Source organism: Microcaecilia unicolor, chromosome 8 (assembly GCF_901765095.1).
Source record: "Microcaecilia unicolor chromosome 8, aMicUni1.1, whole genome shotgun sequence".
Lineage (NCBI taxonomy): Eukaryota > Metazoa > Chordata > Amphibia > Gymnophiona > Siphonopidae > Microcaecilia > Microcaecilia unicolor.
Genome location: NC_044038.1, coordinates 161876380 through 161980810, shown reverse-complemented (window position 1 = coordinate 161980810; position 104431 = coordinate 161876380). Strand labels below are relative to the sequence as shown.

Here is a 104431-nt window from a genome sequence, read left to right as displayed (position 1 = left end):
AGACTAATCCCCTTAATAACATGGTCTCATGAGCTGGAGAGGCAGTCATTTTTGGACCTTTTTACTGAGCCAAGGAAAAAAGAACTGAGGAAACGCTATTCACAAAATTGTGGTCTGCTTCAGATAGTAAGGTGCAGGGGGTATGTGTTAATGGTGGATATCTGCACATGCATTGAGACATAAAGCCAACAGCAGAGTATTTAAAGTCCTAACTGTCATATGTGTATACAGATACGAGTAATTTATACAATATTTGGTTGTGATGTGTGCTTGTATTTGCTTTAGAATTCTGAACAGCAAATTATGGAATTAGGATTGATTCTGCCTTTTAATAAGGCACATGAGCATCACCTACATTTTGGGCTTTCTCTTGATTTTTTTTTTTTTTTTTTTGGGGTGGGGGGCATTTTAGAAGTAAGAACATAAGAAAAACTATGCTGAATCCAACCAAAGTCCATTAAGCTCAGCATCCAAACCCAGCTGTTCCGAGAAAACTTTCCCTATAGGTCATTTCTAGGGATGAACAATGGCTCTCTCAAGTCTACCTGAATAATAATTTTTTATGAACTTTTCCTCCGGAAGCTTGTACAGTCCTCTCTTGAATCCCACTTTGTTGGTTGTCTTGACCACATCCAAGTAGTCTGAGATTGTGAGGTACGCATGCCTTGGTGACTGAAGTTACAAGTTGTGCTTTATACCTCACAACCCATACAAGTTTCTGAATTATTTCACTTGATACTACACCCTACAGTGATTATACATAAACAACAAATTTGTAGGCATTTTGTTGTTTAGTTGATGTTTTATGTTTGAAAGTCTGTTTTTAAAAGATGGAGATATCTCAAGATGAGCATTCTGAACTGTTTGAAAGAGAGCTGTCCTATCCAGGAGAGTTTTTTGTTGTCATTCTCATTTATAGTCTAGCTTGGACAGATAAGCAGTACAAAATCGCACACTGAGTTCTCCCACCCTGCACCCTTTGGAGACTTAAGATTTTTTTTTCCTATAATTGAGCATTCCCTTTTTTGGACTGGTCAGAAACAGAGTGTTCAAAAAAAATTGGCATTATCTCTGTATGTTTAAAAAAAAAAAAATCAAGAAACAAGCAAGACCAATAAGTGCAAAGTGCAATTGTTTATCGAGCACCAAATAATAAACCAGGGGTCATTTAGCACATGTCAGTATCCATCTATTTTAGGAATTATCTGGACTTCCAGAAACTGTTACATCAAGGATGTACCAAATAGGTCATGAATGCTGATACCCAGGGTGTCAGGCTGGTGACTGATAGGCTTGGTATTATGGTAGACTGCAGCACACTTGATCTTCCTGAGTTCATTTCATTGTATTTCGGCATGATTGGTTTGTTTGAATTAAAACTGTTCCAGATAGCATATTTTACTATTCAGCCAAATACGAATAATGAAAGTTATTATTTGACTGAATAGGAATAATGGGCAATGAGCTTTAACATAACAAATAATAAAAGAAGCAACTTAAAATCGGAGCTCAAGTGTTTATTTCAGTAGGATTTAGCACAGTAGAGCCCCGGATTATTCGAATTTAAATTGCTATTTGGCCGAATACAAATGGTGCTTTTACCATATCCCCCAGAAAAAAAAAAAACCGTTCCAGAGCTTAACTAAGCATTGAGTGAAAACATATTTCTGAAGCTCTTGTAATGTTTGGGGGTTTTATCCGTTCCTATTGGTGTCACTTGCAGCATAAAACATTAGACTCTTTCTTTTTCTATCCTTAAATCCACGTCATTTGCCCAACACATGTTCTTGTAGTTTAGTGCACTTGCCCGTGATCAAGTTCTTTTAAGCAGTTCTATTTTCTGCTGAATGGATAGCACGTAGATCCCCTCTTCTCACTCCTGGCCTTTTCTCTGTAGAAAGCTGGGTGTTCTAGTGGTCTCTCTCTCTGCCGTGTTCACTACAATCACAAGAACTAGGAACAGGACAAGAGCAATGCTGCTGATCTGCCATGGCTGCATCTGCACACAGACAGCTTTCAGAAAATGGCTGGTGAGAGCTAAATCCAGATCTCCTTTTTGCTGAGTTAAAGACTAAGCAATTTTGTTTGCGTAGTGGGAATGTGTGTACAAATTTGTGGTGTACTTAGTGATCCCTAGATGAGCAGTCTGTTTTCTGACCCTACAGGAGGCTTGATTATAATTGTTACTGGCAACAAGCTCAGTTATGGGGTATAGTTGGAAAAATGTATTATTGTAACTCTTATTGCACAGTTTCTTACTGTTGTAATCTGCCTTGAATTTATGATAAGCAAACAATGTCCAAATTAAATCAAACACTTTTAGTTCCAGTTTTTCATACTGGCAGTCTATTTCTTAAACGGTAAATATGATTTCTTTTTAAGAGTTTGGTCCTCTTTCATGATACATTGGGCCCTTCATTCTGGGAACTGGTGAGTTTCATACATTGAGGGTAACTTTCAAAGCCATTTCTGCAGATAAAGCAGTATTTTACCCATGGAAATGAGTGTGTACAAAATGACCTGCCTAATTTTGGAGGCAGAAGTTTGTTTATTAAAATCTTGATACCCTGCTTAACCTGATGCACAAATCTGTGTGTGCTACTAGCTTACAGGCAGAAAACTGTGCTTCAATTTTTATTTTGTTTTAACACATACTAAATAATGCATGTTCATTGTATTGTGCATTACAATTTTCAGTATGTACAAAAGCAAAAGAGTATAAAAATTCTTGTAGTACCCACAGTAAGCAGAAGCATTTCCAGAGACAGGGGTCATATTTAAATGTATATCTTGAAAATTCAAACATACAATTTGCACACAAAGCAATAGGTGTAAATGTGTGCATAGTTTTTCAGGGGTAATTTCAAACTGAAAATCTCTGGCAAACTCTACCAAGGCATAAGTACCCACATGTTTTTCACTGACGCAGACAAAATAACATCCATCCCTCCTTTATTTTATTTTGCACTCTGTATTACAGTAATGTACATCAGAACTGATAGTGGGATAGTACAACTGAGATGGTTTATGAACTACTACATATATAATTTGGCCTCAACAGATTTTAGATACTTTTTGGTGGCATAGTAAGTAAGGGTCAGTCTGGCCATACTTTATGCCTGTTTTTATCTTATGAAAACCAAACATTCAGCCAAAAGCAGTTCCCAGTATGGCACCAGTTGAGGATTTCTGGTGACATGCAGTAGAGGTTCACATGCTGGCAGAGATTCCTACATCTGTCAGCCAGGAGTATCAGGGACTTGCGGTGGCTGACAGTAAAGAGTCAGCATAAGTTCCCAGACCCCTGTCAGCAGAGACTACTTGTTATCATGTACAGAGGTGAAGCACCATTGGAGGGGTGGGAACATAGACAGCTGAAGGTGCAGCAAGTTGGCCTATCTGAGATAGTTAGGAAGAGGTTGATTCACACAGTACCTCTGCACACCTTACTCCCCCCCCCCCCCCCCCCCCAACTGCAGACTCACAGCTCTGCTGTTGCTACCTATATAATCCCACACTCATACATACGTACCCCACTCAGCAAAATTTTGCATTTGTATAATGCCTAGAACAGTTCATCTCGAGCCTCTCCTGGAATATACAAATCTGTCTTGTGCATGTTCATTGTAGTACACCTGAAACCCTGAGTGCTAGGTGTGTCCTCCAGAAGAAGGTTGAGTAGTTCTGACTTATCGAATGCACTGTACAATTTGTTTCATTAGCAACATATAAAACCAAGGGTGATGTTCTTAATGAAAGTATGAGGTGCTGACTATTTTATTTATTTATTTGGATTTTGCTCACACCTTTTCAGTAGTAGCTCAAGGTGAGTTACATTCACATATTAAGAAGGTTTTGTTACTATTGTAAAGCCTTCAACCCATGTACACTGACTGTTTTTCATTTGGACCTTGTAAAGAAAAAAAAAGTTTAAAAAAAATACTGGGAAGAGGAGATGAGCGCTACTGTTGATCTGCTGTGGCTTTTGTTAGCTGCAGAGAAGTGAGCACAGCAGGAATGAGGCTTAAGCCATCTGCATGCAACACAAATTCCAGGTTTTTTTTATGAATAATAGAACAGGCTCTCTGGCTTTAAAAAGTGCTTTGCTGAAAACACACGCATACATAATATTACATGATAATCCTGCAACAGACAGGAGTGTTTGAGAGTCTTACCATCTGCTACAATTTTGAGAATTGTACAGTAGTTTTTCATAAAATGAAAGATCTGAGAGGCTGAAATTAAGCCTATTTCACAAGCTGACCCCTTCCCCTCTTGCCTATTTGTAATCTATTGTCATGTCGAGTGGTTTTATGCTGCTTCCATTTTAATATTTTATTGATGACTATGTAAACTACTTAGACTTTTATTATGTAAGCAGTATATCAAATAAAATTGGACTCTAAGACCTTCATAAGTCATCTGTCATTACCTGTTTTATTAGAATTAATTCACATCCTCTCTTCACTACAGCAGCAACGAGGTTGGACACAATATAGAAATTTGTTATGCAACTGTTGAAGTCATCCTGGATAGGAATTGTGAATCTTCCAAAAAAAAGAAGGGAACTGGGATTTACAGAAGTTAATCTGGAAAAAAGAATCCAAAATAAGTTTGACAGTATGAGCTTGAATCGGGTTTCAGAATTCATTAGTTCTTACGTTTCAGCAAAGATGCCACATCCAACTACCACAGGCTCAAAATGTTGGCAACAGTTGGCGTATGATGACTGTTAAGCTACACATGGGACTGTCTTCTAGATATGCTTATGGGATTTAAGAGAGAGCAAGGGTTTTTGTTTTCAGGGGGAATTGACTATTCTGTCCCTGTGATTAGGCATTTGGAGTATTTTTGTTAATGGGGAAAGAAAGAGTTACATTTTTCATGGCAAGGCACGCACTTCCACCTCTGCTGTCAGAAAGCATCATGTGTTAGACACACCATCTTATCTGTTCAAAATCAGAGCTTCTCAACCCAGTCCTTGGGATGTACTCAGCCAGTTGGGTTTTCAGAATTTCCAGAATGAATATGCATGACAGACTTGCATACCAAGGAGGCAGTGCATACAAATCTATCTCATGTACATTGTGGATATCCTGAACACCTGACTGGCTGGGTAGACCTGGATCTTAAAACATTCCTTTTTAAATGCTTTTATACTCTCCTGAAGCTGTCTTTGGACAGGGCCTGCCGCCCAACTCTGTTAATTATTATTGTTCCATTTCACCCTTCCAGACTCTTTGCTTGCCCTTTGTATTTCTCCCTATACTATTACTAGAGCTGTTCAGATATTTGTTTGATGTGCAGGGTAGCAAGTACGTAATAAACTTGAAACTTTGGTTTGAGAAGCACTGCTCTATGCCTTTGTTTCATTCTCTTAGCATGTAGGGAAGCTCTGCATTTATAGTTTGTGGTTTATTTTATTTACTATGTTGTCCTTCCTGTCAGCGTGACAGGGCATTTACAAAAAAAGATAGTGTAAAATATTTTTCCTAAGTACAAAAGAATGTAATTCATATGGATAGAACAGAAGGGAAGAGAAACAATTAAAAAGGAGTGGAAATGTAACATAGTAGATAAAGACCTGCATGGTCCGTCCAGTCTGCCCAATGGTCATTCATTATCAAAGCATTATTGAACCAACAATCCAACAAGTAAAATATAGGTGATGTCTATTCCATAAGTGCCTGAGAGAGGTAGACTTCTACTCTGCACAGTGGCCAGGATAGGCCTGATTGAAGAGAGAGGTTTTCAGTGCTGTTTTAAATCTAGGGAAAGATGCTTCTATTCAGAGAGATGGAGGAAAGTTCCAGAGCTGTGGTTGGCACAGAGAAAAGCACTTGTGATGTGTGGCATACCAAATGTGTGTCAACTGAGGTAGTTGTCATGTGCCACCATGTATAATGTTATATGTAAAAATCTTTGTATTGGATTCTGTATTAAACAGGAAGCCAATAGTGTTGAATTCTCTCACAATGAAAAACCATCAAAGGTGACAACAAATGAGGAATCATCACATTCAATCTGAAAGGCGTGTCCAGTGGCTAAACAAGCTGAGTGATATAAAACACCAGCAAACTTTTCAGTGGAAGTTTGCTAGCATTTTATATCATTGGCTTGTTTAGCCACTGGACGTGTCTTTCAGATTGCATCTGATAAGTCTTTTCACAATATTTTTCTTGTACATAAGTAAAGCCACACTGGGAAAGACCAAGGGTCCATCGAGCCCAGCATCCTGTCCACGACAGCAGCCAATCGAGGCCAAGGGCACCTGGCAAGCTTCCCAAACGTACAAACATTCTATACATGCTATTCCTGGAATTGTGGATTTTTCCCAAGTCCATTTAGTAGTGGTTTATAGACTTGTCCTTTAGGAAACCGTCTAACCCCTTTTTAAACTCTGCTAAGCTATCCGCCTTCACCACGTTCTCCGGCAATGAATTCCAGAGTTTAATTATGTGTTGGGTGAAGAAATATTTTCTTGGTTTGAATAGCTTTTAATAAATATCCCTGTACTGGAGCTTCTATAGTCGTTCCCCCTTTTTTGGGTTAGGGGAGTTGTTTCCTGTTCCGTTAGCATGGAACCATCAACAAAAATGAATGTGTGAGCCCTTAACCCATTTTGCAGGTAGTAAGGGCTCATGCACTAATCAGCAGGCGGTAATGGAGCCGCACTAACTGATTTGTGATGTCACACTCACTCTCATCCCCCTGACATGCACCCTTTGAGAAAAATGCAAAAATATTTTGTAGCATATGGTTTGCGTGTGTACACTGGGATCTTACTGGACACGTGTCCCTCAGTAAGCCTTTTTAAGCTGCAGTAATATGTGCTAGTGCTTACCGCAGCTTTGTAAAAGGACCCCTATGTTTTCACCCCTATCAAAGTAATGACTGAGCTGAGAACCCTGCTTTAGTGAACACTAGTACTGACACTTTCTTCTACTAGCTCCCAACAAGCCACATGGTTTCCACCCCGTATCCTGTCTCACAGTTATTACTAACACCCAACAATCCAAAGGTTTCCCCACATCTATTGAGACTGCTAAATAATGGTTGCTGTTAGCAAAATGATGAAAGCTTGGCTGTTTTCTCATCCCGCACATTCCTTAATCTGCACTTCCCCAACTGCAAAGGTCTAAAATACAAATTAATGCATGCGTCAAACTTTACCTACTTGAGCACACAGTTATGGAACGCACTACCGTGCAACTTAAAAACGATTTACGAACTAACCAACTTCCGCAAACTACTGAAAACCCATCTCTTTAATAAGGCATAGCACAAAGATCAACAAATGTGAACATACACAACTCCTCCACATATATTCAGAACTGTCTTACAATATCTGCTTGTTATATTACTATCATGTTTTATCATTATCATGTTACCCAAGATCCTTCTGTAACACTAAATGTCTATTTTCTAATATATATTTCTACCATTCATGATGTATTGTAAGCCACATTGAGCCTGTAAAGAGGTGGGAAAATGTGGGATACAAATGCAATAAATAAATATTTCCCTGAATGATGGAGATGGGGCAGGTGATGTGAAATACCAATGTGCCACTTTTTTTTTAATTGTATACACTGGTTTTATTGTTTACTTGTACATTGCTCCATGCCTTTGGGATAGTATCATTTGGTAAATTGAAATAAATACATTTCTACAGGAAACACAACTGAGCTTTGGTTTATGTTGGATGGGTGTTCTGGAGTCAGTGCCAGAGATTGCTGGGGGAGATGGGCCATTGGTGTGACTCAGCTTGGCTATTCTTATTGATACCATGAGGCTAGTAGATTTGGGAATCATCTGTCTTGAGAGCAGTGACATTTAAGACCCTATTTGCTAAGATTTAGTGTTCCATAACACTGTTATCATGTGTTATCTTTTGCAAAGTTCATTGCATAAAATGGTTTTTGTGACAGGTAAATGCACGATAAGTGTCATCTTCTACTAATCATTAGTAGAATCCTATGTGACAAAGCTCAGATTAGTGAATCATACTGTCAATTCCATGTAATGGCTCCCAACCAGAGTTGAATTAAGCCAAAGTAAATAACAATTATTAGAAAACAGTAATATAAAAAAAATTGTGTTACTGGAACAAGGGGGTGTGGAAATGGGAGGGGCGTGGGTGTAAAGGGGGGTACCTAAAATGAATACGCATTATAGAATAGCAAGGATTCAGCACCTAATGTAGACACGTACATTTGCACCATGTTTCAGTTGGTGCACATGGCCACATCTAAACGTAGGCATGATTCCTGGGTGTAAACATAAGCATCATTCTATAAACCACGCCTAACTTTAAGTGCTTTTTATGGTGCCATATATAGAATCTAGTCCTTAATGCATATTTTACCACATGGTACCTGCTAGCGCATTACTGCATTAAGGGACTTTGTGGTATTTTTGCAGTTATTGCATGGTGAACCATGCATTAGATACTTTTTGTGTCAGAGAACGTCATGGGTAGAGAAAGGGCATGGAGAGAGTTTTGTGTGGTTACCATGCTGTAAATACTGAATGCTAATTGCCATTTTTGCAGTTAGTGTGGGACCACTTACTGTTTCCTACATAGTGCAGAAACACGGTGCCAAATAACTTCAAGCAAATCACTGCACTTATAACACCAATGCTGGGAATGCCCCCCAATATGGTCACATTAAATTTGCAGTTACTGCATGGTAAAGCCCCACATTAAGTTGCTGCCCGTCTCATCTTCCGCCAGGGTCGCTTTACTCATACTACCCCTCTCCTCAAGTCGCTTCACTGGCTCCCTATCCGTTTTCGCATCCTGTTCAAACTCCTTCTACTAACCTATAAATGTACTCACTCTGCTGCTCCCCAGTATCTCTCCACACTTGTCCTTCCCTACACCCCTTCTCGTGCACTCCGCTCCATGGATAAATCCTTCTTATCTGTTCCCTTCTCCACTACTGCCAACTCCAGACTTCGCACCTTCTGTCTCGCTGCACCCTACGCCTGGAATAAACTTCCTGAGCCCCTACGTCTTGCCCCATCCTTGGCCACCTTTAAATCTAGACTGAAAGCCCACCTCTTTAACATTGCTTTTGACTCGTAACCACTCGCCTCCACCTACCCTCCTCTCCTCCTTCCTGTACACATTAATTGATTTGATTTGCTTACTTTATTTTTTGTCTATTAGATTGTAAGCTCTTTGAGCAGGGACTGTCTTCTATGTTTGTGCAGCGCTGCTTAAGCCTTGTAGCGCTATAAAAATGCTAAATAGCAGCAGTAGTAGTAGTAATTTAGTAAAAGGATCTTGAGATTAGTATATGAATCTTTACTTTGCTTTGTTACCTTTGTAATGCATAAAGCTATACTATAACAAGCTCATTTCATATGTTGGTCCCTACTTCTGTAATTCTTAAGCAGTGGATCTGGTGACTTGCTGGCAAATACTAAAATTGTGGCTCTTCTAATTTGGATTTAATTATTCACTATTTTCGAATCTAAGTTCAAGGCCATTTACATGTATGGGTGCAATAAGCATTCCCCTGTCCTTTGAAGGCTTGAAGTTTGTACCTAAAGCAATGGAGAGTGACGTGACTTGCTCAAGGTCAACTAGGAGCAGCAGTGGGATTTGAACCCTGGTCTCCTACTCTCCCCAGTTCTCAGCCCACTGTGCTAAGCATTAGGGGACCCTTTTACAGAGCAGCAGTTAGCCCAACGCAGCTACCAGTGGTAGTCTCACCTTGAGCACACACCATTTCCGTGGGGAAAAGAAAACCCCTGGAAATGGCTTGCGCGGCGATAACCCAGTGGTAATCAGGCATCGCCATGCGCTGCCCAGTTACCGCCATGTTAGCGTGGGAGCCCTTATCGCCACCTTGGTGAGTGGCATTAAGGGCTTCCCGTCGTATGGCCATGTAAGAGTTCTCTTACCACATGGCCATGTGTGCTGGGGGCTTTTTTCCCCACAGCTTGGTAAAAGGACCCCTAAGCCACTTCTAATGGCATGAGGGGTTGGTGGATTATTGAATGGTTTATTTCACTTGTTTTATGGATTTTATTCTATCTGTTTTTGTTCCTTATTCATAGCATGACTAATGGTGATCAGTTAACAAGTATAAATCATTTACTTCTACTGCTGCTCTCCAGGTTTTGATAAATCAACTAAATGGTCAAAAAAATTAAGATAATAGTGGGGACATTCAAAATATCTTTTTTTTAATTTTATTTTATTTGTACCCCGCGCTTTCCCACTCATGGCAGGCTCAATGCGGCTTACATATTATATACAGGTACAATTCCCAGCTACTTAAATGACTCAATCCACTTTATAACGCACAAACATTTTCTTCTCTTTTCTTCATAATTTATTTAGACAAAAGTATCCATAGAAAATATCAGTCTCATTCCTTCTTGTACAGAGAAAGATTAGTCCATAAGAAAGTAAGCATATTTCTCCGAGGACAAGCAGGCTGCTTGTTCTCATATGTGGGTCGGCGTCCACAGCGGCCCAGGAAACAGCAAATGTTTCTACAGCAAAATTTTAAAAGTTTTGCCAGAGCCTTCTAGCGTGCAAACCGTGCGCACCGCGCATGTGCGGACAACTTCCCACCCATCACGTGAGCATTCCCGCTCAGTTTTTTCTTGTCCGCGGTGAGGTGAGATTTTTCCCCTGTTCGCTTCGCTAGCCCAGGAAAAAGAGTCTTTACAATTGTTTTGTTTTATATTTTTTCTTTTCTTATTTCATTATTCGTTAACCCCCCCCCCCCCCCCCCCCCCCGGTATTTTCCTCTTAGTTTTTGGCATTTTCTAAGTTTTCTTTATTTTCGACATGGCCAGCCTTTTCCCCTTTGTGCCCTTTACTTTTTTTTGCATGATCGCGTCGTTTAATTTCGCCGAAGCCGTTTTTCCTTCCATGTCATTAAAGACACCCAGCGGCTTCAAATGTTGTACTCGGTGCAACTGGACCATCTCAGGTACCGATACCCACGCTTGGTGTATCCAGTGCTTTGGGCCCGACCATAGCCCAGCTGCTTGCAGTCTGTGTCTTCGCATGAAGAAACGGACCCAAGCGTCTCGAGAAGCTTTTTGGAGCTTGGTCCTGTCCTTTGACATCGACATTGGTACCGAAGTCGGCGGCATTGACATTGAGGGACGCATCGACGTCGGGAGCGAAGGTAATGGCTACAGAATGACCAACTTGTTCTGGGAGCAGTGAGGCATCCAGTGGGTCTCCACCTGTCTCGAGGCCTCCTATTATGCAGGCCCCCTGGGACCGACCTTCTTCGCACCCGGCCCCGAGGAGATGTGAGGATTCCACATCTTCTTCATCGGTACAGAGGAGTCTCGATGACGGGTGTTGAGCGAAGGCGAAGAAGTACCGGCATCGTTCTCCGACACATGGTGCCGGGAGCTTCAGGGTGTTGAGGGATTCGGCACCCAAGAAGCGTCAGCACCGAGAGGATCGCTCTCCCTCTTCAGGAGGTGCTGATGCGTCGGTCTAGCAGCCCGGTACCTGCTCCCGAACCTCAACAGATTCTGCCACAGGCTCCTTTACCGACCCCGCAACCTTGTCCGATGGCGGCTCTCAATGAGCGCATCAGGGCTCTGCTTCCAGAGCTTCTGGATGTGTTGCTGCGCCAGTCTGCTTCGATGTCAGGGTGCTTGCGCCTTCTGTACCTTTTGCTGCAGCGGCATTTGGCCCTTCGCCTGTGGTGAGGTCCCCGACCTCGGTGCTGCCTGCCACCCAGGTCAACTCCCCTTTGACATCGATGGAGGAAGCTTCACCAGAGTCCAGGCGGGCGTCGACTTCTCGGCACCGCCATCGAGGACGTTGTGCCTTGGCGTCGAGGCAGGCTCATTTTCAGACTTGTCTGAGGGTTGTCTTGTCCGATACTGAAGATGAGCGTTCGTGGGAGGAAAAGGAGGATCCCAGGTACTTTTCTTCTGACGAGTCCTATGGGATTCCTTCTGAACCTTCCCCTCCACTAGAAAGGAGACTTTCTCCACCAGAGAGTCTATCCTTCACCTCCTTTGTCCAGGAAATGGCTGCAGCTATTCCCTTCCCTATGGAGGTTGAGGATGAGCCCAGGGCTGAGATTCTCGAGGTCCTGGATTATCCTTCTCTGCCTAGAGAGGCTGCAAAGGCTCCTTTGCATAATGTACTGAAGGAAGTCCTTATGCGAAACTGGTCTTCCCTCTGTCTAATCCCGTGATCCCCAAAAAGACTGAATCCCAATATCGGATCCATGGGGAGCCTGGATTGATGAGGTCTCAGCTACCTCACAATTCCATGGTGATGGAGTCCGCTCTCAAAAGAGCCAAGAGTACTAGGGACTATGCCTCGGTGCCCACAGACAGAGAATCTAGAACCTTGGACTCTTTTGAGAGGAAGGTGTATCAGGCCGCTATGCTCGCTGCCAAAATTCAAACATACCAGCTCTTCACGAGCATCCACTTGTGGAACTTGGTGAGGCAACTGTCTAGCTTGGTTGATGCGCCCCTAGGCAGAGAATCTAGAACCTTGGACTCTTTTGGGAGGAAGGCATATCAGGCCGCTATGCTCGCTGCAAAAATCCAAACATACCAGCTCTTCACAAGCATCCACTTGCGGAATTCGGTGAGGCAACTGTCTAGCTTGGTTGATGCACTCCCTCTGGAGCAGGCCAAGCCTTTTCGCTAGGTGGTCAGGTAGCAGAAGGCATGTCAAATTCCTGGCCAGGGGTATGTTCGACACTTTTGATGTAGAATCCAGGATCGCTGCCCAAGGTATAGTGATGCGTTAGACTCTCATGGCTGCGTGTCTCTGACCTGGATCATTCGGTCCAACAGCAGGTGGCAGATGTTCCTTGCCGAGGGGCTAACCTTTTTGGTGAGAAAGTAGAGGATCTAGTTGACCAGCTCAAGAAGCACAATGATGCTATGGATTTTCTCTCCCGCCGGGCATCTTCTGCTACTACCTCCTCATCTAGGAGATTTTTTGGAGGGAAGAAGAGTGCTCCCTATTCCTATGCTAGGCATAGGTACACTCCTGCTTCTCGGCAGCCTGTCCAGGCTCAGTCCCAGCGCGCTCATTCTTGTCAACAGTGTGCGCCTAAGGCCTCTGTGGCTCCCCAGCAAAAGCAGGGGACGGGCTTTTGACTGGCTCCAGTTCAGCATAGCCCCAGTAAAAGTGTCCGTGCCGGACAACTTGCCGGTTGGAGGGAGGTTGATATTTTTTCACCAAAGGTGGCCTCTCATAACCTCCGACCGGTGGGTTCTTCAAATAGTCCGGTCAGGATACACCCTCAATCTGGAATCCAAACCTTCAAATTGTCCACCAGGAGCTCATTCTTACAGTTCCCAGCACAAACAGGTACTTGCAGAGGAACTCTCTGCCCTTCTGAAGGCCCAAGCGGTCGAACCCATTCCACCAGGGGAAGAAGGACTGGGATTCTATTCCAGGTACTTCCTTGTGCAAAAGAAAATGGGGGATGCGTCCCATCCTAGACCTAAGGGCCCTGAACATATTTCTTGTCCGAGAAAAGTTCAGGATGGTTTCCCTAAGCACCCTTCTTCCCATGATTCAGGAAAATGATTGGCTATGCTCTCTGGACTTAAAGGATGTTTACAAACACATCTTGGTACATTCAGCTCACAGGAAGTATCTTCGATTTTGGCTGGGAACACAGCACTTTCAGTACCGTGTACTTCCTTTTGGCCTGGCGTCTGCGCCCAGAGTTTTTACCAAATGCCTAGCTGTAGTCGCAGCATCGCTATGCAGACTGGGAGTGCATGTGTTTCCTTATCTCGACGATTGGCTGGTGAAGAGCACCTCGAAGGAGGGTGCTCTGGAGTCGAGGTGCTCTGGAGTCCATGCGAATGACTATTCAAGTGCTAGAGCTACTGGGGTTCGTCATAAATTATCCCAAGTCCCATCTCACCCCAGTCCATACTTTGGATTCATTGGAGCCCTGTTGAACACTCAGACAGCTCGAGCTTATCTTCCCGAGACAAGGGCGGACAACCTTCTGTCCCTGGTGTCCATGGTTTGAGTGTCTCACCAGGTCATGGCTCGGCAGATGTTGAAACTTCTGGGACATATGGCTTCGACAGTGCATGTCACGCCCATGGCACATCTACATATAAGATCAGCTCAATGGACCCTAGCTTCCCAGTGGTTTCAAGCTGCGGGGGATCTAGAGGATGTAATCCAACTGTCCACCGGCTTTCGAAATTCTCTTCACTGGTGGACAATTCAATCCAATTTGACCATGGGACGACCATTCCAAATTTCTCAGCCACGAAAAGTGCTGATGACGGATGCATCTCTCCTGGGGTGGAGAGCTCATGTAAATGGGCTCCACACTCAGGGAGCCTGGTCCTTTTGGGAAAGAGGTCTGCAGATCAACCTCCTGGAATTAAGAGCGATCTGGAATGCTCTAAATGCTTTCAGAGATCGGCTGTCCAACCAAGTAATCTTAATTCAGACAGACAATCAGGTTGCCATGTACTACACCAACAAGCAGGGGGGCACCAGATCTCGCTCTCTGTTAGGAAGCTGTCCAGATGTGGCTTTGGGCTCGCCATCACGGCATGTTTCTCCAAGTCACTTATCTGGCAGGCGTAAACAACACTGGCTGACAGGTTCAGCAGGATAATGCATCCTCACGAGTGGTCGCTGAACATGGGCGTAGTCTGCAAGATCTTCCGAGCGTGGGGCACCCCTCGGTGGATCTTTTTGCCACTCAGATCAATCACAAGGTCTGTCAGTTCTGTTCCAGACTTCAGGCCCATGACAGACTAGCATCAGATGCATTTTTCCTACATTGGGGGACAGGCCTTCTGTATACGTATCCTCCCATACCTCTAGTAGGGAAGACTTTGCTGAAACTCAAGCAAAAACGCGGAACCATGATCCTGATTGCACCCTTCTGGCCACGTCAGATCTGGTTCCCTCTTCTTCTGGAGTTGTCCTCTGAAGAACTGTGGAGATTGGACTGTTTTCCAACCCTCAGAACGAGGGGTCGCTTCTACATCCCAACCTCCAGTCTCTGGCTCTCACAGCCTGGATGTTGAGAGCTTAGAATTTGCCTCTTTGGGTCTTTCAGAGGGTGTCTCCCGAGTCTTGCTTCCAGAAAAGATTCCACAAAGAAGTGTTACTTTTTCAAATAGAGGTTTGCCATCTGGTGTGACAGCAAGGCCCTAGATTCTCTTTCTTGTCCTACATGGACCCTGCTTGAATACCTTCTACATTTGTCAAAGTCTGGTCTCAAGACCAACTCCATAAGAGTTCACCTTAGTGCGATTAGTGCTTTCTTCGCTGTGTAAAGGGTAAGCCTATCTCTGGACAGCCTTTAGTTCGCTTCATGAGAGGTTTGCTTTTGTCAAAGCCCCCTGTCAAACCTTCACCAGTGTCATGGGAACTCAATGTTGTTCTCATCCAGCTGATGAAAGCTCCTTTTGAGCCACTGAATTCCTGCCATCTGAAGTACTTGCCCTGGCAGGTCGTTTTCTTGGTCACTGTTACTTCAGCTTGTAGAGTCCGTGAGCTTCAGGCCTTGGTAGTGCATGAACCTTATATCAAGTTCCATCACAACAGAGTAGTCCTCCGCATGCACCCTAAGTTCCTGCCAAAGGTGGTGTCGGAGTTCCATCTGAACCAGTCAATTGTCTTGCCAACATTCTTTCCCCGTCCTCATACCTGCCCTGGCGAAAGCAGTTTGCACACCTTGGACTGCAAGAGAGCACTGGCCTTTTACATGGAGTGGACAAAGCCCTTTAGACAGTCCGACCAGTTGTTTGTTTCTTTTGATCCCAACAGGAGGGGAGTCACCATTGGAAAACGCACAATCTCCAATTGGCTAGCAGATTGCATATTCTTCACTTATGCCCAAGCTGGGCTGGCTCTGGAGGGCCATGTCACAGCTCACAATGTTAGAGCCATGGCTGCATCAGTGGCTCACTTAAAGTCAGCCTCCATTGAGGAGATTTGCAAGGCTGCAACATGGTCATCAGTCCATACATTCACATCTCACTACTGCCTTCATTAGGATACCCGATGCAACAGTTGGTTTGGGCAGTCGGTGCTGCAGAATCTGTTCGGGGTTTAGAATCCAACTCCACCCCTCTAGGCCCATTTTTGTTCTGTTCCAGGCTACACTCTCAGTTAGTTGTTTATGGTTTCAGGTCAATCTATGTTATGTCCTTGCCGTTGCGAGGCCCGATTGACCAATGTTCATTACTTTGAGTGAGCCTGGTTGCCAGGGATACTCCACATGTGAGAACAAGCAGCCTGCTTGTCCTCGGAGAAAGCAAAGATCCATACCTGTAGCAGGTATTCTCTGAGGACAGCAGGCTGATTGTTCTCACAAACCCGCACACCTCCCCTTTGGAGTTGTTTGTTTATTATTTGCTTTTTGATTAAACTGAGCGGGAACACTCGCATGACGGGTGGGAAGTCGTCCACGCATGCGCAGTGCGTGCAGTTTGCACCAGGGGCGTATCTGGACTTGGGCGGTAGGGGGGGCCAGAGCCAGAGGGAGGGGGCACATTTTAGCCCCCCCCCCCCGGCGCCACCGATCCCCCCCCCCCCGCCATTTCCGGACACCCCCCCTCGCCACCAATGACACCCTCCCCCGCTGCTGTCACTTACCTTTGCTGGCGGGGGACCCCAACCCCCCGCCAGCCGAGGTCCTCTCTTCCATGCAGGCTGCGCCGCTGCAAGTTTCAACGCTTCCTGTTCTTCTGAGTCTGATGTCCTGCACGTACAACGCGCAGGACATCAGACTGAATTCCAAATTCTGAGTCTGACGTTCTGCACGTTGTACGTGCAGGACGTCAGACTCAGAAGAACAGGAAGCATTGAAACTTGCATCCTGCACGGAAGAGAGGACTTCGGCTGGCGGGGGCTTGGGGTCCCCCGCCAGCAAAGATCGGCGACGGGTTGGTGGCGGGCGGGAGGGAGGGGGAGGTGGAGTGGGTCTGTGGTAGGGGGGTCCAGGGCGAAATCTGCGGGGGCCCAGGCCCCTGTGGCCCCACGCAGATACGCCCCTGGTTTGCACACTAGAAGGCTCTGGCAAAACTTTTAAAATTTTGCTGTAGAAAAATTTGCCGTTTCCTAGGCCACCGTGGACGCCGACCCACATGTGAGAACAATCAGCCTGCTGTCATCGGAGAATACCTGCTACAGATATGTATCTTCGCTTTAGCTTAGCTTGACCTGCGTCTTTGACTTTTATCTTTGGGGGCTTTCAAATTCACTCTTGAATTAATTTTTGGAGCTTATCTTTTCAAAATGCAACTAGACACGGACGCTTATTTCTTATGGAATGATCTTTCTCTGTACAAGTAGGAATGTGACTGATCTTTTACTATTTTCTATGGATAATGTCTAAATTATGAAGAAAAAAAGAAGAAAATGTTTATGCACTATAAAGTGGATTGAGTCCTTTAAATAGCTGGGAAATTGCAGATACTCCAGGTTTTGATGGCATCAATAAACTAAAACAGAAAATTCTTGACAATCGCAGACACCCCACTGTAGATTACATGTGCTAATCTTTAATAAAAGATGCCCTAAGTTTGTAAACCCTCAGGATAAAGGGCAATACCTACTGTATATGAATGCATCTCACCTTGAGCTACTACTGATACAAATTCCCTTCCCCCTCTACCCCTTCGTGTAAACTTTTCTAGGCCTCCTTTCTCTCTTCCCTCCAATTCCACTGTACAAGTCAGATATTAAGTATTTATGGTCTGACTTGTATATATTGTTACTATGCAGTAAAATCATGTTATTTTATTCCCCTTCTTTCCGTGCAAGAAATGTGTTATGTACACAGTCTTTCATTTGTCCCAAGTCAAATGAGTCACTAACAAAATTCATAGTTCACAATAAAACCTACATCCAAGCTAGTTCTAACATGTACAGCTAAGTGAATCTAAATCTATGGTATTGACGTTTGGAGAAAGTATGATGCTTTCTGGATTAAAATGTGTATAAATATGATTCTGCATCTCATCTAAATAGTTTCAAGCCAAAACATTTGGGTGGAAATTCTTTGGGGGATTTTAAATATTGTGCCATGAGTAATGGGAGATGGAAAGCTTTTAGTCATAAATGGGAGTGCACCACTGGAGCTAGCAAAGCACTTTTAAATTAGGAAATTTAAGAGCCAAAAACCAAACCTGGGCAGAGACGATATTCTACACTGGGAAGCAACCCAATACTGTGAGATTAGAACAGAAACCTCAAGGAACCAGCTATCCTCTGCCCCCTGCGCCTTGCCAATAGAAAAGCAGTTCTGTAGGATTGTTCTCTCCTAACAATGCCAAATCCCTGCCAGGGTGAATCTTGGGGGTATGGTTCTGTTCCAATGTGTGAAAAATTCATTTTTGATTGTTAAAAGTATGTCAAAATAGAGAAACAGGGGCCGAGAACTCGCTGTGCTCATGACCAGGCTGTTTAAGACTGCCCTACAGTGATGTCTACTATTCTTTATCTGGTCCAACAATTTTGTACTACATCCTGTTTCTTTTTTGATTACCCTGTTTTTGTTGCAATGTCGGTAAATATAATTGATGTATAAAAGTGTGATTTTTCCATGAGATAGGAATAATCTGAAGGAATTCATATGACATATTGAGATAAAAATAAGGTCCAATATATGACCTTTTAAGATAAGAGCTGTGACTATCAAACAATACATCCATCATCTGACAGAAAAGTACATCATCCCTAATGCAGTGTCAGGCAACAGCAAATTAAAATTCCCTAAATCATAAAAATACTCAAAAAGATAGCATGCCTGTGAGAGAGATTTTGTTAACGAGTGTAAACAATCACGAGCCCTATAGATTAAAATGCTTGCTTATGAGCTCTTGCCACAGGCAGAAAGCAATAATATCCTCACAGTTTGGGAGGGTAGGATAACTCACTACTAATAGCCCACTTACCCCCAGATTTTATATATTGTGTGGAAATCGAAGGGTATTCCATAACAATGTGCATAACTTAATTATCAAGTAATTGGTGCTGTTAATTCTATGTTAAGCAGTCAGCACTAACTGGCAATTGAGATTTGCGTGCACAACTCACTAAGTGTATTCTGCCCACCCTGAAACCTGCCTGCCTCCCAGCCCATCTTCCTACCAGCTCATCACTCCCTGCCCGACTGCTCACCCTCACCTGCCTGTCTCCCAGCCCATCTACCTGCCCTGTGAACACCTCAGTCACTACTCATGGCCCCCATTCACATTCTACTCCTTGCCCTGTCCCTCCCTAATCTTTTCCCCCTCCCACCGCTGTATACCACACGAACTCACTACCTATCCTCCCCCATCCTGCTCACTACTGCAATACCCTACCTACCCCTGTGCCCCACCACCTCACCATCCCTATTGTCCTCCTCCTCCTTCCTAGCTCTCAACCTTCAACACCTCCTTCCTGCCATGAACCCTTCCCCATTCCTCCTAAGCGCATCCCGTCTTTGTCGCCTTCATCGCCCTTCCTCACCCACCCTTCTCCGCACTCTCTTGCTCCTTCTCCTGCTATCCGCGGGAGACATCAATCCCAACCCAGGTACCCCCCACCTGTCCTCGTCCTCGTCTCATCTATGCAAACGTTCCTGCGATATTTCCAATCTCATCTCTATTCCCCTCCTCCCCCCTCCTCCCTCCCCCCCTCCTCCCTCCCCTTCTCGTGCGCCCTGTGGAACGCCTGCTCAATCTGCAACAAACTTCCCTTCACCCACGATCTCTTCATCTCCCATTCCCTTCAACTGCTCGCCCTAACTGAAACCTGGCTCACCCCTGACGACTCTGCCTCAATCGCAGCCCTATGCCACGGAGGCTATCTTTTCTCCCATTCGCCCCGCCCAGTTGGTTGCGGAGGCGGCGTCGGGCTACTACTTTCGCCCTCCTGCAGTTTTCAACCTCTCCACCTACCTCAGTCTCACAGTTTCTCATCCTTTGAAGTTCACTCCATCCGTCTATTCCACCTGCTGCCACTCAGAGTTGCAGTCATTTACCTCCCCCCTAATAAGTCCCTCCCTCCCTTCCTTCCTTACCGATTTCGATGCCTGGCTCTCTGTTTTTCTTGAGCCCTCATCCCCATCCCTCATTCTTGGTGACTTCAACATACACATTGATAACCCATCCGACTCGTATGTCTCTCAGTTCCTCACTCTTACCTCCTCCTTCAACCTCCAACTGAGCTCCTCCACCCCTACTCACAAATCTGGCCACTGTCTTGATCTCGTTCTCTCTTCTACTTGCTCACCCTCCAATCTCCGTGCATCAGCTCTTCCTCTCTGACCATCACCTAATCACATTCACACTTCAGCACCCTCCCCCTCATTCTCGCCCAACACTAAATACTACTTCCAGAAATCTCCAGGCTGTTGACCCCCTCACCTTATCCTCTAGTATCTCTGATCTCCTCCCATCCATCATATCCTCCGAATCTGTTGACAAAGCTGTTTCCACTTACAATGCCACTCTCTCCTCTGCTCTAGACACCCTTGCACCATCCATCTCCCATCCCACAAGGCGTACCAATCCCCAGCCCTGGCTGACCCCTTGCACCCGATACCTTCGCTCCTGCGCCCGTTCGGCTGAACGCCTCTGGAGGAAATCTCGCACCCATACTGATTTCATTCACTTCAAATTCATGCTATCCTCATTCCAATCCTCCCTATTCCTCGCCAAACAGGACTATTACACCCAATTGACTAATTCCCTCAGCTCTAATCCTCGTCGTCTCTTCGCCACCCTCAACTCCCTCCTCAAAGTGCCCTCTGCTCCCACCCCCCAACCCCCTTACTCTCTCCTCAATCTCTGGCCGACTACTTCCGTGACAAGGTCCAGAAGATCAACCTCGAATTCACCACCAAACCTTCTCCTCCTCTTCATCCTATAACCCACTCTCTCAACCAACCAACCCAGGCCTCCTTCTCCTCTTTTCCTGATATCACCGAAGAGGAAACCGCCCATCTCCTCTCCTCCTCGAAATCCACCACCTGTTCCTCAGACCCCATCCCCACCAACCTACTCAGCACCATCGCTCCTACTATCACCCCCACCATCTGTCATATCCTCAACCTCTCTCTCTCCACTGCAACTGTCCCGGACACCTTCAAGCATGCTGTGGTCACAACACTCCTCAAAAAACCATCTCTTGACCCTACCTGTCCCTCCAACTACCGCCCTATTTCCCTCCTACCCTTCCTCTCCAAGATACTTGAACACGCCGTTCACAGCCGCTGCATTGATTTTCTCTCCTCTCATGCCATCCTCGATCCGCTTCAATCCGGCTTTCGCCCCCTACACTCGACAGAAACAGCACTATCTAAAGTCTGCATTGACCTGTTCCTCGCCAAATCCAAAGGTCACTACTCCATCCTCATCCTCCTCGACCTATCCGCTGCTTTTGCCACTGTCAATCACAACCTACTTCTTGACACACTGTCCTCCTTTGGGTTCCAGGGCCCTGTCCTCTCCTGGTTCTCCTCTTATCTCTCCCATCGTACCTTCAGAGTACACTCTCATGGTTCGTCCTCCTCCCGTATCCCGCTCTCTGTTGGAGTTCCTCAGGAATCTGTCCTTGGGCCCCTCCTTTTTTCAATCTACACCTCTTCCTTAGGCTCCCTGATCTCATCTCATGGTTTCCACTATCATCTTTATGCTGACGACACCCAGCTGTATCTTTCCACAACAGACATCACTGCGGAAATCCAGGCCAAAGTATCGGCCTGCTTATCCGACATTGCCGCCTGGATGTCCAACCACCACCTGAAACTTAACATGGCCAAGACTGAACTTATTGTTTTCCCACCCAAAGCCCCTTCCTCTCTGAGTACACCACCCGTACTCTCATCCACTCTCTCATTACCTCTCGCTTGACTACTGCAACCTACTCCTCACTGGCCTCCTACTTAGCCACCTATCCCCCCTTCAGTCCATCCAGAACTCTGCCGCACGTCTTATCTTCCGCCTTGACCGATATACTCATATCACCCCTCTCCTCAAGTCACTTCACTGGCTTCCGATCAGATACCGCATACAGTTCAAGCTTCTCCTACTAACCTACAAATGCACTCGATCTGCAGCCCCTCCTTACCTCTCTACCCTCATTTCCCCTTACGTCCCTAGCCGTAACTTCCGCTCTCAAGACAAATCCCTCCTTTCAGTACCCTTCTCCACCACCGCCAACTCTAGGCTCCGCCCTTTCTGCCTCGCCTCACTCCATGCTTGGAACAAACTCCCTGAGCACATACGCCAGGCCCCCTCCCTACCCATCTTCAAATTATTGCTCAAAGCCCACCTCTTCAGTGTCGCCTTCGGCACCTAATCACAACACCTCTACTCAGGAAATCGAGACTACCCCAACTTGACATTTCATCCTTTAGATTGTAAGCTCTTCTGTGCAGGGACCGTCCTTAGTTATTAATTTGTACAGTGCTGCGTAACCCTGGTAGCGCTCTAGAAATGTTAAGTAGTAGTAGTAGTATCGTAGTGTGCTTAAATTCTAAGTGCATGCTTCAAAGAGGTTATGGTATGGGCATTTCTAAAATCTATGCGCATTATTAGAGAATATACCGGCTCTGCACCTAATTTAGGCATTGGGATTTATGCCAGGTAAAACATGGCCGAAATGGATGGGAGTAAATTTGGTCACGTAGAGAGCCGCTCAGTGTATTCTATAAGCCGTGTGGAAATTTAAGTCAATTCTATAAAAAATTAGGCATACTTTAGAGAATACCTCTAAGCGTATTTCTTTTCCACGCAGATTTTTCAGGTGTCATATATAAAATCTAGCCCTTAATGACTGATAGATTAGATAATTGCCACCGTCACCTCTCTATCCCAACCTTCTGGTGAAGAAGCTTGAATAATACTAAACCCTCCCTCTGAGCCAAAATTCAGTAAGACAACATACAGTAATCAGTAATGGACTCTGCCTTGCCTATTTAATATTTATCACCTGGAGAAGACTGCTAAGAAAACTGTCCAATATGTTTTGTGCACATTTGACCTGCCCTTGTCCTCCACCTTCACATGGCCAAGATGGCAAGCTCAGCCCCATGCCGGCAACTTCATCAGTAAGGGACTCAACCTTGCCTATTTAAGGGGTCCTTTTACTAAGGTGCACTGAAAATGGCCTGCAGTAGTGAAGGCGCATGTTTTGGGCGTGCGCAGAATAATTTTTCAGCACACCTGTAAACAATGCCTTTTTTTTTTTAATTTTGCTGAAAATGGACGTGCGGCAAAATTAAAATTGCCGCATGTCCATTTTGGGTCTGAGACCTTACTGCCAGCCATTAACCTAGTGGGAAAGTCTCACGCAGGAACTGGGTGGTAATGACCTATGCACACCAAATGCCACGGCACGTGTCCAATATGCGTGGCAGAAAATTTAAAAAATTTGGCCGCATGTATCGGACACACGGCAAAAATGAAATTACCACAAGAGCCACGTGGTAGCCATGCGATAACTCCATTTGGGCACGCATTGGGAGTGCGTAGACTCTTACACGGCTTAGAAAAAAGGGCCCCTAAGTGTTAGTGCCAGTGCTGTGCTCACTGCAGATGAGTCGCTGAAGGGTTGTGACCAAGGGTTGCACCCCTTTGTAAAGAATCATTCTATTTGTAGTGAAATACTAAGTGTTCAGTATGCAGATTACACCCTTGATTGGCAGAGGCAGATATTCAACAGGCAGACAATGTATTGAGCTGGTGAGAATTTAGTTTGTGACTTTGCTTCAAAGATTCTCCAATTATGTCTCTATTGAAAGTTATGTTAATGAATGTTAGGTCTCGTAAGTCAAAAGTAGACATTTTATTTGATCACCTACTTGAAGGAAAGCTAGATGCATTTTGTATCACTGAAACATGGCTAATTTAGTCTGATTATGTCATATTAAGACATCTTTGTAGGGCAAATTATGTACATTGAATATTGTCATAGGCGAGAGGGCCGGGCTGGTGGTATTTTAATTGCCATGAAAACTGATCTGAAAAATTCTTTGGTAAAGAGCTATAATGGTGAGATATGATAGTGTTGTTCGTGGGGAAGCTGTTTGGTGCATCATCCACCCTAACCCTCTGGGATTGATCTAATGCTAATTCCAAGCATTCTGTATTCCTGGAATGTTGATGATTAAATTCATTATATGAGAGATTTTTAACTCGTCATCTGGGAATTTTTTTTTGTTGTTGTTTAGATTTTATGTTTGTGCAAGGCTTTAATCAGTTGGTGACAAGGGGGAGCTGTTTAGATTTGATTTTTTTGTAGCAGTGGTATTACAGGACAGTGTAAATCTTCTTGCTGAACTGTAAAACCGCTTTGATTGTAACCATAGAAAGGCAGTATATCAAGTCCCATCCCCTTAACTGTTCACTTGAGCAGATCATGCATTTTCCTTCCAGCTTGGGAACCATTACAAATACAGAGACCCATCAAGTTTTACTGCTATGGTGGACCTCTCAGATATTTGTGCTAAGGTTTATCCCAGAGGTGGGTACATAAAGCAGTATCTATGGTCAAAAATACACTCTTCCCCTTTGGTGTTCAATCTAGCTCTCTTTTATGTCCCCCAGTGCTTGTTTTCTCTTGTGTGGATGCTAGTTTCCACAGTAGGGAGGCACCACTGAGGAAAAGGATTTAGGTATCATCATGCCCAACACAATATAGTTATAGAATGAGAGTTGGCATGTTGACAATATTCTGTTATTAAGTAGTTTTTACTTCAGGGTATGCCCCAAATAATGACAAGCTACATCATGTACACCTGTTCCAATGGTGGAAATATGTGATTATGTATATTTTACCAAATGTCTGTATATGTTCAAATGTACCCAACACACACACACACACACACACACACACACACACACACACACACACACACACACACACTCTCTCTCTCTCTCTCTCTCTCTCTCTCTCTCTTTCTTTCTCTTTCTTTCTTTCTTTCTTTCTTTCTTGTGAGCACTTGTATTGGAACATTTTCCAAGGGCCCTTTTCCATGCATAAAGCATGCCTTGCATGCAGAAAATCTTTATAAAGTGTGACCCTTTGTATCCAAGAAGCAACACACAGGAGAATAACAGACAAAAATATGAACAGTGCATGAGTCACTACAGCACTCTAGAAGTACATTTTTGGGAGCCTGAGATCATACCCACCATAGCCTGAGTATGCGCTGAACAAATCTACTTGGAGCCACTAGCCTAACTGACATCATACCAAGTGATAAACAGCTTGTTACTAGAAGCCACAGTCATGCAAGAGAAAACACAAGCACAGCTCTGCTCATACAAGTACAACAGATCATCAAACACCAAAAGGTGTAAATCTGAGACCAAGCATGTGAGGCACAAAACTAATCAATATCATACCGATTGGGTTTCAATGCCACTGGCAGGGATAAAAAGTACTCTTTGTGCACCCCAGTACCTTACAAGCTCCAAGTGGAAGCTCTTTTTGGTACAATGTAGGTATTATGAACAACATTGACAAGTAAATTTGAGATTGTACCCAGGGCTGGTGCAAGGTTATTTGGCAGCCTAGGTCAGTGCTTTTCCACCCAGTCAGGTTTTCAGGATATCCACAATGCATATGCATGAGACAGATGTGCATACTAAGGAGGCGGTGCATGCATTGTGGATATTCTGAGAACCCAACTGGCTGAGAGTGCCCTGAGAACTGGGTTGAGAATCACTACCCTAGGCCAGGGGTAGGCAACTCCAGTCCTCGAGAGCCACAGGCAGGTCAGGTTTTCAGGATATCCACAATGAATATGCAACAGATAGATTTGCAAGCACTGCCTCTATGGTATGCAAATCTATCTCCTGCATATTCATTGTGGGTATCCTGAAAACCTGACCTGCCTGCAGCTCTCGAGGACCGGAGTTGCCTACCCCTGCCCCAGGCCAACTTTCAGCCTCATGCAACCCCCCTCCCCCTCAGATTTCAGGCCCCTAATCTCCCCACACCCCCAGACATTATGCTTTTAAATGTTAAGCTTTGGAAGGGGTGTAAATTTAGGGCTGTCCCCTCCCCCTTTGCATCCTTCTCCTGAGCAATGTGGTGCAATGTAAACTTGGCATTTTCCTGTTGGATTCTGTTTGAGTTGCTTTATTGATATCTGACATTAATTGGAGTCTTCTATGAATTTTCTCCCCTTCTAGACAAGAACCCAGTCTACAAGGTCCCATCTTTATTTTCTGTTACATTCTAATTCCAGAAGATAACAATTATTAGTAAATTACTTAAAATATATATTTCAAATAGCCAGTGACTGTAGTTTTTTTCTATTTAACGGCTAATCTAGTGAAACATGTTTATATGGTGCATAACCACGTTCATGGCTAAGGGTCACTCAGAATGGCCTTGTGCACATCTCTCCTACTTCTGCCTGCTTCCCCTACTCATAACTTCATGTATCCAGCCTCCTTGCCAAACTTTTCTCTAGAAGACTCAAAACTATGCAAATGAGAAAAAGCAGCAAGCAGAAGGTGCCAGTTTAGTAATTAAGTGGTTCTTTAATATGTACCTCAATTACTTTTCATTCCGTGATAAGAAGAAAAAGAAAAAAAAAAAAAAGCATTTCATGACAGCTCCCTCAGACATCTGGGAACCTCAGAACAGCTGGCTACCTAATGAATATGCATCTGCTTAAGAGGCTACTGTAGTTCATTAATAAACCAATAGATGCAAAGCAGACGAGAGTCTTTGTCAGTTCCCCATAAGACAAAGCAATGTGCTGTGAAGTGTCACTGTCGCATTCAATTGAGTTTGTGAGGTTAACAATCAAATGGAAGCCTCTCGGTGCCTGCAATAGATATTCGCTTTCAACAAGCACAAGAAGTACTGTGGATAAAGGGATGTAGTGACGGGCTTGTCCTGACGCCTCCTCCTTCCTCACTCTTGGTGGCTAGTACCAGTTTATTGCCCTTGGGGTTGTGGATCAGGATTTGGACTTTAAATTCACTCGGAGTGGTGGGGGGGGGGGGGGGGGGAGGCATCAAGGTGTTGTAAAAGGAGTGATGAATTGATATATTTGGATTTTAATAGCACTTAGTAACACAAGGGATCTGCAAATGTGACATCAACCATCCAGTTGGAAAGAATAGCGCACCAAAATAAGTATTTTTCTATCTTGTTGCTATGATAGGAACAGTTTATGGACACTTTTGAAATCAAGAGTGCAATGATAGAAAATTGGGTACCCTTCTGTTGCAGTATCACAATACTGCCATAAATGAAGAACACTGCTTGTGAGCCACCTCGCAAGCGTTATTTCATTAGCCTGAGGACATTGGGCCTCAAAGCTGTGGCCTGATGCTCCCAAGCTGCAGGTTAAAGGACCAGTCAGAGCTCTCAAATCACGCCCTATCCCCAGTTTTGTACAATTTGGCCCCTAGTGATATTACTGTTAGACCAGGGACACTATATTGAGCAAAGGCAAGAGGAACTGGAAATCGCCCCTGCCTGGAGAACCATATGACCACCAAGGACCTGTTCAGTTATGCTCAAGGCATCTGCAAAGGTTTCTTTTACAAGTACTATAACGCTACTAGATATACGCAGCGCTGTACATATTATATGCAGGTACTTTCTCTGTCCCTAGAGGGCTCACAATCTAAGCTTTTGCACTTGGGGCAATGGAGGGTTAAGTGACTTGCCCAAGGTCACAAGAAGCTGCAGTGAGAATTGAACCCAGATCACCAGGATCAAAGTCAGCTACACTAACCATTAAGCTATTCCTCCACTTTCTTTTTTTTTTTGGGGGGGGGGGGGGGGGAAGGTTTGAGCAGGTTTGAGATCACTGACAAGTGCTTTAAGCTGCAGCCTGAGGCCATTGAGGCCTGATGCTTCCGGGCTGCTGGAATAACACTGCTTGAGAGGTAGCTCGTACGCAGTGTTTTTCATGTTAGCTGGGGCTATTTGCTGGCTATACTGTGGTTATACCATTTACATAGTAATGAGCCACATCTCATTACTATTTACTCAGCAGTGACTTAACGAAGGGGTCCTTTTACAAAGGCACGCTAGCGTTTTTAGCATACACCAGGGGTGTAGCTACATGGGGCCACGGGGGGCCTGGGCCCTAGTAGATTTGGCCCTGGACCCCCCTGCCGACGACCCTCTCGACCCCCCCCCCCCCACCAACCGCCGTCGCCGTCTGCTACCTTTGCTGACAGGGAACCCCAACCCCTGCCAGCCGAGGTCCTCTTGTTTCTTCGTTCCGTTTCTGAGTCTGACATCCTGCACATACAAAGTGCAGGACATCACACTCACAGAAACAGAACGAAGCCCTGCAGATCACAAGGCTTCATTCTGTTTCTGTGAGTCTGACGCTCCTGGCACACACTAAAAATAAGCATGCGCTAAACGCTAGAGACGCCCATGAGTGCTTAGCACGCACTAAAAACACTGCTGTGCCTTTGTAAAAGACCCCCTAACTGTGCTAGAGCAAGTCAGCCTTTGTTAGTGCCTTTTAAGTTGCATTAAGGGGCAAATAACATGGATTATTGCCCTAACGCAAAATGAAAACTCCCCCCCCCCCCCCCCCCCCCCCCCCCCCCCCGTTACTTACCTTTCTAAATGTTAATTCAAGGTACATTTCAATCAGGTGGAACAGACTATCCCTGGAAGGCTTATAATTTCAGCTTGTATCTGAGATGCCCATGAACACAAGCGACAACAAAGAGAAAGAGAGACCTGCATTTGAACACTGGCTTCCTACTGCTCTCAGCAGTTGGCTACTCGTGCACTTGATCATGAAGTACTTTTGGAAATCCTGAATGGTTTTGGAATATGTGATGAGTTCTTTTATGGTTTCGGGGATTTTTGTCTAGTAGATCTTATCAGGTCAAGATGCAAGGAGTATTCTCTGACACATGGCTTGCGCCAAAGGACATATGAGAAGACCTGAATATGAATACCCTGTAGGACAGTAGGGTCAGGGGAGATATGGTACAGACATTTTAAAGACTTGAAAGGTATTAATATAGAAAATATTTTCCAGAGAAGGAAAAGTGGTAAAACTAGAGGACATAAATTGAGGTTGCGGGGTGGTAGATTTAGGAGTAATGTCAGAGAATTCTTTTTCATGGAGAGGGTGGTTGATGCCTGGAATATCCTCCTGAGGGAGGTGGTGGGGATGAACACACAAGATCTCTAATTAGAAAATGAATGATATAAAAAACAAAAAGGGATTGCTTATGTTTGCATGTCAAGTGGTGCTTAGATGACAATTCTGGCTGAATCAACTAAGGCCGATGCTGGGCTGCCTTATACGGCCTGAATCCCACATATGGTGATGCGGTTTAGGATGGGCTGGAGAAATTCCAGTGGTTTGGAACGTGAGGACAGGGCCGAGCATACTTTTATGGTCTTTGTCCTGCAAACAACAAGATGGATTTGGATAGGCTGGAGTGGGTGTTGAAGGCAACTCCAGTAGTTGGAATATAAGGACAGAGCTGGGCGGACTTCTATGGTCTATGTCCCAGAAACACCAAAGAAAGACCATGATCAAGCAGGGGCGTATCTGCGTGGGGCCACGGGCCCCCGCAGATTTCGCCCTGGACCCCCCTACCGCCGTCACCCCCCCTGCCACCGTCACCTACCTTTTCTGGCGGGGACCCCAACCCCCACCAGCTGAGGTCCGCTTCCTCCTGCCGCTGCCTTTAAAAATATTCCTTCAGCTGGCAGAGGACCCCAACCCCCGCCAGCCGAGCCGAGGTCTTTTAAGTTCGTCTTCGATCGTCCTCCGTGCTGTTCAAAGCTGCTGAATCCAGTTTCAGAGTCTGACGTCGCTGCACGTTGTATGTGCAGGACGTCAGACTCACAGACTCTGTTTCTCCCTCAGAGATCTTCATGCTTGCCCCATGCTTTCTTGAATTCAGATGCTGTCCTTGGTCTCCACTGGGAGATTAATCCACCACCCTTTCTGTAAATAAGTATTTCCTTAGATTACTCCTATTCCCTTTCACCGTCAACTTATGCTTCCTCATTCCAGAGCTTTCTTTCAACCAAGTCTACTAAAGGAGGAATATCTCAACTGCAATTTCTATCATTTGAAATCCATTTCTATTTTATACTTGGAGACACGTGATTTCTCTCAAAGGGATACAAGGATACAAGTAACCAAGCTACCACCTCCACTATAACTCATCAGTATGCTTTTGCTTACGTTGGACCTCAGCTATGGACAGGGCTTTTTTTGAGGGGGTACTTGGGGTTACTGAGTACCGGCACGTTTTCCATTGTCTGCTAAAATTTGACCCATGGTCCCCAGGTTTTAATGAAAGAGCTCAGGCCCTACACACCAACTCTGCCTTGTCATAGATTCTGTGACTGGTTGCAGGGGGGTCTGGCTATTGTGGGGTGGGTCCCTGAGTGATCACCCCACCGCTGAAGGGTGGCCTGGCATTTGAGTGCTGGCACCTTTTTCTCTAGAAAAAACACACTGGCTATGGAATTCATTACCTTTAGTTCCAATCTCAAATAGTTGGTTTCTTTCTTGTTGAGAGGATGGGGTGTGAAGGCGTTTGTATTTTTATGAGTTTATTACATGTTTTGTGTATTTTATTCTGTGACACGCTATGAGTGGCTTTACATTAATGTGTGCAATCAAATGAAAATGAGATAGTAATAACAAAAGAGAAAACATATTGCAATCAGGGGCGAGATAATGAAAGGGCTGCAGGTTTGGCGCTTTTAACATGAATTAATTAGCTCAGAACATGGGCCCTGTCCATGCTTTGCAAAACTTTTGCACTGTAATGTATGTTTAGAAACAGGGAATGCTGCCGACATTGCACTATATACATTTATCAGTCTTCTGCCTGCATCCCTCCTGTAACTGCTTTATTAATTGTAGGGTCACTAACAATCTGCTTAAAATAAAGAAAAGCCTCACTTGGTAGATTCTGTGCCACTCAGCTGATATTCACAGAGCACCTGCCGTTTCTGCAGCTTCACTGAGTGACCTAATTACTTAATAAAGTAATTGAATATTAAAAAGGATGTTGCAAGTGATTAAAATTTAAGGGCCTTCAGAACATTATTAAATCCATAAATCATACATCACTGTTTTCATTTGCATAGCTACAGAATTACTAATGGTCCCGGGTGCATATGCTGCTCAGTAATTAGTCATTGTATTAAACGTTGGAGGGGGGATTTAAATCTCTGACTCTCAATGTAGATATTTATTAAATATGAGAGAATTGCAGAATAATCAATTTCTTTCTTTTTCTTAATTAACAGAAGTGCTTTATTTTTAGGGATTCTGTGGCAGCATCGGCAATTTTCCTGGAAGTTCTGCAGCTATATAACATCCTGCAGCCCTGGGCGTATTTCTATAGGGATGGTTACTGAGGATGGAGAGCAAAAGGAGAAGGAGCAAAGGTCCTCTCAGCCTCTTCTAAATCTCAAAACTTCCACCTTATCATCAGTTCAATTTACCCAGAAGCACATCAAATAATCCAACAGCAGCAGAGGAGGTGGAATTAGAACTCAGGGCTCATACCTATCTGTAAGTCAACCCACAAAAGTAAGACCTTTTCTTTTAATTCCCAACTCTTTGCCTTTATACCACTTTCACCAAAGGATAGGCACGGGATCTCCCTCTTGACTAAGGGCAAAGGAGTCTGAAGTGACTGCACTCTCTTTTCAGCAGAGTAACTGATGCCTTCCTCCACTCAAGGCCAAAATCCATCACTTTGACTCTGATTGCACTTCTGCTTGCCATCAAATGATGGTTGGTATGGTGAAAGTGTAGACAAGAGGGTAAGCTACAGATTAAAACATAGGCACCCCCCCCCCCCCCCCCCCGCCAAACTGCTAGGTTTGACGAATATCACAGTCTCTTAGGGGTCTTTTTACTAAGGTGCGCTGAAAAATGGCTTGCGGTAGTGTTGGCATACATTTTGGGCACGCGCCAATCCATTTTTCAGCACGCTGTTAAAAAAAAAGGCCTTTTTAAAATTTTTGCTGAAAATGGACGTGCGGCAAAATCAAAATTGCCGTGTGTCCTTGACCTTACCGCCAGTCATTGACCTAGCAGTAAAGTCTCACATGGTAACTGGGCGGTAATGACCTACACACATCAAATGCCACTTGGTGCGCCTCCGCTATGCACGTCTAAAAATAAAATTATTTTTTGGCTGTGCATATCGGACACGCACCAAAAATGAAATTACCGCAAGATCCACTCGGTAGCCAGATGCCACGCATTGGGCGCACGTAGACGCTTACGTGGCTTAGTAAAAGGACCCCTTACTTTGCTCCCAGGCAGAGAACAGGACGGGTCCTTCCTCTGCTTTGAAATGTTGTGCCAGTTGTACATCAATTCACATCTATTAACATAACTCACTAGCGCCATGCCGGGTCCTGCATCCAACACTTATTCCGTGGCCTGCACGACTGCTCTGAACAGTGATGGTGATGGATGAGTAGAATTCAATAAACCAATAAAAAGAAGAAAAGCAGGAAAGTCCTTCCACACAAGTCAGAACAAACAGCTAACGAGATGGAGGAATGTTCCAAAGAACGAATAGAGATCAGAAATTGTCCATCGTTTTTATTTTCCTCAAAGAGTCACATAAGTCGGCTGGACCCAATACGGTCCGTGTTTCAGCGATAAGCCTTCTACAGGGGTCACAGTGTGTTACAAGTGTCTAAACATAAAGATAAATACATAAATAATAAATGATCTGTCATGATAAAAAGGTGTAATATTTATTTATTTGTTGCATTTGTATCCCACATTTTCCCATCTATTTGCAGACTCAATGTGGCTTACATCGTACCGGAGGTGCGTTTGCAGTCTCCGGTGTTTACAAAGACAGAGTGATGTTGAGATGAGTCACATAAGGTTGTTGAACAGTGGGAGAGTTGTGTTTTGTGCATTTTGAATTCTAGTGTTATTGTAATGCAGAGATCAGGCATTTGTTGAGTTGGTAGGGAATGCCTTTTTAAAAAGATAAGTTTTTAGTGTTCTCCGGAAGTGTAGGTGGTCGTATGAGGTTTTCATGGCTTTTGGTAATGCGTTCCACAATTGGGTGCTTATGTAGGAAAAGTTGGATGCGTAGGCTGATTTGAATTTGAGTCCTTTGCAGCTTGGGTAGTGCAGGTTTAGGTACATTCGTGATGATTCGGATGTGTTTCTCATAGGTAGGTCGATCAAGTCTGTCATGTATCCCGGGGCTTCACCGTAGACAATCTTGTGAAGCATTGTGCAAATGATAAAGTCCAGCTGACTTATGTGACTATTTGAGGAAAATAAAAACAATGGAAGATTTCTAATCTCTGTTCGTTCTTTGGAACATTCCTTCACCTTGTAAGTTAGTTATTCAATAAACTAATGCCATAATGAGTGGCAGCAGAAATGTATTATCAGAGAGCCAGAGCCCATTGTAAGCTAATGTCACAGACTGTGGTGCAGCACTAACACATTCAAATGTTTATTAGACAGATTTAAAAGACCAAAATAACATACAAAGAAAAACTAAATGGGCAAAATCAAACAATGGAAAGAACAAGATTTCTCTTTTTCAGATTCCAGTTAAAGGAAAACTTCAACTTATTCTCAAATTTTATTTATTTATATCCCACATTATCCCAATAGATCAGGTTCAATGTGGCTAACAATTTATTGTGGGATAGTATACATTAAGTAGTAATGAAGTGAGGATTGAGTAATTACAATATGGAATATGGAAACGAATGCTAGACGCAAAAAGGTAACAATTTACAGTCATCCTTGTATAATAATAATTAGAATGGAACCGAGAAATTGCATAATTGTACAATTAGGGGTTTAAATTAATTATGATCAGCCGATAGAAATTGCTTAAACAGAGAGGCTTTAAGGTATTTCCGGAATATCAAATAATTAGGTTCCCATCTGATGAATTTCGGAAGGGAATTCCACCATTTAGTACAGAGGTAAGAGAATCCTGACTTGTAGATCACATTTTTGCAACTGGGATAGCGGAGGGTTAGATAATCTCTTGAAACAAGAAAAGTGTTGCAAAGGGGGAGATCAATTAAAGGTTGCATATAATCAGGGGTTGTCATATAGTTTTGAAAACAAATGTACATAATTTGAATGTTATACTGGCTTTGATTGGGAGCCGGTGTAACTTTATAAGCAAGGGGGTTGCACTTTTGAATCTCGTAGCCTTGCAGACTAATCTGGATGCTGTATTTTGAGCTGTCTACAGTTTTTTCAAGGAAGATTCCTTATAGCCAGCATAAATGGCATTGCAATAATCAAAGTGTGATATCATTAGGGAAGTTATGATAGTTTATGAGACGGTGAGGATTAGATAATAGAAATATATTTCTTTACCCTTTAATCCTTGCCTAAAGATCTGTAAATAATAAACAGACCCCCACCAAACCCCCACCCACAAAAATGTCACAAAGTGTCAGGACAGGGCAGGTCAAGTATATAATTTTCTGTACAGCAGTGCAGTAGCTTACCTCTAAGGGGATCCAAAAGGTCAACCACCTCCTTTCTTCATGACTTATCACAGCCAGTAAATACTCTAGCTGACTCCGGACCATCAGGAACAGACTTGGCTTTGCACGACTGCCTCTCAGGAACTGCAGTTCCAATTTCCCTTAGAAAGAAATGATATTAAGTCCTGTTTGCCTGTCCTTACCCTGATCCCTTAACAGAACTCATTTATAAATATGTTAAAAGCACCGGTCTCAGTATGGAACCTTGCAGCATACCACTAATCACTTTCAAGAGACTGTAAGCTCTGTCAACGTGTTTATGTAAAGCACTGTATTATGTCTAGTAGCACTATAGAACTAAGAAACATATCGATAAAGGGGAGCCATTTGATGTAGTGTATCTAGAGAGTTGGTAGGCTTAAAAGTCTAATTCTCTCAATGAAGGAAAGTGATTAGTGGAGTGGATTTTCCATTTGAATGCAGAACATTCATGGAGTGGCCTAGTGGTTAGGGTGGTGGACTTCGGCCCTGAGTTCAATTCCCACTTCATAGGCAGCTCCTTGTGACTCTGGGCAAGTCACTTAACCCTCCATTGCCCCATGTAAGCTGCATTGAGCCTGCCATGAGTGGGAAAGCACGGGGTACAAATGTAACAAAAATAAAATAAAACAGCCAGCACATCTAAACTCTGAAGTAGAATGGGTGACTTTGTTATGATTAAAGTTATTGAAGTTATTGGAGCTTTTTCATTGGCTCTCCTTGTCGTGTGACCCTCTGTGTGTCTCCTTTTTTTCTAGTTAGAAGGCAATATGGAGTATGCTGTCAATAATATTGATGCTTAAACTTGAGAGATTGTGAAGTTATACCTTCTGAAGCAAAAGGTTCTTCGAAACATGAATAAACATTAACCCCCGGATTCTATATAGTGCATCTCGAGATCTTTGCCAAAATCCAAGACTATTCTATAACTATGTGCATTACTTAAATGGCATAACAAGCTACTCAGCGTTGTTAACAGCACTTAAGCAATAATGAGCACTAATTGGCAATAATTAGAATTGACGCACACAAATCCCTAAGCGGATTCTGTAATGTACTGCGCCTAAATTCTAATGGGTGCAGTTCAAAAGAGGCATGGCTATGGGCTGGTAAATGGACATTTTGTGGGCGTTCCAAAGTTTATGCGCATAGTTATAGAATATGGCCCAGTGCGTAGAAATCTATCTGCAGGGATTTACATCACCTTTTCATTGGTGTAAATGGACATGCATAGTTTTAGGCACTGGGATATCAACTAAGCATATTCTAAATCTAGGCACGGTTTATGGAATATGCTTAGGCAGAAATGTTTACCGCTTGCATTTTTTAGGCACCATATATAGAATCTGGCCCTGAGTGTCACTGCATAACAGAGGATGAACTGGAATCCCTGTGAAGCAGTGGCGTAGCTACGTGGGGCCTGAGGGGGCCCGGGCCCCGTAGATTTGGCCCTGGCCCCCTGCCCCACGATCCCCTTCAACTCCCCTCCCGCCACCAACTCTTCCCCGCCGTCGCCGCCCGCCCTGTCGCCGCAAATACCTTTTTTGAAGAGAGACTTCCTTCCGCGCTCGAGTAGCGCCTTTCTTCAACGAAGTTCCGGCGATCAGCTGTTTCGATGCTGGTGATGCTGCCGGCGTCAAAACAGCTGATCGCAGGAACTTCGTTGAAGAAAGGCGCTACTTGAGCGCGGAAGTCTCTCTTCAAAAAAGGTATCATTTGCGGCGACGGGGCGGGCAGCGACGGCGGGGGAGAGTTGGTGGTGGGAGGGGGGTTGAAGGGGATCGTGGGCAGGCCGGCAGGGGGGGTCCGATGTGGTGGCGGCGGCGGTGGGGGGGCAGCTAAACAGTGCCCCCCCCCACCTCGGGCTCTAGCCCCCCCTCCTGGCGAGGTCTGGCTACGCCCCTGCTGTGAAGCAACCAAAGTGGGAGTTTCAGTACAATGGTTGAAAAGGTCATCATTGTGACAGAGTAACATTACAGTTTTTGAATATATTTATTGTGGTACAGAGACATCATTGATCAGAAAACACATTATTATTTAGAACATTTCTTTCTTTTTTTTTTTTGAGGGGGGGGGGGGCACTTGAAGTGATTTTCCCCTACTTAGATGTTGGTGTAGCATGCCGCCAATCTGTGATCTCAACAGCTGAGTACTTTTTTTCTTTTTCCCTGGGTTTTTTTTTTTAACTTGGTAACCTAGATTAGTTACTTTTGTTAACATGAAACTGGTCTAGATGGATCCTTGGTCTGACTCAGTAGGACAATTCTTATGGTCTTAGTAATAAACATAACAGTCCCTTATAACTTGGAACAACGCAATACTGGCAAGTAGTCACTGAGCATCTCGGTCTTAGAATCCATTTCACTGAAATTCTGCAGATGGCATCCTTTCCTTGGTGGCTCTCAATTTCAAACAACCTGACCTGCCAGCTCCCCAACATCATCATAAGAAGTGGCATAGCTAAGGGTGGGCCTGAGTGAGCACAGGCCCGCCCTGGATAGTCCACCAAAAAAGTTCAGTGGCAGCCACCTCATTCTGCTCTCTCCCGCCACCAGATCTGGTATTCTCCTCCTATGGCCCAGCAGCTCCCCCTCCCTCTTTGATCTACCTCAGCATCTTCACCGGCATAATAGCGACACACCTCCCACTGCCAATGTCAGCTCTGCAGGCTTCCCTCTGCTGCATTCTGCCCTCACTGATGTCACTTCCTGTTTCCTGGATGTGGCAGAGGGAAGCCTGTGAGGCCGGCGCAGGCAACGAAGGTGTGTTGCTGCTGGGCCAGTGAAGATGCTGAGGTACACTGTGGAGACTGCTGGGCCATGGGCGAGGGGGGGGGAGGGGGCTAATGCTGGATCTGGTGTTGGAGAAGAGGGAGAGATATGCAGGACAAAGTAGGGGGGGGGGGGAGTTTTTGAAGTCCCACCCATCCTAACTGTAGACCCACCCAAAATGATAGGGCTGGCACGCCACTGATAAGAACTACTAATGTGCTGACTAATATCATTATTATTTTCCACCCTCTCACCCCCAAAAAGCGGCCCAATTTCAACACACTTCAGTAAAGTATCTTTCTCCAAACACAGGCATGAAATCAGTTGCACTTATCTTAACCCAGGGCTATTGTAAAGGCAGGACAAGCAGCAAAGCAGAGGGCATCCCACTGCCCTTTTTGGTCAGTCTGTGAGGACACAAACCTAAATGGGTAGGGTGTGCCAATAACAACCTTTGCTAAAGACACCAATTTGTTCAACAACTGCCCTACTTATGCACCTTTTCAGAATGCCTGACTCCTTACTTGTATTCATCCAATTTGAAGTGATTATTTGTAAGGAATGTTCCTTTGAACTTATGTGTAGAGGTGAATATGTCCTCTTTTCATTGTACTTCAAGACCAGAGGTTTTTATGTGATATTTGAAGAAGTATATGATAATCTATTTTAAAAAACGTCCCCCCGAAGTACTGATTGCTCTGCAAGCTACTGCCATCTAGTGGTAAGACACAAGACTGTAAATCAAATCAGTAACTAGCAATGGATGAGAAGCATTAATGGAAAAAACCCAGCTCATGGAGATGAATCTGCAAATGGGCAAATCTGGGTCCTTGGACGCAGATCCGCCATCCAGCCCTGGTTTTGAATTTTTGGATTTGCATTCCTGCCAACAACTCTTAAGACTTTTTGGGCAAAGTAATGCTCAAGTGTGCAAAAGCTCATTAGTCCTGAAATTCAACCAGCAGGGCACACCACTAGCTGTACCTTAGCACAAGACTAGCAGACAGCTCCCCGACAACCCCAGCTGGAGATGAGGGGCGGGTGTGCATGCTTGGTCAAACGTTAAAGGGAAATACTGTCTAAACATGAATCTAGCGTTTGCAAATATACAACATCCTCAGATCTGCTTACTGTAACATCCCTGCAACACTGCGCATCAATTTTATAGAGCTGCAATAAGATATTCCATTTTTATTACTTTTTTCACACAGAGATCCAGAAGAATGAAAAGAATACAGAAGATGAGCATCTCTAAGTGCTTCACACATTCTATCACCATTCAGAAATTACTGCCGTGATTTTTGGAATAGTCCGGTTCTTGAGGTAGGCCAGAGACTAAAGTGGGTAACCCCCCCCCCCCCCCCCACACACACACACACCTCAGTCCCTGAAATTAAAAGGGCAGAGAAAACAGAGCCAGGGAGACGTGCCGTGTGTGGCTGGCGTCTAACTCAGCCTTCTGGTACAAGAGGCCCTGTGCCACTGAGAATGCACCAGCACAATCTTTCTGAGAAAGCCACTCTGAGCTGGCAGGGTGGCATTCCAGCACTGCTGCAGACAGACATCTGGAATTGCGGGGTGGCGTCCTATTATCAGTAGCTGTAAAACTAGCAATCTCAAATGCATTTTCTTTCTGATCAGCTATGTCTCTTAGGATCTGCATTTTTTTCTCTTTCTGGACAGAGAACTTTTCCCATGTTTCATTTTATGCCTCACTCTGCAGTCCTCACTTTACGCTGAAGGCACCCTGCTTTCTTCCAGTCACTGGCCCATTTTATCCTCCCACTTCCCTGCCTCAGAGTTTTAATCACCCTTTTAAATTTTGCAGTAGTGAAGACTCTTTGCTTCTGTTATTGTGGGAGGTCTTGGATCCTTCCAGTCACAAGCACAGCGGCAGCCGCTCTTTACGCTCTTGAGCTGTTTACTGTGCTATATGCACCAACAAGACGTTCTCCCCTCGTATAAACACCTGCTTCAGGTGCCTTGTGAACACCTGCTGATAATCTGTTCTGGGTTTCTTATCTTTTCCTCCAGGGCCGGAGCTGCTTTCACTGGGCCTCAGCTCTGGACCTGCTGTAACTCTGGGTTTAGTTCCCTCGTGTTCAAGGTGTGGCATCTTGCTTTCTCTGCCCGATTGTTTCTGTGTTTTGTCCTCACTTGTGGTCCTCTCACAGTGGGGCTCTGTTTGAGGTACAGGAAGTTTCACTTCTTTCTCTGCTGCTGGCTGTGGCAAGGATGCCTGGGATTCATCTCCTGCATCTGGACAGGATTCCTGAACTCTGAGACGATCGAAGAGCTACAGAAATAGAAACGAAAGAAAGGACCTGTAACTTTCATACACCTTCTCCTCCTTTCTCAGCCCGGGAAAATGGAAACCTGCCAGTCATGGCCCAAGTTAGGCGAAGGCTGGAGATATCACATGTAAAAAACTGTAGACCTGGTATTGTACTTCGAAGGGCGTTAAAAGAATGAAATTAACCTCCTGAACAACTGAGGATGGAAAGGTTTGTCACTCAGCGTTAAATAATGTGAAAGATTCATGCATTAGAGATCTTTACAGTAGTTGCTTTAAGTAAATAGAAATATTTGTGAATTAGTCATGCTAATGATGATATTGGGTTAGAGTTGAAATAAAACTTTATTAACCACCTTCTACAGGATTCATGTAGCCCATCTTGAATCCCACTGTGAAAAAATACCCAGAGTATAATTATCTTAAGAAAACAGCACAGTTGTGTTCTGTACCAGTCTCCCTCCAGACACAGTGCGACCTCTCAGACCTCATCCACGGTACCACTTTCGATCTCCCCTGCTCCATTTGAATCCCAAAAGCTGCCTTGGCAGGGGGGGTGGGGGAGCAAGAAGTTGGGGCTATATACTACAATACCTAAATATTCGGTCAGTGCAGTTTAAACAAAACATAACACAGAATATAAAATCAGACCACTGTACAGCCATATTACAGAAATATGAGGACTACGCAGTTTGGTGTGTATGATTAATCTGCTCTGGATGAAACTTGCTGCCATGTTTCAGTATGCACTAAAAAAAAAAAAAAAGGTTCTACCTGCACAACCCTAATATAACCTAAATATCTATCCCTTGTGAGTGGAGAGAAAGGACCTGTAACTGCTGGAACAGAGGAAGAAGACTGGATGTGGCAGAATCTCCCGAGAACTGTAATTATCTACTTCCTCTCCCCCCTCCCACCCCCCCCCCCCCAAAAAAAAAATCCAAAGTATGAAGGGCAGCAGCAGTATCTCAGGTAGTCAGCAGAGGTCCCTGTGTCTCCATGCACACTCAAGAGACCTCAGGACTCTGCCTGGGATTCCAGTTTAACAGGAGGAAGAGGCAGGGAATGTGAATATTAACTGCCTCACAGGCCCCATGCCAACTGCCACTGCTCCCCAGAGGTCACAGTGGAGATCCAGAGAGGAGGAACAGCTATCTCTCTGACCACCTCCACAGATAATATGACCCCACTTAGGGTCCTAACCCACAGCTTGAAAACCACTGGTCTGATGCTGTAACAAAAATGTAGGCCTACAAAGCCAGGCTGATAGCTAGGATGGGAAGAGATCAGACCTAGTCCCCGCTATTGAATTATCTTCTCTTTAATGCAGACAAGCAGACCTCTAAATAAGCTTTCTGTCTGCTGTACAGGATTACCTGAGGCCACCTCTAATAGGAGGTTTGTTTTTCTGAACACCACAGCCAGCGTGTTGTGTCTGCATTTGATTGTTGAACTGAAGTTCAAGAAAAGTACATTTCACTGGAGGGCCTAGGAGAAATATTTCATCCTCCTCCCCACCAGAGGTTAGGGTGGTGGACTTTGGTCCTGGGGAACTGAGTTCGATTCCCACTTCAGGCACAGGCAGCTCCTTGTGACTCTGGGCAAGTTGCTTAACCCTCCATTGCCCCAGGTACAACTAAGTACCTGTATACAATATGTAAGCCGCATTGAGCCTGCCATGAGTGGGAAAGCCTACTGTATCTGTTTCATGTAACAAGAGGACTCAGAACTCTGTTACTTTACCATGAAACAACACAATCAGCACTGCTCCAATGGAACAAATGTTTTAGATCAGGCAGGGTGCTTTGCATATCCTGCACCCAAGCAGGCCCCACATTCTTTGTACGCCTACAAATCTGGGACAGTACCCTTAAATGTTTATAGCTGAAGATGGTGCAGGTTCCATGGAGACAGCCGGCAGGTGTCACCATAAACAAATATCCAAGCACCTTCTCTGTTCCTCTTAGATGTTTGTGAGCCAATCCAAAGCAGAGCAGCCCAAGCTGAAAATAAACCCTGAACCTCCTGCTTAGCAGCACACAGGATAAATTAGTTAGATCTAGAGAATGACACGGGGACAAAGTTTGTCCCCCGTCGGTTCTGTCTCCATCCCCGCCCTGTCCCCATGGGCTCTGTCCTCATCTGCACTTCTGCAGAAGCCTCGAACAATTATGATTTTATATTTAAATCTTTTTATTAAAGTATAAAAGGGAACAATAGGCTGTGCAACTGTTGTGTATAGATTACAAATAGAAAACAATAATAACAGTAAGCAGCTATAATAACCCTCCTCACCACCACCTTCTACCCTTCCAACCCCAACAATAGCTGATTTCTACTATCTCAAGGAATCCTAATCCACCCTGTTAAAATGTCAAGAGGTACAAAATACAACCCGTTCTGTATGCCCTACAGGGGAGAAATATGCCCTATGAAGAACTTTCATGATTTTTAAATCTGTGGATGAATAAGAATTCATCAACAATCTCAGGATTCAGTCTAGCTCTCCTGTCTTCCACAGTCCTTCCTGCCATAGAAGATGGCTTCTTAGCAGGATGTATAGGATCCCCCATGCAAAGTTTGCTAGTTGTGGCCAGCATGTTTGCTTGTTTTTTTGAAAAATCAAAATATCGTTGTCTGCATCACTCAAACCTAAATAACCATCCAGTTCATTAACAGGCTTCAAAGTAGAAAATGACATGGAGACAAAGTTTGTCCCCATCCCCATGGGATCTGTCGTTCTCTAGTCAGATCCCAAATCCCTACCCTAAACAAATGCCAGAAACGGCTCTGCAATGTGCTTACCCTGGTAAGAGTCAGCTGCCGCTCATGGAAGAAGGCTTTGCCCAAGATAGGCTTCCTGTACGTCTCATCCACATCTGTCAGGGCCTAGATGGAAAACAAGAGGAGAACCTTTAGCATCACCTCAATGTGCTCTGACCTCTGTCCCTAACTATATCCCAAGGTTACAGCAGGAGTCCTAGGTCTCAGCCTTGCCACACGCACTGTCGCCTCCCTTTCTCTCTAGGCCTCAGCTTATACAGATGCAGCAACTCAGGATACATGAAGTTGTCCTGAGCTGCAGGGCCATTTCAGCTAAAGGAAACATCACATACAGTAGCTGTCTAGGGTGTGCTGTCTTCCTACTTGTATGGAAGGCTGTGCATAAACATTAATTCTTTCTCTTACACTATTAAGAGAATATCAAAATGATAAATCAGAGTACTTCTCCCTTCTCCAAATAAGAAAGCGGTCTGAGAAATGTTCAGAAAGTGATTGCTACTTTTCCCAGGCCCCAATGAAATGCTGCCATGTATTCAGTGCCCCCAGCAACCTTGTCACAGCCTCAGCACAGGAAGTGTTAAAAAAAACTGCTCTATAATTTACCATGTTCCAGAACTTGTCGAAGGCCACCAAGAACCCCGCACAGACGCCACGCAGTCCCTTGAAGGTGCGGATGTGCACATTGATCTTGATCCGGTCTCGGACACAGCGGTACAACTCTCCCAACGGGCTGCTCTTATGCACTAGACACAAAAATGAAACACCAATGAGGTAAGCTGTGGTAGCCACACAGGAATGCAGGACACTGTCTGTGCTGAAACCAACCTGGCACACATCAGAACAAGCACAGACCTGAGGCAGGAGGGAGTTGTTAACATCTAAAGCAAACCACAGAACCAGCACCCTGTGTGAAGCTGCTATTGAGTGTCCTAATCTACAGTCCTTAGGGAACTTTCGCCATTAATCCTAGCTAGACCCAGCTGACACTGGATAACTTCATGCAAGAACTACAGAAAAATGAGGACCACCTGTAAGTGCTTCTGGGGGAAAACAGTTAAGAACACCAATGGGGTTAATGGACTGTGGAAACACTATAGCAGTTTGTCAATCCTTCCTGATTGCTCTAAGACATTTTGGAAGGGGACTAATTGCTATAATCCATAGTTAACATGCAGGGAAAGTCCCTGGAGGTACAAGGGGGAAGGTTGGGCCTACTGAAACTGTGGTGGTCGTATGATACCCTGGTTCAACATAAGATGATGATATATCAGAAAATGTAGGGCCTGGATAAGCACACCTTTGCATTTTACTTTTTTTTAACTTCCCCAAGTCTTCTTGGAATAGTCTAATGGTTTAGTGCAGTGGGCTGAGCATCTGGGCAACTGTGTTTGATTCCTACTGCAGCTCCATGTGACACTGGGCAAGTCACTTAATCTTCCATTTGCCCAGGTACAAAAACTTAAGATTGTGAGCCCACTGGGGACAGAGAAAGTTACTGCTTTGGTTGCAACACGGAAAGGCAGTATATCAAATCAATGATGGAAGTGGTATTGGAAGTACTATGAGTCCCTAAAGAAGCTATATTATCTTTCTCCTGAGCATTTTATATTGTGTGTGGAGGTGGAGGTGGTGGTGGTGTGTGTGTGTGTGTGGGGGGGGGGGGGGGGGGTGTTGGTAGCTGAGAGTGATTTAAGATCTGTCTCTGTGGACAATTCTGATGCAATGGGGGTTCTTGTAAGCTTTCAGCCAGCCAGAACATCTAAAGCTATACTATTGGCAAATGCTCTCAAGGTCTGGCCTTTGACTAGACTTTAGCTCACGGGGTTTTTTTTGTAAATATTGTTAGATTGACCCAAAGCAGCTTCCGATATTTCTAGCTAACAAGTGTGCATGTTGATGCTATGGTTGTTACTGAGGTGCACTGGAGCAACTGTATCTTGAGTTAAGGACGTATGCTTGCTAACATACTATGTCCTCCATTAAAGCTTGGCAGTGCTTCCCCCCCCCCCCCTTCCTCCTTTTCCCTTGCTAATATTTAGAGATTTGCTCCCTGTGATTTAAAGTGTCTCTTTTTGGGTCCCCCCATATTGAAAACTATTGAGCAACAGAACTTCAGCAAGCACTATGAAGTATCATATTGACTGTTTCGCCCTTTTCATTATGTTAAGTTGGCATTATGCATCCTTCTGAAGGCGCAATCCATGAAAAATCATGTTACACCTATAGACAGAAACTAGACTGAGTCAGCTCCAGGCTGAAGGTCCTTCAGACCTCTCATGTTATAGGCTCCTAACAATGTCTATGATTTGTCGTACGAGACTTGCAGCAACTTTACCATGGAGATTGTCAGTGTGAGCTTAACAAATAAACTATGATAACTTTTTATTAAACTAACACAATGCATAGGAGACCAGCTTTAGCAAGCTGTGCTCCTTCAGTAGGTAAGTACAGAATAACAGAAGTATGCTAGGGAGCAGGATTGGTAGGCAGGAAGGGCCTTGAAGCCCACCTTCAGGCTCTTCTTCCTGTGGCATGGGAGGTCCAGGAGGCTAGTTGCTCTGGTTGCCTCCCTCTAACACTGGCCCTGGCTAGGAATGATGCTGCCCCAACCAGCAGACAGATTGGGATGGGGATGCAGTGCTACCTAATAAAAGGAGTCAGGCAAAAGGTAGTCACAAATGTATCAAATTGATCCAATGTCACCTACATCTTATTTGTTTCTTTCTGAGACTGGGATGCAAGAAAGCCACTCAGGACCGCCTGCTTTAACGTGTCAAGCAAGGTGCTCATTGTACCCAGAGAAAGGGATAGCCTTCAGGGGAAATATTTTAAGTTAAAGCAGGAAAAAAAACTCGGGCCGTGACCTCCACAACTGCCTCTGCTACTTCTGCTACCGTGGCATGACAGGATGAAAAAAAGCAGCACTGTGACTGGAGAAAGACAAATAAAGAGCTCCTGTTTAATGGCTCCAGCAGTTGTGCAGGGTCAATTCCCCAGCCCACCTTGTACGGAGGAGGACTTGGGACTGGAGGAGGAATTTGAACCAGTATCCTGCTCTCTAGGAGAGGGGTTAGAGAACCTGCCACTCACGAGGCATTCGAGTGAGCACGTTCTTGGGGCGCCTCTTCTTCCGGACCCCCCTGGGGGCTCCCTCTTCCTCCCCTTCCTTGGTCACGATGAGCCGCTTCAGCCTCTCGATCCTGGCAGGGTCCGGGGGTGGGGGTCCTCGCTGCTTGCGCTGCTTGGGGACCCCCCGGGATCGAGATCGGGACCCCCCGCGTTGCATAAAGCTCTCATATTCGGCCAAGTTATTGAAGCAACGCACATTGGGGAAAGGGATCGGGGTGCAGGGAGAGTACAGAGCCAGAAGGGGGTCGAAGAACTCCGAGCTGACGTCCAGGCGCCCATCGGCGACTGCAGTATCGGAACGATCTCTCCTTGTATCCGGCTGCTGCCTCTCCTCCTCCTCCATGTTTGAAAGACCCGCAGCCTGGGGCCGATGGGAAAGAGCGAGCGCCTGCAGAACTACCTCCGGCCGCCGGGCGGGAGCAGAGAGCTGCAGCCGCTCTGCTGCTCCCAAGGAGGTTTGGCTGAGGCATGACGTAAAACGTTGAAGCCACTTAGGTCAGTGACAGTCGTTTCCCTTTCTTCGCGCAGCCGTCGTTCTGCGTGCGTACACGCAAAGCAAACAAATCTGTGAGCTGCTGCTTCCATGTTGTCGTTATTTATTGTTGGTAGCATTTTTATTTAATCTCACTTATGTTTTCAGGCATTCCAATTTGTGCAGCCTACGGCTGTACACCGAGGAAGTATAATAACGCAATAACTTTTCATAGACAGAATACTTATTTTTATAAATCGTATTCAGTGTGTCATTTGGAGGGGCTGGTTATTATAGGGACACCCTAGAATGTTATAGTAGTGCAGAATTTTTTTTTCTCTTGGTAAAGGGCCACTGAAACAGACATTATGTTATGAGAATCAGGTGCTCAACATTCACAGTTTCTATTTATCTATTTACTTATTTACAGTGCATATTTTCTAGCGAAAAAGGTGCCTGTACTCAAATGGCAGGCCACCCTTCAGAGGTGGGAGTGATCACTGAGGGACCCGACCCACCCTACAATAGCCAGGACCCCTGCAACCAGTCACAAAATCGATGACAAGGTAGAATTGGTGTGTTGAGCATGAGTAGGGTTACCATATGGCTCCAGAAAAAGGAGGACGGATTGAGCCATCCGTCCTCCTTTTTCTGGAGCCATATGGTAACCCTAAGCATGAGCTCTTTCATTAACACTTGGAGACCTCCATGGGTCAATTTTAGCAGACAATGGAAAAGCTGCTGGTACTCAGTACCCCCTCAAAAAAAAAAAAAAAAGCCCTGCTTATTTATGACATTTATAACCCACGTTAAACATGAATTAAGTTGAAACCTGGGAGCACTTAAAATCTTTAATCTTTTTTTTTTCTCCTGTGCCTAGATCAAAAGAGAAAGATGGTTTGCGGAAACTTGCTCCTTTTGTTTTTGTGGAATGCAGTGGTATATTATAAAAATGCACTTATTATTACTACTATTTAAAACAAAGATATTAAATAATGAGGGCAGCATTATCTTCATGCAGAAATCCAGAATCAGTCTAAATGTGCCAACATTTTCCAGTTCAGAGATATCTATTTCTTCTTTGTCAGTTTTCAACAGCATTTTCTCAGTTATTACCCAAATGCAAACACAATTATGTTAATAAGTTTTGGATATTATTGAATTCTATTATTTCTGTCTCACTGTATTTCCAGTTTTGGCACAGTATATGTCATTACAAGGACAAAATATAAGAAAACCGCCTTAGAGGCTTGTAGCTCAGTTATGTTTAAACAAATGAGAGATCTGCATGAAAGAAAATATTTTTATTATTTTGACTTATGAAGATTCCATGTGCCCCAATGACCAGAGAGTTATTTTACTTCCAATCACCAGACACCAGACTTCCCAAGGCAAATTACAACAGTTAAGATGAAGCCATCAGTAAACAGGATATCCTCACTGAAATTTGGTCACTTCGATTACTGGAAAAGTAATGGAAGCGATGCTGAAGGAAAGGATAGTGAATTTCCTGGAAGCCAATAAGTTGCAAGATCCGAGACAACTTGGTTTTACCAAAGGGAAATCGTGCCAAACGAATCTCATTGAGTTCTTTGATTGGGTGACAGGAGAATTGAATCAGGGACGAGCTATGGACGTAATCTACTTAGATTTCAGCAAAACTTTTGACACGGTTCCCCACAGGAGGCTCTTAAGTAAACTGGACAGGCTGAAGATAGGACCCAAAGTGGTGAACTGGATTAGGAACTGGTTGACGGACAGTCGCCAGAGGGTGGTGGTGAATGAATTCACTCGGAGAAGGGAAAGGTGAGCAGTGGAGTGCCTCAGGGATCGGTGCTGGGGCCGATTCTGTTCAATATATTTGTGAGTGACATTGCCGAAGAGATATAAGGTAAAGTTTGCCTATTTGCGGATGATACTAAGATCTGTAACAGAGTGGACACCCGGGAGGGAGTGGAAAACATGAAGAAGGATCTGAGGAAGCTAGAAGAATGGTCTAAGGTTTGGCAATTAAAATTCAATGCGAAGAAATGCAAAGTGATGCACTTAGGGAATAGAAATCCACGGGAGACGTATGTGTTAGGCGGGGAGAGTCTGATAGGTACGGACGGGGAGAGGGATCTTGGGGTGATAGTATCTGAAGATTTGAAGGCGACGAAACAGTGGGACAAGGCGGTGACCATAGCTAGAAGGTTGTTAGGCTGTATAGAGAGAGGTGTGACCAGCAGAAGAAAGGGGGTGTTGATGCCCCTGTATAAGTCGTTGGTGAGGCCCCACCTGGAGTATTGTGTTCAGTTCTGGAGGCCATATCTTGCTAAGGATGTAAAAAGAATTGAAGCGGTGCAAAGAAAAGCTACGAGAATGGTATGGGATTTGCGTTACAAGACGTATGAGAGACTTGCTGAACTAAACATGTATACTCTGGAGGAAAGGAGAAACAGGGGTGATATGATACAGACGTTCAAATATTTGAAAGGTATTAATCCGCAAAAGAAACCTTTTCCGGAGAGGCGAAGGCGGTAGAACGAGAGGACATGAAATGAGATTGAAGGGGGGCAGACTCAAGAAAAATGTCAGGAAGTATTTTTTCACAGAGAGAGTAGTGGATGCTTGGAATGCCCTCCCACGGGAGGTGGTGGAAATGAAAACGATAACGGAATTCAAATATGCGTGGGATACGCATAAAGGAATCCTGTGCAGAAGGAATGGATCCTCAGGAGCTTAGTCGAGATCGGGTGGCAGAGCCGGTGGTGGGAGGCAGGGATAGTGCTGGGCAGACTTATATGGTCTGTGCCCTGAAGAGCACAGGTACAAATCAAAGTAGGGTATACACAAAAAGTAGCACATATGAGTTATCTTGTTGGGCAGACTGGATGGACCGTGCAGGTCTTTTTCTGCCGTCATCTACTATGTTACTATATTACTGTATTGTAATAGAACAGTGTAGAAAAAAGAGCACAAAATACAGCCTTAGTGCTATTTCCACCCGTTACAATAATTTTTAAGCTGTTTTAGTGATATTCAGTTTTGATTTCATGATATTTATATCTACGTATGGGAAGCTTTAAAATAAATTAAAAAGCTGTCAAAAGTTTTATATAATATTTTGTCCTCCACCTTTTAAGGCACTGCCTATCCAACTGGAACAGCTTTTGACTTTTTACAAATGGACCATACGTAGGCAGTCCCTTATTTCTAATAATCTTTTACTATTGTTTTGAATAGCGTAGTTTTGGGTCAACCACTGTAGTGGCCATCTCCGCCTACTACTACTACTTGACATTTCTATAGCGCTACTGGCTTCCAACACATATAATGGGCTAGACAGCCTCGTACCGTCTCCTGTTCTCAATCTCACCTCCTTGGTTGTTCCTTACCTGGAGCTCTGCCCCCTGCCTGCAGTACCACCTCCAGCATTAATCCTCCATGCTTATATGCCTGCCTCACGGACATGGACTTCTCCAGAGCACCGCCTCCTTCCAGTGCGGTTTGGCATTATTTGTCTTTTCTCCTGACTGCGTTCAGTGTCTGAACTCGTACAAGGTATTTAAGGGTAGTACCCAACCTGATCAATCTTGAGATGACCCGGTTCTGTGTTTTTTTGACAAGTATACCCTACTGTGTAAACTCGCCGTTGGGTCCAATCATTAAGCAAGACTAAATGGTGGCCTAAGGCAACAAAGAACAACTGCAGCTAAAGCAAAATAGGACCTGTAAGCCACACACTCAAAGAATCATCAACACATTTTAGCCAGTATTTTATAGGATATTTATGTGATTATTGAGTTTAATTATCAGAGTGTGTGGGGGTGAGGCAGTAAGGCTGAAGGTTTATGTAGGGCACTCACTATTCTTACACCAGCTCTGCTTTCCTGGGTCTCAAATTTTGTAGTAGGCATAAAGAAACAGAAGACCTTCAACAGGCCAATGGTTCTCAAACTCAGGGTTGGGACTGATTTCCTTACATCTTTGAATAGAAAGATTGAATGATGTTGAGATAAAAGGACAATTCTATAAACCAAGCACTTAAATGCACAGAACACTGACATTTCTAGGTGCATTTATACGGATATATGGTAATAATCTCCATAAATACAAGTATCTGGCAAAATCCCAAAACAGTAAAATAGATTCTATGCTACTTATCCTAGAAATAAGCAATGGATTTCCGCAACTCTATCTTAAGAATGGCTTATGGACTTTTCTTTTAGGAAGTTTTCCAAACCATTATTATATCCTGTTAAGCTAACTGCTTTTACCACATTCTCTGGCAACAAATTCCAGAATGTCATTACACCTTGAGTGAAGAAATATTTTCTCTGATTTGTTTTAAATTTACTACTTAATAGCTTCATTGCGTGCCCCCTAGTCCTAGTATTTTTGGAAGGAGTAAACAAGCAATTCACATCCACTCATTCCATTCCACTCATTATTTTATAGACCTCTATCATATCTCAGCTTCAAGCTGAAGAGCCCTAGCCGCTTTAGCCTTTCCTCATAGGGAAGTCGTCCCATCCCCTTTAACATTTTCATCGTCCTTCTCTGTACCTTTTCTAATTCCACAATATCCTTTTTGAGATGTGGTAAATATGCAATGCTTTAAATAATTACCTTTCTGTAAATAGTTGAGATCTGCTTAAGTTGAAACCTGAGCAGTAGCTTGAATGCAAATGAACCACATGATGGTTGTAAAGCAGATACTGAGCAGCATGGTTGAATGATCTGTGTGGTCCTGTGGCTACGACCCCTGTATTGGAAACCAGACACAGGGCCTGTTCTGAGGCACAGTTTTGGACTCAATATACATCTGTTAGTGAAATTACAGACATGAATCTTGGCAAGTGCTGGTTGGAGTTTAAAGAAACAGGGGTGATTTACTCCAAAGCAGCCAATGGCTTTGCTAACATTTTCAAGTCTCCACTTACCATGTGAGCAATGGCTACGATCTTCACTGTTTATTTGATGGAATGGGGGTGGGGGCAACCACTTAAAGTGTGAATTTATGTACAATGTGGACTGGGTAATTTACTGTAGGATATGTTTCAAGACTTTATGTCAGGTTTCATTCAAGATAGGTAGGTGGTAGCAACAGGAACCAACAGTTCAAGAAGGTTTTACAACTGTTTTATGTTTATTTGATAAAGTAAGTTGTTTTTGGTGATATACAGTGAATTTTGTATTTATAGTATTGTACCATTCTTATCATTGTTGAATTATATAGCCCAGTTTTATATCAATGAATACTCATTGAGACTTACATGCACTGCCTGTACTATATGCAAATCTCTGTCATGAATATTCATTGTGGATATCCTGAAAACCTGACTGGCTGGAGTGCCTCCAGGGCCAGGTTTGGGACCCACTGCCTTAGACTGCAAGTCCGCTGGGGACAGAAAAATACCAAGTGTACCTAAATGTGCACTTTCAATAGCTTTTGGGCTTGCAGACAGTATATAAGAAATTAAATAAGGAAAATAGCTTCACTGAACCTCTGATCTTCTTTCAACCTACGTAACTCAGAACTGTCCTGAAGTACCTTCCAGATCACGGAAATACAAAGCTGTTCTGGTTTTCTTTTTGCATACAGCTCAGTTGTGAGAGCAAGAACTCCTCTATCTCATGCTCCGTGGATGTCCCTGTCCCATCATTTGGAGGTCACTTTTAGATCTGTGGTCATATAGAAAGTCTGCTTTTGTGGGTCTACAAACAAATCCTGAGCTTAAGGGAATGGTGCTGCTCCTTCTCGTAAACTCTCACCCTGTAAAGAACCCTGGCTCTGCTCTTCTATTAAGCGACAATTTCACTCCATGAAATTCTAGCGATCCCCTTTGACATTTCTACCACTATCCCTCCAGGACATCCACTCCATTGCCAGGCTCTAAACTGAGATGGGACCATAGCAGTGTGCAAGATGGAAAAATGCAAAAAATTTATTAGCATTTTGTGAAGAACATAAACAGTAAAATATATATATATATTTGGTAAATACACTTAAATCATACCAAGAGGCATGTTGGAGGGTGTAAATATCTGGAATGTGATCAAACTCAGAATGCTTTCCCTCTTCCGTACAGGAACCTATCCCCCCAAATCACAGTCTCTTCTGCTCCCTCTTGTCCCAGAGATGACTTTCTCACTGTTTCTCCTACCATCTTATAAACTGTCCTATTGGTCCTCTCTGTTTCTCTTGTCCTTCGGGTTTTGTGGTTGGATATCCACTCTTCCTAGGTATTGCACAACACTGCTGACCTTCCGAGCACTAATCCCAGGTACATCAGTTGTCATCAGCAAGGATTTCTGGATGCTCCTTCCAGAACTGCTGTCCAATGATATCACAGTGCAGCAACGTGACTTCGCTCCGTGTCCGCTTCACTTCCTTATCCTCTGATCCTTCTGACAAATTTATTTGTTTTGTTGCAATTTCATTCACCTAAGACATGAGTTGTCAGGTTAGTATGTGGACTGTGAATTCTCCAGATGATACGGACACAGGAGACTGAGTAAAGGGTAAGGATAGCAACTGCAAATCATCTCATACCACATCACGTACACTGAGAACTGCTGAGATATACCACAACCATACAGGAGCAATTCAGTAACTGGATGCCTCAAGGTAGGTGCGCAAATACTGAGTGCCAATTTCACAACAGCTTCTGTGCAATAAGATGCTGTTACAGAATACCAGTGAAAGTTACCACCGACACACCTAAAGTTAGGTGCAAACAGTTTTGCCAGATCAATGGCAGACGTACATGTTCATGCCTAAAAGTTTCCTGAACTGCATGTAAGGTTATGGGGTCGATATTCAAAGTGATTAACTGGCCATAAACAGCTCCTAGCCGGTTAAATCGCTTGTTCGGGATTAACCACTCATTTCTGGTGGCACTTAAGCTGAAAATGACCAGTTAGCGCCTAAAGCAAAACTGGCTATTTTGGGAGCATTCTGAAGGCAGAGTCAGCACTTGGCTGGTTATGTGCCAATATTCAGCATTTAACCGGCCAAGATCACCAAATAGGACCGCATAAGTCAGTTCTATCCTTAAACACTGACCCATAGCCGCTTAAGTGTTGAATGTCGCACTTAACCGGCTATAGTTTAGCCGGCTTCGGAAACCCGGAAATTCACTGCCGGAGCCTAAACATGGCCCAGCAATGAATTTCTGGAAATAACGTTGGTGGCGGTCAGCAAAACTCTGAGTGCCGCTGGCTATCAATCCCACCCATGCTACTCCCATGTGCCACCCATGTGTATGCCCACTTGTTATGCGCTATTTTATAGAATGGTCTGTAGTGTGCATATGCACATAAGTGCCAATTATCTCAGTACTTAAATGCATGTGTGTGTGCGTACGCCTTGAGTAGTAGTAGTAGTATAGAATTACCCTTCACAGCATTAAAAAAAAATGCAATCTGCCGTACAGCCACTAGATGACACTGCAGTTAATTCCTTTTTGTTCAGTTCCTGTTCTCGCTGATCCACCATAGAGATGCTTGTCACTTGCTGCATCAAACTGTAGCAAGTGGAAAAGCTCTTTATACTAAATAAAGCCCTGTTTCAGCTTCCTCCTATATCTTCTTACTGAATACGTTGTCACAAGTTCACTCTGCATCAATATTGCTGCAAGTAAATGCAATTCCACTAGCTGTTTAATCTGCCACAGCCATGGAATCTAGCTTCGATGCACCAAATCCACACTCCTGTCACACTGGTGTACTGTGTTACTCACGTAAGTCTGAACCACGCACAGACTGGGTTTTGTGGAATGTTTCACAGGGTAGCGTACCGCAAACCACCTCTAAGACAGATTTCACAGAAAACAGGAGTCTCCACTTAAACATTTTTACCTAAGCTGCCTTTACCTTCTGCCATACCAGGACGGTTCCCTTCCGGTACATTAACGGTTCATTATTGTAATTAATATTGAATTCAGAAAACAAAATCTCATTCTTGTCCGCTGACAGAGTTCCCTAGAAAGAGGAAAACAACTGTGAAAACATCTTTCCCTTTGGCACCATACCACAAGCTTCTGCTTTTAGCCACCGAATGCAGCAGTACAGGTTTCAGATTTTGTAAATAAAAATATGATTTTACAGCTAGAGGTTAAGTAACAACTCTATGGTCCAGATTCTATATATGATGACTGAAGTTGCATGCGCAAATTTAGCAGTAAGGCCAAATTGCATACGAAATGTAATCCATTAACAACCCAATTGGTGCTGATAATTGGCCAATAACAAGCAGCTATCAGCACTAATTAGAATTTACATGCGCAACTTCCTAAGCATAGTCTGTAAAGTAGTGCACGTAAATTCTAATGCACAGATCTCAAAAGGGGCTTTACCATGGGTGGGTTGTGGGTGTTGTCGATGTGGAACGTCTGTTTACGCTTTCCAAAAATACTAGGACAAGGGGGCATGCGATGAAGCTGCAGTGTGGTAAATTTAAAACGAATCGGAGGAAATTTTTCTTCACTCAACGCATAGTTAAACTCTGGAATTCGCTGCTGGAAAAAGGTGGTTAAGGCGGTTAACTTAGCGGACTTCAAAAAAAGGGTTGGACGGCTTCCTGGAGGAAAAAGCCACAGAATGTTATTGAATGGACGAGGGAATACAGTATTTCTAGGATGGGCGGGACAAATTGCTTGTTCTTTTGGCCACTAGTCCAAAACTGGATTCCTTATGCAGAACTCTGCAAACTCAGAAACCCGAGTCTCCAGATACACAGCATTCTCTCTGCTATCGAAAAAGCACACCCCCCTTACCCGGAGACGTTCTTGTGCCTGCACTTTCGTGAGACCTCCTTGAAGAGCCAGTGCCCAGAAAACAGTGTTGTAAAGGTTATTGATGTGGCCTGGAAAGGGAGAAAGTAGCAGTTTAGCCTCTGATCTGTCCCTGAAACACTACAACAAAGTTGAAAGAAGGTGGCTGGCATGTTACTCTCATATGAATGTGAAAAAGAGAAAAACTGTATGTTTCATGTCACCATGGAGGCATAGGCCCTAAGAGTTGCACAGTATCAAATAAGATTTCAGTTTTATTTTATAGATCACAAAAATCCAGGTTGCTCACTGCAGTATACCATGGAATAAACCTATAACAAATTTAAAATTAACCAAAAAAGAAACAAAAATGTTAAAACACATAAAACAGGAAAATTTAAAATGAATAAAAACAGACATAAAATCATATAAAATTATTCACAGCAAATAAATTTGCCACATCATCAAGGTAATGGCAATATCTTCAGATGACACTAAAAATTAACTAAGGCTAACTCATAGAATTCTTGCATTCTTTTCAATAAAAAGCATTGTATATACATTTTTTTCATTAGTCCAGGTAATAGCACCTGCCAGAACAACCTTATTTTCTTTAACAAAAAATAAACAAGTTAAATAAACAAAAGAACTAATTGTCCTCTCTATAAAATTTTGCAATTCTAGGTGTTTATTTCTTATCATCTCTTACAGGTTCCACTTCCTTTGCAGGCAAGAACATGTCAGCTATTTTGTAGCTTAGGGGTCCTTTTACTAATCTGTGCTAACAAAAGGGCTTAGCACACTCTCCTGCATGCTAAGCCCATTTCTAACACATGCAGTTTCTTGAGTATATAGCCATATGCTAATTTTTGCATTAGTGTGTGGCCATTTAAAATAATCAATGTGCTACCGACTTACCGACCCTGTCATGCCCCCTTGAAACATGCAGTTAGAGCACGCAGATGGCAAAACTAACACAGGATACTTTAGGGCATCCTGCGTTAGGCCATTAACGCTGCTTAGTAAAAGGGCTCCTAAGTAACAACATGTAACCAAAGGTTACCTAGGAAAAACCACCTGCTGTCACCTCACTACTCACAAGCTCTGTTCTGGATAACAAGTGTCTGCCAGCACTAATGCAATGCCCTGAAAGCACGTTCTGATTATTTAGAAGCAGGACTCTGTTTAATTAAGTGAAGGCAAATAAAAGACAATTAAGGGAAATCAAAGAACAGTAGACTTAGGCCAGCACCACCTTTGCTTCTATGAGTTAGCAGCCCAGCAAACTGAAACTAACCATGCTTCACTGCTTAGATTTCTCTAAAGAGAAGCTAACAAATACCAGATGAACACCAAGGAGAAAAATGAGAGAGTGACCATGAGCAGAAGAGCAGTAGAAAGGCTGGTTAAAGCCATGAAGCTGAAATAATATGAACAGGCTCTCCTGGGATGCTTACAGTCTGCCTGTCTCCAGCTGAGGTAATCCCTTAAATTCTGGTTGCTTGGATATAATATCACCCTTCCATCAAATCCTGGTGGATAGAGAAGTGGTTGGTCGCTGAAGTAATCCTTCCAGTAGAAGACATAGCTGGTGGCAAACTGGGACACCACATGAGTCATGAACTTACTTCCCCAGAGAGAAAGAGAGATCACATTACTAACATATTTCAACACCAGCAACAACTGCCCCTTGTTACACTGTGCTGAGCTTCAGTGGCATGCATACACAGTACTATTCATTTTACCCTTCACATATCGCCTCTGAACTTCTATTTCGCACAGGATGATTCTTCCTGTGGGTATACATGAAACATCACAAACAGTAACCGAGCATGCAACTTTTTTTTGAAATGCAATGGCCGTTCCCCAGACATATAATGAGGCCCTTGTGTCCCTAGGAATCAGAGATCAGTATTTATATATTTGCTCTTTTCTTCCTTTAATAAGCCACCACCACCCCCAGGCCTTACTCCCTACAAACCAATCAGTGACTCCCCCAGCCCTTACTCCCTGCACCACCCCTCCAGCCCCTATTATTCCATGAAAGCCAGTAAGTGACCCCTCCTCCAACCCTTTCTTCCCACAAACCAGTCAATAACTCCCCCAGCCCTTACTCCCTCCAAGCCAGTCAGCCTTCTTTCTTCCCCTAGCTAACTCTCAGAGCTACTCACCCTGCTTCTACCTGTGGCTGCTGAAGCAAGGACTTCCTCCTCCCTGAACTGCACAGCTCTGAGTTTTTTGCATTAGATGGCTCAGACAAACAATCAAATTGGTCTCGGGTTCTCAAGTTTTGCAAGACCAGAGCAAGAGTTCCTGTACCATGCGGCTCAAACTCAACAGAACTGCACAGTACAGGGAGGAAAAAGTGGCTGCAAGACTTTTTTAAAAGGGCCCTAAAAATCCCAGATACCAAAAGTAAACTTCTGGTCACCATGGCAACCTGGAGCCTGGGATCTGTCACAATAGTAGATAAAGACAGGCATAAAAATTAACCTTATTTATTCACTCCCTCTTGTATGTGTACTGCATTTTATTTATCTCCTTATGTGATGTGCCTGATATATCAAGTGCATGAATGTAGGGTGATCTATCTTTGCATGAATGTAGGGTGATCTATCTTTGCCTAACACCAAGAGACTAATCAAGCCATAACTGGAGGTATTATATTTTATTGGAAATCCCATGATAAAAATACCCAATGAAATATGACTTTAAAGAGCAAATTTATACATGTTCTAGCTGTGTAAGGATGGCATGCAGTTGATGAAACCACGACACAACCTCTAAATAATTAGACAATGCTTACGAGATTGTAAACAGGTGAAAATTTATTTCACTTCGTAACACACTTCCCCTCTTACCTGGCTCTCCTCTTAAACCAATTTGATTTCTTGTTAAAAACAAAGCTGTATTCATCGCTCTGTCCATAAGCAATAGTAATATCTTCCAATTCCAGCATCACAGACTGTGCACATCTGTTCATCAACTGCAAAGCCCGATCATCGTTTGGTTTTGTAAAGTAATGCTGTTCTGCAAACCTATCGGGTAAAATTATTTACCTTTCAAATACAAATCAGCAAAATAATCTAGGAAGCAATATACACAAAGAGTGATTCACTGTATCCATGCTGTGATGCTTAGACTAAAACAAATAAAAAGCTGCCAAGATACCTTGTTCCAGGTGCAAGATTTTTGGCACTTCAAAGACAAATATGCATGAGATAAATCTGCATATATGTTGGATGCCTGCTGCATTCAAATCTATTTCATACATATTTGCTATAGTAATCCGTAGCCCAATTATTATAGGATTGAATTGCACTGGCTCCCAATAAAAGCTGGAATTACCTTCAAATACTGTGTATCCATCTTTCAATTATTATACAGTATTGACCTTAACTATATGCAATCTCTTGTTGAACTTCCCCAACACATGTCCATGGGGCTTGAGACTACTTAATACTCTACTTCCCAAGTTGCAAGAAAATTGTCTACAAATCAGTTCTTGTGGTGGGATTTACATTTCAGTGTACAAAATGGGGGAACTCCTTGCTGAAATCACAGAAGTCAGCACAATTACATGAAGTTCCGTAAACTTTTTAAAACATTCCACTTTACAAAATTCCTATTACTGGAAAATGAAGTCCCGGTCTAGTCAATTGATGGTCAATTTGTACATTATTGAATTTTGGGTTCCTTGGTTATTGTGTTCCGAGTTTTCTTTAGGGTTACCATATGGCTCCAGATTGAGCCAGGCCAGGTTTTACTTCCATTAAAAGCAATGGAAGTAAAACCCGGACTAACTCCATTTGTCTTCCTTTATGGGAAATAAATAAATAGTTTGGTGAGAACGAAGGGCTCATGATAGCCTACTGACAGTAAAAGCAGGTAGCACTGAAACTCACAGGAAAACACTTTGAGGGATCTTTTACAAAGGCATGCTATTGTTTTTAATGCACGCTAATGATTAGCGAGCACTAAATGCTAGAGACACCCAAAGGACTATATAGGCATTTCTAGCATTTAGCACATGCTTATTTTTAGCACACGCTAAAAATGCTAGCGCACCTTTGTAAAAGGGTCCCTTTGGTTTTTAATCGCTTGCATCTGAGCAGATGTTGCTTTAGTTTGCAGACTCCACAAACCACAAGTGCATGCAGCTTGATATACACAAAGACAATTAATGCCCAGGACAGTAGATTCACTGCACATTAGAAATAAAACAAAATAAAACATGGAAAAGAAAATAAGATGATACCTTTTTTTAATGGACATAATACATTTCTTGATTAGCTTTCAAAGGTTGCCCTTCTTCGTCAGATCGTAAATAAGCAAATGTTGGTAGGTGACAGTATAAGTGAAACATCAAAGCATTTCAGTGACAGTCTAACAGGATGAGGGTGGATAGGTAAGAGACAGGAAGAGTAGGGTGGATAAGGGGCAGGGAGATATGCATGGAGATAGGAGGATGACAAAGCAGTACAATTTTATGGTTTATAATGGGCTAGAAAACTCAGATCTTTGTTAAGGCCTGTCTGGTGGGTGTCAAAATATTTAATCATTCTGACTTCAAAGGTCTTCCATTCCTGTATTGTTTTAAAGTTCCCTTTCAGGATTCTTACCATGAAATCACTGGTACAGTGTTCTGGTTTTGTAAAGTGCAACCCGTGACATCCTGATTGGTACTAGCATTTTTCATATGTTGTCTATGTAAATTAAATCTCTTCTTTAGCATCTGACTTGTTATTCCAATGTAGACTCCAACTAAGGCTGCTACATTGTAGAAACAAGAGCTTCACACCTTCCCTCAGGAGTTTTCCCGGCACGTGAAGTACAAGTACACTAATAGTGTAACACTATCTATCACTAAAGTCCGGGTCAGGTGGCACGCGTTACTACACAGCATGCTGGGACTGGTAGTCCCGCGAACCATGTGACTGTCAGGCTCACACCCCGCGCGGCTCTTACTTGTGGAAGTTGCGGCCGTCCAGGCGCACCACGATCCAGCAGTTCTGCAGACAGGTGTCGTCTGCCTCGAACTGTCTCACATACTCGAACTTGCTCTTCGCCATGGCTCTGCCTGCATTTCCGGAAACCCTGCCAACCCACCGGCGGACCAAAATCGTTTTCTGCAGCAGGCCGCAGCCACACAACATCAGCACAGCGGAAACGGAATAACGTATTCTTCAAGGAGTTCCTCTCTAGCCCCCGTGTGGAACTCTATGCTCTGGTGTAGCTCTATGGCTCGCCTACACCACGCCCATTGGCGTCATAATCCCCGGACTGGTGAAAAAAAATCCTTTTTTTTCTTTTTTTAATTTCATCTTTATTGAGGTTATTTATTCTTTGCTGTAATATTTTACCTAGCAATACGAGCTCCCTTTTGTAATAGTGTAATATACCGTGTCGGTTAACTGAGCTGATAATTTCATAGAATAAGGTTTGGGGGTTTGTCTCCGTTTTCTTTTTAGATTACTCTTGGTGATACTTATTTTACAGTTTTGTGAATAGTATTATGATTTGCAATTATGTTTTGGGGGGGGGGGGTTCCTCCGTGTTCTCTCAAATTCGATTAAAATTAAGAATGTGCACAGAAAAATGTTTCATTTTATTTTGCATTGTTTGCCCTTTTCTGCTTTATTCATTTTACTTTTCTTTTTTTTAATCATCTTTATTGAGGTTATTTAACAATGCAACAGTACAAAAATCATATAGGGGCTCCTTTACTAAGGTGCATAGGCACCTACGCTCATCCAGTGCTTGTCAAATTGGCACTATTGCCTGTCTACCATATGCTCTGGGTGGTAATTCCATTTTTGGTGTGCGCCCAAAACACGCAGCGGTAATTGGCAGATTAAAAAAAAAATAAAAACAAAAACGTTGAATATGGCAGATGCAAAAATCTGATACTTTCCAGTTGATTCAGCATTTTTTTTAAAGGTTGTTAATAAAACCATAAATACTTAGGGGCTCTTTTGCTAAAGCTTATAGTGTGCTAACAAACATAAGTGTGTGCTAAGTGCCATGTTGACCATAGGTATAAAATGGGTGCACATCATTTAGCGTGCGCTAAGCTTTAGAAAAAGGAACCCTAAGTGGTTTGTCAGGTCTTTAATTAGGTGAAGAAGAAAATAACATCTTGCCAACCATTAAGCACTGGGCTGGATTTGTTATCGTTTGGAGTGATGTGGCAGCCAAGTACACAGAAAATGTTTGTGGATGGAAGAAGAATGGATTCAATTAAATATTAACATATCCAAGAAGCTAATTTCCCACAGTCAGTGAACAGAATGAAACCAAAAAGAGATTGGATAGTTCAGCAAGGCCTCAATCCAAAACACCTCAAAATCAATTTAGAAGCACTTGCAGGAAAGAAAGATGAAGGTTTTGGAACCGCCTTCACAGTCCCCCAGACGTGAATATTATTGAAAATCTGTAGGGAGATCTCAAATATGTAGTGCATGCAAGGAAACAAGAATATTTCTGAGCTTGATGAGTTCTGCAATAAAGAGTGGGGAAAAATTCCAAAAGCAAGAACAGAACAACTCTTTGCTGGTTACAGGAAACGTTTGGAAGCTGCTATCTCTGATTTAGAGTTCAATCTCTATTGAACAAACAAGTTATCCACAACATACAGAAACTGAGGGGGGTCTTTTACTAAGCCGCACTAGCCTTTTTAGTGTTCGCTAATGATTAGCACGTGCTAAATGCTAGAGACACCTATAGGAAATTTACTGCATGCTTATTTTTAGCACGGATTAGTACAACCCCCCCCCCCCCACACACACACACACATGCTGACTCAGAACTGTTATTTCTGATTTACAAACAAAAGTGTTACAATACTGACTGAAAGGGTGTTCGGAGTTTTGTAGTCTTTTATTTTGGATCTGTAAAAAGCTGCAGAGATAGTAATTATGCATTAAAAAGTGCATAGGTTGAGCTTTGCACCATGTAGAAATTCTTTCAACTTCTGTTGGGCAGACTGGATGGACCGTGCAGGTCTTTTACTGCCGTCATCTACTATGTTACTATGTTATGTTCACTTATTAGGGCTATGCATTCTTTAGTGGATATTCAGTTTATTAGTGCATCTTAGCAAATATAGGGGCCTTTTAGTAAAGGGCGGTAGGGTTACCGCTGGCTTGGTGCACGGCAAACTGGTCTTACCATTGGGCTCACTGAAGAGCCCAGTGGTAGTTCCAGGTGTCCCGTAGGCGGTAAGGGCTCTGGTAGTAAATGGCCACGTGGCAATTTTTTAAAATTACTGTACAGCCATTTACTGGCCCTTTAAAAAAAAGGCCATTTTACCAGTGGCAGTAACAGATGGCCTCAGCACATAGCAGTTCTATACACCAACGCCACCGTAGGCCACTTTTTACCGCCATTTGGTAGAAGGGCCCCATAGTGGCTCTTTTACTAAAATGCACTGAAATCCGGACTTACCGTGTTCTAATGCAAGAATTTCTGGTGCACTAAGCCAAGATTTAATGCAACACTTATTATGGCTTTTTCTTTAGGGGTTATTTTTTTTTTAGCTCAAAATGATGTCATTAGTACACGAATCCTGCGCAAAATTAATGCAGGTATGCTTACTGCCTCCGATTTGGTAGGTGCTAAGGGCTCCTGAGGTGTGCCTGCACTACTACTATTACTCTCATCTGTTCCTACTGCCAGTACTACCCCATCTTTCCTATCATATATTGCAGTTTCTTTTCCTCCCTCCCCAAAATTGCCTCCCCTCTCTTCAGTCCATTTCTTTCTCCTTCTCCCCTATCTTATTAGATTAGTTAGCCACTCAAATATAATATGTGATGTGCAGGATACTAAGGTGCTCGTTTTCAAAGCAGTTAGACTTACAAAGTTCCATAAATTACTATGGGGCCGATATTCAGACCGCGGGAGGGAGCCCAGCTAACTCCCACGATCGGCAGTCAGCCCAGATATTCAATGCTGGGCTGTTTCCGGTAACCAGATATCCAGTTTATTTTTAGATGGTTTAAAGTTAACCGGCTGTCGATGTTCGACGATAGCCAGTTAACTTTAAATAGGCTAAAGATATACCAACTATTTAAGCAGCCTAATGTGACCAATTATAATAGCCGGATATGAATTGAATATTCAGAGGTAGCTGGCTATATCGGCCGCTGAATATTGCCTGATAGCCTGTTAAGTGCTTAACCGGCCAGGTGCTGTTCCTGGCCAGTTAAATAGTTTTTAATATCGGGGGGGAATGTAACTTTGTAAGTCTAAGTGCAAATACACCTCTAAGTGCCTGATAAACTTGGAAACTTGGGGAGCGGGAGTTAGATGCAAGGGATGGTTATGTGCAGTGTTTAGAAGCACCCAAACGCACTTGCCGCACACTTTACTGTAGAAATTAAGAGCCAGTGGTACTCAGAAATATGTTGTACAGCTTTGATGGATTAAATCTAATAGTCTCAGCAGTGCAACTTACCAGTGTCTTAGTTTCACACTGGAAGTATTACAGCACCCACCTCATCACTGACCAATAGATCAAAATTTTCATTTCTTCAAAAAAATACTTCATTTTCTTAGAAACTTCATATTTATTTATTTATGTTGTTGCATTTGTATCCCACATTATCCCACCTATTTGCAGGTTCAATGTGGCTTACATTGTACCCTAATGGTGATCGCCAATTCCGGATCAAGAAATACATAGTGGTATTAAAGTTCGATATCTATTCTCTTTACTGTTTCAAATTCATTTAAATCTTTTATAAAATAAATAAAGATTCAACGTGTTTTTGTAAGGAACTGTATCAAGGATACAGTTCCACATTAGGAATAACTGCCCAGGAAAAGGATCTAGGTGTCATTGTTGATATGTTGAAACCCTCCACTCAGTGTGCAGCAGTGGCTAAGAAGCAAACAGAATTTTAGGAATTATTAGGAAAGGAATGGAGAACAAAACTGAGAATATTATGTCTTTGTATCACTCCATTGTGCAATCACACCTTGAATACTGTGTGCAATTCTGGTCACTGCATCTCAAAAAAGATGGAATTAGAAAAAGTACACGGCAACAAAAATGATAAAAGAGGAGTGGACAACTTCCCTATGAGTAAAGGCTAAAAAGGCTAAGGATGTTCAGTTTGGAGAAGAAATGGCTTAGGAGAGATATGATAGAGGACTATAAAATACGGAGTGGAGTGGAACAGATGTGTATTGCTATCCTTTCCAAAAATACAAGGACTAGGGGGCACGCAATGAAGCTATTAAGTAGTAAATTTAAAACAAATTGGAAAATATATTTATTCACTCAACTTGTAATTAAACTCGAATTCATTGCCAAAGAATGTGGTAAAAGCAGTTAGCTTAGCAAACTTTAAAAATGGTTTGGACACTTTCCTGAACGAAAAGTCCATAAGATGGACGGGAAAATTCACTGCTTATTTCTAGGATGAACAGCATAAATCTGTTTTACTTTGGATCTTGCCAGGTACGTGGAACTGGATTGACCGCTGTTGGAAACAGGATACTGGGCTTGATGGACTTTCAGTCTGTCCCAGTATGGCAATGCTTATGTTATTAAAGCACACCTGTAATAAGTCTGTACCTTATCATTGAATCCGAGGTGCCCCACTTTCCTGCCATCTGTCTGGGCCACAGATCCCAATACATGTGCATGATGACAACACAAGACTGGTAATAAGCCTGGTGCACATTATGTTACAAAGGTAAATTTCACAACTTCTCATCAAGGTCAACGGAACACCTTTCTAGTTGGAGGGGCCGAACAAACCCACCTCCAGCCCTTCCCTAGTCTTACCATGATGCTGTGTAAAAGAAAACTGTAAAATGTCACTCTCTATATGACTACTATATGAGAAAGAACTAGGGAAAAGTCTAATGAACTGACCTTACTTTTTCTATCACCTACGTTTTATAACACTTATTCTGTACTTTGATTCTGAAGAGTGAAATAATAGGGTTGGATTTTGTTAGGGCTGGGAACTTCACATTTGTTACAAATATCTCAGAGTCATTAAATCTAACATATGTAATAGCCCTTTTGCATATTCTATTTGAAATTTTCATACTTGAGAGACTTTATTTAATATTGATACATTTCTATTGTTATTATTATTTATTATTTATTGCATTTGTATCCCACCTTATCCCACCTATTTGCAGGCTCAAAGTGGCTTACATAATTTGTTACACACAGTTAATCCTGGATGTCAGGTACAATTGTTGTGCAGAGATTAATTATGGGAAGAAATAAAGAGAAGGAAGGAAGGAATTTAATAGGTATGTTAGACGATCGGTTTTCAGAGGTGGATTTGAACGGTTCTGGGTTTTCATTGTAGGTTTTGTGAAGAAATATGTCTTGAGGGCTTTGCGAAAGATAGTTGTTTCGTTGATTGTTTTCAGGTCTCTAGGTGTTCCATAACTTCGTGCTCATGTAGAAGGTGGTATTATGCATCGTCTTGTATTTTAGTCCTTTGCAGTTGGGGTAGTGGAGGTCGAGAAATTTGCGGGATGATTTTTTTAGGCGTTTCTGAGAGGTAAATCCACAAGGTTTAACATGTAGATTGGGGCGTCTGCGTGAATGATTGTTGGGAAAAATAATCTCTGATTATGGCCTTACTTCAAAACTTAATAAAAGTTGAACCGAGACTGTACTGGAGTGGGCAATGGCCGCATTGGCCCACTCCAGTCGGCTGCCCCATGTTTTTGAACTAAAGAAAACGTAAAGAAGCGTGGTTAGGAATATTGGCGGCTATGGCGGACGAAAATAAAAGCATTGTAATTTTTCTACTTCCGATTAACTGCCAAGGGCCTTACCCCCTCTACCCGCACACGTCACCGTCCATTACAAAAGACACCACTCACTTAGCGTGCGTCAGGCGCGCAACGTCACTCAATCACCCCGGTGACGCCATAATGCCGGGCGTCGCGGTCGCCCCTGGCAACCGCTCTCCACGTGCTCACCGCGGCTCCCTCACGCGCTAGAGCTCCCGGCCGCCATTTTTTCACACGCTCCGTGCCCACGTGGCACCAATGGGCGGGCGCGCTGGCGCACGAGGGAAAAGGACGTCGAGGGCGTGGTCCGCCGAAGGGGGTAGGGGCGGAGCTAACAATTTAAAACAAGACCGGCGTTCTAAGAACGTTGGGCAACTAACCGAAGAAAGAAAAGCAACAAAGAAAACAAACAATCGGCCGCCCGCTGAGCGGGTCATGCGCAGTGGCTGAGATCACAATAAAAAACAATCACAATCCCATCATGGAGAGGAGCGGCCCGGGCGGAGCCTGTAGCCCGCAGAGCCGGCCCAGGCAGGCGTGGGAGAGGTGCTCCGGAGCAGGGGGAGGAGCCGGGGACCAGCCCCGGCCTCAGGAGGTTGGGGAGCAGCTCAAAGAGGCTCCCCGGAGAGTGGAGGCCGCGGGTTACAGTGCCCCGTGTGGGGAGAGCGAGGCGCTGCAGGTGAAGTCGGAGGCACCCGAGGCCGAGGAAGCCCGGAGCCCAGGGCAGGGCTCTGAGCCCAGGAAGGGCCACTGCGAGCACAGGACCCCCTCGGCCAGGGGATTGTGGGAGGCCCCTGAGCAGAGGACGAGTCACAATGACCACAGGGCAGCCGCCATCAGCAGGGGATTATGGGAGGCTCCTGATCACAAAAAGGGCCACTGTGACACCGAGACCAGGGCTGCCCTCGGCACCAAGGGACCATGGGAGGCCCTGGAGAGCAATCAGGAGCCCCTGGGCGGAGATGACAGGAGTAGGGCCAAAGCTCTGTGCGAAGGCAGCAGTAGGGGCATGCATGTGATAGTCAGAGAGCGAGCCATCAAAACGGAGGATGTGGAGCGGGAGAGCGCTGAGGAGCAGCGGGCTGAGGAGCAAAGTGAGAAGAAAGACCTTGCCAGCATTGCCAGGCCTTCTGCACCCAACGGCTATCTGCATCCTCAGAACAAGGAGGTGCTCTTGGCCCAGGATCCCAGTGTCTTTGGGACGCTCTCCCAGGACCTGAGGATCCCGTTGACTCTGCACCCTGTCCCTCCAGGCACTAGGATCCAGTTTCAGGGACCCCCTTCCGCTTCGGAGATGATCCGACTGACAAAGATGCCCCTGACACCGGTACCAATTAAAATGCAATCTCTAATGGAGCCTTCTGTTAAAATTGAAACAAAAGATGTACCCCTCACAGTACTACCCTCAGATGCAGGTATATTATAGCAATGTAATAGCAGCTGTTCAAAGGTGTAGTTGCCTCTTCTACCTACTCTCTATCTCGTCTCAGGTATTCTAAGCAATAGGTTTTGTAGCTTGGGTGTTATCAGAATTATGTGCACTAACAGCAATGGAAATGGAATGTGATCCACAGGTAAGAGCAATTATCCCATAAAGGTCACTGCCCAGGACACTATGGGTGTAATTCTCAAAAGGTTGCCTCAAGATAGGTGTTGGACTGAGCCATGTTAAGTGCAGATTCTACAATGGCAATTACATGCATTAATCTGCACTTACACACCTAACTTCAGGTGCAAATACTTATGCCCTCTCAATGGGTGGTGTCTATGCACATATCTTAACTGTCAGGCACATAACTGCTACAGTTCTGGAACCTATGCGCCCAAGGGCTAATCATGCCCCTGACCTGTCCATGCCCTTCCCAAGTGCACACCCCCTGACAGTTGCATGCTGTGTATGTTCTGCATATAATTTGTAGAATAACAAAAGCAAATTAGTACCAGTTGACACCAATTATGCTAATTATAAGGTTATACATATAACGGGCACTATTTATATCTTGCGTTCACAACTTTGCTCATTAACCCCCGGATTCTATATAGAACACCTAGAGTTACACATGATTCTGCATGTAAATCTATCTGTATTGTATAACTACGTGCATAGATTGTTTTAACAAGGTGTTAAGTGTTAACAGCTTGTAATAAGCAATAATGAGTACTATTTGGCAAAAATTAGAATTTATGAGTGTATTCTGTAATGTACTGTTCCTAAATTCTAATGCACACAAGCAAAAAGGGGTGTGGTTAGGGGACGTGGAAATGGGCGTTTTGTGGTCGTTCCAAAATTTACGCGCGTTGTGTGGGTCTGTGCGTAAATCTACGCGCAGGGATTTACACAAGCTTTTTGGCTTAAATGGAAGTGCGTAGATTGTCACATTAACTATGCCTAGGCGTATTCTAATTACGCTCAGTATTTAGAAGACACTTAGGCATAATTGCCCAGCATACGTTAGTTTTAGGCGCTATACCTAAGTGCAAAATTGTGCATGCAAGTTTATAGAATTAGGGGATATTGATGTAAAATACAAAATAAATAAAAATTAGGAAAATGTAATTATGTTTTTATTTCACATTTATTTCCACATTTCTCATTCATAATTGGTAGTTCTGTCACTTGTTTTCGCTTGTCACCTGCACTTATTTCTAGTTTTGCCACATTTCAGTTCACCTATACCTGAAGGTGGCAAAATGCTAGTTTGGGACCCCGGATCAAGGCCTGCATAAACACATAATTGACTTACTTCTTTGAGGAGTTGCACACTTTCTGTGGCTATACATATTGGGTCGCGGCCACAGAGAGTTGATAAGTTCAGTGCTGGATGAAGTCATCAGCAAAAGAAAGAGAAAAACTTTGATTTACCTTTAACCCATGAGACTAAGCCTCTGTTTTCACTATTTAACCTTTCACTGGGTAAATTTTATCTGCCTGATGGCTCGCCAACACAACATAGCTAGCAAGCCCTGTCCAGGGTGAGCCGAAAGGGCACTGGGATCTTTGTGACTAGACTAAGATTACAACAGCTATTGAGAAATGTGTAAAGCATATATGATAATTGAAACTAGAGTTTTTTTTTTTAATGTAACACTTCTTGTTGTAGTATACAAGGTAGCAAACTTTACTGTTCCATAAATATGAGCTGAAAAGACAATGTTTATAGGTACTGCAAGGGAACAATCAAAGTTTAGGAAACAGAACACACAAGCTACTTTCTTTGAGAAAATCAGTACTCCGCATATGCTTTTCTTGTTAGCCTGGCAGAGCTATATGTTTTGTAAATTCTGTGCGCTTTAAGGAGGCCGGCTAAAAATCCTAAAAAATCTAATTCTCTGAGGATTTGTGCCCTATAGATAGATGTGACAGTAGTATATAAAGCCCTTATTTGATTTGTCAGGAAAAGAAACTATACTCTCCCTTCAGTATGTCAAGAATATACACAGTAAATAGTAAAAACTATTACTTCGGTCTCAGAGGGCAATTCTAGAAAGTGGTTCTAGGCACTATTCTGTCAGGTAGAACCTAAGTGTCATAGCGCCTAACTACAAGGGGGTGGAGCATGTGTTGGCCATGAGCTTGTTTCCTAGGTACATGTATAGTTTGTAGAGTCACTTGGCATGGCAAATTACGCCTATACTTAGGCTCTCTGCCTTTATAGAATTGGCGCTAAGCACAGGGCATTGAGGCGCCAATTTATAAAAATGTCCTTTTAAACTTTTAATTGCTAAGCAATTTTTAAAACTTCTTTATGCAGCTTTTAGTTCTGTATCTCCGTAGGCAGTCATCCTCAAAGTATTAACAGAAATTCTGCTTGATTCATGGATGTGATGTCACTGTTGATATCACAGCTACTATAGGTCAGTTATATTTTTAATCACCCACACAATGTCTCAAGCTGACGTACAGAATACAACTAACAAAAATGGTAAGAATGCATAATACAGGAAAAATGTGCAAACAATAGAACAAATGGAAACCATGTTCACGGGGAGATAGTTACGTAATTAAATATCATGATGATCAATATATATTGATCATTATATTGAGAGAGACATGGGAGAAGCCACTACTTGCTCTGAGATTGGTAGCATGGAATGTTGCAACTAATTGGGTTTCTTTCAGGTACTTGTGACCAGGATTGGCCACTATTAGAAGCAGGATACTGGACTATATGAACCATTGGTCTGGCCCAGTATGGCTATTCTTATGTTCAGTCAGATCAATTAAAACCTTAGCCTTGGCATAACACTAGGTACAATAAAAAGTTAATGAGTCCTTTACACTGGACAGCAGAAAGCTTAAGTATAAAAGCAAGCTTTAAGAGCCTGTCTAAAAACAAGATAATTGCTTTCTAAATGGAGATCCCTGGGAAGAGAAATCAATATGAAGGCTCAGCACTCGTAGATACTCAATTCCTTGTTGCAAGTTTGCACTCTTCGACTGAAGGAAGGCAAAAATGGTCTTCATCAGAGTGAGCACATGGATATACCATTTTACTTTGATAAATAAACTGGACCTATGCCATGCAGGACCTTAAAAATAATACAAATAATCTTCAAATATTAAAAATGAGTAATCTTGAGAAACTCATAAGAAGAAAGGCATAAATAAATATTAAATGAAAGGAGTAAAATTGCAGCTTGTGTGACTCCATAATCCAATTGAGTTGGGTCCAAGGTTTTCCTTCTTTAGATTGATTTGAAATCTAGTAGATTTAAAAAAAAAAAAAAACACCTCAAATTGCTGGAGGTCGTATCTCGAACACTGAAACCAAGCAACCTTGATGAAAGGATCTTAACATTTTCAAAGGCAACAGCTATTCCAGTTAACTTGCTAAAGAATGCTGGCCATGACCGATGGAAACATAAGTAAATGATGGCAAGCATGTACACAGTTATACTACCAAAAACTATCTTCACTCTGTCTAGAACAGACATGGGCAACTTCGAGAGTTGCAACTCGGTCAAGTTTTCAGGATTTCCCCAATGAATATGCAGATGATATATTTGCATACAATGGATGCATGCATGCAAAGAGATCTTGTGTATATTGGGAAAATCCTGAAAACCTGACTGGGTTGTGGCCCGAGGACTGAGGTTACTCAGCCCTGGACTAGAAAGTGTCAGTAAATTGCCTCAGATTTGATACTCCATTTGACTTCCCACATCCCTTGGGTGTGTGGGCACAACTGGTTAAGATTCCCTGCCTTATACTGTACCATTCCCTCAGGGTTTTGCAGCCCAGATGGATGACTCTGCATTCATTAAATCTGAACTGCCAAATTTTAGACCAATGTTTCCCAAGTCCAGTCCTGGTGGAGTACCCTTGCTAGTCAGGTTTTCAGGATATCCACAATGAATATGCATGCCAGAGATTTGCATGTAATATAGGAGGCAGTGTATGCAAATCTCTGGCATGCATATTCATTGTGGATATCCTGAAAACCTGACTGGCAAGAGGTACTCCAGGACTGGACTTGGGAAACATTGGTCTAAAATTTGGCAGTTCAGATTTAATGAATGCAGAGTCCTCAGGCTATCCACACAAACCAGAGTCTGCCTTTTTGCAGATATTGGTATCCTCTGCAAAGAGGCAAGCCTTAACTGACAGCCCTTGCACAACATCGCTTACAAAAATGTTAGTTTATTCACACTGATAATGCCCATACTGACATGCAGAACTCGGCAGTGTACAATCCATTATCAAGAAAAAGCAACCGGAAAAAGAACTACACTATCCAAAGGACTGAAAAAACATCCACACAAGAAAATAGGTCCAGTCAACAACCAAAAGTTAAAAATTTCTAAATTCAGCAAGTAAAACGTCTTGAAAACTCACCGAGGGATAGACAAATGTAACAAATAATAACCAAAGACAGGGAACGAAACTAAAAAAATTCAATGAATCAAAAGCTCAGCCGATCCTTATGGCACACCATTGGTAACGCCCTTATCCTCAGAGTGAACACCATTTACCACTACTATTTGTCACCTCCCTCTTAGTTAGTCAGTCAGTAATTTTAGATCCCCTACTAAGGAGGCTCAGTTTATAGCTTGCCTACGGGGAATTATGTGTAAGACCTGCTAAAATTTAAGTACACCACATCTAGCATTCTGCCTTGATCCAACTCTCTGGTCATCCAGTCAAAGAAACATCTAGAAAGGCCTACCTCTAGTTTATCCATTGGATTCCAGAATTTACACAATTCTCTGTTTTAGCAATGCTTCTATTTACTCTCCACAGAGGTCAGACTGACTTGTAGTTCCCAACATCCTCTTTAGTTGTGAAGAGGGCCACAATCCACCCTTCTCCAGTCCGCGAGGACCCTTGAGTTTCTAAAGCAATGGTCTTCTATAATTTTTAAGTCGAGGCCACTGTGCAAATGACCTGGAGGAGAGCTGCTAAATATCTTCCTATATGAGGCTTTGACGCTGCTGACCAGTGTGTGTCAATGACATCAATCCCTTCCAGACCATCTTCAGACTTTTCACTGGTGATTTCCTCAAGAAGGTGGGCATTTCCAAATGCATTCTCTTCATCTATTGAGAAACACCTTGTTCTTCAAGCATGCGGCTCTTCTTACTGTCTACCTCCTTCTTTCTGTCCTGAGCTTGGGTAGAGGAGAGGCAGAGCGCAAAACAGAATGAGGATGGGGCCATGCGTTGAAGAACACTGCTCTACAGCACTGAAATCTTCAGAAAGCAGAGTCACCAGAACTTCCCTAAATTTCTTCAGTACCTTTGGATCCAGCCCCATCGGTTTGTGTACTTTTAGTTTACTAGCCTCTCACATAGTTTTTTGAAAATCATTTGAGGTCTACCTCACTTTCATTCATATTTGTGTTTTTTTTTCTGTGGCTTTGCACCCAGCCTTGCATCTGTCAAATGCATCTGTCAAAAATATTTGTTAAGCAATTCTGCTTTATCCTCATCAGCTTCTGCATATTCCTTCCCTTCACCTTTGAGTTGAGATTGACACATTTGCGCTTCCTCCTAGCACTAAAATAAAATAAAGTCTTGGCGTTTTTGCTTTCCAGACTGTTTACCAGTTCTTATCTTCCTCTTTTTGTGATCTCTTGTAGTTTATGAAGGTTGACCTTTTTCCCCTTACCTTTTCAGCTAAATTCTTTCCTAAGAAAAAGTGTTATCTTTAAAATATCTTTCAGTTGTGCTCACTTGTTTTCTAATCCTCCCCCCCCACCCCCAATCTTGGCAGTTTTCCTAAACTCTAAGACCCTCACTTTTGAATGACGTGTCTTAACACTGCGCTAATATTGAACCATACCAACTATTCATTACCGGATGCCAGATGTTCACCCACTATGACATCCAACGTTCTCCCCATTCATAAGCATCAGGTCCAGTATGGCCACCTCCTTTGGTTTCAGTTACCAATTGTGGAAAGTTCTTCCTGTAGAGAATCCAGGATCTGTCTTCTAGATGACGCCATAGAGATGTTCCAATCAATATCTGAGTCATTGAAATCACTTATCAACAGCATTCCCCTTTCATAGCAATATGGTTTTAAGACAGTCACTGTATTGCTATGAAGGGGAATGCTATTGAAATCTCAGTCCACTTCTGCCTGTGAAAGAGGTCTGTATATCGCACCAACATAAAGTAAGGGGGTTGTCAACAGGACAATGGAAATCAGAACAACAGGCAAAAGGAACATTGAGGTAAAACACTTAGATTTTCAATAAAAAGAGGAACAAGAGAAAAAAAGAAAAGAAAAACGGAGAAGAAACAAGAAACCACATGCCGCTGCCAACAAATGGTGGATGGACTCAAATGAGAGGTATCAGACTAAGAAGAAGAGAGAAGTTTTATCTTTACATTTCTGAAGAGAGGATTTAGTCCTAATATGAGAAAGTGGAAGGCTGTTCCAAAGAGTAAGAGCAATGACACTAAAGCAAGAATTCCTAATATAGTTAAGACAAATATGATGATAAAGAAGGCACAGCAAGAAGATATTGAGGGGAAGAGCGGAGGGACCACTGAGGGCATAAAGGGTGAGGAGACTGGAAAGACATGAAGGTTCATCCAAGTGCATTCAAGTATTTGAAAGGAATCGTGTATACTCAGATATGAAAAGAGGAGAAACATTATCTTACTTTTTCTTACCAAATAATAGCTTAGTAGCTGTATTTTGCACCAACTGTAGCCGTCTAATTTGGATGACTTGCAGATCATTATATAGTTAGTTGCAATAGTCTAGGTACAGCCAGAGCTATGAGAAGGATTCTTCTTTCCAGATTAACTTACAATGCTTCTTCCTTACCTCATAAGTTTTGTAATTTGGTTGTTTAAAATTATTTTTGACATAGTGCCACTTCTCTTCCCTTTCTTCCTACCGTATCCTTCCTGAATGGACTATAGCCCAGTGTAATCACATTCTAGTCACGGTTCTTTTCAGTGCCCACCACTAAATCCAAGTCCATCTCTGCCATTACAGCCTCTAGATCCAGAACCTTTTTTTTCCCATACTGCAGGTATTAATATACATAGCTTTCCAGAAGTTGCATTTTCTTTCACATTTTTATAGAGCAGGGGTTCTCAACCCAGTCATCGGGACACACCGAGCCAGTCAGGTTTTCAGGATATCCACAATGAATTTGTATGAAATAGATTGACATACAGTGGAGGTAGTGCATGAAAATTTATCTTATGCATATTATTCATCGTGGGTATTCTGAAAAACCTGACTGGCTTGGTGTGTCCAAAGGACTGGGTTGAGAACCTCTACTCAAGGGATGTAACATTTTACTTACCTAAGGGCTTTTGTCTGCTCGAAGGCTTTGTCCACCCATTTTCACTGATCCTGGTCTAAAGCTCTCTTCAGTGGGTTAGTCTGTTGCGGAAGGCACTTCACCCCTTCTTTGTTAGGTTGACACTGTCTGTACTCAGCAGCTCTTGGTAAATCATCTCATGGTCTAGGAAGCTGAAATACTCTCATTGACACCATCTGCAGAGGTATGCATTCACCTCGGATGAAGGTCATTGCTCTGGCCTTTACCTTCAACAGCAAAGATTGATAAGAACACCACTTTTGCACTTATCTGCTTCACCCTGTTTCCCAGAGCCATGAAAATATCTTTTGATATGTTTGGTAAAATACCTAGCAATAAAATCGTGCCAACATGGATAAGAAGCATCAACTAATGGTAGTCTTGATGAGTATCTGCAAACTCTCCATAATGTCTTAAATCTTGGTATCATGCAGACAGCACACCTCCCAGGGCTTCATGTTTGGTTGACCGATGGATGCCTCTGTTTCTATATTTTCTTCCTTTATAGTCCAACCCAAGTGGTTTTCAGTAAATAATGATACAACATAAAATAATTCATCAAAAGTTCAATAAATAACATAAATTATTTGGTACAGTAATGTATCATATGTCACAGATAAAGAAACCAAGAGCTCAAAAGGCCAGGTTTTTGTTGCCTTGATCTTTACTTTATTCATTTCTTATACCACCAATCACAAACAACAGTTGAGTAGTTCACTATAAAAATGCAAACAGCATAAATCAGTAAAAAGAAAAACAGATCTAGGTAGCAATATAAAACATTCTCCAAGCTACTGTTCCTCTGTATAATATTGCTTAAAAGGAAAGGTCTTCATTTGTCTCCTAGGGGGCCTGTACGAAAGATTAGCTTGTTATCTGCAGCAGGGCTTATAAGAATAAAATGGGACCTGCTGCAGATAACTCGAGTTAAACTTTAGTAAAAGACCCCCCCCCCCCCCCCTAGATTGCAAATAATTGATTCAGTGGCATAAGAAAGACACTGACGGATATGTTTCAGCTTTGAAAACTGAAAAAGTTATCAAATTTGTCCTGCTTTCCAAGACTTTTTAACACTTTGCTTCTTCAAATGGTGAACATAATTCTGAAATTACTTGAATCGGACTACCTTTCAATCCATATTTATAACTTACCTTCAGCATTTGAAGTCCCTGCATAGCTCACATGAAACTGTGTGTTTCAACAGCTTTGCAGGAATCATTGGGCAGCTATATGTAGGATGTCTGAAGGGAAGGGCCCAAATCTTTAAGAAAGTGACTTTTTCCTCCAAACACTCAGAGCCAGCCTCAGGATGATAATGATCAGACCCATCCAGACTGCTAAAAACCATCCCAAAAGAGCCACAGAAAAGCCTAAAATAAAACTGTGGATTACAGTTGCTGGCCAGTGAGATGAGAAGCCATCATCCTAAAATATTTTTGGCATGCTGGCCAAACAAATCTTGCATAAAGATGTTTCTTTTTAAATGTAAAATAAATGTATTTCTTTTGTTCATTAAGATGCTTGCCTAGGTGTCCCTGTCTAGAAGGAAGAATCCCTTGTGGTCCTGGTTTATTCTTTCTCTCTTAAAATCTCCCTTACTCCCATAGCAAACCTTGAAAGCTTCCTCTGCATGTCAGCAGATCTGCCCGTGTTTTATCAAATGTATGTGACTAATCCATTCAAGGAAAGCTAAAAATGTATCCATATATGTAATATGTCTGTACAATGTGAGCTGCTTGGACTGCATGATGCAGAATTGCCAAGTTATTCTAGGCCATCAAGTCAAGTTGAACAAGAAACTTTAACCACATTTAGCAGAAACAGAAGGATTCTAGATCATAGATGAAAACCAAGAATGTCTTCAGCTATCACTGGATGGCTGGAGTTATTAAGTTCATGCCTGTTGACTAGCTTAGCCAAAACTGGTGCAAGCATTTTTATTGCCCTTGTAGGCTTTTGTTTTCCTTTGAAAAAGCGAGAAGAGTCAGTCTATAAAGAAGTAAGAATTCAAGATCACTAATAATTTTATACATTTCTTGACTGTGTTACTTAGGAATGCCTGATACTCCCTTTAGTAAAGACAGGAACGGCCATGTAAAGCGGCCGATGAATGCTTTTATGGTTTGGGCAAGGATCCATCGGCCAGCACTAGCCAAGGCAAACCCAGCTGCTAACAATGCAGAGATCAGTGTGCAGCTAGGGCTGGAGTGGAACAAGCTCAGTGAGGATCAAAAGAAGCCATATTATGATGAGGCTCAAAAGATTAAAGAGAAGCACAGAGAAGAGTTCCCTGGTAAGGAAAGCATCTTTATTCAAATTTTAGTTGTAAGTTTCAATGGATACACATTGGGCGGCATTTTAGAAAGGATGTACAAATCAGAACTGAGATGTCTAAATTAGTACATCTCAAATTCCACTAGGATTTTAGAACAGGATCTGTTGACATTGAGCCTGTTTTAAGATACATGGAGAAATGGATGCTTATCTTCTGGTTATGTGTAACAGAAGCATCTCATGTTCACCTAAAATATCAACAGGTCAATACAGGCACATAAACATTTATCTGTGTTCTGAAATGGCAAGATAAATGTTTATGTGGCAGAACGTAAACATTTATATTGGACGTTTACAAACATAACCATTCATTTTTCTAAGCTGTCACAGAGTCCCAATATCCCTGCCTGTTTTGCATTTACAGAGAGCATCAACCATGGTGGGGTGCAAGGAGGTGACCTCCCCTAACCTATCCAGTGAAGTGTTGCTCATTAGGAGTGCTTCTCTGAAGTTTAGATTTCCTGGGTAGCAGTTGTAAATCCTAATGTCAGTCTTTTTGGAGATAGACGTGCATTCCCCTCCTGAATGGGAACACACGTTTATTTTCAAGGCTTGACCTAGTCCCACCCAAAACATGCCCAGACCACATCCCTTTGCCAGATGCCCTTGACGTTCATATCCTGACTTTGTAAAATCAGGATTTAGAAGTTCCTCTGAGGACATGCAGGACTGTGAATCCTCAGTCATAGGTGACATCACTGATGGAGCTCAGCATGAGAAACAGTACACCTGTAACTTTTCTAGAAGCAATTGGGCCATCTCACCACACATGTGCATCTGTTCCCACTTGCCACACGGGACCTCCTCAGTCTAATCGCTGTCATGTAGCCTTAGGTTTTTCTCTGTTTTTTAATTTTTATTTCTTTTTTTTATGTCAACTTAGTGTAGATCATTTTATGGGCTTCTGCCCCAACCAGGATTTTTATCACCATTAAGTTCTTTGATTTTTGTGCGGCTGATTTTCCAGACAGCTTGTCCCAAAAGGAGACTCCCAGCGGTTTCAAGAGGTGTTCTGTTGCAACAGGACCATATCCATTGTGGATACCCATTTATGATGCCTGCAGTGCTTGGGTCCAGACTATGATCCCTCTTATTGTTTGCAGATGTCAAAGAGAGGAATCCATGGTAGAGAAAAGCTGTTTGGTGTTAAGAGTAGTCTATCAGCATCAGAAACACCAGTCTCCATGGGTTTACATCGACATCAAGAGTTTCTTGGTCACTCTAGATATCAGTAGGGCCCACCGGGAGCAGTCATTGTCCTATTCTTGTCTAAACAGGAGGAAGGATTCAACCTTTTCATTGGTGCTGAAAAGGAGTGTGTCGTCAGCAGCCTTTGAGGAGCTTTGTCAATATTGAAAGCAGGGGCAATCTAACTGATACTGCCTGAAAGAGATGCCTCAACATTGAGGCCTAGAGGGGACTCAGAGTCAAGGTCAGATGCCCCAGGGGAAATTAATATTGGTGTCTCAAACCATAGGAGGCCTGGCTCTTCTGTTAGAGTAGTGCAAGATGGGCAGAAACTCGGATTTCACCAGCTGACCTCCGCGTGCTCTTGGGATTCTGATGAAAAGCCAGGGAGCTTCTTAAAGAAGAGGTCCAGGGGTTTCCTGTCAGAACTTTCCCCACCACATGAGAAATGCAAATCTTCACAACAGGTGAGAGATGACGGGCTATTCTGTTTCAGTTAGAGATGGAGGAGCCTAGGGCAGGAACACTGGATGTCCCTCGATTCCTCAAACAACCCCCACCCCAGAAGCTGCGACAGGGCCTGTTCACAGAATCCTAAATGACCATAGCAGGTGTGCACATGCGCAGTGAGACAGCACAAAGAACTCTAAAAGAGTTGTTGGGTACTGTTTTCTGCGCCAGGTTCTGTTGGTGATGTCACCCATGAATGAGGACTTAAGGCCTTCTGGCCTTGGAAAACACCTGCTAACTTTGTTTTATGCAATATAAATATCTAATGTCAGTTTATACGTCTAAAGCCCGAATAGTGCTTCTAAAATAAGAACCAAATTATTGGTAGTAATAATAATAGGAAACAGCTGGTTTATTCTAATATAGATCTTGATGAAGGTTATACACAATATACGCTAAGATTACTTATGCCATAATTGGATTTGGGGAACAAAAGGTAGGACAGCCCAAATTTTAAAAGAATGCAGATGGTTGGTTTTGGTAATTTCCTCTCGCAGTTTGTTTTTGTCACACTAATGCAAAAGTTTTTAGTGGCAGTATGTAGAGTTATACATGCTGTTTAGTTTTGTACTCAAAAGAATGCCTATGAGATCACTTACAAAATAAGACTTTGTGATGCTTAAAGCATTGAACACATTGAATTGACTAATGATCTTGTCAAGCTCTGTAATCTTCATTAAGTCTGTTGCTATGAAAGGCCTAAATGGAAGGAATCAAAAAATCATGAATAATCTATATCTAAATCATTTTGAAAGACTTTAGAACATGGCTGAAATAATCAAATGAGTAAATAAATGCTGCTGTCAGATGAACGTGTTATTTCTCATTAGAACTACTATCCTCATCTAACGCTATTAAACTGAACCAAAAAAAAAAAAAACTTTTATCAAAAGAAGGCATTAAAGTTCCATTTTTGTATCTAATTCACTACTTCGCTTTGTGTACAGTGGCTCTTACTGATGCTTTTTTCAGCATTGTACTGTCCTCTTCTATTGTGCTGAACTTCCATGTTGAATGGGCCAAGTAGTATGTTCAAAGTAGTGTAGTTTTGTAGATATCCGAGTTTAAACATGTTTGTTTAATCAAAAACTTGATATTCTGCCTTTCAACCATCAATCAAAGCAGTTTACATATTTTAAAACAGTGAATGGAAAGGAATTACAATCGAAAAATAGGAAAGAAAAGCTGCAAGCAAGAAAAGGGGGGAGTTGGGGAGGGGGAGGAAACTATTTTTTGTCAGAGCATGCACCTAGTGCCCAAAGGAGTTGGGGGAAGCTTGTAAAAAGAGGAAATCCTTAACTTCTGATCTACATTTCTTCTAAGAAGGCCCTGACTGCAGAGGAAGGACTTAGGGTATTTTTCTCTGTCTAGTTGTTTCTAAGCAAGATTGAGAAACTAAAGGCATCAAGAGACGGTGCATGAGAAAAATCAAAGAACTGTATATAAGGTGTTATTGGTACAGAAAGATAGGAAGGTGCGTTTTATATAAAGAGCCCGATGGGTGAGAGTAAGAAATTTATGCTGATGCTCTAAAAAAACAGGAAGCCAGTTGAGCAAATTAAAAGTGAGGTGCAATGTTCAAAGTACCAGGCATGGGTCACGGTCCAATTTGAGGCATTTTATACTAGTTTAAGGTATTTGATTTGATTTTTAAATTGTACAATCAAGCATCTACTTGTACAGAAAAGAGAAAAGAAAGGGAGAAAAGTATTCATATACAGGCTCATTTCCAAAGCACATAGTCTGTGTAACTTTGTAAGTCTGCGTGCTTTGAAAATGAGTACCATGATCTGTAATTATCCATGATCTCAAGTCCACTATATATAGGGAGAACCAAAACAAGAAATATTGTAAACTATAAAGTAAAGCAAGCCAAAACATGGTATAGGAGAGGAAGTCCTATCTCCATCCTCACTCAACATAATTCCTCTAGATGAAATAAAGGCCATTAACTGAGGAGCATCAAAAGAAAGACATACTTATGAGACCTATACTTAATTATGCACTTACAAGGGAACTTTAAGAAATATGTAGCTCCCAACTGAAGAACAACAGGACACAATAGCAAATCCTGTTTTCTCTTCCTCTGATTTTCTCTTGAATTATATGGGTATGTGTACTACAATTTAGAAAACAAACATGATGTCTGAAATGCAAACATAAAAGCCGCTCTCTATCAAAAATCAAAGCAAATGTAACTAACAGTGTTGTGGTTTAGCCATCTGAGTCTGAAGTATTGACCAACGCAGAGACATCTAAAGGTTCTAAAGCTTGTATCGGTTCCAAGTTAAAGTCCCATTTATCTTCCTTTGAGTTGGTAAATAGTAAATCTCAGTTGCAGGTGGAATCTTATCTTCAAAAATTCGCAAAACGTCCATTAAATAGCGTAGAAAAAGTTCTTTAGCTGATATAGAGGCAAGGAAAATTTAGAATTCTCAAATTTCAACCTCCTTTTTCTTCTTTTTTTTTTTTTGTTTGTTTATTGGCATTTATTTTCACATTACAAGATTAACTTGCAAATTGCAATACAGAGAAAATCAAACTATAGGAAACTTTCATAAATTTATGTTCGCTCTCTTTCTTAGACCACTTATTAAAGAAAGAGGGAGGAGTATTATTAGATGAAAAGGTCAAAATGTAAAGGTAACAACAGAAAAAATGGCTAGCCTGAATATTCCATCTTATTCAATTACTTATTAGTTATCATTCATACATAGAGTCTATTTGACCACTGCTTTCATATCCAAAAAGGTTCAAAGTTGTTCTGGCTCAAAAAATGCATATTAGTTACCCAAGAATCTTATAAGGCATTTACACGAATATGCCAATAAGAATGTTGCGCCTAATGCCTTAGTCTCTTCCCTGAGAGCTAGAAACATTTTCCTTCTATCTTGTGTTGTCTTAGTGACATCTGGGTGGGTATATCCATAATCTGGAACCACAAAAAGTCTTTGAGTTCTTAAAGTATAACTTCAATACTGCATTTAAGTCCTGCTCAAATACGAATGATATCATGAATTCCTAACTCAGAGATATCATGAATTCCTAACTCAGGAACATTAACTGAAGGCAAATTCTCAGAAGCTTCAAATCTCACTCCTGCATGTAAAGATGGTGGAAGGTAATAAACTTTATTTAAAGGAGGAATAGCCGAGGAGGAGTATTGAAGAATATCTGTTAAATATTTTTTGAAGAAATCTGTCGCATTCATTCCTTCCGTCATCGGGAAATTCAAAACTCTTAAGTTAAAACGTCTATTATAATTTTCTATTTGTTCAATTTTCCGAGATGTCATAAGTTTTTTTTCCTTAACCAAGGCTTCAGTAGTGGATCTTAAATTTGAAACCTCTAATTGCAATTGTGAGGCTTGGTTAAGTGATTCTTGTTTAACTTTGTCTATAGATAGTTAAAGCTTCAACTTTACTCACAAGGAGAGATGTATCTTGGGCCGCTTTAGTAACAGCTGTAGTCAATTCTTGTATCGCTCCCCAAATAGGCTCTAATGTTGCCACCACGGGAGTCTTATGCTCCACGTTCGCCTCCTCTGCGGCCTGGGGTAGAGCACTGCCGACCAAGGCTTCGAAGACACCGACACCCGATTCCGCTAGGACTTCCTCTAAACCCCTCGGGTTTCCCGCAGGACATGGTGGTGGATTAAGATCCGGTAGAGAGAAAGATGTTTCTGTCCCTAGTAGTGCCGTCGCTCCTCCATCGGTTCTAACAGCAGGGCTCAACAGTCCGGTATCTGATGGAAGACTTGTCGCATATTGATGAAGCGTGCGTTGGATCGGGGATGAGGTTCTGGTCAGCGACAGTTGACCTTTCACCGTCCCTTTCCTTTTAGCATGTGGCATTAAAGGTAAAAAGCACAAAGTAGAAGCAAAAAAAGGAGAGATGCTCAAACTTTCTCCAAACGAGAGACACACATCTTGACTCCTCCCCCCAGCCAGCAGGGTTCTCCTCCTTTTTATTCTTAAGAATTATAGATTCCAGATGTTTTATATTAGCTATGGAATCATCAGTTTTAATAATCCTATTTTCAATTGAGGAAATCCTTGGCTCACGATCAGTAACATTATTTTATAATATTTTTAAAGCAACACTAGCTGTATTAATTTGCAAGGAAAGAATTATACCAAGATCGTTTATAGCGTGCCTGATAGATTCTAGTGTAAAGGAGTAGGGATGTTGTAGATGGAAGTACTCCTGTTGTAGCTAGTTGTGTGTGGAACCACTCCCTACGCCTCTATACACCTCACAACTGAGGGGGGAGAGCAGGTAGACAGGAAAAAAGAAGCACTGTTTTTCGAAGCCTGCTGTAAGTCAACAAACCCACTGTGACCCTGCGGTCAGTAGTGCTACTGTGAAGTCAGACTCTAAAGCTTCCCTGAAACACAAAACTCCCTCTTCTCTTTCAGGAGAGAATCCTTCTCCCATATGGCAGAAATCCAGTCAGGATAATAATACAAACATACCATTCCTTAGCCCAGCAGGGCAATTTGCCTCTGTTATTCCTGTTCATATACAAAGATAATATTATAAATATAGATTCTCATAAAAAACAGTAAGCGTAAAGAAAGCAAGGGAGGAAAAAGCCTCAAGAAGCACCCAGCAATAAACAATTAGCTGGTTGAGCAGGACTTCCTCATAATTGGCATAAAAAAACCTCCTATTGCACTATAAATTTGTATTCAGTTTCAATAGTTATCACGGTCTGTGGTGGATTTGGAGAAAGATAACATGCAGCTAAGTATTTTTAAGTTTTGATAACTATTGAAATTGAATAAAATTTATAGTAACTCAATAACTAATATTTGCTTAACATGAAGGAGAAATTTTTGCCCAGCACTAAAATTTTTTTTTAAATTTTTAATAAATAGCCTCACAAGCCCAGGGTACCAAACATATATAGGACACCCTTTTATATGGCTATCATCATTGGCCCCACCACCAACCTAACCAACCACAGAGAAAAACTCTCCTAACTAACTGAGAGAAAAGTCTGTGGTGAAGGGTCGGTGGGGAATACAAAATTTTTTTTTATTTTAGTGCAAATAGCAAAATCCATTCATCAAAAAATATAAAGAAGATAAGAAGTAAAAACTGTCCATACATCCAACAGAGCAACAGTACCAGAAAAGAAAGGTACTTAATTTCAACTGAACCTTTTCATATCCAGTATCTTCCTTCCTTCCTTCTGTCTTTTTAATCCAACACTCCACTAGTGTCAATGCACTCTGTCGATTTTGACGTTATGGACTCTATCGTCTTTATTCTTCATTTCTCACTTCTCAACAGAAATAGAGCTCAAACTGTTTTGCCTCTTCATCAGGAGAAAGAGCAAAAAATAAATAACAGAGCCATATTTTCTTCTTATCTATAACAAACAAATTTATAGTGCAGTGGGAGGTTTTTTATGCCAATGATGAGGAGGACATGTTAAGTGATTGCAGGAGTTATAAGTTTTTCTCACACGCTATTGTGAGGTATTACCCTCTGATTTCTCTTTTGTTTTCCTAGCTCTTTATGCAGGTTGGTTTCTCTCCTTGATGTGGGTTTGTAGGTTTCTCTAGTGTATTAGTTCATTATTTGTTGTATACTGTATTTCTTTTTCTTATTTCCTATGTGATGGAAAATTGTTTAAAATGATTTTAAAAAATGATTACGGAGAGGTGAACTGGAACCAAAAGATGAAAGGTTGATAGTTAAGATATAGTGGATTTCAGATGAGATGGTTCACAGCGAACCTAGAAAAAACTGGGAAAACTAGCATGTGGGTTCTGTAAGGAGGAACTGGAAATACACATCTCGTAGTTGGCTGCAGAGTTCTGAAGGGAGAAGGTTTGTACACAGAATAGAACAATAAGATGGTGTATGTGTGTGTGTATCATCCTTCGGAAAGCATTAGCATCATGACCCCATTGGAATTATGGAACATGAAGTGGTTATGATTACCTGGGACATTCCAGTTCCAATAAAAAGCTTGATGCAAGAAAAGTGGTCATTGTGATAAAAAAAAGAACAATACTGATAATAGAGGTCTCTGTGCCAAGTGATTATTCTGTGCCTTAAGTGGAGAAGGACAAGATCTTCAAATACCAAGCATATCTTAATGAGTTGCCTATATATGTTAATATTTTATGATGCCCAGAAGGAAGCCCTCTTTGGCACGATGCAGGTACTACAGTGAGTGTTCGCAGTGCATATGGGAAAATGAGATCATACAGTACGCACATTTGGAAACATTGCCATCGTAGACAGGAAGAGCACCGTTACTGAATGAATTACAGGGAACACTGGATAGTTGCAGCCAAGCTTTTGTAATGCTGCTAGATATATCAGCAGCATTTCACTTAGTAAATCATGATTTAATAGTTGCTTTAGTGCTACTGAAGTGTCTGATGTAGTTCTGGGTTGCTGAGGATAAGTGGGAGAGGGAATTTATCAATGCCTCAAACTATGTATTGTTGGGAACCACAAAGTTCCCCTTTTTGCCCATTTTGTCTACATTTATTAGATATCTGTGCAGATAATATATTTATTTTCCCAAAGATGGATTCGATGTTAGATACGTATGTTTTCATGAGCTCAGTATTTGAACAAGTATTGTAGTTGGATGCAACAAAATATAAAGGTGAACCCTGAGAAAACAAAGATACATTGGGCTGGTGGATGGAGAGATAATAAGCCATTAGGTTCCTGAAATAGTAGGTGCCAGATTTTCCTTAAGCCGGTTGTGTATATTGATTTGTATCTGAAACACTAAAGAGAAAGCATATAGCATGAGAGACCCACCATCCTTCAAAAAAAATCTCAGAACCTTTCTAATTATTCGTTGAATTCTGTAGTTGATACAATGTAGCTCTAAGGCTATAGACCAGGGGTTCTCAATCCTGGCCTCGGGTCACACCAGGCCATTCTAGTTTTTATGATGTCCAAAATGAATATGCATGAGATAGATTTGCATAAAGTGGAGGCAGTGCATGCAATTTGTGTCATGCATATTCATTGTGGATATCCTGAAAACTTGACTGGCTAGTTGTGTCCCGAGGACTTGGTTGAGAACCCCTACTTTAGACTAATGAAGATTTATACATGACATTGGTGATACTAATTCCTTTTCAACCACTGTTATCTTAGGCAGATCATTTTATTTCTGTGCCTGGTATTGGTGGAGATTGTGATTGTTTTGCTTATTTTTAATCCCCCAACCCCTGTACATAATCTCACAGGCAAGATTTCAAATCACCATTTAGAGTTAAATGTTCATGGTTATTGGAAATTATAAACACAAGAGATGTGGCCAGTATATGGGAACAAGAATCACACTTTCTGATTCATTAAGCAGCACTTAGAAATAATACCATGAAAGGTCAATTGTCCCTAGCAACTAGTGAGCATGCATGAAATGAGAATTAAATAGTCCCTGTTTATAGTTCTCTTCAAGAGTAAAGACACTTTCTGTAAGACTAATAATGACCTTCGAGTTTGGTATTTCTTGTCAGATAAGGAAGTATGACTGTCTTTTGCTGTCAATGCCAGCAAGGGATCGTAGCTACCAAGAAATCTTCTCCTTGTTGTTACTAATTTCCACAGTAAACCCCATTGTATCTTTTCACATTTCCAAATCTGAGACCCTGCAGGGCTGAATAAGCATGTGATGCATCCTGCTTCAAGCACGCTGGTAATTAACCTCTTTATTTCTCTACCACAGGATGGGTTTACCAGCCACGACCTGGTAAGAGGAAACGTTTTCCTCTAAGCTCTTCGACAGTGTTTTCTAGCACATCTCAGAATATGATCACCACAAGCCAACCCACAATTTATCCCTACCGGTCTCCCACCTACTCAGTTGTGATTCCCAGTCTGAGTCATTCAGTTGGTAAGTTTGTTGATTTGGGTTTTTAGTGTTGTTCCATTGAAGAGTATTTTAATTTACTTAAATGTGCAAGGCACCCAGCCCTAGGTGTGCCCTTTCACTGGTATTCTTCATCCATTCTCTGTTATTCACTAGTGCCCTCAGTTATGAGTAGCATCCCTCCCTTCTCTTCCATTATGCAGTCCTACATACTGATTCTGTCTTTCATTCTAACTTTCTAAACTCTTACAAAACCCTCTCAATTCGTATGTACCCAACATATTATAACATTTGCCATTCCTGTGCTGAACCCCAGTTCGCTGTAATGCGGATCTGTCAAAACCTCTGCCAGCACCCTGATCTCCAAACCATTCTGCTGTAGTCACTTTTTGCTGTTATAGCGAAAGTCTTTACCATTCCAGCTATGATTCTACTTTCTCAGTCCTGGACATCTCCTAAGCAGAAAGTTCCAGTCTAGTTGCACTGATGAGTCTTGAGATGTAAACACCTATAGGCTGCTTGAAATTCCCACTATTGGAAAATGAATTTGCATTCAGGGTTTCTCCCTGCTGTTTGATATTTACATCACTCATTCTTTGTTTTTACCAATGCATTCCTTTATAAATGTTCTTTATAGTATGCAAACTGTGGAACATCTGGGGTATCTGATTATGTTCTGCCGTGTTATTTTTCAACTGCACATGCACAGAAACATGTACACATAACTTTCAACTTGTGTGACATTCGACTCATAACTCTTAGGGTTATGGCACATGTGTTGAAATTTCATGTGGATACTGAAAAACATGCAAAAACATTGAAACAGCGTTCAGTGTGAAGGATGCGTGTGTGCTCCCAGAATACATTTGTCCTGGTTTTTTTTTTTTAACTTCTTGCTCGCTAACCAGTGGAAATGCAGTGTGGAGCTTGAGTTGGATGCTTCAAGCCTGTCACGTGCTGGTAAGTTTTTGATGTCACAGGTGCAGAGACCAGACCTGTCCAGAACTCTCCATTTTTACTGATCAGGGAGATGTAATAAATGTAGGAAATTTTAAATAAGTTCTGTGATCTTTTTCACTAGGTTAGGTGCTCTTCAGCGGAGTGCAAAAGTCTGGAATAGGTTGTTTGTAAAGTGGAATTTCAGTATCTTTAGTATAAAATGTGTGCTTATTTAGTGTTATTTTGGGGGACTTCCTGCACAATGATTCTGTAATGCTGTTTCAGTCATAAATGTATGTTACATACAGTACTTTTTTTGTAGAAAAAAGGGTGCCGGTACTCATTATGGGTGGGGTCACCACATATGGCTCCACCCCTATGATAACCACACCCACATTAGCCACACCCCTTATACCAGCCATGGCACATATAAACAGACATAATTGAAAATATTATACTAGTATAGGAGAAAAAAATAATGTGATTTATTTTCATTATAAATAATTTCTGTAAGCTGTTACAGCTCCAGTATACCCAGTGCAAAATTAGACAGCAGATGTAACTTCTCAAATTGGACATATTCCAAACACTAAAATGAAAATAAAATGATTTTTTTCTACCTTTGTTGTCTGGTGACTTTGTTTTTCTATCCATATTGGTCCCAGTCTCTGATTCTGCTGCTCTCTATCTGTTCTCTTAACTCCGTTTCCATGGCTTCCTTTCCATTTATTTCTTTACTTTCCTCCTTTCTTCTTCATTTCTTGTCCTACATCCATAAGTAAAAGCTGTGTCCTCCTCCATGGAATTGACTGGAGGAGGTATAACGTGGATCCAGCTTTTGCCTATTTTCTCCATCCATGTTCAGTTTTCTCCTCTCTTCCCTTTCCCTCGTCTCCATCCAAGTGCATCTTCTTCTTTTTTCTTTCCTCCCCTCCATCCATGTCCAGCACTTCTCCTCTCTCCTTCCCTCCATCCATGTCCAGCATTTCTCCTCTCTCCTTCCCTCCATCCATGTCCAGCATGTCTCTTCTCTCCCCTGCCCTTCTCTCCCATGTCTAGTGATTCTCCTCTGTCCCCTGTCCTCCCCTGCCATCCATGTCCAGCAATTCTCTCTTCCCTGCCCTCCCCTCCCATCCATGTCCAGCGAGTCTCCTCTCTCCCCTGCCCTCCCTTCCCCTCCCATCCATGTCCAGCAATTTTCTCTTCCCTGCCCTCCCTTCCCATTGATGTCCAGTGATTCCCCTCTCATCCATGTCCAGCAATTCTCTCTTCCCTGCCCTCCCCTCCCATCCATGTCCAGCGATTCTCCTCTCTCCCCTGCCCTCCCCTCCCATCCATGGGCAGCAAGTCTCCTCTCTCCGCTGCCCTCCCTTCCCCTCCCATCCATGTCCAGCAATTCTCTCTCCCCTGCCCTCCCCTCCCATTGATGTCCAGTGATTCTCCTCTCTCCCCTGCCCTCCCCTCTCATCCATGTCCAGCAATTCTCCTCTCTCCCCTGCCCTCCCCTCCCATCCAGCAATTCTCTCTTCCCTGCCCTCCCCTCCCATCCATGTCCAGCAATTCTCTCTTCCCTGCCCTCCCATCCATGTCCAGCGATTCTCCTGTCTTCCCTGCCCTCCCCTCCCATCGATGCCCAGCGATTCTCCTGTCTCCCCTGCCCTCCCCTCCCATCGATGTCCAGCGATTCTCCACTCTCCCTTCCCCTCCCCTCCCATCGATGTCCAGCGATTCTCCACTCTCCCCTCCCCTCCCATTGATGTCCAGCGATTCTCTACTCTCCCCTGCCCATCATCCTTCTCCCAGCCCATCCTCCTCCTCCACTGCCTGCCTGCCTGCCAGTGAAGCGATAAAGAAAAGCTGCCAGTGTCGGACTCGGCAGCGCGAACGATGCAGCAATTGAGAGAGGCTGGCAGCGTCAGAGCCTCCCTCTGTGAGTCCCGCCTATGCGGAAACAGGAAGTTGAAACAAAGTTGGTGGGACTCGCAGAGGGAAGCTCCTACGCTGCCAGCCTCTCTCAATCACTGCACCATTCACACTGCCGAGTCCGTAAAAAAACAGTAAGTAGGGGAATGAGAGGAAGGGTGCAGGACTTGCCGGGGGAAAAAAGGTGCCGGTACGCCGTACTGGTGCGTACCGGCACAAAAAAAGCCCTGGTTACATATGTGAAACAGCTTGCAACTCAGGTACTGCAATTTACATCCGAATAGCTCAGCTGCTTTCTGAATGTTGTGATCATGACATTATATGGATGAAATAAAGGCATTTAATTTAATTTTTTTATAAATGTGGCAAGAAAATGGCCATATGGGTGTGTGTTAGTGACGGTTATTTTTTGGTAGGTCAGCTTTTACTCTTGTAAATAGTCTTGCACCATCCTGGCATTGAATGGACCAGCTTTAGGTGGTATCTGGTGACCACTTGGTTCTAGGCTGCAGTGAGTGCACCTGTCGGCTCGCTTTTTTGCAAATGCCACTTGGATATTTCCAGTGCTATTTCATGCCACAAGTTCTCAATTAGATTTAATTCTGGTGACTGGTTTAGCCAATGAAGGGTAGAGGTCTTCTTGGATTTCTTACAGTCAACAGCTGTGTTTGCTTGATGGCATGAGGCTGTGTCATCCTGGAATATGTGGTCATCTGGAAAATGTTTCTCTGCTGATGATACCATGCATTTCTGCGGTATCTCAGTGTATTCTTTGGCATTTACCATGTTGTTGATGATTAATTTGTAGTCTCCCAACACCACTTGCTGTCATGCAACCCCAAGCCATGATCTTCAGTGAATGTTTACCAGATATATTCCAACACTCTGGCTTGCATTCTTCACCAGGAAATCATCTTACATATTCGCAAGCCTGATCTCAAAGAAGCAGGAAGTACTTTCATCACTAAAAAGTGCCTTTTCCCAAATCCTTGAAGTCCATTTTGAATATTTTTGCTTACTCAGCTCTGTACTTCCTCAGTGCCTCGGTCAACAATGGCTTCTTCCTACTTTATATCCCCCTCAGTCCACAGTCTAGGCATCCTCTACCCACTGTAGATGAAGAAACTGCCTCTCCACAGTTGTCAAACCTCTGCCTCAATAGCTGAGGTGAGGTGAGATTTTGGTCAAAATTACATAATTGTGATTTGCGGAAGTTGGATGCACATATCCTGCAGTATCCAAGTCTGCTTAACTGTACTATTTTCTAAGCAGGATTAATCTTTTATGGATGAATGCATATCCAGAGTACAAAATTAGTTGCATTTGAAAAAGGAGTGAACACTGAAACACATAATGTATGAGGTAGTACCATAACATTTATGGTTTTGTGAAAAATTGCATTCTGAAATTTCAAAACAGAATTAAGAGCTGCTTATTCCAGATTTTTGCACACCACTGTAATGATAAAAGGGTGAATTAATGTTTACTGTCTGGTTCTGGATCTAATTAAAGCAATTCGTTATCTCTCCAAAAAGAAATGCTGTGCTCCATGTCTGAGCAAATTAAAAGAGGATGTAGAATAAATGAAGTTCCTATAGAGCCCTGCTTTTTTAAAGAATTTTGTTAGAAACAAAGACTAGAAGAATGCTTGTTGAAACCAGAGTTGTTGATGTTGTGAGAGAGACAAGAATGCAAGTTTATAAAGTGAGTGTATGGTGGGGAGTGAGGTGGATGGAAGCAAAGATACAGGCACTAAGGACTTGATTCATCAACATCTTTTCTCACAGACATGGGATGGGAGAAATATGTTAGTAAATCAGGCTCTTAAGCGGTGAGTTTTTAATTTACTAACAACGAAACATTAATTTCTGTTGTTTTTGGTGTTAAAAAGTGATGTCTTTTTATGAGAGAATACTTGTATTTCCTTTCTGTAGGTGAAGCCCCGCCTGCTCTACAGCTGCCCGCTCCTCCTGTTCAGCGCCCTACTCCGATCACTCTTTTCCAGCCAAGTGTTGGGAATGGTAGCCAGATAGCTGTTCAGACTCCAAATCTTCCCCTTCGTCCCCCACTTCCTCCTCAACGCTCTGTTTTATCTACACAAGCAGATGCTCATCATGGTCTCTCCGGGCCCAGTACTGGCCCGTCTCGCTCTATGGAGAGAACCCCCGCAGTGTCTGTGGAGAACTCCAGCCGGAATATGAGTAACGACAGTTCAGTGCATTCCAGGTTCACAGCTTCTGACATTCATATGCCAAAGGAGTATTCCAGTATTTCCACTTGTCCTAGAGGTCCACCCATGGCGCAGGCTCCACCCATGCCACACTCACATGTGTATCAACCTTCTCCCCTGGGGCATCCAGCCAGCTTGTTTGGACCTCCTCCTCGGTTTTCCTTTCATCATCCGTACTTCCTGCCTGGACCCCACTACTTCCCATCCAGGTACAGATTTAATTTCACAATATCAAAAATGCAAAAGGAGGTCCAGATGGCAGTGTATTTGGCACAAGAGAGGTTCTTATTTCCGTAAGAGAGGACATTATGGTAGTATATTCATGGAAACTAATGTTTCTGGTAATTTAACTGAGAGGGTGTAGACTAGTTCTCTTTTCTCTATCAGCCATAGAGCGTCAAGATATTGTCTGGGGAGTGGGAGGGGGGTCATCACAGAGTTTTTTGTTTGTTTGTTTGTTTTCAGGCCATAATCGGAGTTTAATAGTTCAGTGAAACTGAAGTCAAAATAACACAGTTCCCTCTATTCAATCCAAGAGGGATCCTCTTGTTTTCACAATTTTCTGTGGCCGTATATTTCACAGGATAACATCATGGCTTGTAAATCTTTAGAAAACCAATTTTATTTATTTATTTATTACATTTGTACCCCGCTCTTTCCCACATACAGCAGGTCCAGTGCAGCTTACATAGTAAAAGAAAGCATCTTACATGGTAAAGAATACAGTAAAAACAAGGAAATGTAGGAACAATATTATAAATTGTGGTGATCATAACTACTTACATTATGAAAGGCATTACAAAGGACATGTGAAAAGAACGTAATGAACTAGAATAGGGAAGGTAGACAAGGATATGATAGGTGAAAGGGTTGGAGAATGGGAGGGAAATGGTAAAGGATGGAGGGAAGAAGATGAGGGATTGAGTATAACATTGGAGTCAGAGTAAGCGTTGACGTCTTAGCAGGAGTATCGTAGGTGATCTGGTGGAATTAAGCAGTTCCATTAGGGTAAACTTGCTTGAAAAAATGAGACTTTAACATTTTCCTGAAAGGTAAATAGTTATTAATAGCTCGGATGGGTCTTGGGAGAGCATTCCAAAGTTGACTACCCAGAAAGGAGAAACTGGATGCATAGTATGTTTTGTACTTGACACCTTTGCAGTTTGGGAGGTGTAGATTGAGGTATGTTTGCGATTACATTGTTCTATTTCTAATTGGGAGGTCAATCAGGTTGTTCATATAACTGGGGGATTCTCCTGATATGATCTTATGGATAATTGTATGGACCTTGAAGTATATTCTCTCTTTGATGGGGAGCCAGTGAAGCCTTTCTCGAAGGGATGAGGTGCTTTCAAATCTTGACTTTCCAAATATAAGTCTGGCTGCCGTGTTCTGGGCAGTCTGGAGACTTTTCAGGACTTGGGATTTACATCCAAGGAAAGAGTGGTAGACAGAACTCTCAATATAGAAAAAGAAGCAAGCGAAAAGCCAGAAATAGAAGACTCAAGGCTCATTTTCAAAGAGACACACATAGGTTACTTTGTGTGTCTTAAGTGCTTTGAAAATGAGTCCCTCTGTCATCTAACAATCTTCCAAATTGACTGTCAGAAGTAATGACATATGGATCATTTTGAGACCAAGCTATAGTTTTTATTAATCTACTCCGGCATTAGTGGGTGTAGAAGCAGGTGACACCTTCACACTGAGGGGTCTACTAATTCTGTCACCTGTTTGAGTAGGTTGCTGATCCCCATTCTGGACTGAATATCCTAGTAGGAGCTGTAGGAAAAGTTGCTAGGGAATAGTACAGGGATCAAGAAAGCAGGCATAATTGTTCATAATAAAAACATTTACAAGCCAGTTTTTCGTATTGCCCTTGCCGTATGCACCCTTGGCAGCAACTTTTTTTCATAAAAGCCTAACTGGAAAAGGGTTTTAGAGGAAGGAGGTATGTTGTAAGGCTGATCTGGACTAGGCAATGACTCTCTGCCCAATGTGAAACTGAAGTTCTTGTTTCTTTTTATAATTTCCCATTATCCCAGATGACCAAAGAGAATGATTAACATAAGGTTAGTGCCTTCATAAACAGCTGTGCATACACTGAACTTGTTCTTGGTGGATTCCTTCAGTGGTGTCACAGTTTGGTGATTATGGCATAGTAGAAATTTTCCTAGTCTTTCAAATGCTGAAGTGTGACATCAGTGAATGGATCTTAGTGATGGAATTCATTATTCTGTTCTGACCCTTATTCCTTCCCCAAAAGGGGCACCCAAAACAATTTATATTAAAAAATGTAATGCATTAGCATAGCATAATGCTAAAATCTGAACATGGGCAAAACCCAAGAGACATAAAATTCTGTAGGGCAGATAGAGCCACAAATCTCTTGAGCTGACCTGGATTGTTTTTTGCTCGTTTTGAAAACAAACAAGCTGAATGTTCAGGTATTCAGCCATTTATGCAGGTTCAAGGATTTTGCAAACTAGAAGGTGAGGAGCTCAACTAGTCACTTAGTAACAGTTGAGAATTTTCACTAGAATTGCAGAGAGTATTGGACTTCTTCAGTGCTGCTTAATCCTTGTCTAGGGCTTGCAATTCCTGCATCACAGGTCTTGCAAAGCAACAGGATTTAGATGGAGGTAACACATTTCATGCTTAAGAAATAATAATCAGAAAACCGATGAGGGCTTAAACAAAACCTGAACTGGATTGGATGGAGAGTTCTATCTTACCTGCAGTGACTACATTTCTGTGACTGACAGCTTGGAAATATCCTACAGTGTGGACTGGATAAGTGGGCAGACTGATGGGTCAGTTTCTCAGTTTTGTTTTCATCATCTAGAGTAAAATGGTGTTATAGCCATGTTAGTCCAATTTTAAAGGTAATCAATAGAAATAAAACAAAACATAGAAAAGAAAATAAGATGATACCTTTTTTTATTGTACTAACTTAGTGCATTTTTTGATTAGCTTTTGAAGGTAACCCTTCTTCAGATCATCATCTATTTTGTTACTGTGTTATATCTTTTTCTCCATCATGATGTCTCATGGCACAAAAATTGAGAAGGATCTTTGATCTGTTGGATTATCGAATATGCAGCAGTGCCTAAAACTGTGATACCTGCTCACCACTATTAAATATGAGATTTGATGTTTTGGGAAGTTTGGATCTGTAATCTATCACTAGATGGAGCACTTGAACTGTGCTTTTCATTATATCCCACTCATGGCTGCAAATGGTCCGATACGTACTGGTGCAGTTTCCAAGTTAGTCCTCTTGAGCACAGATGATCAAAAGCTCCGCGCTGTTCCAAACAGTGCTCTAAAATAGCACTGGAACAGCGCAGGGCTTTACTGCACCGATGATCACAGATAATTGCATGCAAATTTAAGCACACAATTATCTCTGATCATGGGGTGGAAATGCAGGAGAATTGTGCCTGAACATGCGCTCAGCACAATCTTGCCGCACTTGTTTGACAGGTCTGGGCTGTCAAAAGCCCAAACATGTCATTCTCCGAGGACAAGCAGGCTGCTTGTTCTCACGACTGGGTGACGTCCGCGTCAGCCCCCACCAACCGGAAGAAGCTTCGCGGGCGGTCCGCACGCAGGGCATGCCCACGGCGCATGCGCGGCCGTCTTCCCGCCCGTGCGCGACCGTTCCCGCCAGTCCTTTTCTTTCCGCGCCTGGAGAGAGTCGTGCTACCGCCGCTCTCTCTTCGTCAGCCCCGGAAAGCCGTCGCGTTTACGCGAATTCTGTTTATTTTTCGTTTAGTTTTGATTGCCGCGCGCTCCGAATTTCTTTTCAAAAAAAAAGAGAGAGCACGTGCTCTATTTTTCCCTCGTTTTCGAGCGGGGGCGCCGCGCTGCAGCCTTGTGGCCACGCAGTCGATTACTTTTTCGAGGTGTGATTACCGCCACCATCGACGACTTTAACTTCGCCGACGCAATTTTTCCGTCGATGTCCTCGAAGGTCCCGAGTGGATTTAAGAAGTGTGGTCGGTGCGGCCGGCCGATCTCGCAGACCGACACCCACGCTTGGTGCCTCCAGTGCCTCGGGCCGGAGCACAATATCAAGTCGTGTTCTCTGTGTCTTGGTCTCCGGAAACGGACTCAGGTTGCGAGGCAAGTTCTGCGGGACCGTCTTTTTGGAACTTGCGCCGGCCCCTCGACGTCGACCTCGACGGCATCGGTATCGAAGGCCGGTTCTTCGGTACCGGTATCGATGCCCGAGAAATCGGCACCGATGGCATCGACCCCAGGAGCACAGGTCCCGTCGGCCCGCCGGTCCTCCGGCGAGGGTAGGGGTGAGAGGCCGCGTGGGCAATCGGCCCCGGTCACTCCCTCGGCCCATGGCCCTCGGGACCGAACCCTGTCTGACCCGGTTCCTCTGGACCGAGGGGGATCGACCTCCTCCTCCTCCATGCCACCTGGCACCGATGACGGGCACCGCAAGAAATCTTGAGGAAGGGAACATAGCTCTTGAAAGACAATAGAAAATGTACTGAGTTGTCTAGCATAGTGGATGGTGGCCTCTTTTGCCATCAAGTGCTCCACTTGAAATAATGCCTGCTGTGTACTAACCTCTTATAAGTTACACATTTTCTAACGTATGGAAATGATGGCAGATAAAGACCAAAATAGGCCTTCTAGTCTGCCCAGTAAGGTGAATAGATGTATGACTGCTGCTATAAGTAGGTTACATCCTCTCTCTCTGTCCCTCCCCCCCCCCCCCCCCCCCCCCAATTCCGTCAGTAGCATTTTTTGTGGAATATATATAGTACTCTTCTATACACATCTGCCTGTGCCTTCCTGGTCATATTAGCTCAGTTGATAGTAATGAGTGTTTTATGTAAAATTACTGTTCAATGAAAATAACTTTAAAATGCACTTTTTCTTTGATGCTTGTTTGCTGGATTCCTAATCTGTTTTTCTGTTTATTTTTCATGCAGCACGTGTCCTTATAGCCGTCCGCCTTTCGGGTATGGAGACTTCCCCAACCCAATGCCTGAATGCCTTGGTTATTACGAAGACCGGTACCAAAAGCACGAAGCCATGTTTTCAGCTCTGAACAGAGAGTATCCCTTCAGGGAATACAGTGACGAGCGCACACAGAGCGAAGATTCCCGCAGCTGTGAAAGCATCGAAGGTGTGTCCTACTACACCAGCCACAGCAGCGAGGAGTACCTCAATTCCATCCCACACCTGGACATCGGCGCCCTGGAGAACGTCTTCACTGCCCCCACATCTGCACCCTCTCGCATCCAGAGGGTAAATGTGACTGACAGTGACGAGGAAGACGAGGGTAAAGTGTTGAGGAATTTATAAAGGAGGGAATTTGAGTGGTATATAAAATGCAATCAGTTCTTTTCAAAAAAATTATACACAGAATAAAAAGCAATAAAACCTCTCTTTTTCAGTCTGTTCGTTGAAGGAAAACGTGAAGTGCCTTGAAGTGATCGACCTTAGATATATTTTCTCAGTGTAAATTCAGTTTTGAAGTTTCTAATAGTTAAAATGCACATTCATTTTAAGAATTTTAACAAATTTGTTTACTGTATGTTATGTCTGTGCAACTCCTGTAAGAATATGTAAGGCTACATAGGGATTTTACTTCACTTTTACTAAGTTATCCTGTGCTGATATGCAGCGAATCATATTTGGCCATCGGATACATTTATGTATGTATTTATGTATTTTTAACTGCTGGTGCAATTTAAGATGTATTTAATATCATTAGTATTTATATTGGTTATTGTGTCATCTGTCAAAAGCACTTGAAATAATTCAGGGCACTGTCCAGAATTAAATTAACATTGATTATATGTATAAAATGCTGACCTTTATGTTAGTTGGTAAGCACATTTTTTTTCTGTTGCAGTGAAAGCATATGTGAGACATTCTGGTCCTGTTTCCAAACACTTTCTCCTTTTTTCATTTTTGTCATTTTTTTTCTGCACTGAAAGAATTGTTCTCTCACTTGTTAACATTTAAAATAAAGTTATGTATAATGTTGCCCTTGCCTTATTGTTGCATTCTAATGTTCACTGCTAAGGGCATGTATTTGTTCCCTCTTTTTCCACATCAGTGAATACTTTTACTCCTTAGCTCTTATCCCGCTTCCTTCTTTCTGTTTCTCCTCTTTCTCAGAGTATGCAGATGAACTGTTTGCTGGGTTTGTGGTGGAAAAAAATTAATGGTCAGAGCTGCCAACTAATTGCAAACCAGATGCCATTCTTTAAAATCCCATCTCCAAGAATTTGAGGCCTGCGTTTTGCATAAACAAGTAGGAGTGAATCCAATGTTGCTTCAGTGATAAGAGAGCTAAAACAAACAAAAAAAGAATATGTTGGCTGCGACTGTATCTATCATGAAACCAATTGACAATGTAAAAATAAAAACCATTAGTGCCCTGGGTCTCGGTAACAGAATGTTTGTGTGCCACTGCCCCTTTTTGAACATAGATCTAAAGATAAAGGACTTCCAGCAGCTATCATGAACTGTTAAACATTCTACGCTATGGCTATATTGTGAATCAAATATATAAACCAGAAGTCTAGTGATATGCAGGATCAAACCAAAAGTTGATGAAGCCCTGCATCCTATCTCCAACAATGTTCAGTGCAGCTCACGTAAGTACATAAGTGTTGCCATACTGAGACAGACCAAAGGTCCATCAAGCCTAGGATCCTGTTTCCAACAGTGGCCAATCCAGGTCACAAGTACCTGGCAAGATCCCAAACCAGTACAATACATTTTATGCTGCTTATCCTAGAAATAAGCAGTGGATTTTCCCCAAGTCCGTTTTCATAATGGCGTATGAACTTTTATTTTAGGAAGCTATCCAAACCTTTTTTTTAAGTACCTGACAGATCTCAAGGGGTAGAGCCAGTCCTTGCAGTACTTTCCCAAGGATGAAAACTGACTTCCAAGCTTGCTTGCTTGATAATTCTCTAGAAACTTATTCAAAACCATTTCAAACTCCGCTACTTGCTAATTTCATGAAGTATCTTAGTCCTAGTGCTATCTGAAGGAGTAAATTACTGTTCCATATGAACCTATTCCACTCAAACTCTTAAAACCCACCAAAAACCTATCATACCCACATATAGTTGGCAACTTCAGACATAAGGGTTATTGTAGTGGTGTATAGTAGATTTTTGGTAGGTTTTGGAGGGCTTTCCATACAATATAAGAGGGTAACAGTAAAATGTGTACCTGGGACCTTTTATGTGAAGTCCACTGTAGCGCCCCCTAGGATTCCCCACTGCTCTGCTGGGATATCTGTGGCTAATTACCAATAATGCTGGGCCCCCCATACATCCCAATAGCTTGTTTTAGTGTGTTTTACCCTTGGAATATTTTTTTCCCGAAAATGGTCACAAAAGAAAAACTCACTGAGCACAAAATGTCAAGGATATGGATGTTTTAAAAAAAAAAAAAACATTTTTCTGGTTTGAAAATCATTATGTTTGCCACTTGTATTTTGGGCATTTTCAGCAAAACGTCCAAAATAGGATTTAGACATATCGAAAATGCCCCTCATTACCTCCTAATTTTCAAAAGGTTAGGACAGTCTTTGGGTTAGTGGACTAAATATTGCAGCTGACAGGGTAATTCCTTGCTCCTCCCAGACTTCACCCTGTATTGCCCCGCATGCTGAGGCAGTCTGACCGGATTCTCTGTGACACTATCTGGGTAAGTGCTGCTGAAAATCCAGGTATGATCTGGTTAGCATGACCTATCCAGGTAGAAGAGCATAAGCACCACTGAACACTAAGCCTGAAGTGTTTTCTCTGTATCAGGTAAAGTGAAAACTCATTGATCTAGCCTGAAGAAACTACAGTTTTTCTATGAAATCAAAGCATGTTTCTGAATCTTTGTTAAATGAAAGTTAATTCCTCCTCAATGTGGGATCATTTTGAACTTCCACAACTTTAATCAAGAGCCATAAGGATCTTCTGGCACTGCCATTGAACTAAAGACCACAGACAGAACCAATCAATGACCTAGCATCATCTTCCTGGTTCTCTGCTTCCCCTGCAGACACTAAGAACTCATTTGAGGTAAAGAGCCCCATTGATCAAGACAATACCTCAACAAATCTAAGGAACCATCAGAAATGCCCATTCCAGTAAAGAGAGAAGAGAGCTGCCATATCTTTCAGGTTTGCAAATAGGACTGGGGAGTAGAGGTTGAGTAGTGGAACTCACTGAAACTACATCTTTGGATGTTCTTGCTTCACCAGAAAGGAATAGATGGATGAGTCTCCTACAATGGAACAGGAACAAGAATATTTTCTTAGCTACGATCTAAGAATTCCAGCAGAGAGACAAAACACATCTTCTTCATCTTGCCTTTAAGAAACTGTCTTGGATCCTCAAAAGGCTTATGCCACTACCATGTGCCTCTCCTCCCTCCCTCATTCTTCTAGTATGGGGATACCAGCCATGCTTTTTTTTTCCCCAGTTTTGGGTCCCGAGGACCTACTGGTCTATGAAAACATTAATCAAACTGGACCAAGTCTCAAGGTAAGTCTTCATAACAATCACTCAAGTCAAAATGTTCATTTCTGTATGAACCATTGAACAAAATTTAATTTTACTATGTCTAACTGAAATCTGGCTAAAGGATGGTAAAGCTTATTATTAGCAGTAAATGTGTCCCCCCCCCTCCCTTTTACCCCCCACTACTACCTATTGTACTTTTACAGAAATAGACCAGCTAGGCAAGGTGATGGACTAGTTATGTTGGTTTCAAAACAAATTATGGTTTCTGAACACAGTCTTCATCCTCTTAAGTTCTCAAGGATCTCATGGTTCAAGTAGGTATACACCCTGCGGTCTATCTCTTACTTGTATACCATCTTCGTGCCTCACCAGAATCTAGAGATGAATTTCCCTTATTTCTGTTGTAACCTCATGGTTCCTAGATATGTTTTCCTCGATGAGTTCAATATGCTCTCAAATAATCTGCTGAAGATACCTGACATGCACTTTATGAAATTTATGACAATCTAGCGGTTCATTCAGTCTGTTGACTACTCCCCTGACCTGGTGTTTTCCCTAAGGACTCCTTTCGTTGAAAGTAGCAACATCAGCATTACCCCCTACACCTGGACTGACACTTTAGTGAAACACTTCATGATTTAAAAATTCACTTGACGGCTATATAATCTGAATGTAGAGTAGCTAACAGTGAAATGTCAAAATTTTTCTCCTTCACTGGAGGATCAGACATTGACCTGAGATAACACCCAATGCTACCATAAATGAAAGTATCACCTCTGGGAATACAATATTGCAAGCATATACAATCATCCCTGATTTTACTAAACTCATGGAAATGGCATAAAAACAAAGTGGAACAAAACTCATATATTCTGTACGTCGCACTCTTCATTTCAAATATTAGTGTAAAGAAGAGATTATCATAAAGAACTATAAGCTAACAAACATCTCTATACACTATATTCAGCTACTATTGATGGCCAATGTAGGTTTTTACTCATAGATACTCTCCAGCTAACTTAAATTATTCACAAGCATTGGTATATTTTGTCTGTTCACCCTATTTTTTTTTTTTTTTTAAATCAAGATAGAAACGGATGGCAGGTACCACTCTAAAACGTGGCTGGTGGTAGGTTTACTGCTGTGGGTTTCCTTCACACTTTGGCCACATTTTAGTGTGGATCTAAAATGGCAGAATGGTTATTTCTGCCATTAACAGCCATGTGCTAATTTCCAAAGTAGCATGTGGCTATTACTGTCTGAGCCCTTAGGAGGCGGTAAGGACTCATGTGCTAATCGTGCGGTAATCAGGCAGCGTGTGGCAATGTGCTCGTACTGCTTGATTACCACCAGAGACATCTACTTCCCGCCCCCCCCCCCCCCCCCCCCCCCCCCCCCCGCATGAGAAAAGCTACACTGGCTCCCACTTAAAGAACGCATCACGTTCAAAATATGTACCCTAGTTCACAAAATCATTCACGGAGATGTCCCAGCCTATATGTTAGACCTGATAGGCTTACCACCCAGGAATGCTAAAAAATCATCCCGCACATTCCTTAATCTTCACTTCCCCAACTGTAAAGGTCTAAAATACAAACTAACACATGCGTCAACCTTTTCCTACCTGAGCACACAATTCTGGAACGCGCTGCCACGCAACTTTAAAATGATCTATGAACTAACTAACTTCCGCAAACTACTGAAGACCCATCTCTTTAACAAGGCATACCACAAAGATCAACAAATGTAAACTCCACACAGATAACCAGAATTGTCATAACATTTGCTTGTTACAGTATTATGTTTTATCATTATCATGTTACCCAAGATCCTTCTGTAATATTAAATGTCTATTTTCTCATATAGTTCCACCATTCATGATGTATTGTAAGCCACATTGAGCCTGCAAAGAAGTGGGAAAATGTGGGATACAAATGCAATAAATAGATAAAATAAAAATTATTTTCTAGCACGGGAAACAGCATGCAGCAAACTCAGAACTACTGCAGGGTGCCTGGGTGTGCACGGCAGTAGTGCTGTTTTGTTCCCATTTACCCTACATTGCCAAGTTTAAAGCTCTTAAAATCTTGGTTTTTCCCCAAGGTCTCTGACTGACCTTCTCACCTAACTTTGGAGGTTTACTTCTTTTCCTGATCTCCACTTTTGTGTTCCTATATAACGATGTTTCTCAGTGTCTTTTCTGTTGCTCTTTGCACCCCCCACCTGTCTGTCCCGTGTGTTATGATGTTTTTGTTTTGTTCCTATGTATGTTGCTTATTTTTTGTTTAAGCTTTACTTTTTTATTATAAATCACCATGATACTCTGTTAATTGGAACATACCAAATATAGGGGTCCTTTCACAAAAGTGTGCTGAAAATGGCTTGCGGTAGTGTAGGCGCGGGTTTTGGGTGCGTGCCAATCCATTTTTCAGTGCACCTGTGAAAAAGGCCCTTTTTTGGCCAAAAATGGATGTGCGGCAAAATCAAAATTGCCGTGTGTCTATTTTGGGTCTGAGACCTTACCACCAGCTATTGATCTAGTGGTAAAGAATCCAGGTGGTAATGACCTACACATGTCAAATGCCGCTTGGCTCGCGTCCAAAAATAAAAAAATATTTTTCAGACGCGCATATTGGACGCATGCCAAAATGGTAATCAGGCAGTAACTCCATTTTGGTGTGCATTGGGCGTGCATAGATGCTTACACGGCTTAGTAAAAGGACCCCTTAATATAATCAAGAATCATGTCAGTCTAGTTTGCTAAGCCAACAGCTTGCCATAGTTTTCAGCTCTGTTGTTATTCTGTGATTGTATGTTTCCGGAGAGCGCACACATCATTAATATTCTATACACCAGTTAAGTTGTGTTCGTATACAGAACAGTCATTTCTAATTATAGTTCAGGCTTTAGATGAAGTCATGCCAGTGGGTTCTGAATGCTCTCTCGACATTGAAGTTTAACCTGATTTTCAAATGTAATTTGGGTAATTGATGTTGGGGTGAGTGCAGTTCAGCAGTTAGGAATGAATCACTGCAGTTGCCTTTCTGAAATGCTGTTCATATCTAGGCAGGTTTCTCCCCCACTTTAGGAGATTAATATTTATTTATTTATTTATTTATTTGGATTCATTAACTGCCTTTATGAAGAGATTCACAACAAGACGGTGTACAGTAGATAAAGTTTTACATCAAACTTCAATTTTGTCAGCATAACAATAGTACAAATCTACAAGTATAAACATAAATGCAATGAAGGAGGAAAACTTGAAAACGGCAAATTTAAACCTAATAATAAGACTACCAAGAAACAAGTTCAAAAATACACACATTTAACAGCACTGAAATTCAAATAGCAGAGATATATTATGATGTCAGCATAATAGTTATGGAATATAAACATACAATTAGAACATTCTAATAACATTGCCATGATACTAATGATTTTCTACAGTACAGCTTACCATATAGCTGGGGGGCCAAATGCAGATATATAAATGGGGACAAGATGCATGGTACAGAGTCAGTTGGGATAAATAAATTGGGATTTATTAACTGCCTTTATGAAGAGATTCACCCAAGGAGGTGTACAGTAGGTACAGTTTAACATCAAACTTACAATTCTGTTAACAGCATAACAATAGTAAAATGACCAAGTATAAACATAAATACAATGAAACTTGAAAACAGCAAATTGAAACCTAATAATGAGAATACCATGAAATGAGATCAAAGTTACATACATTTAACTGCACTGAAATTCAAATAGCAGAGATATAATGGGACTTGATATCATAGCCGCCGAGAGGGGGGAGCAGGGGGAACAAAATTCCCCAGGCCAGGGCCTCCAAGGGGGGCCCGGCGCTGCAGTCCCACCTGCCCTCCGTCGTCGACTGCCTGCCACCGGGCCGGGCCCCCTGCATTGAAATCACAGCGCCTCTCACCTCCGTGTGAAAGCGCTGCAGGCAGTAGGGCAGCAGATCGCCTCCCTTCGGCCCTCCTTCCCTCCTTATGTCCCGCCCTCGCTGTGATTTCAATGCAGGGGGCCCGGTCTGGTGGTGGACGGAGGGGGGCGGCGGGGGCATGGGCGGGGCCCCTGGGCGGCCTTGCCCAGGGCCTGGCCCAGTCTCTCAGTGGCCCTGTTTGATATACTGCCTTTCTGTGATTTTTGCAACTACATTCAAAGCAGTTTACATAGTATATACAATCATGTGGTTTAGGACAGCAAAACATACTGAGCATGTTGTTCATTTGTACCCGGGGCAATGGAGGGTTAAGTGACTTCCCCAGATTCTTGAGGAGTTACAGTGGGACTTGAGCGGAGCTCTGCAGGATCAAGGTCTGCTACACTAGCCACTAGGCTACTCTTCTACTCCCTACAGTGTAAGCATAATAGTTATGGAATATCTAATAAGAACACAATTAGAACATTTAAATTTCATGAAGACTGAACACCGGCTATAAGGATTGGGAAAAAGTCACACAGTACTGGTTGCAGATTCTGTAGAAAGTAATTTTCAAAGATGGCAATTTACCCAAGTAAAATGCTTTTTTCAGAATTGCCCAACCTGTACCTTTATTTAGAAAACTGTCCAAAGTAAAAGTACCTGCAGAGATTTACCTATGGTGTGAGTATTTTTATGGATAAAACAACACACATAAGGGCCTCTTTTTTTTTTTTGCCAAACAGCAG

The 104431-nt window shown here is 42.6% G+C and overlaps 3 protein-coding genes across 5 annotated transcripts; 1 reads left to right on the top strand and 2 right to left on the bottom strand.

Annotated features, from left to right (window-relative positions):
- Window positions 1-38425: 38425 nt before the first annotated feature.
- Window positions 38426-45821, bottom strand: LSM11 (LSM11, U7 small nuclear RNA associated). The gene is made up of 4 exons (XM_030211653.1): window positions 45422-45821; window positions 42935-43074; window positions 42353-42436; window positions 38426-39550 (listed from the first exon to the last, which is right to left on the bottom strand). The coding sequence occupies exons 1-4, from the start codon at window positions 45801-45803 to the stop codon at window positions 39176-39178; spliced, it is 981 nt and encodes a 326-aa protein (XP_030067513.1). The 5' UTR covers window positions 45804-45821; the 3' UTR covers window positions 38426-39175.
- Window positions 45822-51369: 5548 nt separating this feature from the next.
- On the bottom strand, window positions 51370-59921 carry THG1L (tRNA-histidine guanylyltransferase 1 like). 3 transcript variants are annotated; one of them, XM_030212460.1, is made up of 6 exons: window positions 59660-59921; window positions 57553-57729; window positions 56149-56318; window positions 54695-54783; window positions 53793-53900; window positions 51370-52362 (listed from the first exon to the last, which is right to left on the bottom strand). In XM_030212460.1, the coding sequence occupies exons 1-6, from the start codon at window positions 59845-59847 to the stop codon at window positions 52207-52209; spliced, it is 888 nt and encodes a 295-aa protein (XP_030068320.1). In that variant the 5' UTR covers window positions 59848-59921; the 3' UTR covers window positions 51370-52206. The 3 variants fall into 3 exon arrangements, with proteins under 3 accessions (XP_030068320.1, XP_030068321.1, XP_030068322.1); XM_030212461.1 differs by lacking the exon at window positions 59660-59921 and having other exon boundaries at window positions 56149-56314; window positions 57553-57641; XM_030212462.1 differs by lacking the exon at window positions 59660-59921 and having other exon boundaries at window positions 56149-56223; window positions 57553-57619.
- A 6024-nt stretch (window positions 59922-65945) lies between these two features.
- SOX30 (SRY-box transcription factor 30) lies at window positions 65946-96935 on the top strand. Its single transcript, XM_030212459.1, has 5 exons — window positions 65946-66879; window positions 76304-76543; window positions 85997-86164; window positions 90937-91441; window positions 96185-96935. The coding sequence occupies exons 1-5, from the start codon at window positions 65946-65948 to the stop codon at window positions 96558-96560; spliced, it is 2223 nt and encodes a 740-aa protein (XP_030068319.1). The 3' UTR covers window positions 96561-96935.
- The last annotated feature ends 7496 nt before the right edge of the window (window positions 96936-104431 follow it).

Bases quoted from the DNA above. Each gene is read 5' to 3' on its own strand.
- LSM11 (XM_030211653.1), bottom strand. From the start codon at position 45,803: ATGGAGGAGGAGGAGAGGCAGCAGCCGGATACAAGGAGAGATCGTTCC. The intron at 42,437-42,934 runs GTAAATTATAGA...TTTTCCATCTAG, and splicing joins TCGACAAGTTCTGGAACATG to GCCCTGACAGATGTGGATGA. The intron at 39,551-42,352 runs GTAAGCACATTG...CTATTTCTGTAG, and splicing joins GGCAGCTGACTCTTACCAGG to CTCTTCGATCGTCTCAGAGT.
- THG1L (XM_030212460.1), bottom strand. From the start codon at position 59,847: ATGTTGTGTGGCTGCGGCCTGCTGCAGAAAACGATTTTGGTCCGCCGG. The intron at 57,730-59,659 runs GTAAGAGCCGCG...TTTACCCGATAG, and splicing joins GACGGCCGCAACTTCCACAA to GTTTGCAGAACAGCATTACT. The intron at 54,784-56,148 runs GTAAGCATCCCA...CTCCCTTTCCAG, and splicing joins CAGCTGGAGACAGGCAGACT to GCCACATCAATAACCTTTAC.
- SOX30 (XM_030212459.1), top strand. From the start codon at position 65,946: ATGGAGAGGAGCGGCCCGGGCGGAGCCTGTAGCCCGCAGAGCCGGCCC. The intron at 86,165-90,936 runs GTAAGTTTGTTG...TCCTTTCTGTAG, and splicing joins CAGTCTGAGTCATTCAGTTG to GTGAAGCCCCGCCTGCTCTA. The intron at 91,442-96,184 runs GTACAGATTTAA...TTTTTCATGCAG, and splicing joins CCCCACTACTTCCCATCCAG to CACGTGTCCTTATAGCCGTC.